Raw genomic sequence first — 136,368 nt, 5'->3', positions numbered from 1 at the left:
CGAGAACAGTCCAATCCTCACAGGAGAGATGAGCAAGAATGTTGCCATTGTGAAACCTACCTCTTAGTCTTCACACCATCAAATAGCCACCCCTAATAGTTTATATGAGTTTATGCATGCACTGATATTCCAACCAAGCATAAAGTATTAGGTTGTAAACAGGGAATTGTCTTGAGCTGGTGTTTTCATTTCAAAAAGGTACATAATTCCAGAGCCCCATTTCAAGTAAACGGCAGCCTTGCAGGAAGGAGTGAGGGGGAGAGAACCTTCAGGCCTCAGAATCATGGGCATCATCATGCTCATGAATCATTGATTGACCTCCATTAAAAAATAGACAGGCTGCTCCGGTCACTGCCACAAGAGGGCGCACGTTCACAGCAGCTCATTGGGGGCCAAGTCCCTTTCCCCAGTCCAAAAACACACTCCCAGATCAGTTGGTTGCACTGCTGGCCTCCTCCATGTTCCTTGCTCTTCATGCTTCTTTGAGAGGTTCAGCGTGAGCTCAAGTAGTAGAACAACTAACTTATTTCTCAGTTGAAAAGAAAAGGAAACCCGTCACTTTCATTCTAGTATAGGCAGCATTTTAACAAAACAAAAACAATAATAAAAAAAGGATTGTACAGAGGAGTAAAGTTCACCTGAACCGATGTTGCCTCTTGAATATTTCATGTTGCTTTTCAGTGAGGTGTCCTACCATTGTAGAAGTGTCACAAGTGTCAATAAAATTACGTTTTGTTGTCTACAAAAGTGGCAATATAACTAGACTGTATACTGCTCGACACGCACATACATAAATCCTTAACAATTATTAATAATCCCTTATTAATAATCATTAATTCCTGGAACCCACCCCGTACCTGACAATGCAATATTTTTTAATCAATTAATCGATTTCTTTTTTGTTTTTACAACTTTCCAACCCCATGATCAAAAGTGGGCCTTGTCTTGAGAGTATGAAAAATGTGAACATGATTACAACAACAATTACATCAGGATTGGTCATGGTAATATTGACACCTATAGAAAATGCAGTTGGCTTTGTTGCTCTAAATCTGGAATTCAATACTCATTTGAATATATCAAAATTACTATCATCCTCTTTGTTACTATATAAAACCAATTACTTTCATTTGGACTTTTCATATTCCCATAAATATTTACAATAAAATGTCAAAAATGTGGGACAGGTGATTTTTAGATGCCAGTGAAAATTGGACAGGTAACTATTACCGTACATTTCAGATGCGTTTGGTCATGTTTACAAATGTTTTGTACATTTATATCATGCATTGCAGTGACTTCCATAGACACTATGTTGTTTAGATATGCAATATGTTAGGGAATGCCATAAAGCTTTTTTCTTTTCTTTTTTTCATGTCTTTTGTACATGTCCACACAAATGTTTCTTGTCATTTCAGGGTGCTTTTTATAGAGCAGTGTCTTTTGCCTTTACAAACATTCGGTGTACTCATATTTATGTTTATACCATAATAATTATCTTGCGGTCATCAAATCAAAATCTTAATGGCACGACATCCCTTAAGTACCCCTTAAAGGCATTGGTGATGTTCCAAGCAACTTTTTTTTGTTTAGTTAGTTTTTTACTTTTTACACTTAATACAAAAATCAACAAAACATCAAATAACAGTTGTAAATCAATAATAATAAATAAATAAAATTGAATCCACAGCCATCTCTCTGAACAGAGACTAACGTGTCCTATGTTCTTCTTATTTGTATTCTTCCCTGTTACGAGTGCTTGCTAGATATATCTGGACACCACACAATACATACAGTACGTACACAATGCAAAGGACTCATCTATACTTTAAACTGTCCTCTCTCTTTCTCCATTCCATCACAGAATATCATAGAAGAAGACATGGCTATATGACTACCCTGTCGCTTTGCAACTGTAGGAAGAAAACTAAAGAAAAAAAGGTAAAATGTCCCTCCTCTTGTGCCTCCTAACTCACTTTTTTACAAGTAGTAGTGAGGATAAAATAAAAAAACGTGTAACCTCCCATACCTCCCCCCAACGGTACGACGGGCGATTTACATTCCTCCGTCACTCCTTCCTTTTGTTCCTCTGAGAATGGGAAGAAACCTCTAGCCTCTGACCACCCTGAGTCTAGAGAGAAAGACTGTGCCTCAGTAGTCTGACGGCTGGCCTTCTCCCGCCTCATATGTGTCACGTATGTCAACGTGCGTGATTTCACCCGTCCCACGATTTGACATCAGCCTACACAGTAAAATCCTCAGTGTTCAATTCATAGGGCCCTCAGACCACCTCAAAGGTCCATCTACAAGCATTGAACACTGAGGATTCTAACGTGTAAAGGCAAGTAAATTAGTTGACACAAGACAAGGAGGCCACCTGAGAGTATTGAGATACAGCCTTTAATACAGTAGCTACTTTCCTAAATGCCTCCCTCCCTCCCTTTTCTCTAAATCTAAGAGTGCATTGCCATGCCAGCCCCTAACCTCTCCCTACTCATCCTCTTCCCTACTTTAAGAGTAGGAGATGTGTGAGCCATTGGAGATGTGAGAGGTGACCGAGGTGCTCCGGCTCAGGACGCCGTCGCTCCCTCCAGCCCCCCCGGGGCCCCCTCCAGACGCCGTCCTCCTCAGGGGCTGTGGGCTGTTCCTCAGCGCCATAAGGCTGGGGCCACCACGCACAGCCAGCCCGCCACCACCACTGACATATATCCCTCCCTGTGAGGAAGAGGAGGAGGAGGAAGAGGAGGACGGGCCAGAGACCGAGGGAGGGGCGGGCGGAGGCGGGGGCAGCATGGCCAAGGACTGTGAGGACGAGCGCGACGGCAGGTGATGGGCGAAGGGGTGGGGGTGCGGGTGGGCCAGGTCTCCCCCTGATCCCCGCACCCCTGCACTCCATTCCCTCTCCCTCTCCTTCTCACGCTCCCTGTCTCGATCCCTCTCCCGCTCGCGGTACAGCTGCGGCGTGCTCTGGTGGTGGTAGTGCTGCGGCAGGTGATGCCGCTGGTGGTGGGACGAGGACGATGATGACGAGGAAGAGGAGGAGGCGGAGGAGCGGGAGGAGTGGTGTGCCTCCCTGCCGTCGCGCCCCAGTCCCAGGGCCATGCTCAGAGCATGGGAAGAAGAGGACTCGCTCCTGCGCTCCCCTCCTCCCCCGCCACCACTGCTGTTGTGGCTGCGGCGCGAGTGGGGCTGAGGGGTGGGGTTCTGAGGGTGCATGCCGTGGCTCCAGTGGCTGGAGGATCGCGAGCCAGGCGGTGGCGGGACGTTGGGGTAGCCCTGCTTTGGGTAGGCCTCACTGGGAATGCCCGTCAGAGCCATGTTGCTGAAGCCCAGGCGCAGGCTCTCCGAGTCGAACGACTCGATCTCGCTGGCCTGCCTCTCCAGCAGGGTGCGGATGCGCTCCGAGCGCTCGTTCTGCAATGACACCATCTCCTCCTCGATCTGGGTGTGGAGGGGGTGGGGGCAATCCTTTAACATTACATTACAATCCAGAGTATACCAATCAAATGTGGGAATAGTTTCTGCTACCTTTGGTGTAGTGGTGCTACAACTAATTCATTTAATCGATTATTTATTATTTATTATTATATTTATTATATTTATTATATTTATTATATTTATTATTTAATCGATTCATTATAAAATAATAATAATCAATCATTGAATGAAAAAAAAAATCAATGGATCGACTTTCTATTCACCTACCAGTGCTGCATTTCAACAGCAAATACAAGCTCTGATAATGGGGTCAAACATGATACGCTATAATGCTAAAAAAGAGTGTTGTCATGGTCTTTTACAATCTGTCAAAGCGAGTGCTAAGATATCCAGCACTGAATACAAATTAAATGTCTGATGATGAAGATAATGACAACATGTGGCTAGTCTGGCTACACCATGTGTTATTATGCTATGCTCAGGCTAAGTAACAAAATTAACAAAATGTGTCCTTGCATCTCTTTTTAGAAGTTTAGAGCACATTGCCTATACTCCGCTCTACTACCCCCTTCTGGAGTAAGTTTAAAATATAAGCTTCAGGTTGCCTAATGCATATAATGACTGTATGCAGATATATTATTTAAAAACCTTAGGTGGTGTGGTGCGGTTGAGAAATCCTATGTACAGTTTTACTTGTCGACTGAAACGTTCTCAGAATGCCATTGTCACAATGCTCTAGTCTAGAATCCTTGGTCTTATTGTAGCAGTCAATTTGTATTGGGGGTGGGGAGAGTCGCGAGACATGGCCAAAGGATTTTCAGCCAAAAACGTAGAGAACCCCTGATCTATAGCAATGTTAATTTTCCTTTTTTCTTTTTTTATTGATAGGAAATGGGCAGTGAAATGCGTGCAAAGACCGTTAAGATAATCAGTGACAGACTACATGACAGCTGCGCCAGCGGTCCAGGCCACCAAGTACATTTTCAATAACCAGCTGAAATGTGCTGATCATGTTTGCATATCTAAATGGACTGTACATTCTTACCAGTGTCCAGTACACAGCACAGATGTTTGGCTGCACAGGATATATATATTTTTAAAGTGAACATTCTTTACTCAAATCTTTGCTTCTGGGGGTACCTGGATCAAAATATTTTGAGATGGGGGTCCGCAAACCAACTACCAGCTACATATAATTTTGAGGTTCCTTGACACGAATAATGTTTTAAAATGTTTGTCTTCTAAAACAGAAAACTGTTTCAGAAGACATTTTTAGAATGTAGAATGTAGAGAATACTCTCACCCTCTGCTCCAGCAGGGCTCGGCGGATGGACACCCTCTGCTCCAGGTCCTTGGCCTCTCTGTCATGCTGTGTGTCCGTGTGGATCTTGATCTTGCTCTGGTAGGCGTTGAGCAGCTCCAGCTCCTGTTGGAGCTGCATCCGCAGCACCTGGTACTCGGCTTCCTGGGTCTCGTCCAGTCGCAGCTGAAAACGAGACGCAAATAGGGAAAGTAAAAAATTCTGGATGACACAGCAGGGTTTGTGTGAGGGACCGGCTCATTGTTCGTTTGCAGGGTTAGGAAAGAGGTTTAGAGAGAGGTTAACGGTTGTGTGCCCCAGTGAGATGGAAAGGCAGTGGGGTGAAGATCATTCAGGTGTGTTGAGTGTGTGCAGTGGGATGACGATCGTTCAGCCATACGTTGGTTGTGTGCATTAAGTGGGTTGCCATGATTCCACAAGTTTTCTCAATGTGCTGGAGTTGATTACATTTTTGACCACACTTAAGAAATTGAGAATAAAGTTAAATTAAAGTACACATTTGAGGATATTGAATGTAATTGGATGTAATAGATGCAAATGTTGTGCAACCTGAAATAATCTTGCAATGATGCATGATATAATGAACAACAAGTGTACAGTGTAGTGAAACAACTTTTAAGGAAGATAAACTACTTTATTAACAACCTTCAAGCATATAAGCTGGGAAACTATAACGTGTTATAATTATGTACACAATTTTCATTGTGTACAAAATCCATTATGAGAGCTTGGTCGAATGGCATAGGTCATTATAGTACTGTAAGTAGATTGACTTAAGAACAATAAGAGATAATCTTTGATCAAAATGGTGGTTTGTTTTGTGCCAAAGTGATAACTTACCTGAAGGTCAAAAGCGACCACTAAGATTTAAGTAGATTTATGTCTGCTCTCAAAGGACATCGTTTGACTCAATCAGTGTCTGGGAAATGAACCCAATGACACATTAACTTCAGTACCAGCAGACATTGTGACAAGGAGTGCCTTATGAGGACATTTAGTCATTTTAATGAAGCCTAAATGTCCCATTGCAAGCAAAACGGTATTTTCCCTTTAAAGTAATGTGACTACTAGTAATGGTTTAAAGTAATGTGACTAGTAAGTCAAGATTTGTAAACAAAACATTCAGGAAGAAAGATTACACACACTGCTCTTGCTCAGCAGCATCAACTTTATTAACCCATTAAGATCTGAGGCGGATTCTACAAATGCACTTTCAAGATATATATATATTTTTTTTAAGATTGCCGATGTTCAAGCACTGTTACAGTAGCTCGTAGATCTGCTATTTTTAAATAGCCAACGCAAAAATAAAAAAATACAGATGCTTTCCAGTTTTAATGCTAAACACATGTCGTCAAGAGTGCCCTCAAGAGTCAAGACACTCAATAAAGTCTCAGTAGCAGGTGGGATCTTTCTTCCTGAACGGATAAATTGATACTATCCAAGATTAATTGGATGTGTGAATATTTCCTTTGAAAAGATTTGTAAACTGAAAACATACCTGATTTCCTTTATATTGTTCCAACAGATGAACCATTGATCTTAGATGGCACGTTTCATCAACGCTTGCATTCCACTGCTTAGTTGTCATGCATGGAGTGATGCTACTGTAAACCAACAACTTCTCAGAGAAATTCAACAGCTAACAGTGTAGTCATTTAGGTGAAAAAGAGATTTCACTAAAGAACAGGACTAAAGCTTAATTTACTGTACACTGTAATTCATTGCATGAGTGTCACTTGCTAAAAACATCAGATTCTCAAGCAAAACATAAAACAAGTTTTGTGGCTTGAAAATAAGTTCTTTCCAGCAAGGAACACCATCGTCTGACAAAGACTATTGCAATAGGAGCAGACCGGTTGGCAGGTAGGGTATGTACAATCCCCAGGGTAGGGTATAGGTACATCTCATGGGGCACTTGGGATGGGTTAGGTAGGTGCAACCCCTAGGGTCATGATACTGCAGGTACAACTCCCGGGTCAGGTTGGGACAATCCCCAGGGTGGTGTGGTGCGAGTGTTAAGTGAAAGACGTCTCCTTGCCTTACTCACAGCCTGTGTGGACAGCATGTCATTGATGGAGTGGTCATACTGCTCGGCCAGTATGGCCAGCTTACGAGTCTGCTCGTCCTTCAGCCTTTTCAGCACAGCCTTATGGTCTGACTTGGGTGTGTTCTCCAGTAGGTGGTTACGCAGGGCCTTGTACTGGCGCGTTTGGATTTTGCAGGTGTCCTGGAACTGGCGCTTGATCTGCAGTTCTTTGGACTAGGGGAGAGAAAAGAGAGACGGACCCAACTTTGCTGAAGCGCATCAGTTTGTCTAGCATGAGCTGAACTAGCATAAGCTCAATGTTTGTCTTTGAGGCTCAAGATATTTGTAAAACCATGATTTCCTGGCCATTAACTGGGAAAAAAAAACCTGTGTTCAGAACTGGAATAATAACTCAATGTGTTCAACAAATAATTTTAGTTAGTGTAGAGGCTCAGTCAGTCAGTACTTTCAAATGGAAGATTTGGAAAATAGTATACCGGTATACCGATAATGGCAATAGTTATTGTAACAGATAATGGCTTCGCCTTCGAGAGGGATGTTAAATCCCCTCGGGATGTAATTTCTCATTATCCATTTCTCCTTTGCAAATAATGTTGTGTAGTATGGGGGTGTGTGGTTTAAACTTACGAGATGGGATATTAGATTCCTCACATTCTTAAAAACATGGCAATGTAGAGTAAGAGGCTAATTATACTTCTTCATGTTGCACACAGAGAATGACTGATGAACTGAACTGAAAAACATGAATGGTGTAAGAATGGAATGAATGGAGAACAGAGGAATGCAGAACAGGATAGATACAGAAAAATACTAGAATGTATTGAAAATTGTGTGCAATTGTACATCCAAGACTGTTGGAAGAACTAATAAATCATTGCTCACAAGAAACAGATTGACAAGTGACACAATGATATGATTAAGTATAGATTAAGCTTTAACATTTCAGATAGTTCAGGCAGTGAGTGAAATGAGCATATGGTATATTTTGTGTAGTCTTGTGAATCTTTGACTATTACATTTTAAAATGCAATTGTTAAAGCAGAATTTCTCAATGTGTTATTTAAAATGTTGGTGTTGGTTAAAATGTATGTTATTCTACCGATTCTGTAATGACATAATTCCTTTTCTCATATTGTCCTTGTTTTAATGCATTCTGCACCTGAATGTAAGCTGACTAAGCCACTAACATGGTTTCTTAAATTTGCACCTGAAATCAGAATGATTAAACTACTAACGCAAAGTAACAAGCTGCTGGCATCAGGAGTTGGTGATGTTAAGAGTGCACACAGGGAAGTAATGAGGCATGAGTTATGAGACAGGGGCAGCAATGAAGAAATTAAGAAAGAAATCTGGGACAAAAATAACAAATTAGGAAAGGGAAATGGTGACAAATGAGGACAAGGTAGCTAAATAAAATCATAAAAACAAACAAGACAATGATTTCAACACAAAATAATTTATTTTTCTGTGTGGAGAAAAATCTTAAAATATGACAAAATATTTCTCTATACTTTGGAGCACGGAGCCATACAGTAAAACACTCGTGCACTCTCCAATTTCATGAGGATGAAATTGGAAAAAGGCTGCCATACAAGATCCTATCCTTACTGCATAAATAAAATAATCATATAAAACGAGGTGCTAAAACTCTGTGGAAATCTCACATGCACAAAGGACACTTACAAACATAAAAACATACAAAACGTAGACAAACAGGAAATAACTCATAGGAAGACAATGGAAGAACAATTCCAAATCAAAAGTTACATTCAAACATAAGGGTGAAACCTTTGTGTGATTCAGAAATATTTCTCCTAAAAATCACAGAGTGGAACAGTATCTCCATTTCTTTAAGGAGGTTATGTATTTGGCAACTCTTTAATACAGGTCACCCAGAAAGCAATGCCCCATTTTCTCTTTGGGTCAAAATACAGCCGAGAGAGAGTTCCTCTTTAGTTCCTCCATTCGGTAATTAATCATTTCAATGGCTCAAGTCCACTCCTATGACAAATGTGGACACATCTGACTGTGGCATAAAGCAGGGCACCATTTTCTGGGCAACTAGTAAATATTTAGCAGCAGCACTACCACACTGACAGATATCTACGACTTCTGGTACTTAGGTCCCTGTCAAGTGTGCAGTATTTATGATCATTCCAAAGAGCACTATGTGGTTAAAGCTGCTATTTCCTTTTTATCCCATGGTCACTTCAATTACATGTGCACAATAATGCAATTTTGGTACATGCTTCTCTCATCAGATAATACCATGAAAATTACTTGCCACTATTAGCTTCTTCAAATTATATTTGGTCCAAGCCTTTGAAATATGCTGATGGCTTAAATCTTGAACATTTTACTGAGACAGTGCAAAAAACAATTAGATGCCTGGTTATTCTATAATTTCTTCATAGGATAATCAATTGCTTGCTCTAAACGTTCACATTCAGTAGTTTTGCCAATCTTTGGGACTTAATTTAGTATGGCATGTCCTAAAAGATTGTCTGCATGGCTTCAGATATATTAGCTATCATGAAATATTAAAATATTAAATACGTTTTATAGTCAAGTCTAAACTAGATTAATGTATGTCAACTTTCAAGAATACAGAGATGAACATATTTCACTTCACAACAGAGCATTAACACTCATGCAACCAGCTAACAAAGCAGACACCTGCAGTAGACTTGCATATAACAATAAAACAAAATAACAGATGTTTACATGGTAAATCATTATAATATTATCGCTTAAATCGCAATAATATATTTTTTAACTATAGGCTGTAAGATAACACTAACAATCTCGACAGCCATCATTGTTTTCTATGATGTTAACATCAAACAATGAGCACTATATTTGGTGTAGGCTACCTTACACTAAGGACACTTCTTTGAATGCTTTGGCTATAACTAAAAAGGCCCCCCCGTCTCATTGTTCATGTCCTGTATAGAAGACTTCAGCTACACCGCTTCCAGTTGTTAGCTCTAAATATCGATTGACGTCCAAATCTCTACTCATGGTCAATCGCTTATTGCACTTTTGCAGACACTGTTGTGCTAGTGTTCAGGGAGGATTTTAGTATTATGTAAAGTATCCTATTTTCACAGTATACAGCTTTTTGGGAGTGAAATTTCAGCTGTGCGTTCAGCAATGTGGACAACGTGTAAACGTTGTTTTAAGAGGCCATTGATTAAAGGCACCGACAAAACAGTGCAAAAAACAAGACTTTGTGAAATCATAAGACTCCAAAAAACACTTAACACACAACACAGATTGCACACACGTGGCCTTCACAATAACCATAAAAAAAACTATTTGTCTTGCAAATTAAGATCAAAATCATAAAACAGAGAATATAAAACAAAACTTTTACAAAAAGCACAATAGTGTAAGATACTAAACTTCACTGGGTGTAAGACAGTGACAGTGATTTGCTGGCTGTTTGCAGTGATTCAGCAGCCATAAAAAAGCCCACGCATGACTTGTGTGCAACTGTGCATGATATAACTGGCTGAACTCAAAACTAAAGCCAATCACATTCAGCCGATGCACACACATCCACCTAAATACAGATTGTGTGCATCCCATGTTACTTAGTTCACTAATCTTTAACGATGAAGACTGATGTGGACCAAAAACCATGTGGGAATAACAAAATAAATTATAATAACACATGGACCTGAATAAAAAGAAAAAAGAAAAGACAATGATGATATAATGGAAGATGGAACACATTCACACTATAAAATCTTACGTGTTGAGTCAGTGTGTCAAATGGACCCATTAACACTCAGGATTTTGCATGAACACACATACCACCAGCAAATAGTCCCTAGTACTTTCACTTTCTTTCAATGTAACCACATTGTCGCTATCTCCACGGCCGAACTTTCCCCCTCACAAATCTCCCAGACGAGGTTCGCCTCAGCCCACACTCCCACCTGCCCTCCATCATACTTTCCCGCTCTTCCCTCTTCTGTCTCTGCCTCTCTCTCCTCCTCCTCTCCCGGAGCCTGTGCTCCCTGACCTCCCTGGGCAGTAGGCGTGGCAGCCTGCTCGGTTTTTCCTCCCTCAACAGGCCCAGTGTGCGCAGTCTGACCAGCCAGCCGGGTGGCAGCTCTCTCAACACGCGGCCGGCTAGCTTCAGCACCACGGAATTAGCCAGGTCAGCTAGGACCCCTATGGGGCGCCTGACAAAACGCTTCAGCCAGAGCAAGCCCTTGGCTAGAGGAGAGCAACAGCTCTGCTGGGCCTGGTACTCCAGGGGCAGGCTCCGGATGGGCACAGGGATTTGGGACCGACGCACGCCCCAGTTGCGGCCCGCTTTGGGGAACATCTCGTAGAGGTTGCGCTCAGCTACGCCACCAAGGACCGACTGGCAGACGGCAAACAGGGGCCGGGGAAGACGGAAAAGGAAACGCATGCACAGGCGGTTGACCTTGCGTGGGGCGTTTTGGAAGAAGTCGCGGGCCGGCCGCACCACAAGCACCACCAGCAGATAGAGGGAGAGGAAAAGGGAAGGTGAGCTGAGAAAGGAGACCGAGACCAGGACAACAGGGACGTAATAGAGCCCCAGGCTCAGGGACAGGCCCAGGCTGAAGAAGCCACACGCCCAAACACTGAGGGACAGGAAAGTGGCCAGCGAGAGAGAGATGCAGGAGCGGAGGAAGAGGTACGAGAAGAAGAGGGCCATGAGCACCAGCTCGGCGGAGAGGAGCAGGGAGGACAGAGAGGGGAGCGGGGGGTTGCGGCGGAGGGAGAGAAGGAAGACAGAGAGGGCAAGAAAGGTGAGGTTGGAGGGCTGTGCTGCCGCCGACATGGCGAGCAGGAGGCAGAGGGTGTGAGAGAACAGAGAGGGGAGGGGGGAGCTCTGCATAGGGTCAGGAGCAGGGGTGCGGGAAGGGGACACAGGGGAGGGCTCCAGCTCCTCATGCACCTCGGGGAAGTAGAACTCTGAGAGCTCATCGAGCCCACAGAGATGCCGCCGCCTCCTCTCCAGGGAGGAGATATAATCGGACGGGCAGCCGTCGGCCACGCCCCTGCCCTCTTCCTCATCATCATCATCATCATCATCATCAGTGGTGTCTATTTCAGCTTTACTACCTTCATAGTAATCATCATCATCCTCATCATCATCATCATCCTCCCACTGCACTCCCTCCACCTCCCTAACCTCTCCCTCTGCTGTGTTCGGCTCCTCATCTTCTCTGTCCCCTTCTGGCTTTCTTTCACCTTGAACCTCGTCCGACTCGTTCTTCGACCTTACGCCCATCACCTCCTCTATTCCTACCACGTCACCTCCCTCATCTCTGCTTTCCTCTGCACCTCCCTCCACAGCTCCTTCTTCCAGTTCACCCTCAACTACATCTCGTCTCACCTCCCTGACCGCCTTCACACTCTCCTCTTTGGATTTTCCCGTCTCGTCCCCTTGCTTCTCACCCTCCTCTACCTCTCCTAACCCCTCGACCCCAGCCCGGGTACTACCTCCCAGCACCACGTCGGCGTCCTCCCCCTGGCTCTGCTGGGTGGAGGAGGCGTCGCTCTCACTCACTTTGAGGCTCTTGGGCTGCTGGCGGACCTCCACGGCGTGCTTCTGCCGCAGCTCCTGCTCGCGCCGCTTGTTGTACTCCATCTGGTTGGTGAGCTCCGTCTGGTGCTGCGTGCGGATCAGGTCGGCCCGTGTGCGCTGCACCAGGCCTAGCTGCCGGAACTCCAGCTCCTGGGTGGACTCGTGGTGCCGCAGCAGCATGGCACACTCCAGGTCCTTCAGGGTCTGCTTCTTGTTCAGGTCCTGGTTGAAGGGAAGAGGGTGGGAGGAGGAGAGAAGATAAGAGAATGAAGGCAGCAGAGGGAGGGAGAGAGAAAGAATGTTCTGTTGAGTTGTGAAGAACAAAAACGTACCGACAATAATTTTGTATTGTCACAGCACCTGGGTACTGTACATGTTATGTCAGTGGCAATTCCCCATGTGCGCTGTGGTTTCTGAGACTATGCCCTGACGAACGGGATCCTATAACAAAAGTTATAGGATCAAAGCTTAACAACTTCTATATCCTTTGACTACCAAACAACCAATCTACAAGCTCACAACACGTCGTGATACATCTCAGAAACAAATAGTGTACTACTATTACAAAACATACATTAACCACTTCAGCCCTATTTAAACTTTGGCTTTGAAAATAGCCTCTCTCTCTCTCTAATTAGCAGGCAACAGTGCAGCACTATTTCTCTCTCTGTTTCTGGCACAACAGTGCCCCTACTGGTACTAATAGTCATACTGGTGCTCATTAACGTCACATAGGTGGGTTAACGTCACATAGATAGGCGGACATGGACATTGCTGTTCCTTGGAGTGGTTGCACCACTCAAAAACTCACAACTAAACACGTTGCGATGTGTGCCTGTCTGCTATTTGGTACTTCTAAGTATATTTTGATGCCTGTACTTTTACTTATGTAAATTTTGATTACCAGACTTCATTGCAGCATTGATACTTTTACTTCAAAGTAAAACCTTGTAGCACTATTTCCACCAAAGGTCTGTAAGTGTACCTCTCGGAGCAGGTCCTGTTCCAGGTTGTGGCGGGCGAGCAGCATCTTCCTCTTGTACTGGCGACACTGCAGCTCATAGTACTGGCGCTGCCGCCGCAGGAGGCCGGCCTCCTCCTCCGCCTGCACACGGAATAAAGCAACATAAAATCTCATGACTGAACTTTTAATTATGACGTTTGTGTTTCTAAACCTTACATTAATGCTGTTCTACATCGAAATCACAGGTTGAGGCTTAATACTTTGCATTCATGACTATCCATGTTTACGGAAGATGCTTCTGAACTTGCAATCTATTATTAGTTTGACCACTTCAAATACTCTTTTAATCTTAATATAACCAATGACCGAAAATAGCAGAATCTACAAGCTCGCAACACGTCGCAGCACGACGTGTTGTGTGAGCTTGTAGATTCTGCTATTTTCGGTGTGTGGCATGCTACGGAATCCAAATGACTGAAATCAGTCGTGGCGACTGAGAACTTCAATCCATGCCTGCAGCTGCTGGAGACACTCCTTCTGGTGTACCAGCCACTCCTGCTTCTCCCGCTTGGGCGTGGACTGGTTCTCATTCAGCTCCTGCATGGGAGGACAAGTTTCAAGAGAACACGGTTGGAGCGTCACGCTGGTTGACTGGCAGAGGAGTAGGGTGGCATACATAGATTTGTCTGATGAAATAATGTTTTCATTCGTTTTTTTAATCAATATGTATCGATTGAATTTTTTTATTTGAAAACATTACAGTAAAAAGAAAAAACGTGCCAATAGAATGACGTTATGGTCCCTTGTAATAATTGTTATAATGCATTTATTTTAGACCATGAAATAATACAGGTTCGAAATAATACGTTTCTCCAGTAGTGAAAGACAAAGCTTTTAATTTTATGACATGGAAATAAGACAGTCATTCACCTTCTGGGCAAGATGTTAATAGCATATTATAAATGTTCAAATTATTAAACTTCTTTATTCAATTAAGCCTTTCGCCCCTAGCTTAGAGCTAGTCCAACTGCAAGAAATGGGGGCAGGGTGGTTCACTGAGTGAGAAGCTCGCAGCTGAGTCCGGTTAAAAATTGAGCCGAGGGACATTACTGTATGTTTTGTTCCTTTATGAATACACAATGTTTTATGCCCTGCTGGAACCACATTTCAATTTGTGAAGAAACAATTCATGATCTCTAAAAAGCATCCAATGTGATAGAAACAGTGGTGACAGTTGACACTCGACAGGCTGTAGACCTGCACCTCTTTCAGCTGCTCCTTGCGTTGACGATACTGTCGTTTCTGGGACTCCAGCAAGCTGGTCAACTCTTTCTTCTGCTGGGCCAGGATGTGTTGCTGGAATTTCTTTTCCTCAGCCAAGGCTGCTTTTGTCTGGACACAGGCAAAGTTTACGCTTATCTGGGATCAGTACAGTGTAAACAGCGGGAAAAAGGGGCAATGAGAGCAAAATCATACAATTAATTATCATCAGTTAACAGGAGTTGTGTGATTGTGTGTGTGTGTGTGTGTGTGTGTGTGTGGAGCTCAGTCCTAGTTCATCCCTGTCAAGCCCCTTCTGCTCACCTCTTTTCCAGCTCGGACCGCACTGACCTGCCGGTCCCTTGTTAACCCTCACGTTACCGCTGGGCAATTAACCGAAAATATGTCAAAACCGATATTTAAAACCAATAACAGACTTAATCTTGCTCATATAGATTAATCGAATTACTTAGAATCTGCACAAAAACATTAAAATAAATGTATTTCAATCGATTAGGCCGATTAACCACTTAAGCCTGTGTTCTACTTCGTTGTATACAAAAATAGCAAACAATAGCTGATCATACATGCACATACTTCAGACAACTAGGGCTGATCTTTTATTTTACTTCATTAATCATTATCGAGGCAGCCCTACCCCACGTCACATACCTCTTTCTCCAGGATGGCCTGGTGTTTCTTGGACAGTTTGTCTCCCTCCCCTGAGAAGTTGTTCCTCTGGTTCTCCAGCTCCTTGTCCAGCCTGAGTTGATGCTCGTCCATCTCAGACTTCAGTTTGTTCTCCAGACCCATCAGCTGCTTCTGGTGCTGCCGTCGCATGCGCTTGTACCTGTGAGGACATGGATGGTCAGAGGTTTCCTGTCAAAGTGTGAAAACGCTGAAAGGTGCCAATTACAATTTCATAGAAACGTTTCCCAGGTGAAATGGCGTCAGGAACATAATTTTTTTATTAGGCAGGAAACTAAATGAACACCAGCCAACGGCCAATGGCATGTAGATTTCCTCTTTGGCTAGCAAATTACAGAGACTAACAAGCCACTCTGGCATTTTTAAGCCAACATCCTTAATTTTAATATTTTCATGTATGGTATAGCTTCTGTTAGTAATTTTGCATAAAGGGATACTTTTTGTATCATTTTTTACTAGTTAGCCGGGATGGGGTCTCACTCTCCCTAGTGGCTCAACCAGGATAACAGCAAAGTCCTTCCTGCGCTTGTAACCTGTCTTGGTGAAGCAGAAACAACCCTAACCATTGATTCCTGCCTAGTGGACCTGTGCTTGTATCCGGGCTTGGTGAAGCATAAACAACCCTAACCTTTGATTCCTGCCTAGTGGACCTGTGCTTGTATCCGGTCTTGGTGAAGCAGAAACAACCCTAACCATTGATTCCTGCCTAGTGGACATGTGCTTGTATCCGGTCTTGGTGAAGCAGAAACAACCCTAACCATTGATTCCTGCCTAGTGGACATGTGCTTGTATCCGGTCTTGGTGAAGTATAAACAACCCTAACCTTTGATTCCTGCCTAGTGGACCCGTGCTTGTAAGCCGTCTTGGTGAAGCAGAAACAACCCTAACCTTTCAAAAGTTATGGGTTCTTACCCGGACATCTGCTCCCGCAGGGCCGAACCCTGCTCGTGTTCCTGGATCTGTCGGGTGACCAACGAGGCCGTCCTGATTGTGGCAAAGTGGTCCCTGCCTCGCCGGCGCCTTCCCCCACCTCCTCTTTCTCTTTCCCTTTCTCCTCCACCACCACCACCACCACCACCACCTCCTCCTCCTCCTCCTCCTCCTCCTCCTCCTCCACCATCAGCAATCCCTGCGCGTGAGGGCTCCACCTCCACCTCTGGCTGGTAGGGGTCGTCATAGATGTTGTCATGGCTCTGTGGATGACGGGAGAACCAAGAATGGAATGCAGACAGAGACGGTGTCAGGTTCTTGCAAAGTCATGAGTTAAAGTTTAACTTGACTGACTGACTGCTGTGATAGGAGAAGAATCTAATGGAACGCAACCACCACAAAAGACTACCGGTACTAATCATTGTGTGTATTCCTGCAGTATCTGCATCGGTACATAGAAATGGATTTATTGGACATTCGGACTTTCAATTTTCACATTTTGTTTTGATTGTTCCACTTTTGCTTTGGCAATGTAAACGTATGTTTTCTCATGCCAATAAAGCCCTTTGAATTGAATTGTTTGGACTGACCAGGGGCTTGTGCAGGACAGAGCTGTTTGAAGTGACAGTGTGCTCCCCCTCTTGCATCATGGCCATCTCACAGCTGTCGTCCGAGCCATCCGCCAGGCTGTTGACCGAGCTACTCTGTGAGCTCGCGCTGATCGACATGGAAGGCAGCGAATGGGAGCTCTCCATACTGTTGACAGTGCCCGTACGCAGCATGTATTGCTCCACATCCTTGGGGGGGGGGGGGGGGGGTGAGGGGGAGGGAAGCAAAATAAAGCAGGGGAGGTTTTAGTGAGTCCATTTGTTTTGTTATGTTGCCCGTTTGGCGTTTTCTCTTTGTATTTCATAGGATGTTTTTGGATAAGCATGTAAATGTAAATGTGCTCACATACGCACGTCCTAGACAGTTATAAAATACATTTTCTACAAAAAGTCAGTGAGTAATGATGAATATCCTAACATTCAACCAGGAATGTACTCTCTACTACTAATGATTAAAGGACCACTTCACCACTTTGCAACTTCCTCACTAATGTTCATGATAAACTACCACAATTTCTTTCTACATCTCATGGGAGAGCTGTGGGCAGTTCAGAAACCCGTCCACCAGTGACATCATCAATGGGGAATCCAAGCTAATAGAAACTGCAGGCGTTCTTTTTCTGAAAAGTTGCAATGCAAAAATGGAAGTCATGGTTCTCACAATAATAAAAAATCTAAACATATTTTACAACAAATCTTGTTTAAAAAAAATCTGCCCAACGATGATGTCACTGGTGTACGAGTTTCTGAACGGCCCACAGCTCTCCTATGAGACACAGACCGAGTAGGAAAAAATTGTGCTATTTTATCATGAACATTAGTGAGGACCAATTATATGAAGAGATGTTGAAAAGTGGTAAAGTTGTCCTTTAAAGGCATTCAAAGCCTGGCATTCCCTGAATTCCTTCATTTCCTTTTTTGAGGCAGTGGCCGACAGCAATTTCTGATTCCGATTCTGAGTGGAACAAAGCCTTTTGTACGTAGAGGAAGGAGACCAGAGTTCACACGATGTACCAAGAGACACAATACAAAGACAGGATGGATGCAAGCACTGTCTCTGTTCCTCACTGTATGAACTATATATGCTACTTTCTCTAAAGGCAAAAAAGACCAGTAGATTCTATCCTCAGAGGCCCTGAGCGCTGAGATTTTTTGCTAAGCCAACCACTTTACAAAGACAGTGTGCAAGCGAGGACAATAAAAAGGAATATCAGATAGTATACATTTAGACCTGAGGCCGATTCTAAAAGGGTTTTCTAAATCCTGACCTACGTTTTCTGATTTTTTTAAAACGTATTCAAAAAAGGTTAAGAATTTTATGTTGCTATACTGCATATAGCAACAACTACAAACAGAGGTGTTGCCGGCTTGAACGGTATAAACAACGTATAGGTGTTCAAGGTCTAAATTGGATTGATGAGTTGAGAGCGTATACATGGGCTATTTTTGTGAGATTAAGCTAGATTTGTACCAAGTTGTGTGTGAGTGCCGCACACCAAATATAGCCGATCTACAAGCTCACAATGTGTCACATAGCCACATTTTCTTTTTTATTCTTGTCGCAGTCCCTTATGACACCTCTCCCACTTCCTCCTCCCTTCCCTACACCACACCTTCTAGTAGCATCCCCCCTCTCTCACCTCCTCTTCCTCCCCTCCCTCAGGCGCAGGTCCGTTGAGAGCCTCGTGGAAGAGGATCTTCTTCATCTTGCGGTACTGCAGGTTGTCCAGCTCGCGGACAGCATCCTTGGTGCGTGCGATCAGGTCCATCACCGCCGTCACGGGACGCTCTCTGCATAGGAAATGGTGCTGCATAGTGGAAAGTGGGGTTGTGGTTGAGATGGTCAGAGAGGTTTTGGGGAGATCTTTGTTTCCACTTTAAAACTGCACTAAAGTATGTAACTTTCCTCTATTACCCCGGATTTGAACCTGTTCAAGTTCTGACATTTTTACCATTGAGCTAATGGAGCCTGCCCGCTTGCTCAGGGGATAAATCAAATCTTGACCATCAAGTCAAACTTCGTGTCATATCCTGTGTCTAGGTGATACAGGACACAATCCAAAATGTCTTAATAGAAGAGCCACCCCAATTGTACAAAAGTTGCATTGTGTACAACATAAAACTTAAAAAATAAGTTCTGCTTTAAGGTTATTAGGTGTTAAGGTTATGGATGTTTGACATGAAAATCTACAAGAACCAATGGCTCATTTAAAAATTAAAATATGCCTTTTAAAGCTTTAGTCCTGGTGAGACTTTGGACACATGTAAAGAAATATGTTTCAGTATTTATCATGTAAGATGTTAAAATATAATTTCTGAAGAAAATATTAGAGATTGTGAATACATTTGCTTTGTGCTTTCTTGTGTGGTAGAAAAAAGAATTATGATTCAAGAGACCTTCAGCATCACGTCAGAGGTAGGTCTGTCTTGGTGAATCTTCTGCAGACATGAGTCCACAAAATTACGGAAATAATCGGACCTGGAAAGCGCAAGATAGTATATTAAATGAAGGAAATACATGAGATATATGCATTATATAAAACCATTTTTGACCATTATGTTGTTCTTTAAAATGAACACTGATTTGACTCATCATTGTATGTGAACATAACTACCAATAGGCAACATTTTAAAGCATCTTCTTATCTGCACTTTTTGCAGGGAATTTCTGCCCACCTTAAAGATGTTTGATTAGATTACAACAAAACGCTCAACAAAGGACTGTGTTGTATAGCAAAATAAAACAAATCCACTATTTGAAATATGTATCCTGGGCAAATGTTAACCCGTGGGCCACAGTTATGTTGATAAATTAATTAATTCAGATTACTGACCAGTGATTGGACTGCAATACAGGGCTTTCATTCTGGGCGATGTGGTATAAGGCACTCATAGCATTCATGTTGAACAAAGGTGGTTTCCTCTCCGCTAGAGAAAGGCAGAGTCAAAGAAAGAGCAAGAGAGAGAGAGTGAGTAAAAACAGAAGAGGGGTAAAAAAAAGGGAGGATCAACCCATACCGAGCACTAAGGCTGTACCCTGTTTTTAGGATTCGAGCTTCGGCAGTGATTTTCGAGCCGACGTCCAAACTATCGTTTTAATGAAAAAAAATGAATAACCTTCGAGCACCGAAGGTTCTTTCGAGTGCTTTTAACCAAGCTGCAATTAATTATATATCCTTTGGGGGGCATAGCCTATCAGTAAAAAAAAGGATGGTTTAGTTTCACAGTTTCACAAGTCAATTTGATCATTTAAATTATTATTAGCCTATATCATTTGCTCTTATTACATTTGAACAAGGAAAACAACCGCACACTGTCTTCAAATGCAGTGACCACCATTTATTAGGGAAATAGCAACGTTTCGGCCTATGCGGCCTTCATCAGGCTATCTTTATGAAGGCCGCATAGGCCGAAACGTTGCCAATTCCCTAATAAATGGTGGTCACTGCATTTGAAGACAGTGTGCGGTTGTTTTCCTTGTTCAATTTTGGGGCACCGTACCCTCTCCTACGCACCCGTCGTTTGTAGGTGTGCAAAAGCTTTGCTTTTCTTTCTCTTATTACATTTAAAACACAATCAGCGCCGGGATTTCTTTCAAACAGCTCGGGGTGCCGCGCTGATATGGCCGCTTTTACTCTGTTCCGTTCCGGACAAAAAAACGGGAGAAATAGCCTTACAGCGCACACGAGCACAGTAAGTTGTGTTACTTTTGGGTCCGTTCTAGAGCCAAGTCTTACCCAGCTCGATTGCGGTAATGCCAAGTGACCAAACATCCACCTTCCCGTCGTACTGGCCCTCGTCCATGGCCAGGATCACTTCGGGAGCCATCCTGCATAGAGTGACAGCATACACACATTCAGTAACCTGTCGCTCCCTTATTTTGACCCACAGGGAGGATCAAAGGAACAGACAGCTTCTGCTACCTCACTCAAACCTGTATTTTGTCGCTGTCTGGCAGAAACCACTGGATCTCTATATTTAATCTTTTTGTTTTGTCATAGGCCTCTTTTATACGTGGCTCATATAGTGTCGCATAGCAATGCGTTGTGAGCTTGAAAAATTGCCTATTGTTTGCTATTTTTTACTTTGTGTGACAATTTTAAAAGCCTATATTGACATTCCCAAAAATAAGGACATCTGATTCAAAGTCTGTCTGTGGGTTTTTATAAATATTTAACTGATGACATAAAAAATTATAACTGCATTGGATCCACTGGAACACAGGTTATTTTTTCCATTTCCTCAAAAGTAACCGTTGTGGACATAAAAGCTTTTCGCCTAACAGCGATTACTTACCAATTGAAATGTTGAGTTGGCACACTACATGTTCTTTCCACAAAACATGAGGAATAGACTGTTTCGATTGTCAATCAAAAACCATGAATTAAAGTTAATAAAAGGCCAGCAATGATGGTCAATACTAGACACTGCTATTGTCCATCGTCTAATAGTCGTTGTGCCAGTTAGTAAGTTCTATTGTCAGAGCTTAACCAACTCCCAGTGTTCTACCTGAAAGATTCAAAAATGGGATGTGCATGACTGACCCAAATCCAATTTGAAAATTCTACTGTTCTGGCTAAAACGTCTTTGATTATTCAAAGAATATGCTGCGCTGTGACTTCTAAGATCTCACCAGTATGGCGTGCCCACAAAGGAGTTGGCAGGGGCAACGATGGAAGCGGAGCCAAAGTCCCCCAGTTTCACCTGGCCTGGCTCAGTCAGCAAGATGTTCCCAGCTTTCACATCCCTGAAAAAAATGAATGTTGAGTGAAAGAGTTAGATGGACGTAGAAAATTTAAAGATGGAGGAAGACAGGAAGATGAATAAAAAGAGATGGGTGAACAGTAAAGTGGGTGGAGAGTGGAGACAAAGGCATGAGAGCAGGGTGAGATGCAATAAAAGTGGGTTACTGCACAGCATGCAATCACCGATAGGAAAATATGCAATAGTAGCAGCCCTAGTCTGAAGTGTGTGCATGTATTCTTTTTTAATACATTTTATTCAAAGAGTATGACATCATATGCAAGTTTCACAGAAAGAAAATACAACTCTTTGTTTTATTTTCTCCCACAACTCCTTTCCCAATCCTCCCCACCCACCCACCATCTTTCCCCACGAGGCCAGACATACAAACAACACACACACACACACACACACACACACACACACACACACACACACACACACACACACACAAAACCAATAGGTTGAGTACATAACTAAAATACACACAACATATATACAGGTATAAAACCAATAGGTTGAATACATAACTAAGATACAAAGAAAGGGATCACATGGTTATGTTCACAGAAATGATTAATAAACAACTTAAAAGGGGGGTAAGTGTGTGCATGTATGTGCAGGGGGATAAAGGTGCAGTAGGTACTAGGTAGAGAAGGACTTACCTGTGAATCATGTTGTGAGAGTGTAGATACACCAAACCCTGCAATGCACCATGGACGATGGCAGCTATTTCCACTTCCTGGAGGGGTTTCTTGTGGACTGCATCGGGGAGAGACAAAGAAATGGGACTTAAGTATCCCTGCCTGAACTCTGTGCTGCAAATTATGAAAAATACAACTCCAAACTCACTTTGACAGACAGACTTCGTATTTTCAACTTAGAATAGAGAAAATCTAAACAACACTTTTTCTCATTAACGGTTAACAGTGTGTGTGGCTGCGCAACAGTGATACTTGGTGGTCAACAAACACTATTTCCGTACTCGGATGGACAGCACAGGGACACAGCTGTCTATAGGAGTGGCTAGCACCACTCAAAAATATAATACAGTATTATAAAAATGTGGCCAGACGCTTCTGTAATTAATGAGCAAATACACAACTGTGTCAAATCTACCCTTCATAAGTAAAGCCACTGAGAGATTTTTACAACAACTACAATCAACATCAACAATTACTTTTTTGACAGCACTGAAACTGCTCTTCTTGAGGTACAAAAATACATTAATCTAAACATTGATTCGGGCAAAATTTAGCGTTACTAGATTTTAGTGCTACGATTGACACAGTAGGCCATATAATACTGCTATCTAGACAGGCGGAAAAACTGTCTTAGACTTCCTGGCACGGTCCTAATTTGGTTCAAATCTCATCTTGAAGAGACAGGGAATGCTTTGTCTCCATTGGCAACTATGCATCCGAGCTAAATAACATGACATGTGGAGTCCCAAACCTACAGTAAGACAACGCTAGGGCTTCTTCTATTCAAACTTTACATGCTCATGTTAGGCCAAAATAAATAAAATGAAACAATGAATCACCAACAATAGTTATGTACTTTCAGTCTCCATGTAACTGTGGTTTCATAAGTTTGCTTGAACAAATAAAAGTCTCCCTGTCTTTGAAGACTAAAAGTAAAGCCAGCCCAGAACCCTTCAAAATAGTATGTCAATATCAAAGCAACTGAATGTTTCATGTTTAAGTAAACACAAATTTATACTCCACAGTAAAACAGTGTTTGCATGCCAAAAATAACACATCTACAAGCTACCATGAATCTGTGTGACTAGTTGTTTGCTAACCAGAGGGGGCTGTGATTGCACCATACAGACGCCTGGACAAACAGTCTTCTCTGTTAGAGCCTTCCACCCCCGGAATGGAGGCTGGGACAAACGAAAAGTGGTAGGATTTCCACTTTCGCACAAAGAGTCTTCAGTGTCACAGAGTCTTCCGTTAATTACTTAGAAGAAGTCAGTCACAGATGAATTAGTAATTAATCTGTGATGGTAACTCAGGGTTTCCCCCAGAAGAAATGTAGTCTAGGTGTTACTGTTAAGTACCGGAGAGGGGCATGTTGTACACACACAGCTCTCCTCCTGTGCAGGCGCACAGGGTTGGTGTCAGATTCATGATGAAAAAACTACAGCCTCCATGAACTTTAATGCTAAATCTTCTTGCTATGTGCAATAAATACACAAGCAATGTGCAAGAGATTTTCTCACTTACCTTCCAGGAGATCAGAGGCTGAGCCCAAACAGTACTCCATCACCAACTAGGAGAAAGAGAAAGGCTGCATTAACAAACTGAGCTATATTAGGGAACTCAACATGAGTGCATATACAGTACGTTGAATGTACAGTTTGTACACACACACTCACCCATGCTGTGTGCTCTCTCAGGTAGCAGCCACGGTACTCCACAGTGTTGGGATGGCGCAGTTTCTGGAGGAACTTCACTTCCTTGATGATATCCTGCCATTTCTGGAACATGAGAGGGGCATGAATATTGATGAGTGCCCACAAGAGACAGAGAAACTGAGTCCAAATTTGGCTCAAAAACAGTGTGTATTTGAGCACTGCCAGCTCCTACCTCATTGGACTGCTTGCCGCTATAGGACATCTTCTTGATAGCCACCACCTCATTGGTGCGGATGTCATGGGCCTGAAGTGGAAGCAAATGGGTTATAAATGGATCAAATTTGATGATCACATCCACAAAATATCATAACAATAATGCTGCCCCACCTTGTGAACAAAAGATAAAGAGAGAGAACACACTGCATGAGCGATGATGCTGTGGCAGCAAACCAGGAATTGAAAAGACTAAAAAAGGGTCCACAGCATTGCAGTCATGTCAGTGCCATTATTACCCTTTCATCCACGATGATTTTTAAAAATCTGTCCAGCAAAACATTTAACTTTATAATAAACAAAATTGCACAATTTTATGAACATTTACAAGGAAGCTTTACCTTGAACTTACAACCAGTCAACCTCATAATGGATCACTACAGTCACATCATAATATTCTAAGATTTGACAAGCATCACCTTGCCACTGCCTCCGTAAAGGGGGGAGCTCTGTGTTTCACCAGCTGAGACCCATCGCACCGCAACGCTGGTTCACTAGAAGATAAACTGACCTCTTTTGCTGAGCCTGTCCTTCCACTCTCTTCACTCATCCCTAACGTTACTTGTTCACCCTTCACTGAACAAGGTTTTTCATCCACCATGAGCCACTTGTCCTTTGCCGATCACCATCATGCTTGTGTTTTAACTGCCTTGCCACCTTTAATGCTACGCTGACTAGCTCTTTGATTGAACCTGGGTCCTTATTATCATTATTATGGATAAATGATGTCCATCACTCTTTCTTACCTAATTCATCCCTCAGGCATACTACTGCTGTACATTTCTTTTCCATCCCCCACTTGATGCTGGCCGGCTTTAAACGCATTCTGTATGTCTCAATCAAGTGCCCTCACTGCTGAACTGCATTTGTTTTCAGGCAATGATGGCCATACTGTTTACCCACCACGGAAAGAAAGCTTCACCCAGTGAACAATTACTCAAGATTGGTCAGGTGACATCCCGTGTTGCACAATTTATTGCAATACTAGAAAAGTCACACCTTGTGCGGCTGAAGAAAACAAGCACACATGCCATCACTTGTTCTGTCACAGCTAACTGCATTTCAACATCAGTTCTAGTATTATATTCTTATAATGTATAAGCTGAGCAATAATGCTTTGAATCGTATGGTGAGTGTCGTCATTACATTTCTCACAATGTTGTAATATTATGTGGGCAAAGGAAAAAACAAACATCAGGCAATAAAGAAGGAACGTGTATGAGCACCTTGGCTCTCCACAGGCCCATATATCATCTACAAATCATATATGGTGTAATAAAACTGTTAACAATAATGTAGATATATTGCATGAACTCAATAGCACATGCACATCTGAGCACACCTTTCCTAATACTGTACAATTGCAATAAATGCCTACCAATGTTGGGACAAAATGCACAAATTGTCTGAGGAAATCTCTTTTGCAGACTGTTACACTTACAGCATGTACTGTAACAGCCGGGCATGCACCAATACTCTCTTATATATTAACTATTTAACATTTATTCTCATAATTACTGAATGAATGTCCACATTACTCGTCGGCTGCTGTATAAGGGCTAAAGGGAATGATCATAAGAGAAGATCTTCCCCAAAAATACATGTATTGACAATGTTTCGAGCCTCGGCTCTTCATCTTTGACATGATCAGTGAAGCATATGAGGTTCTACTATTTTCTTAATATTTAACATAATGAATGAATGTTAAGATATACTTATCATCAACAAAAGTATTTCTGCTGGAGCAGAAATACACAATTATATTGTATACTACTAAACCTAATAGGCTTAAACTTAACTGAAAATATGATGTTCATTTGTGTTGTTAGTTTTAAGAATGTAAAGCTTAAAAATGACAGCTACATCCTGTTCAGCACATCATATTGATCAAGGGAACATATAATCAGGGTCTTGAAAACAGAGGAAATTAAATTGATTAGATTAGATTTTAGAAAGAGAAAAACAACAAATGAACCAGATAACACAAGTCTTTATCAGCAGGCACGGCAGTGGCTCAGGGGTAGAGTGGCCGGTAGAGCGACCGGATGGGAACCATGAGATTCCTAGTTCGATGTGTGTGTCCTTGAGCAAGACTCTGAACCCCTAATTGCTGCCGATGTGCAGGTTGTTGCCTTGCATGGCTTCCTCCGCCATCGGTGTATGAATGCGTGTGTGGATGGGTGAATGCAATGCACAATCTATATTAAGCTCTTTGGATAAAAGTGCTATATAAATGCACCATTTACCCATAAGACTCAAAGTCACAAGCCAGTCTCTAAACTAAATGAGCAATCTCCCAGCTTTCATTATTAAAACTAAGCGGCTGTTCTCACCGCAGTTCGAGCAAACTACATTGCCGAGACATCAAGAATTTCAGATTTTTCTTTTTTTTAATACATTTATAATTTATACTTTTTTTATCTCAATTATGTAGAATAAAGAACAACAAACAATGAATTTGTGCTCATATTGGCAGAAAGGGGTATGATAATGAAGGTCTGACTTTGGATCAATGGAAATAAAAATACAATATGGCACTACCCAAAATTAAATGTTCTGAGAACTTTAGGTTCATCCTTTATAATAGTGAAGAATCCTAATCTGAACAAAGCGTGTTAAGTGTGACTTACGAAGTACACTGCTCCGAAGCTGCCATGGCCTATCTCTCGCAGGTCTGTGAAGAGCTTCTCTGGGTCGTCCCTGAAGAAGAGCTCTGCCACCTCTGGGTCCTTCAGGCTCCCAGCCCGCACACTCGACGGCATGGCCAGCGCCTGGGGCCGTTTGAGGGGGGGAAATGGGATACACAGTGGGTTACAGGCTGCTATTTGGAAGCATTATAGACATTCATGCTGGTAACATAGCCTACAGGTACCAGTGTTGTTTTTGTCTACTAAAACTAAGACGAAAAATGTTCCGTCGACTACCTTTTTTCACTGACGAAAACTAAATGGAAACTAAATGAAAACTAAGCTACGATGACTAAGACTACATATACTGACAATTTCGCCAAACAGATAAAAACTAGACTAAAATGTTAGGAAGGGACTAGTGGACACAAGATCAAGTATAAGTCATTTTACAATGGGTTGCATGCTGAAAATAGCAGATCTACAAGCTCACAACGCGTCGCAGCGCAAGTTACGCGTTGTGAGCTTGTAGATCGGCTATTTTCAGCCATTAAAAACAGCCATTACGACAGCATCAAGGCCCGCCAAATGCATTTTTGTCGACTAAATCAACTGTAGATTTAATAGACTAAAATCTTATATTTAGTCGACTGAAACAAGACTAACATTAAAACATTCCGGGTGACTAAAATGTGACTAAAACTAAATTAAAACTATTCAAGAGACTATGACTAAAAATAAAATAGAAATGTGCTGCCAAAAACAACACTGACAGGTAGTACACTGTCTTACATGCACACACACACACACACACACACACACACACACACACACAGCTTAGTACTAAGTCATCTATATCAGGAGCATGTCTATGTGCAGATGCTGTGCAGCATATGCAATTATGCATAGAAAGATAATAATAATCTAAGAATGTATAAGAAAGGATATCCAGTAGAAAGCACCAGTCCACATCAGTATGATCGTCAGAGAACAAAACAAGGTAAATCTACAGTGCTCTCAGCAAATGCAGCAGCCCCATAATTTCCCCCCATCTGGGCAGTGGGCAGGGTCGCCAAACGCCAATGGTTTGACTGCAAATCATGAGCAGTGGGAAAACATGAACAATAATATACTCTGTATATTATAATGCATCTCATTGATCAGGGTTGATCAAAGGACTTCTAGATGGTAAATGTCACAAGTAGAATAAGGTTTGCATAGACCAGAGATGACAAACCAATTTAACCAGATTGTTCTTTGACTGACTGCCTTGTTCCGCCCTGGTTTATCTTGAATTTGCTAAAACAAACATGGTATGCATAGACACATTGCTGCACCTGTGATGTTCCATTTTACTGACAGCAAGTTAAAAATAAGAATTGAATGCACAGAATATCAATACGAAGCAACTGAAAAACACGTTATTTCAATGGTAGTGGATGGAGACCACGAAACGGCAACCAATGGGTGCGAAGAGGGGCATAACCACGCGCGGGGCTTGACAAAGGGTGAATTAGAAATTACTGAGAATATTAAATGCAGCCAGGGACTGAGGGAAGTTTTATTCCTTTGGGTGTACTATGCTTCATAATGTGTACTAAGACAAACTAGGAAATAGTGGCTCCACATAGAAAAGGCATGGCTAATGTGGGTCTCCAATGTTTTGTTTTTTTTAATATATTTTTTTATCCCACGATTTTGTAACCCATTTTTCACCCCTGTGTCAATCATCTAATGTGATCCTGGGCTCTACACACCCTCCACCAACCTAGTCCCCATATATGGGGGACAAGGGGAGAGCAACGGACTTGAACTCATGCTTCCTTCATGCCTGAGTGTCCAAGTTGCTCCTTTACACCTGACAGGGGGGAGTTTCCCTGGTTGGACGTAGCACGTGGAAGGAACTCCTTCCAACCAGTTCCTTGGGGTCTCCAATGTTAATGTGTGACCAGCCTGTGACATCAGTCATCTCTGATGTGACGTGCGTCATCTACGTATATGATGCATGACTCCAACATTTTGGCAAGGTTTCAGTTAACTGTTTGCTTTCTTTGCGCAAAGCATTTGAAACCCGGAGGTCCGTGTTTTAATCTGTTCTGTCTCTGAGTCTTCAAACACTTTGCGCAAAGAAAGCGAACAGTTGGGGCAGCAGGGTAAGCACCTTCGATTTTGCATTTGTACATTCTGAACTATTCTGAGGCACGGGGTGCCACGCTCACCACCATGGGCTCGAGAGCCCTTAGACTCTCATAGATTGAAAATTTCAGATATTCAGAATACATCTACGATGTATACATCTAAGAGTTTAAATCTTAGGCTAAGACAGACCCTCTCAGACGGCTAGCCTCTTGCAGAACCACGCTATAAACAACTGGGAGTATACTGGAAGAGATGCAAATCCTGTATTTCAAAATAGCCTGATCGACCAATTGCAGCCACTCTTATAGATACGGTAACCAAACACTGCATGGAAGTTGACTTTTCCACTACAAAAGTAATGTGGCAGATAGAGTTAAGGCTCATTCATAGTCTGGATTTTCGGTGGTGAGGTGACCACCGAACTAGAACATGATGTCACAAGCCGCGGTGAAGAGAAAACCACCGCCACAGGCCCAGCCCTTCTCTGTTTTTACTCACCACCGCTTAACGTTATGGTCACCTCACCACCGGAGGTCACTGACTGACTGAAGACACTGACTGAACCCCTAATTGCTCCTGATGTGCTGGTTAGTGCCTTGCATGGTTTCCGCTGCCATCGGTGTATGAATGCGTGTGTGAATGGGTGAATGTAATGCACAATCTATGTAAACAAAAGCGCCTTAGATAAAGCCAGGCGCTATAAAAATGCACCATTTATTTACCATTTACCAGATAAAATAATGGCTAATAGTGGCTGACCAATTCTAAATTGCAGCAACCATTTTAGCAAGTGACAAAAAAGGTTAACAACTAACAAGGCCTCCTGCCCTGCGAGACAACATTGTTCCATAAACCACTGTTCCAAATTCAAATTATGATGATGACAAAGTATACTTGATGGTCCCGTAATTTGACTATATGAGAGAGATATTAAGTAAACTGTTGGTTCTACTCGACAAGTAACTTGTCGATTAGAAGTTGAACCTACAGATTACTTATCTCTTAGTCAAATTACAGAACATTTGTATCATAAAACACATTGCTCCTCACATCACAGAACATTTGTACCATAAAACACATTGCTGCTCACTTTTTTGGCAAGATCCCCAAATCCACAATATACACTTGAACTGATTGACAAATTTGACATTTTGCAGCTACCTTGCTCGGGACATTGTGCAATTTCAGTGAGGAAGTAAGCACTTCCCTTTTAAAAAGAGAAGCTACAAATGCAGCAGGCACATGGCAACACTCACTGTCTGCCAGGTGATGTATTGTGCACATTCCCAGATTGTGACATGCACGAGGACTCGTCCAAAAGGCTCTATCCAGAGTCCAGACAGTAATGTAATCCAACGAGACTGCATGGTGCACAGGAACTATATTATGCACGCTCATATATCCTAATTAATGGCTAATAAGGTGTCCAACTGCATTAGTGGTTAGTTATTTTCTGACCATGGACATCCTAAGTACTGTGTGCACTGTGTACAATATACACCTCAACAAGCAAGCTAGACGGGTTTGCACATGGCTGCTCAATTAGGTTATGTCAAAGAAATGCAGACATGTATTCTATAAACAAGGCTGGGACAGGACAGGCAGTCACCCGTTCAAAATGCAGGCCAACAAGCCAGGGCCATATTGATAATATACAAAATAATAATGCAAAAAAAAAAATCAATAACAAGCGAGACGGCCGGCGTCCACGTTAACAGATGTGTCCCATTATTAGCAGGCAAATATTGACCAAACCCATTGGAATCAGATGTCATGATTTGTGGCGTTCTGACTGTTCACTCATGATGTCTGTCTTACCGTGACTTCTGGGATCCACTGTAGCTAGCTGGTGAGCTAGCTACACTGGCCTGGGACTGGGTGGAAAATATCAGTCTCTCTTCTGCCTCCTTTCCTTTCCGGCCGCCGGTGCCTATTCAACACGCTCAGGCCACAACATTCTGGCTGTCATCGGTTTTACTCAAAGTCCTCTCCATCATTCTGTCGTTCACACAATGCACTGACTGGGCTTTGGCTAGCGCGTTAGCACGACGTTAGCATCGGTGATATGTCAGTCAATTAAACCGCACACACGCACGGTCAGCTAGCTAGCTAGCCAGCCAGCCGACTGCCTGCCTGACTGACTGATGTATCTATGAGGCTAACGCGGCTAGCCGTCTTACCAGCGCAACCCAGTGGCGAGTTATTAGCTCGGGTTAGCTGCAACAATGCTAGCGCATCAGCGGCGAGCCCTGGCTGGCTGCCGGGGACCCGGAGAGATGCTTTTCAATGGAAAACCGGACCATGTATTTCCACTCGTCCGCCCCGTGTTCCACTGTGCGCTGTCATTACAGTGGCGTTGTCGTTGCGTTTCATCTGTCACTCAGGTGGGTATTCCATTTCCAACCTCGTCTCTATCTTCCCTTTTTTTTCTTCTTTTTTTTTTTTTTTTTTTTTTTGTTCAGGAGGACTTCATCATGGCGGAGCGGGGCGCGAGCCAGCCGAAAGGAAATCGGAAGTGCTTTCTTCTTCGACGCTCTCCAGATTCCAGAACACAGACCACCACTGTGTAGCCTGTAGGTGGTGTGTACAACTCTATGATGTGGTGGTGGTCCCCCATAGAGTTATATAGGGTGGTCCAGATTCCTGAACCCCTTCTTCAGGAAAGTACATTGTTAATAATAAATCCAGAGTCTGACCCAGACCTTATAATGCCAGCCTTGCCAGGTGTCAGATGTCCATTATGATTGGCACACCAGACACCACCCTCCGACTTAAGGCTCATACATAGTCTGGATTTTCGGTGGTGGGGTGACCACCGACATACAACATGTCAACATGACGTCACGAGCCGCGGTGAAGAGCAAACCACCGCCTCCGCTCCAGCCCTTCTCTCTGTTTTTACTCACCACCGATCAACGTTATTTCAGCTCCGGTGGTCAGCTCACCACCGGAGAGGTGGTCACCTCACCACCGAAAATCCAGGTTCAAGGTTATTTTATTAGTGTCCCCGAAGGGCAAATGGTTTTACAGCAAATCACAAGGCTTGAAACACATATAACATACATCGATCAAACTTATTGCTGCTGGTCGCAAGCGTGCGCTGCGCCCGGCCTACTTGCATCTTCAGAAGAAAAAGAAAACAAAGAAGAGGTGGGGGCATAGGGGGGGGGGATGCATAGAGGCTGTGTGTAGAGACATGTGTGTCCGTGGGAGAGTTCGATGGGAAAGTTCATTCTCATGTGTTTGTGTAAGTGTGTTCCCGAGCATATCTTCCGAAGGCCATGTAACGTTGCCTCAAGTCCTGCGTTATCATGGCGGATTCAGTGGAAAATGAGCACGGCCCAGTCCGAAGACACAACAGGTGTCAGGGAAGAGGCAGAGGATTATTTTCTTGCGCTGTTTCTTGTGGAGATTGTCAATGGGGGTGGGGGGGGGGGGAATCCAGATTCGTTTTTAGAGCGAGGGATATAGCAATATGGCTATTTCTCCTCTCTGTCTGTTATGGCTCTCTGTCCATCATGGCTCTCTGCAGGGCACTGACCCGTTCCAAGATCATGTCCATCTTCCGATGTATCTCCCCAAATGCCCTGCCCAGCCCAGCTCCGGTGGTCAGCTCACTACCGGAGCGGTGGTCACCTCACCACCGAGAATCCAGACTATGAATGAGCCTTCAGCCTCCATCTGAGGGGTCTGTCCTGTGGCTACTTGACCTTAAATGCTCTGCAGGCAGTGTCCCAGGTTGAGAGCGATATCAGGTTCTTTCCTCCGCCATGCCCGAGGGCTCAATGACTTGGGCTAATGGAGGAGGAAGATACCAGGGTTTTCCCTATAGGGTTGTTGTTCCCTAAGGGCCTTGTCACGTGATGGTGTGACCGTGTGAGTGGAGAATGCATGAAGGTGATTGTGATCAAACTGTATTCCCACATGGACTTGAGGGTGCTTTGGCAACCTACACCTTGTCAACAAGACATGCAGTGTTGTTGTGTCCAGTGGCGTTGGTGAGGATGGATATACTGGATAGAGTGACTGTACCACTCATGCTGAGATTCTTCCTTTGGTGACAGGAAGGCCCCTGCTGCAAAGCTGGAGAGCACGGCCTCGCAAATATCTAGAATGCTATGTGCAATCCATGGGTGCACACATATGTCCATATACTGAGTATATGGACATATGTGTGCACCCACCACAAACAGACACACACGCAGACGTGGAACTTGAACTTGAACCCACACGCAGACGTGCAACTTGAACACACACACTCAGGAAGTGTTATAAAACGTGTGAAACTGTTTTTGTGGAGGTGGTTCTGTGGACTACATTTATTATTATGTAATCATCACAGAGAGGGGTTCTAATGATATTTTGTAGAATCTTTGCAAAGGAAATATACTTTCTACCCAATATTTACTCAGTTTACCAATTTTACATTCTGTTAAAAGTCTGCCAAGAACACTGAGGGACAGCATACCATGAAAAGGATCAGCATAAAATGTCATATCCATACACAGTAAAATCTCTATAGGCCCTACACTAATTTAACTTATTGTGTGTAAATGGAGACACACACACACACACACACACACACACACACACACACACACACACACACACACACACACACACACACACACACACACACACACACACACACACACACACACACACACACACACACACACACACACACACACAAATACTAATCATGATGGGATGTACTTGCCTAAACTTCACTGGGACCAACGTGAACCCCAGTAATAGTATTAGGGATCAGCGTAAATTTGAATAAATGTAGTTAGTTAATTCCCACCACCACTGCCTTATATGGAAAATGGAGGATTTGAGGGTTAGAGGGAGAGAATGTGAATGTTAATTAGGACAGCCCGAAGGGAGAAAAAATGTGGGAGTGGAGGCGTGGAGTGGATGAGGGAGCTATGAAAGAAAGATTAACGGATGTGGCCCCATTTCACATGTGTGCAAATAGTTATAGAAGTCTTTATGTGCATTACATTCACCCATATTCAACCAGGCAATCTATGAGGAGCAGTAGGGGTTCTGTGTCTTGCTCAAGGACACTTTGACACAAAGCCTAGAGGAGCAAACTGGGACACCCTACCTCCTGAATTCAGATTGTGGTTGATGATTTACAGCAGTGGTTCTTACAGTAGGTTCCGGGGAACCCCAGGGGTCTTTTGGGGGTCCCAGGGTGTCCCCAGCCAAATGAGTGTTAATATAGCATCAAAGGTCTGGTCAATGGTTACACTCCCAAATCCAGACAGGCTTGTTTCATCCCTCCATCACATTATGAAGGATACTTCTTAAAGAGAAGAAACATACTTTAATCAGTGTTTGTCCCAGGATATGACTTTACCACTGAGAAATAACTGGACAGGGAAAGAAAGGCCATTGTTTTTCAGGCTTACAATCTTGTAACAGAGTAACTTCTTATAGGTTGTTATTTGAGAAAGTAAAAGATCTGTGTTTTTTTTCTTCTTTCGTTATAACGATAGTCGATATGTATTTTTTTTACAACATTTTATGGCGATTTCTTCATTATTATTTACTTTAGTCCTACTAGACCACAGGAAATGACATCTGGCCACAATAGTTTTCTGTGTGTCTGAACGAATAGCTGACTACTAGGGGGCTGCCGTACTGTGTCATAGATGCAAGGCGCGTCATTCAAAACCCAGATAGGCTACTGTATATGGGGCAACACAAAGAAACAAGCAAAACGAAATAAACCTAACCTTAAATCAATAACAAACACTAACTAATCCTACCAAACATAATGGTTATATTATGAGTGTGCCTGACCAAAAGAATGACGTTTACAAAAAACAAAATCTCCCATACTCTGTTAAATTGTATGAAGATAATTATTTTGAATTAACTAAAGCATGACTCAATGTAACTTTATCACTACTTGGATCTCGAATGACGTAGGCTCAATATGTCCCCCCACACTCCCCCCTTCACATTCAGTAGAATCCTGTCTAGTAGGACTATAGTAAATAAGAAGAAGAAATCGACATAAAACTTTGCAAAAAGACATATAACCACTTGTTCGAATGCCCCCGCCCCCACAACTAAAGAAAGCAGCAAATAAATAAAAATGGATACTGATCTTTTACTTTCTCTAATAACAACCTAAAACATGAACCTTGGTTGGAAAAGAAAACCAAAGTTGACCTTTTAAAGGCATTATAGGTAACTTTGAGACTATAGCATCTAGTCCTGTATCTAGTCTGTGGTTATGTCGATTATCTTTTAATAGTTTAGTTTACTGTAGGTTTAAGTTTGTTTGGCGGCTAACATTGTACAACAGAGATTATACTGAATGGATTAAAAGCAAAGGCGAGGGCAAGCAGACGTGCGTGCGTGCGTGTGTGCGTGCATGCGTGCGTGCGTGCATGCACTTGTGTGTGTATGCGATAACGTTTGTGCATATAGTATCAGGCATGCAAGAACTAGAGATGATCACACAGAGTCGCCAGATGAATGAGTTAATATAGCATAAAAATCAGTTGAGCCACTGTCTGTCTATCGATCACACATACAGTAGCCTATAATAAATCAAATGTTTATATCAACCTCGACTATGCAGATGACATATTTGCTCTCGTGTCGAATACAGCAGAGAAAGAAAAAGAACTACTGGCAGTAGAAATAGACTGCAGGAAGATCGGCCTCAAACTCAATGGCAAGAACACGAACACCAAAGTATTGGCATTTAAGCATGAGGACAAAAAATTGCCACTGCCAAATGGACAGTGCTTGAGGTAGTTGAGGACTTAAAATATCTCATCTCAGGGCCTGGACTGCTTCAACAGAACAGGATCTGAAGGTCCAGAGGGCACTAAAAATCAGCCCCACCAACATTAAAGTGATGAGCACATTAACAGCATGAAACCCTCTTCTTCACTCTTAGATGTTCTACACACTATTTTTTATCCCACGATTTGTAACCCATTTTTCACCCCTGTGTCAATTATCTAATGTGATCCTGGGCTCTACACACCCTCCGCCAACCTGGGGAGAGCAACGGACTTTGCATGAGTGTCCAAGTTGCTCCTTGACAGGGGGAAGTTTCCCTGGTTGGACAGCGAGTGGAAGGAACACATTATTCCAACCAGTTTCTTTCCCCTCCATCAGGCGCCCCGGCTGGCCAGGGGGAGGCAGTTTAGAGACCAGGATTACTGCATGTTTTTTGTGAGGGTACCTCCACTATATTCTTTTATATATATTTTTTTATTTATTTATTGAGGTTTCTCAATTTGTATCTTCAAACATTTTATAACATTTAACAAGCCATTATCCTCTGATGATATTCACCATGATATAACCTTATCCATGCATGCCTTCATCATTAATCACCTGCTGCATTTCCTTATTTTCCAGTTGCCTTCAAAAATAAGCTAAACACCTCCAACTTGTCCAATGTAATGCAGCTAGGTTTCTATCAAGAACAATAAAAAATGGCCACATTTCCCCTGTCCTTTCTATTGTTTGTTTTTAAATCACTTAAACAGCCTTGCATCTGCTTACATTTCTGACCCTCTGACCCCTAACAAGCCTTCCTGTAATCTTAGATCTGCAGACAAGCTGTTATTCCTGGTCCCCAGCACAAGGCATGTAACTGAAGGAAATAGGGCATTTGCCATAAAGGCTCCACACTTGTGGAAGTAACTTCCATCGGAAATTAGACAGGCTATACCTCAGTGTCTACTTTTTAAACTCTTTAAAAAACATTTAATAAAATGGCTAAAAACTTGCTTTTAACTATAGAGGAATGGACAGCTAGACTTTGCTTTTATCCCTCCTTTTTGTATTATTGTCCCCACCCAATCACCTTCATCTGTAGCAATCTAACACATTGCTTTTGCCCTCTAGTCAACATCCTTTTATGGCATGGACCTTACATAATGCTTTCCCCAGTGGAATCACGAAAACAAATGTTTAATGAAAATTGGTATAAATTCCTAATGTTGACGCAAAGCCCCTAGAGGATTATACTACTTATGCAAACAGATTTCTGGTCAATTTACATAACAGGGAGACTGGCAGAGGTGAAAGGGTCAAACGGGAGGGAAATATTCTATCCGAACCTTGGCTTGATGTACTTTAGCTTAATCAGTTAACACAAAACCTATAGTTATTATACCATGGTTTTAAGAAGGAAAGACTGACCGCATGAACCATAAGCCCGGATGACATTGGCATATTTTAGAGCAGAATTAAGCCAGCAAATGTCATCAATACCCCATAGATTATTACACGTTAACTGTAATTGGTCACAGTCTGCCTACATCTAATTCTTTTTAATTGTCATTTGAATGAAAGAAATGGGTAGATAATCCAAATGGGCTTCTAATAAAGACATTCAATGTCAAATTTATGATTCAAACAAAAATGGTTGGAAGATGTCCTTTCTTTATTATTGTTTACACTGACTGTGATGTTGGAGCAACATATTCCATTTATATCTGTATGCTGAATAGACTAATCCTATCCTGTCCTCCCCAGATGTGGTCTAACATAAACAAATGAATGTATATTCAGTGATGTAACTTATATAGATGGAAATGTCAAACAAAGGAATTGTTTGAAAGTTCAGGAGCCAGAATTAGTAGAAAGCTTTATTGTCTTTTGCACTCTTGTCATAAAATGCAGTGTGTTATTTGATCACATGGCACTGACTCACATGACTATATTAACCACTTTCAAATTGGCATCCCTATTTATTTGTTATTAATTTCTATTAGTTTTCTAAATGTTTCAAAAATGTGAAAAAATCTATTTTCAAAATGGCGAAAGTAGCCTATATGATGTAGTAACAGTTTTCTTAGTTTTGGCTTAAAATTAAAGTGCATTGCATAGCATGTGATTAAACTTTTAGCTATTTTAATACAGAACAGAGCAAAGGTGTGCAGATCAGCTTAAAAAAGAGGCTTAGCGAAATGACCTGAAAATTGGAACACAAAACAGGCTCAAATATAATGCCTTTTTTGGAGTTCCAGCGAGATCAAATTGACCGACCATGTTGGTCGTTGTTTCGATCTCGCCCCTCCTATATATATATATTGTTATAAATAAAGAAGGACACATTTAAAGGCAAGCTTTCACTGTTTAAAAAGGGGTAAGGGTAATTGTGCAGATCTGACCTGAAAACCACAGAACTGAAAAAGAAATACAAAAACAAAGCAAACAAGCAATTCTACCCTCCAAACTGTAAGTTGAGATCTGTAAGTATTCCGTTAATTTTCCTAGCAGGGGTATCGCGTGTACCTTCAAAAGAGCTCCAGGCCCTCTCCTGTTAAATCATGCATGACCTGCGTCCTCACCTCCTGTCCCAGGGATTTACTCCTGAAGTGAAAAAAGTAATCAATTTTTTTACATAAGTAAAAGTATCAATACTGCAATGTAGAATTACTTCGTTACAAGTAAAAGTCCGGTAATGTACTTGAGTAAAAGTACAAAAGTATTGGTATCAAAATGTACCAAAGTACTCATCATGGAGAATGTCCCATATTTCAAGTTTTCAAATGTATAAAAATCTTTTGAAAATAGCAGATCTACAAGCTCACAATGTGTCGCGATGTGATGCATTGTGAGCTTGTAGATCGGCTATTTTCAAATGGCCAAAATGTATAGGCCTAATAGGGCTGAAATGGTAAAAGTTAAAGTAGTAAAGTAAAAGTACAATATTTGCCTCTGAGATGTAGTGGAGTAGAAGTAAAACTGGAAATTGGAAATACTCAAGTAAAGTACAAATAACTCGACATTGTACTTAAGTACAGAACTTAAGTAAATGTACTTACGGTAATTACTTTACACCACTGCCCAGGGATAACTCCTCCCTCCAGCAGCATACAGTACAACTCCACACAGCCACCACACCTCGCTCCATTCATTCAGCATCAGTGCATCCCAACAGGTCGGCCAGGCTGGCTCGCTACACACACACAGGCAGGGCTGTCCTGTAGAGGCACTCGACTGATACGGAGCAAGAAGAGGACTTCCTCGCTCCACGGACAAAACCACTGGCCGCAGGACGTCATCCTCTACTTTAAAGTCGTGTTTTACACATGAATGCCGTTACACTGCTGGGGAATAAATTAAGATAAGACTTTAAGCCTTTAGTAGCTGCAATATATAAACAGAGAGGACGGTGAGTGGAATACTTGATTCTGAAACTTTGGTAAAAATGTATAATTAATTGTCACGTGTATGTAATGTGATATCATGTCATGACAGATTCAGATTCATTTCATTTGTCATAATCCCTGTGTATTTGCATGCAATAAATTCATTTAAAAAAAAAATCCCCAAGTCAAAATCAAGTATCATTAAAATTATCAGAAGCACTGTGTGTTAAAGGTATATTTTTGGTTAAAACAAAATGCAAAAGTTAAAGTTCTAATAGTAACCATTGGTATAGAGAGTTCAATAACAGAGGTCACCTCGTCTCTCCAGCTTAAAAATAAATAAATAAATACAATTCCAGATGGGTTGCCAATTCCAGCCAGCCTGGAGAGAGTACCCATGTATCAGGTTAAATTGTATAGTGTATAGTAAAAATAATAATAATAAACACTCTACAGCGACGATTACGGTACTATCAGACTATTGTTATTTAGCACTTAATCACTTACTTCACCTTTAAAACAAAGTGCAAAGTCAAAGTCACCTATTTTGTCATTTTAAAGAGTGCTAAATTAACTTTAAATTGTAGCTTTTCATTCATAACTTACACTTATTTATTATGACCTTGTACAGGTATGACCCACGGAGCAGCATGCATTTTCCTGCGAGGAGGAAAGAATGTTGTAAGTATAAATAATAATACAAATTATTGTTTTTTGTATGTGAGGGAACTTGTATAGTACTTGTATTTGTAACAGATGCATAACAACAGGCCAAAACCAGAGGTAAAGCTTATCATTTTCCATGATATTGGCACAGTTGAAGAGATAATGACAAAGGAGCATCCTGGGCAATCTGCTACGAACGTTTTTAAGTTAAGGTAACTGCACGCGTGTCACAGAACAGCATGCATCTTCCAAACAATAAATGAAATAAAACAAATACATCAGCTAGTCAGTATTGTTGGGCGTGCTTTTCAGGTTCTCCACAGTTGAACAGCTCCATACAAAACATGGGTGTAATCTGCCCCGGATGCAAGAAGAAGGTGCTGCTCTCTTCACAACAATGGCATTTCATTTTAAATGAAATGAAGTGTACAAAAGTACACTTCAGTGTAGTGCAGTGTGCAGTGTGGTGTATGCTAGATGCGTAGCTATCTCATATGGAAGATTTTTAATTAACTATAACTACTGTACTTTTTCTTACCAACCGCTATTTGCTTTTAACTAAAAGTAAATTGGCCAAATATTTTTTTCTTGTTTGCAGCAGAGAGAATTGGCTGAAGAAGAGGTTGAGGGTAAATAAAACAACAATTCTCATTGTTTCCTCTTGTGTATAGTCATTGTTAATCACACCCATGTGAGGTGAGGGGAAGTGGGGAACTATCATCATACATCATCATACATCATATACATCACCTTCCATGCTCAGCCAATCAAATCATCACAAATATGATTCCGGCCAATCACAATTTGCGTCTTCACTTTTCTATCCTCACTTTTGTCTTCAATGTTTCTGTTTACACAAACACAGAAAGCTGGGCATAGGAGGGGCTAGCGCCCCTCAAACTTGAAACCTTCCATCTTTGCCCATTAATCGTGATCAATTGCTTTACATCAATTCTCAGTTAGATTTCAAGCTTCAATTAAAATGTAAATAGTTTCATCCGAAACGACATTAATTTCAATTAACATTGCATTTAAGGAAACGTGCTCTCACCAATAACCACGTGAACCAAATTCAGTTTGATTCGATTTCTGTGAAGAGAAACAGTGTAGAAGAGAAAAAAGCCTGCTATAGACTCCTTGGTATTTGGGTACAGTATATAACACTTAAATCTTATACCAGAATGTCCCAGGGGTCTACGTGGTTAATTCATGTGTTAATATTAATAAACCACTTCAACTTCAAGTGGTTAATTAATATGTTAATTTGCTAGAAGAGGCTATGCAACCTTTTCTTTGTTGTAACTGCAGAACTAAGGGATGCGTTCAATGAGTTTGACAAGGACAAAGATGGGTTGATCTCATGTAAGGACCTTGGTAACCTGATGAGGACCATGGGATACATGCCCACAGAGATGGAGTTAATTGAATTGAGCCAAAACATCAACATGAACCGTAAGTGGTAATGTATACGCCATTGTTCGGTATGTGTCATTTGCCCAGGATAACAGATTTTGATCAGATGTTGTCGAATTGCGGACAGTAAATTTGTCTTAACAAGTAGACACTGACCGATCATGATATATGGCTGTTTCCATGCAATGTGTCGTTCCTGATGGTCTCATCTTCTCTCCAGTTGGTGGCATGGTCGACTTTGAGGACTTCGTGGAGCTGATGACCCCCAAACTCCTGGCAGAAACTGCAGGAATGATTGGCATGAAAGAGCTGAAAGATGCATTCAAAGAGGTGAGAGAGAAACACCCGTCAGTAATAATACAAACGTTTTATAGTAGGCTATTCACATGATATGATATGATAAATCTGACTGATAAATCTTGATCACATGATGACTCCAGAAATTATATTTACAGATGTGTGTGAGTTTTGGAAATGGGTAAAACATAATGTCCCACCCTCGGCCGTTCAGTGGAAATAATAATCAGACAATTGTGTTTGACATGAAACTGTTCCCCCTGGTTAGTTTGATGTAGATGGAGACGGATCGATCACAACAGAAGAGCTGCGGTCAGCCATGACTAAGCTGCTGGGAAAACAAGTTAACCACCAAGAGATTGAAGCCATAGTAAAAGAAGCAGATGGCGATGGTGATGGTAGTGTAGACTTTGAAGGTAAGCAACTGTTTACCAAACATAAGTAACTGTCTGACAAATGTAAATAACTGTACAAGCAGGGTTTGATTTGTTGGGGGGGAGGGGTGGTCGTGGGGATATGATTTTATGGCCGGTGGTTATATGTTTTATCCCCGCTTCTGGGGAGACTGAATTACATACATGCATTTATAGTGTAGACTGTCTGATATATTTGACATACCGGTAATTATTATATATAATATCACAATTTAACCCCTTAAACCCTGCATATATAGAGTCCACACTCTCAACCAGAAATGACAAAATGGAGTACACTATACAGTTAAATCATGTTTACTCATCAATTTGTCATGCAGAGTGTACAAATGTAACCAAATGCCAAATGGAATTAATACTAGTATAGTCTTGACTCCTTCCATGAGAACCAAGACCAATTAAGAACTCCATTTCTAAGATGGCTGTGGCATGTGGGAACATTATCAAAGTTGTTATTCACGTTATTGACAACTTCCGGTCACTTGCAGAATGCAGACCATGAACTATCTGTGTCTATACTGGTCAATAAGGTCATATATTTATACCCAGTCTCACTCATATATTCCATACGCTTGCGAGATATAAAAGGGAGGCAAATTAGGTCTATTACAATGTCATATCAAGCTGATTATGCTGTTCTTTTCCTCGTTTCTCCTCCTACAGAGTTTGTCAAAATGATGTCCATCTGAGCCAAGGAAGACTTCACATCAGAAAATATAATATTCCTCTGCTGACAGTGTCACTTTCACTCAAATAGCGTACCAAGACAGACACACATGGACAACATATTTATGGTCACATCCAACAAATGTAATATAAATGGACACTCAAAACATATCAATTGACTCTCAACAAGAATATCTTGTAACTATGAAAAGACAATATCGTCCCCCTCCTCTTGTGAAATGTAGAAAGTTGTTAAACAAATGTAAACATATTGTTTTGTTTTATTATATGATTTGTATGTTTGTAAAATGGGACATTTTGGAATGTTTTATTTTTAAAATGCATTTCTTGATGAATATGTTTATTCTTCATTAAATGATTCTAGAAAAACGCTGTTATTATAACTGGAGAATAATTATTACAAACGAAAGTGAATGAGTCTGCAATAGACATTTTATATTTATATGAATGGAACAATTTTTTTTAACACAGATTATAGAAATGTTCTTAAATCTGTATTTCCTAAAACAAACAAACACAAAACAGTTGTTTTCATTTAACAGATGGGCAGCAGAGTCTTCCAGAAGGGTTCTATGGAAATTATAGGATTTTGTGCCACTGTTATAGCTAGGTTGTGCGGAAGGAATTTACTGAAAATGTATCACTTTGGGTGTCAAATATTCCTCCGTGTTACAACGAATAGGTAACAATATGACATCCTTTAATCAAAGTCCTATAAACTACAACATGCAAACCTTTCATCCCAACAAAAAAACCAACAATATAAATATACGCAGCAAATTCTGCAAATTTTTATATAGTGTGATATAGTTTGCATAATAAATCTGCAATTAAGCCCATGGATCTTTATTAGACATCTGGCGACAGGCGGAATTGGTTGATGGGGGAATTGTGTGACAGTGAGATTTTAATGAAGGATTGAGCAACAATATCTCCTAATGGAAGACAGTAACATTAAAAAGCAAATCTGTGACCAAAAATGGATGTGAGGCAGTGATTTAACAGAACTGCTCCCAGACAAGGCCATCTGAAAAAAGTTGACATAGAAACACAAGATTAAGAGCTATTTAATGCATTTATAAATGAGATAAAATTCCATCCCCTCTGCAACAAAGACTAGGCCTACCGCTGAGAACATTAAGGTGGTACCCCTTTCTGAATTTTTTTTCCATTTTTATCTATTTTGTGGGTGTCTAAACACCATGGGAATGTGTTAACTATTTATGCAAGGAGCTTTGGTCTCCCCTCATTTTGTTTGTCACACTCCACCAACACTAGACATACCAAACTTTAACAGCATACAATTTCACATGAAACGACATCACAAAAGGTCCAGAACAAGATCAGTGTGGGTTACTTTATACAAGTAAGACAAAATTAGGTCAGATGTTGAATAGTACTGTACCCACTATTCAATCACATATTATCCAGCCTTCATTGTCATCATTGTCTACCCTCATTGTCAACAGGACCATTGAACCCAGACAAGACTGAGCTTCTCTTCTTCCCAGCTAAGTCCTGCCCTATGCGGGAGTTAACTATTTCCGTAGACAACGCCCTGGTAACGTCTGTCCCAACAGCCAGGAATCTTGGTGTTGTCCTGGACAGTCAGCTCTCGTTCAAAGCTCACATCACAGCTGTCACTCGATCCTGTAGGTTCACACTCTATAACATACGACGAATTAGACCGTTCCTCACCCAGGAATCAGCCCAGCTCCTAATCCAGACAACAGTCTTGTCAAAACTTGACTATTGTAACTCCCTCCTTACTGGCCTACCAGCATGTGCACTTAAGCCTCTCCAGCTGATCCAAAATGCCGCAGCTCGCTTGGTCTTCAACCAGCCAAAATTCTCACATGTCTCCCCCCTGCTCCGCTCCCTCCACTGGCTCCCGGTCGCTGCCCGCACAGAATACAAAACTCTGATGCTGGCATTCAAAGCAACCAAAGGTATGGCTCCCCCATATCTTGCAAGTATGATTGAACCCTACAAACCCTCCCGCGCACTCAGATCAGCTAATGCAGGGAAGCTGGAAGTACCCTCACTAAAAACGCCGGGACAACGCTCCACACGTCCCAAACTCTTCTCCCTTCTGGCTCCAAAACTGTGGAATGCACTTCCCATGGCAGTCAGAACTGCAGCATCACTCCCAATCTTCCGCCGTAGTCTGAAAACCCACCTTTTCAGACTCCATCATGGCCCATAGCACTTACTCTACCCTAGATAGCACTTCTGTAGACTTAGATAGCATTTGAAACAGACTTATAGCATGTTATGTAGACAGCACTAGAATTGCATTGTATATAGTCATAGCACGCCATAGTACTTATGTATAGCATAGTAGTATATATGTAAAGTTTATACATATAAATTTCATTATATAGATATTCCACTGTTACTTTCTTAGCTTACGCATGTTTCATGATGAATGTTTTTATGTGATGTATTCCCATGCTTTTGTTCTTGCTTAATGTAAGTCGCTCTGGATTAAGAGCGTCTGCTAAATGCCTAAATTGTAAAATTGTAAACAGGAACTTTGCATCAACTTTGGTGCAAAGCAAGTACACTGGAAATGAAGCGACAAATATCGGAGAGTGACATACCATTAGTCTTGCGTGACCAGAGTACCAGACACCGGCGCATTTGAGTCTGGCCACGCGAGGCTAACAAAGCATGTATTCTGCAGAGGTCACAGTCATGGCCAGGCAATCATTCGTTACTTCATGACAAAAAGCAGCCTGGAACTATTTCAAATAGACAGACAGCTGGCCAGTACACCGAGGCTTATAGTACCATCAATTACCAAACATGAACCCAACCATACCCTAAACCCAGTAGCAGACCCAATAACTCACATATGTCAGATCAGCACACTATGGATTGGATACGGCTGTTGCAAAGTGCACAGATGTAGTCAATACAACGCCACATTTGAACGTTATGTAACACATTGTATTCCATACACAAAATATCTAAATTGTTTGTCTCCTGGCCAGCAGGAGGAATGAGCGAGACGGACATAACAGGTAAAAAGAGATTTAACATTCTCTCTCTGCTTCTATGACACACTGTCAATAAAAGGTCAAACAATTATGAATGTGCCAGGAAAACAATAATTCTTAAAAGAAACAGAGAGAGAGTGTGTGTGTGTGTGTGTGTGTGTGTGTGTGTGTGTGTGTGTGTGTGTGTGTGTGTGTGTGTGTGTGGTGTTAATTTAACTCTGGGAGTGTACTAATCTAGGGTCCATTTGGTTACATGTGTACATTCTCTGAGTTACAAATTGATAAATTGGAGACAAAGGACACGTTTAAAATGATGTAATGCTCTGGCATGACCTTAGACACGAATCAGCCCTGATCCTTCTAATGTCCGGTGCATGCTTACTGTTCATTAATCCAAAATAATCTCTCTCCCTCTATCCCTTTGCACCACAGTGTAAAGCAGCTCATTGCAGTGCACTTTCGGGTGACTGCATGTGGCATTAACAGTTTGATCTAATCGTACGCATATTCAACGCCCTGGCCTCTCCCTCTCGTTGTGCTTGTGTCCGGACCGGATTTCCTTGAAGTCTTCCTATTGTATTAAAGAGAAAATCCGTACTAATCCTTCTGGGAAGAGGACCATATATATCTGGGGCCGGTTGCATACTGGGTTAATGCTCATTAACCTTTCTATCGTTTCCTGTTCATCTCAACTCAGCACAAAGTTATTGTATGTTATATATGTGCATGTTGAGCAATATTGAACATGATACAGTGTAGATTAGATTCTAATGGATTTTGATTGACCGTCAGTGTTTCTATTGTTCATCAAATTGCGTTAAGATTATCCCAAGTAAATGGTTTATCAATGTCATTGTGGTGTAGATTCCGCCATCCACTTAAAGATATATAATACCGTGATTTCTTCCCCCTAAAGCAAGATCCTCAGGTACTACACCCAAGTATGCCTGGTTTTGCCTGGCCTTGGTCCCAGCCTTACTCATCTGCGAAGAGAAAAGCCTGGTCACAACCTAAGGCAGAGAGTGCACACTGCATAGCCATAGTGTCGGGCCAGATGGATTTACCCCGGATACGATATTTTTCGACCAATCACAACACTTGTTTCATACACACACAATGTAAACAGATTTGTAAAGTGTCAACGTAATTTCCTTGATCGGTACTTCCACCAAAATCCCGCTACTTCCGCCAAATTCCAGCAATGCACACCAGGTGTCATGTGGTCGGTAGTCTCGCCTAGCCAGATAACTATTCCACAATCTCCGAACGCTATATAGAGTCTGGAACTACACCTCCGATCCAAGTAATCTGTTAAAAATATATTTTAAAATCAGAGCTTATTTTTTTATTTCCATTTCTGCAGCAAGCAATATGCTTATTGCTTAGATGATTTCTATTCATTTTGGAATAAATTTGCATGACTGTAAAGACGAAATGGAAGTGTAAGTAATTAAGTAAGTAAGTACATATTATTTATAAAGCACCTTTCAAAACAAAGTTACCAAGTGCTGTACATTGAACAACAATATAAAACAATCACGTTAAAAAAAGGATTCAAAAAACAACCATGCTATTTCCGTGCTCATACCCAGGCACCCAGGCAGGCAGCCAGCCAGCCAGCTACTCAGCCACACACATAGCTCCGTAAGGCACCACTCAGAAAAATACACAGGGAAGACATTTGAATATTCTAACCGTACCTGGGGGTCTATAGTAATGTAAACCCCCTTAGACACATTAGAGCTTTTGTTCTATCAGACCTTCATCAGAGCATCAAATACTGTGCAGCTGATAAAGTGCACTTTCCCTAGATTGCCCAGGTAGAGTTTCAGCATGACTATAGTGACTACACTTAATCTGATGGTGCACTGGAAGTTAACCTCAGATGACAAACTCTGAAAACAGCAGCAAACAGACCCACCCAACCCGACCCATCATGAGACATACACGCCCACCCCACCCGGAAAACGACCCTGACCCCTGCCCGGTTGACTGATCCATTCCAACCCGGTTGACACAACCACCCAAACTGCGATAATTGCATCAGAAGGTTAACTGTACCAGCCCGACCTGCGGGTCAACCCGTACATCATTAACACTCAGGGAATCCAAATAGGAAGGTAACTTGTACTAAAAGGTCCATAAAATAACTACCCACCATCATGTTACATAGTCTACTTATGCATTGCCTTCGTTGGAACTTGACATTTCAGTTTAAGGTTGAGAACATTACTGAACCACAATAGATCATGAGAATTAACAGAAGAGAAAAGGAAGCCCCTGGGCCAGTTATCTTTTAGAGAACAAGCAATTGGGTGGGCACACAAAAACACTACTCGAGTTGTAAGGCACAAGGGGATTAAGACTTGTACACATTATATGATATCAAAGTTTGTTCACATATTTTTTTGCAATAAATAAAACGTATTCAAAATACTTACGAGGTCTGTTAGTGTTAGTCAGATAGCTATATAGGGTACTGTAGGAGGGGACTTGTACTTGTACAAAAATTATAATAAAATAACAAATCAACAGAGGACAGTTGTGGCAGAGGTTCTGAGTTTCAGAACTGGACGGGAGACATTTTCCATTAACAGAAAAAAAACAACAAGAATCTGTAGCGGCTTGTACTCATATAGTTACTTTAGTTTTAACTAAATTGTAAATGGGTCTCATGGCCACAGGGCCCCCAAAGGCCCATTGACCAATGACCATGCAGTTCAAGTTCAGTAGGCTACAAGTTCCCACAGTTGACCCCGCAGGCAGACCTTCGCACACAGCCGCGGACAGTTGAAGTTGAAGCCCGACGTCATTCCAGCTTTTTAGACAGCTGGTGGATGGAAAAGAAGCTCCACCCCCGCGGCTGACTGACGCGGAGGAGAGCATTCCCGGGAATCTGTCCGTCACGTCAGTCAGCCGCGGAGGTGGAGCTTCTTTTCCATCCACCAGCTGTCTAAAAACCCGGTTTTGAAGCTGTGCGCAGCCGAAAACGTGCGCGGCTGTGCGCGAAGTAGTGCCTGAGCCCTGAGAGTGTCTTCTTCTTCATTTACTCTCTGATCAGATTGAGTTACAGTTGTTGTTGAGTAGAAGCTGCATACATTGACATACATTGAGTGAGCAGCTTGACATGTCTTCTGCCCTACTCTACTCCCTAGCAGATCTGAGTAGGATGCAACATGATCCCAAATAATGTAGGCTGTGTTAATGTCATCATGATTACTTACCTGCTGCAACTTGCAGGCTAAACAGCATTTTACAGGGTGCCCCAGCAATGCAGAATGCACCAGGAATTTGGTCAATCTGATGGAAAATAGACAATTATCTCAGTTGAGTATGCAAATCGATAGTACAAAATAAATCAGTTGTATAGGCTACATACACATAGCTTATATAGATATTTAAACATACAAATTGAGATACAAATAGGCAACACACTGATCGAGTCTGAGCACAGACATTGCATCACATTTTACAGATAATTAGGCCAAAAATATCAGGATTAGTTTTTTTTTTTATTGAGTAAAAAAAAGAAGAGAAAAACAAGGTATTCAATAACTTCATGCAGTAACAACACTACTGCAGTCTGCAGTCCTTTCACAGTAGGCTAAATACTGGAAATAAATTATAATATAACACACTCCCAAATATCAAATCAAATGGGTGACGTAGGAGTCGGAACACGGAAGTGTTCTATCTATTGTCGTCATCATTAAAAGGAGATTGTCGTCCCCAGCAGCACACAGCGTGCACTGCTTGCTGAGTACGGAGACATTCTTTTTTACAACGTAAAGTCCTTGGAAGTTAAAGGTATGGTGACATAATAACCCTATGACGTTGCTGTGTAACAGAAAAGTGTATATGACTGTCTGCTTTGCATGCGTGCAGCGTTAGCATGTAGCTCTGCTCTGTCTGCAGCATACCTACCTCTGCACTCTGTAGTCAGCAGCCAGAGCCTGTTATTCATCTGAGAACCCAACGTCAAAAAATAAAGTAAAACGGCGCCCTCTTTTCCTATGAATTTGACAGTCAGACTGTAGTCAAAGCAGTCTGTCTCGACTCTCGAGAGACTCACTAGCCTGTTATTGACAGCACAGCTGGCGTCCTCCTAGCCCTGAAACATGACTGAAGTCTGATGACGCAACTGAAGCCAGTTTTACGCGATCGCTACATTTACTGTGAAAACGTGTACATAAACATTCAGATTTCAACTATAAAGTACTCACCACGTGTGCCACTGGTGTTAGACATTTGCGGGGACAGCGAAATTATATATTATTATATTTGAAATGTGAATGTACACGTTTTCACTGTAAATGTAGCGATCGCGTAAAACAGGCGGAAGTTAAGCCATGACGTCGTGCACCCGAGTGAGTCATGACCAAATTGAGAACTTCGATAGAAGTTATAAAAATCTAAAAGGCTAAGATAGCATAAAATATAAATTATTAAACTGATTGTAAAACAATATATTTATCATTACTGCGTCGAAGTTGTGCATCAACAACACTCATTAATGAGTGTGCTAGTGCTTGTCAGTTGTCATCAACATCTGAGGTCTTGTTAACTTAAATTAAATCCACATAAATACTCCTCCCATTGTTTGTTTAAAAATAAATTGGTTATTGCTTAACTAATTCTGAATGTTTGCTTTTGTGTGCGCAGGTTTACACAAATGTTGACTGGATGTAAAAATATCTCCTGGAGATTATTGTCATTGGTTCCTAGAAGAATTTGTAACAGAAGGAATTTGGCATCTGGTTCTCGATCTCTTCGCTCTCTCTCGGCTACTTCTCTAACTCCCACTCACGACTGCTTCAGAATCAGGAGTCAACATATTTATATTGCTCTCCGCCCTTCTCTTCACCTCGCTTATCTCACTCGCTCCCTATCTCATTCTGCTCATTTTACCAGCACAATGGACCTGAAGGAAGTTCTAGAGGTGCTGGAGCAGCTTGCTCCACTGTCACTGGCCGAGTCGTGGGACAATGTCGGCCTATTGGTGGAGCCGAGCAAAGCTCGCCCCATTAAAACCATCCTGCTGACCAATGATCTCACAGAGTCTGTCATGGAGGAGGCAGAGACCATGGGCTGTGACCTCATCATCTCATATCACCCTCCGTTGTTCCGGTCAATCAAGCGGTTGGTTCAGAAAGACTGGAAGCAGCGATTGGCCGTCCGTGCCGTGGAGGCGGGCATGGCAGTCTTCTCCCCTCACACTTCGTGGGACAGCGTTAAAGGGGGGGTGAATGATTGGCTGATCGGGGGACTCGGTAAGAGGTCACCTTCAAGTGGAAAATGTGTGTCATGCATGCCATCTGCATATTTAATGAAGCTACAGACTAGTAATCACCTTTGACACCGGACACTGGCTCAAGTAGTTTGTACAAGTGCCTTCCATATGATCCGCTGTATCTATTTTTCCATCACTGGTGTCTCTCTCTTTCTCATTGTTTCTCTATCAGGTAGTGGCCAGGTGTCAGTGCTGAGTCAAGCCTTTTGTAGTGCCCCACAGAGTCACAAGCTGGAATTTACTCTCAGGAGTGCAGTGGAGCTGAATACTATCACTGAAGAACTAAAGGCTGTTGACAGTGGAACCCTGATACAGCATTCAGTAACAAGGTGTGTGTTTGCACTTCAGACATCATCAGGTTTTGATTATTTTGGTGTTTAATGGTATTTCATGTCTTCTCCATTGAACCCTAGTTCAGACAGCAGCAGTGTCCATGTCAGTGCTACATGCTGTGACTCAGCATTGACTCCCAGTGTACAGACTCTGCTACGACACAATGGCCCCAGCCAGTCCCTCAGCATTCTACAAATACAGAAGGTACTAATAATCACTGCTGTCGGATAAAAATAAAGAAATAAATAAACTTCTGCATCAACTTTTGGGGATTCTTTCCCCCCAGGTCTTTTAAATAACACTGGGTTTTTTAAATCATCCCCATGGTCATTAAAAAGACCCCTTAAGGGCCATATAAACTTTAAATCCACATTAGGGGTGAGACATTTTTACACGACTGCTGCCAAATGGAGCTAGGAGCATGTTTTTTCAGACATGGAATGTTTAGATTGTATTTCTAGAATTAGATGGCCTTTCACCATTATCTGTGTGGATCCTCATGTACATTGTCACGTCCCACAGACCCCTCTGCCAGGCCATGGACAAGGACGACTCAGCATTTTGGACAAGCCAGTAACGGTGGCAACGGCCATTGAGAAAATGAAGTCCCATTTGGGGATGAAACATCTCCGCCTGGCTCTCGGTGTGAGACAGACTCTAGGTAATAGGAATATGAAGCACACAAGATGTTTAAACATACTTGAACATTATGGAGGCTGATTGAAATAGGATATGGGTTAGAAACATCACATGAAATCATCCAATTGTCAATTGTTTTGACCTGATGATCTCAAGCTTAACTGTTTCTGCACATTTTGTTTGCAGATGGGCAGCACACAATACAATCTCCAGTGTTAATTAAAGAAATGACTGAAAAGTGAAAATGGAACCATTTGATTCCATTTCTATACTCTTGAGTTGATTTAACACCAACAATTTACAGTGTAGGCAACCAGGGTCATGTGAGGAAAGTGTGTTTGTCACTGTCTGTGAACATTCTGTTGTACAGAGTCCATTGTGTCAACCGTGGCTGTGTGCGCTGGGTCAGGGGCCTCAGTGCTAAACGTCAGAGCAGACCTCTACGTAACAGGTAGGCAATAGTCAGCTGCCCACATTCCTTTATTGACATTGGAAGTGATGAATCTTCTGCATGTAGTACTTTACATTACTGTACATTCTTCTGCATAGACCAGTGAATACGCAGGCATCAGTGGCATGAATCCTTAACAGCACGTCTTTCTGTCAGGTGAGATGTCCCACCACGAAGTGCTGGATGCCGTTGCTAAAGGGACCAGTGTCATCCTCAGTGACCATAGTAACAGCGAGCGGGGATTCCTGGCTGTGTTCCGGGAGAGGCTCGCAGTGCGCCTGCCCGACACTGTGACCGTGGCTGTGTCACAAACTGACAGAGACCCACTGCAGGTGGTGTGACTGGGACTCCAAGATGAAGTTTTGAGGGATGTCAGCAATTATGGGACAATAAGTGTTTCTCAAAATGTAAAATCCTAGTACATAATTTCAATGTAAAGTGCTTCCTTACTACTGCTTTCCATGGGTTTCTGTCAAGTCTTTAATAAACTACATCCAAATACATCAATAAGATAGATTTTTGGTATTTTAGACAACATACTCTCTGCACCCACAAATGCACAACGATGGCCTAAACCAAAGCATGTACCGGTAATCTACAATCCTATACATGCGGTTCATGTATGCTGGGGATATTCATGGCTAACGCACTATATTTTTTAAATCCTGATATCTGGTGACATTAAGTGAGCCCTCAGCCTTATCCTCTGTGTGTACTTTGATGCAACATTTAAGTTATTTAAAATAATGGGACACTTAAGCTGTCATGCACCAACTGTGTATCTTAACACTCAGCCATTCGCAATGAAATTTGTTCAATTGGTACATTCTGTAGCAGGGTCACTCACTTTATTACTGCTACAAAGTAGTTTTTTCTTGTATTATACTTTTACAAAACCCTGCCACAAACATTTCACACACATACGTCGTGTAATATAATTACATTATTGAATTGTTCATATGAAAAGAACCACTATTGTGAAAGAGCTGTTGCAAAGACTTAAAGGGATATTTGACTTAAAAAAAAAAAAAGTTTGGTAATTTCACTCTCTACTTAGGCTTAGCATAGGTGAACACCATAGACAGCTTTTAAGCTGCTTGATTCAGTATTTAGATATTTGATATTCATTTTAGCTACCCCACCCCTTCCTATACAAACCCATTGTAACTTCGACCTCCTTTTTAACCATGTTAGATTAATTGAAAACACCCGTCCTTTTTTCTGGTAACATACTGCCCTCCTAATACGTGAGGTGCCTGTGTTATTTTTAATTTCTTTCTTTCATGGAGCCTTATTCTTTCCCTTATATTTCCCTTATTTCCTTTATTTTTCTATAAAGAAAACACACGGGCACCTCACGTTTTTGTCACACTTTTCACACTGGCTCCATATGCAGTGATTTTAATGACCATTCGGCCACCTTCAGAAGCAATAAAATGTAAAAGTAATTTCAAGACTTGCTACAACACCTGAAACAGCATTCCTATTCTAATCTGGGGTGAACATTAACCGACAATAGTATAATATCTATAGTATACGCTCGCAATTTAGTAGAGCTGCTATTTTCAGCAGAGTTTTGGTGTCAGGGAATAAAGCAGAGGACTGCAGTGAACTAAGTATGCACCATTTAAGTGGTTAAAAACTTAAGATGTAAGTATGGTTTACAATCATAACAAGACCTGATATACCAAAACAATGCATAAACATACAAACATCAGTCAATAAGACCAGACGGGGAATCAACAGCTTTCTAAAGTTCAATAAAGCAGCCTTTCATGGCAAAATACAAAATTTCATAGAGCTCTGCAACCAAACCACATGTAAACAAACAATTAGCATAATTATGTCAAAGAGAACCTGTGGTAATATATTTTATATATATATATATACATACACACACACACACACACACCCCGTGCCAGCACACAATGCCTGTCCCTCCCTGTTCTACCAATAAATAAATAAAATCTATCAAGAGAAAGGGCCTCAAACACCAGTCATAATGGAGTCTGGCAGCCATAGTGCCTACAACACACCTGTCAACCCGTAAAAGCGTTAGACACATCACACCCCTGCATGCTGCTCCCCTGCAGCATCATGGAGGTAATGACCTCTCCCCTCCTCCTCCCTCTCCCTTCTCTACTGGGAAAGACCGGTGTGACGTTCACACCTCCACTTCCCCTCTGTCCCACCGGCTGCCTTTCATCCCTCATTCCAACCACACACAAATGGGGAAGGAAAACAACAACTACCACAACATTACTTTCCTACACTCATCTGAACTCGCACCAGCTGTCACTGAGATGTCAGGAATGCCTAGAGAGATTTGCTTCTTCAGGCCTTGTTTGTCACAGGCAGGATATTATTTCTCATTCTGTTTATATTCTGAGGCCAAGATGTTTTCTTTACCATGCCACATTGACATTCATTATGTACATGAAACCGTGTTTTAATACACGGCCACCATTTAATCTGATTTGACAGCCGATGCTCTGTTTTTCATTTCTTTCACTCATGCACATGACTCTGATTTTGCATACCTGCTGCTATTTTGATATGATATGCAAGAATATTGTTTGCCTTCTGCACGTATCCATTGCACATTTGTAATCGTACAACTTATTTATTATTAGACTTTGCATCTAACATGACTGCACCATAATTGCGAACGCAGTGATTGCGAACGCAGTATATATATGTGCGCTTCCCGCGTTTGCGCGTCTTACTGGTTCTTCTCTATTCTCCTTTCCCTATTCTAACTCTTCCTGTAATCACAATGTTGCAAACTCAGCAAAGAAAATAATTTCACCCACTCTTTTACACCTGTAATTGTGTGATGTGACAAAGATGATTCCGGTGAATTGATATGAAGATGAGAACATTTTTCAGTATACCTACAATATATATGTTGGTTTATCTGGAAAATAGCCAATCCCTAAACTGACATTTTCTGTTGTGAGCTTGTAGATCTGCTACTTTCACCGAAGGGTTCATGGGGTTAAAATACCTCCTCAGTCCTGACCCATGGGATAACCAGTTTTGCAAATCAAAGAACCAATGTTTGTGTTCAAAATGTTTGGGGAAAGCTGACCCACCTCTAAACTGAAAACCAAACAAACGTCAAAAGTAAAACACTTGATGTCCTCTAATGCAAAGCTCCGACCTAGAACTACATGTTTGTGTAGTGACCAAATTGCAGCCACAGGCCAAACTGTCTCCCTCTTCCACCTGCATAAGAGCCAGGGTTCCCTGCTGAGAGGCAGCGCCAAGAGAGGAAGACACATGCTATGAAATAGCCACAGGGGACCTACCAGTAGCCCCCTATTATCTAGGATTGTGATTGTGTGTGTGTGTGTGTGTGTGTGTGTGTGTGTGTGTGTGTGTGTGTGTGTGTGTGTGTGTGTGTGTGTGTGTGTGTGTGTGTGTGTGGGTAATGCAAACAGATACAGACTGGCTTTCTGATGCACTGGTTCCTTACAATTATTCAGTTGAAAAGCATAAAGGCACATCTACTATCAAATGATATTCTCTGTCTAAGCGAATCCACAAAATGAAAATGATTGCAGTAGCAGGTAAATGATTGATAAAAATAACGGATAGGATAATTTGAGAATATGTCCATGCCCTAATTAACATGAAACAACATTAATGACAAACTGCTTGGGAGTCGGGACTGGGGATGTGGAGGGGTTGGACTGTCAACATTTCATTACTTAAAAGTCTATTATGTCCCTTGATATGCTTGATGTTGTTTATGTTAGTTTGTCATGTATTTTGATTCCAGGCAGGGGAGAGGGGACTACAGAAAGAGGAGAGAACATTGTAATAAGACTGTAGGTTGGAGAAAGAGGCTAATAAAGGAACGTGTGAAAATGAAGCCATTTGGCCCTATGTGTGAAGCCCTACACACCTATATAACAGCACAAGGCAGCAACTGTAAGCATTTGATGAGAGGAGCAACAGAGGGATAGCAAGACAACATCCCAGTGCATCACTGGGCAGGAATCACTGGATTACAAGCAGACAGAAAGGACATACACCGAAATTTAAAAGACATTTGATGGAAATAATCAAAAAGAAGACGTGATACAGGGGACAAAAAGGTTACTGGGCAGGAGGTGGAGTCAAGAAAGTAGACGGAAGAAAAAGGAAAATAATGTTGAGCGTGGATATGTACCCCAGTCTGGCCTTGGGGCCACAAAGAATAGGAGACTGTTTCTACAGAGGTGAGTACCACACAAAGAAAGAGAGAGAGAGAGAGAGAGAGAGAGAGAGAGAGAAGAAATGACTGTCATTGCGTGTGATGTTTTGAAATAGTATCCGTTTCTGTAGGGACACAAGTTCACACAACCAACAATTATCTTATACGAATCAACTGGCCACGGTTGCTAGTTGGTCACTTAAGGTCACTTAAATACCCAAGACTGTTTTAATGATTTGTTTTCCAGTTAAAAAGGTCAGAGGGGTAAAAACATGGCAGGACAATATGCAAGCTAACCAAATTAATGATAGATTTAGGCGTACACAGAGCCATACATTTGCCACTGATCAATGCTTGCACATTCACACATCCATTATGGACATTAATAGCTGCAGCTGCGTTGCTTTCAACACCAGGCACAATAAGGTCAGCCATATGCAGCTTACCATGTTTTTAATCTGCTGTCGTTTTTAACCTAAACCAGGAAAACAAGGCACAATACATTTTATTCCGCCTTTAATGTCTGTCTGCCAACAGATTGAACCATTTGCAATTCATGATGGATTAGAACTGTTCAATCCAAGAACTCTGCTTAGATTATGGTGATTTCTCTCCCTCCACAGAGCGTGATGCCCCTACCCACATGCCCATGTACCCATCCTCATGTGACATGGCCGCCAGGGCTCTGCCCCCAAGGCTGCTGGCCCCGCCCCCGGTCCCCAGTGAGCCGACCGCCAAGCCCCAGGACAATGTCAAGATGGAGCTGGAGAACTCATCTCTGTGGAAACAGTTCAGCACAGTTGGCACAGAGATGATCATCACAAAAAAGGGCAGGTGAGTTAAAGCCACACAGATTGTCACTAATCACTCTACGCTAAATACAAGCATTATTAACTGAAAGGTGTCATTCGTCCTTTTTTCATCAGTTCATCAAACTTTCACTGAATGTTCACCCCAGCAAAATAGAGACGCTACTAGAGTTCATTAATGACTTGAACCCCAGCATCCATATTCTGGGGAAAACATTCACAGAAGAGAGATGTACAAGCTTGCAGATCGGCTATTTTCAGCGAAGATATTTAGTGTAGAACGAAAACAGAAAGGTCACTAGTATCGACCTCTAGGGTCTGTTCAACCAAAGACAAACCTTGAGCATCTTCTCCTCCCTCCGCTCTCTCCAGACGCATGTTCCCCGGGCTGAGCGTCAAAGTGTCGGGCCTGAACCCGGCTCTTCGCTACATCCTCCTGCTGGACATCGTCCCGCAGGACAACTCCCGCTACCGCTTCCAGGGGGACGCCTGGCAGGCGGTGGGCAGCGCCGAGGCGCGGCTGCCAGACAGGGTGTTCATCCACCCCGATTCCCCCGCCACCGGGGCTCACTGGCAGAGCCGCAGCATCTCCTTCCACCGCGCCAAGCTCACCAACAACACACTGGACATGCAGGGATATGTGAGTGCTATAAAATATGAATACAAATCTAAATTGAAATATCTCATACAAATGATTCATTATTATTATTACACAAAACTAACAATTCTTATCTTGCCATTGCTGATGTCCTCTTTGTCTTGTGCAGATAATTCTCCACTCACTGCACCGCTACCAGCCCAGGGTCCATGTGATCGAGGCCAGGGACGTGCTGAGGTGGGGAGGGGGCCAATATTCATTTGTCTTTCCTGAGACTCAGTTTCTCACCGTCACTGCCTACCAGAACGGCAAAGTAAGTATATACATTAGTCTCAGAGGGAGAGAATATCGTTTCTTGCATTTTATATCACAGTAAGGTCCCTTTACAACCTGTTTTAATTTGTGTTGCCAATTCTTTATAGATCACAGAATTGAAGATCAATGCCAATCCCTTTGCTAAGGGCTTCAGAGAGGATGGCAGGAACAACAAAAAGTAATGCACACGCACGCGCGCACACACACACACACACACACACACACACACACACACACACACAGATCACACAGTAATGTCTTTGTTTTTTTCCTTGCAGACAGAGAAATGCAAGACAGAAGCGGAAGATTACAGACGTTTCAGAAACCTTGGATATCGGTAAATAGACGCGAAATAATACACCTCTCAAGTACACAGTAAAATCCTATGTTAATTTACTTGAGCGTACAAGTGGAGGTTCCGTCAGGTTCCATTTCTAGTCCCAGTTAAATTAACATGGAGGATTTGACTGTGTACCAACCAACAGGAGCATCAATTAAAATCCTTATTTTAGGCAATTCCTTTAAATATTGCCGGTAAAGGTTTGGTCATTGCATCTCAAACATTGAATGTTCCCTTTCTCTGTCTCTCTCTCAGAGGGATGTGATCCATGTGACTCCAGTGAGGTTATGGTCCAGTCCACCACCAGCACCACAGACCTCCATGCCCTGGCTCTGGCCTCCCTGCCCCAGCTCCCTGACCCCTCCTGCGGGTACACAGGCGAGGGGCCCCCCTACCAGGAGACCCCTGTCCCGGAGCAGCAGCTTGATCTGGTGGGCCAAGCTTTCATGGCCTCCCAGATACCCGACATCGCTGTCAATTTGGCCAATGGGTTGCAGCACACACCAGGAAGTGAGGTGACAAGCGCTATGATTGACAGGTGGGTGTTCTCTTTTGTGCCTATAATGCGTGACTTTTTTGTGGTAAATGTCAAATGTGTTAAAATGTACACAATGTCGCTGTTGTGCCAGTAAACTGATACATTTTGTCCTCCACAGATCTGACAACATGGATCTCCCCCCTTACTCCTCCACCTACCCTGCCGCTCCACTCGGCTCCTCCTCCTTCCCCACTGCTCCTCTTCCTCAGCCTTCATCGTGTTATCCTTCCCTCCCTGTTCCCGACTGCTCGGACACCTCCGTCGCCCAGATGGCTGGCGACACGCAGCTGTCTCCTGCTCCTGGCTACGTCCCCGTGACAGACTACTCCACCATTCTCTCCTCCTCCCCGACCCTCCCGTCCTCCACCACATCCCCGTTGATGCAGCACACCTCCTTCACCTATCCCACACTGACTCCACCCTCTTCCACAGCGTCCTCGCCACTGCCCCTCCTCTCCTCCGACTCCGCCTATCACTCCATCTCTCCGTCCGGGCTGGAGCTGATCAGCCCCCACACACCCGGGGAAACCTCCTTTCCCTCCGCGCCGACTTCTGCTTGTCCACCAGGCCTGGGGGCCCAAATGTCTGCAGACGGTATAATGACACCGGACCAGCCTGTTGCCAGCCAGGATAATTCACCACACATGCAGCAAAGCACCTCCGTGTTCACCTTCCCAGTTATGCCGTACACAAACCCCGAGCCTGGTCCGGTGCACACCCCTCAATGCCTTCCCAGTCAAACCCAAGTGTATGCGATGTCGCAACCCCCTCCCTCCGTGCAGTACTCGTCCTTACCCAACCATGGCGCTGCCGCCCCCTTTCCCGTCCTCCCTCTGCCTCAATCCTTTCAGAATCGTTCGTTCCAAAACATGGCCCCAGGTTCCGCCCACCACACTCTACCCTACCCGAATCTCGGTCAAACCCAAGCCCTTGCTCCGCCTTATGCACACTCCTTCACTCACGCGCCATCCGCCCTTCCTCATCCCTCGTACCAAGCATCGTCTTGCTCAACTGGCCACTCTGGGTCCTACCCCTCTTTCCAGTCCGGTGTACCTTCTCATATGCCTCCTTCCTCTCTACCCAACCACTCCATGCCTCATCCTCAGAACCCCTCTGCCTACCCCCAGGTGGCTCCAGCAGAAATGGGCACCTACGCTCAGTTCAACCCTGGTGGCCCCTATCGGCCGGACATGGTACTGCACCACCCTCCTCTTATTCCTCAACTGGACCCGTCTCTTCAGTCCTGCCTTCCCTCCTCCGCTGCCCCCCCGGCGCTCTACCACACCTTCCAGTCTTACCCTCTGCGTCTGCGCCAGGACCCACGGTCCTCCCTCTCCATTCCACTCAGGCATCTGTACAGGCAACACCCGCATGGCCATACACACCCCCAGGGTCACTACTTCGACATGAATGGAAGAAGTGTGTTATGAGCATTGGGAGAGCCAATGATGGAGGCTAACAAAGGCTAACAAAAATAGTCGATCTACAAGGTCACAATGTGTCACAGCGTGACGCGTTGTTATACAGCCATGTGCAACTAATTATAACTCAGGCTATAGTTTAGTGAGATTAGGCTGAGTGGTAATGACAATGGATGTCATTGGAGACTTTGAATTGGAAATGAGGGATGGTTTATTTAGTATATCAGTAATGATTGCAAAATGAAATGTTTTGATAGCGCTTTTAGAGGTTTTCACAATTTGTAGCTTTATGTAGCCTACTGCATGCTTTAAGAAATATTTTTTAATGAATTTGATGTTATTCTTAAGAAAGGGACTGATGCATTTGATCCAGATGTGTAAATAGTTGTTTAAGCTTGTTCTTTGCAAGTCCATTCCAGGGTGAAAATAAAACTTTGTTGCATTTGGAACTCAATTGTTATCAATTTTTTTATTTTTTTTATAATATTTGTTTTATTTGGAAAGTGCACTGCAATACATTTTTACATATGACACAAGAGCAGTTCCCAAGATTTCTTATTTTTTTTCCACCCCTCTTCCCTCCCTCATCCCCCCTCCATGTGGCACCATCTCCATGTTATCAATTTTTATATTTACAAATAATATTTGGGTAAATTATGTTGGCATTTGATTTGGAAATGACACAGGAATGAACCACAATCTGGCTAGTTGAATAAGCAGCTATAGAGACATAATGCCTTGTCCATAGAACTAGTAAAACACATAATAACTAGTATACAAGGGTTGTGTGATGTTGATGACCCTGGAGTTCAACTCAGAGGTTAATAATTCCCCTTTCTGAATACCTCCCCTGAGCCTCTCAAAAGCCCCATCCTGTCAATACAGGTCAATTTACAGATAATTTTTTGGTTTGTGTACAATAATCAAGTTCTTTTACATCCAAAGTTCATCCTCAAGCCAATGAAACTCCACAATGTAATGTTTTTTGTGTGTGTAATACACCAAGTTTATCCCAAATTCAACCCATGCTTGTGTGGTGAAGCCAAGGGTCAGTTTACTCAAAATGTGTACTGGTTACCTATTAAGCAGATATCCATCCATTTGATACGCCCACACATAGTTGTTGTAGACTGTTCACAAGTACTATTGTTACTTGGGACACAAGGTAAGAACATTATTCTTAATATTATTACATTGTAATCCTCAGTGTGGTTTTGTGAGTATTTCACTGCTGTAGTGTTGCATGAATAGCAGTGTAATCATTATGTCAAAATGTTTACAAAAGGAAGACACATCCAAGCGATAAATTACCAGGTGCTGAACAGAAGAATACGTTAAAAGTCTGCACACTTATGGGTTGGCTAACCAGGACTTTTATAGATACTTGCAGGTAAGGGATTATTTTGGTAAAAAAAATAAAAGGGTCTACTCCAGGTATTACAACAAACCTAATCACTATATTTACAAATGCTTATGGCTCAGGAAGTAATAGGGGTCTTGTAAGTAAACTAATGGACTTATGTCGTTGAAAAAGGACTCTACAATATATGTGAAAGAGTGATGGGAAAAAGAGATGGGCATTGATATAAGTGATGAAGTATGGATGAATATGCATGGAAAACGCAATCAACGACCACTAATTCCTTGACTTGGAGAGACTTTTATTGGAAAAACCAGATTCGCTTCTTTATTACTCCAAAACAGAAGTCCAAACAGACTGGCAACCATATGGACTGGTTGATCATGCACATGTCTTTTGGTCTTGTCCTGTAATCCAACCATTTTGGAAGGAAGTGACAACAATTATCTCAAACATTATGGGTTTTGGAATAGATGATACATTCACATCTTTGTACCTAGGACAACTCCCAGATGGGCTAAATCAGGATGACTCCTACTTACTTAAGATTTTACTTGTAGCAAGCAAAAAAGCTATTACAAGAGAATTGTTCTACTGCTGACCTATTTATCAACATTGTGAAACAACTACATATCCTAGAACAGATTACCTATTCTTTAAGACTGCAAAAAGAGCTGGGTGAAAGAAGATGGGAGAAATGGATAGAGTATTTAGCTGGGGATATATGGAGTGAATATGGGCTGTGACTTTCCTGTTGTCAATGAATGTAAGGATTCCAAAATTCTGTAATATGTATTGTTGTTGCTTGGTTGCTGTACATCCCATGACCTCTTCTGTTTTTTGTTTTTTCTATTCTGTTTTCTGTTGAGGTTTTCGTTTTATTGTATGCCTTGTTTGTCTTGCATATTCAAAAATAAAGAGTAAAAAATAAATAAAGAAAGTGATGCACACTGAATCATGCCCTGGATGGAACATAGACCCTAGATTCTACAAATGTCTTCTAAATCAGTAGTTCTCAAACTCTTTCGTGCCAGGCAAGAACCCTCAAAATGATATGTATTTGGCCACGGACCCCCCCACCTGAAAATGTTTAGTGCCCGGGACCCCCAGAAGAAAAGATTTGTTTAAAAGAATGCTAAATTATACGGTTTCAAGATAATAAAAAAAAAGAAAGAAAAGCAGATGTACAAGCTTACAGTGCATCACAGTGACCGCTGTGAGAATATGTTATTATATAGCCTATATATTATGAGTATGTATATCTGCTATTGATTAAATATGCCATACTACTTAATATTAAAATGTCGAAAATGATAATTATGGCATTATAACTACCATTCCATTTCCCTTTTAGCTTCCCATGTGAGAAGATCATCACTTGTTTATTTGCAACTTTGGGAAAACAGTATGTGCAATGTCCATGTAACATTGAAAAAGAAGCCTCAACATCCAGTAAATGACTGGATTGTTACACACAGCCATGATCTAATGAGCAGCCTCCTCTCCAAACAAAGCGCATAGCCCAAAGTCTGTCTACTTTGAATACAAACTAAAAGAAGGCAAGACATAACGAGTTGGACAACAGTCGAATATACTTAAGGGTGGGGGAAACACACACAACTGTAGCCTTCTAAAAAGCATTTCAGCTGTCATGATGCTATCCCTTCGCCTTCGACCCTGGCTGCATCACTACCTGTCGTTGAGGCTGCTGGGTACTGCTGCCCCGAGGACTCTAGCTGCAAATAGAGAAGGGATGGCAACACCTCTCACCCAGGACGGCACGGTCTACTCTCTCCCAGTGGCTTTGACATTTGAGGACCCCAGTGCCTTCCGGGTCAAGAGTCTCGCGGAGCTACTCCGTGCCTTGGGGGTCTTTCAACTCTGCTCTTTCCCTGTACTGGTTAACAACTGTGGGAAGGTGAGACTGATTGTCACCCTTAATATGGTAGATACTACAGTCACATGGTGGACTAGTGAGCCATGTACACACAACACAGGTTCCCAGCAGAGCAGCTGTGTAAGACTACTGAGCTCCCTACCTGCACAGTCATTCTCTCACACTGGATGGCATGGACATCTTTATTGATAACGAAATGTATGCTAAATAAAATTATATACATTGTCACACCATTATCAAAAGGATGTCCGCAAAAAAGCCAGCGGCTTATTTCCATTGCGGTTATGTCCACTCACCCAAAGGTGCAAAACGTTTCCTACCTAGTGCTTTGAGAGTGTCAATGTATGGGTAGAATTTACCCCACGTACTTAAATAACAAACACTGACATCTCTATTCTGGGGGTGAAAATCTGTCAAAAATAGCAGATGCACAAGATCCCTTATCCCTAAACTAATTTGCCATTTTTTACAATAGTTCAAATAGCCGATCTACAAGATCACAATGTCTCGATGTAGATCGGCAAGTTGAACTATTTTCAAAATAGTAAAAAATGGCAAATCGCAAGATGGAGCCCTTGGTGTAGACTAGGGAAAAAAAGAGGGGACGGGGGACGCCAGACGCCAGTGAGTCAACTAAGCATTATAGGGTTTAATTGGTTAAGGAGATCTTACAGGTGAATAATTAAATTTAAATGAGATGGGAAGCATTGCCAGTAGGGGCGGGAACTGAGACCTAGGGAAAAACAGGGACGCAGTACTAGAGACACAAAACTAGTAAGAAGAGACTATGAAGGTTCTTCTCCTTATCCACTGCTCCTCACTGACTGCCTCTCTCCTTCACCTGCATCACCCTTTATTTCCCCCCTCCATTATATCCCCACTCAACTCTTAGCTGATGGCCGTGGCACGGAGCCTTCTAGGAAGGAGAGGCTTCTCCTTCTTCCTGCGTCCGTCTGTGTACGCCCAGTTTGTGGCCGGGGAGAACGAGAGTGAGATTGGCCAGTCCATGGAGAAGATGAGCTCTCTGGGACTGAGGCCAATGTTGGCGGTACCAATAGAGGAAGACGTGGGAGAGAGCACTGGGTAATAATGACATCATCACCATGACTGAAATCATTCTCTCGTTCATTTGCTCCCGCTCAGTTCTTTCATATTAATATTCAGATTTCTTTGGAATACCACAATTCAGAAATATTCAGCCACAAATATAAGCCCTGTTGTCAATTAAAACGTACTTACAGTATAAGTACTCACTACTCATTGTGCAGAATTGATCCAAATCATATCATTGTATTGTAATTAGTAATTAAAGATCTCTAAAAACAAATCACTGTTCTGAATCAAAAGAAACAGGAAAAATCATCGGATAGGAAATCATGTATTTATTTATTTTTGCTCTCGCCACCAGCGAGCAGAGATACGATGAGAACATGGAGGCCATGTTGGAATGTGTACGAATGTCCCACAGCAACACTTGGAGCAAAGACCCCATGATGCAGCTGAAGATCACCGCTCTGCTCAACCCAGAGCTGTGTGTGAGTCGCTGCTCACTACAGTGGTTCTCAAACATTTCAGGCCACGACCCCCCAAAACAGATAACGGATTGTGAAAATAGACGATCTACAAGCTCACAACACCTTGCGATGTGAGGTGTTGTGAGCTTGTAATGTAGATCAACCGTTTATTTTTCTTGCCTGTTTCTTACAGTATATTAATTGACAATTTGGCCAGTTTGTATAATAGTATAGTTGATTTTTTAGATTTATTTCCATTTCTTTTCTTTTGCCTGTTCCACTTTGCTTTCTTTGAATGGACTGTTTGTATTTGTTGTCATTGCATTAAGGTAAAACTCACCACGCTACTCTCACAACAACCCTGTGACCTGGATCTCCTGGTCAAAGCTCTGAATGGAGAGGTAAGTTCCAATTATACTGTATAATAATGATTACAAAAAGCTAATTGACTTTTAAGACTATTTATGTACTGGATCTGACAGTGATTCTGTTGAGACCCCTGACCTTTTACCCTTTTCATCCCTCAGCCAATTACCATCCCTGGCTTGGAGGAGAGCGAGAACGCCCATTTACTTTGTGGTCTACAGAGACTAAACAAAATCGCAGAGGTATGGGTGTGAGGGACTGTGGGAAATTTGGACCATGTGGGAAATTTGAATCATACAATTTTGTTATATTGGAATGTGCTAATTGCATAGAGTGCACATAATATTTTCTTAATGGTTCATGGTTCTAAGGCCAGTGTAAACAAGGTCAGAGTTCTGGTGGATGCAGAGTACACCTACATGAACCCTGCTCTCTCCCTCGTCACCATGGCAATGATGAAGAAGTTTAACCAAGATGGTGCTTGGATCTGGAATACATACCAGTGCTATCTAAAGGTAGATTACTTATTTCATTTATTTTGTGTCTTTAGCTTCCTCTGTGTCCCTAATTGATTCATAATAATTGCCAGTCCAAAGGCAGTTTCATGAACCGAATACCCAATCATATCTTAAATGTTACAGTATAATTAGGCTGGGTTTGTAGCCAAAAGGAAAGAGCAAGTTCCTTTGTTTGCGTCTCTCAGGAGTCAAGGTCTCTCCTACTAGAGGCCCTGTGTCTGTCTATCAGTGAGTCTTTCTGTCTGGGGGTCAAGCTGGTAAGAGGGGCCTACATGGATAAAGAGAGCAAGATGGCTAATAAAGAAGGCCGTCTGGATCCCATCCATCAGTCCTGGGAGGACACCAACGACAGGTGAGAAAAGCCTCATTTATATTCTGTCACATGATGGAGATCCATCATGTTTTCGCTGAGCAACACCGCCAGCTAACAAAGCATACAAGAGGCTTAATAGGGAATGATAATATTCAATAATTATAATGATATTCACTATAGGATAACTTCTCTGAATACGAAACAGATTCCTGATGATGAATAATAGATGAATGAATGTTGCTCAACATAGTACACAAGCAGATATAGGGAAAATCTGTCCTGTACACTAAGAAATTATTAAGTTTAAAATGTTGCTGGGGAATCAACATTTTTATGTTAATTGAATGCTTCATTTCTAGAGCTATTACATGACCACTTAAACCCTACTCTGTAAACTGGCTTTGTACTTTTTCCATCAACACCAAGGTGTGTGGTGTAATTGTTGCATTGTAGATCTGCTGATATTTTTGGCTAATGTCCCGCCCCCAGTATATGGATGCTGTGGTTCAAGTGGTTAAAACGTTAGTATTTTGCACTCTGTTGTATGTACAGTTACAACGGCTCCCTGGATGTCATGCTGGAGGCCATCTCCCAGAACCCTCAGCGGTACCGGATCATAGTTGCCACACACAACGAGGAATCAGTCAGACGAGCTGCCAAACGGTTAGACCCTGTCTGTCAGTCGCAACTAAAGGACATGAAATCTGAGGCGGTCTAGATTGGGCCACTATCAATAACCATTCCTGAGATAAACAAAATACAAAGGTTTATGTATTGTTTTACTCTGGTCCTTTTAGTTTCAAAGTCCATCAATCTCAGAGCAAAGACCAGCAGGGACCTTGATGCTGCCATTACATGGTTTCAGCTTTAGTCATGTGATAAAGCTCAAATATTCATGGTGAAAAAATGTATTGTCATTTCTTTGAGCTACAGGATGGCAGAGTGGGGCATAGACAAAGATGGTGGCTCAGTATGTTTTGGCCAACTGCTGGGAATGTGTGACCATGTCTCACTTACACTGGGTAAGAGCCCTCCTGCTGTCCACATCTCTGATTATTAACCCATTAAAACCTGGAAAGCGTCTGTCATTTTATATTTTATCGTTGGCTATTCAAAAAGAGCAGATATACAAGCTCACAAACCATGCAATTTCCTCATCAAAGACCTACTGTATATTCTGATTCTCTCCCATGCTCCTCTATGCCTCTCTAGCCCAGCAGGGCTATGTGGTGTACAAGTCAGTGCCATACGGCTCACTGGATAACACACTTCCCTACCTGGTGCGTCGGGCCCAGGAGAATCGCACTGTGCTGCAGGGAATCCGCAAGGAGAGGGACCTGCTGAGGCAGGAGCTGCGTCGGAGGATGCACCTGGTGCCGAAGAGGGGAAGCTAAAGACAATGATACAAGAAAAGGGAGAACATATTACAGTGCATTTGGGGATGTGCTGTAGCTGAGGATGCACATTATAAGCAGGCCTACATGTCGAAACATATCCGTTTGTACACAGTGTGGTCATCATCAGATTCATCAGCGTGATATTAGTATTTGAAAGTCAATTTGGTATGCTTGTCGTTTGCTGATCTGGCATAATGTCCAAGAAATGTTTAACTGTTAGGATATACCTGATATAACTATGTCTATACGTTATAGATCGTATGATTCTCTATGCAGTTTAAAACAAAGACTAATAACAATTTGAAATGTTTTTAGTCATACAAATCCCGGATGGACTAAGCCAGAACGATTCCGATTAAGATCCTACAAGCACCCAGATATTTCTTCGCATTGTGACAAATGTAATACAATAGATGCAAATCTTCTTCATAGCTTCGCCCTTTGCCCTCGGATACAAAGATATTGGATTAAGATATTTGAGACGCTCTCTGATATTTTGAGTATTCATATTGACCCCGATCCTGTACTAATAATTCTGGGTTTGTCAGACTCCATGCCTATGTTGACGAGAGCACAGAAACAACTCTTCTCATATGGTCTGATTACAGCGAAAAAACTAATTCTGACACACTGGAGAAAGGAAGAGGCTCCTGCATTTAAGCACTGGTTAAATGAAATGACTAGTACACTTCATCTTGAGAGAATAAGGTATTTCCTGAGAAACAGGGAGAGACAGTTTGATAAGATTTGGCTGCCCCTTGTCCATTACCCGAGTAGAAACGATTAATAGACAGGATACCATTGATATGGTTGACTGTACGTCATTTTCTTTTCAGATGTTTTCCATGAGCTTTCTATCATCTTATTATATAGTATGCAGTGTCACTGAGCAGTATGGTTGGGAGGTTAAGGGATTTCTTTATCTTTATTTTATTTTTTTCTTCATCATGTTTGTAATAATTGATCTGTTCAATAACATATTTGACAAAGAACTGGTTGCAGAAAAAAATGGTATGGTCAATATTGTGAGACAGTTAAATCTTCTAGAGCACGACCTAACACAATTTGGGTGAAAAAGATGGGGGGGGGGGGGAAAGGGCTATTTAGGTTAACGGACCAGATCTCTTGTGAATATTGGTTACATCTTTTTTACTGTATCTCAAATCCTGTAAACATTTGTTTCCGTTATCGATATTGAATATCCCATGACATCTTTTGTTTGTTTTAGTTTTTTGCTTCAGTTTGTGTTCTTTTTTATTTCTTGTATTATGATTGTATGTCTTGCAATTATTTTCTCAAATTAAAAATAAACAGTAAAAAAAAACTAAACCGAAAGAATATTTGATTCAGGTCTGACTGAGGGATAGGCGGATTATAGTGCTCTGCATGACTGAAGGCCAGGATAATGTCCAAATTGAGAAAACAACTTTATGTAAAAGGACTTTTGAAAAGTGGTTCAACATTTGAGAAAAATATTCAATAATTTCTTTAGTACAGAACCTTGTGATCGATCAAAAATGGGTATTTATGGTGGTAATCTGCCTGGTAGTTGGTGGATATTGGATGTATAGTAAGTATGTCATGCATGGAAGACATTCAGAGAATGTTCCAGATTAAGTTAGTTAATTAATTAGTACAAGTAGAAAATTCTATAATATATTGTTACTAAATAAAAACTAGAATGTCAAAAGGTCTTGTCTTAATATTTCTTTAACACCTTAAGTTATCCTATTTTTATACCAATGTCAATGACCTACATTTTAGACTTAAATGTTATACAATTATAAATTGAAGTGAAAAGAAGCGAAGGAATACAAAAACTCAATACGGTCGTATTGTCAACCATGGTACAAAACAAAACAAGTGTCCACCAGTATTCCACAATGGAAGATTGATCATATTAAAATCTATGAAGATAGGTTCCATTTTCATTTAGTCAAGATATAGAGAAGAAAACTGACACACGATTCCCTTCACTTCTTTTCATTAACAGTCAAACTCATAGACTATGTAGGTTTACAATCTGTTTTGTAAAGTGAGCTAACTGACTACCACACAAATTCAAGCAATGGGCAAATAAGTAAGATATCATTGGTTCTCTTTAACTTACACGTTCCATAACAAGGGGAGTGAAGACGCTCATGTGTTCATTCCTTCTGGATTGAAGAGGGCTCCCTGGCTTTTCTACACGGCAAATCAAGGGAATCATTTTCAGGTTTGCATTCTTTAATAATTACGAACATTATCAAAACAGAAATGGAGTATAGCGTCATCTTGTGTATTACTTTGTTACAGTACCTCTCAAGTGGGTGAGCTACTTGAAGTTCTTCAGCAACATATCCATCGGACCGCTCAAAGTCCCAATATTAAATCAAATCAGTAAAACTTGTAATGTCAGCTCACTTGACTTGAGGCTGTAGCTTGAATGAAATGTATTATTCGAAGTGAAAATAGTCAGATTAGGGGATCGGGTTAGATTATGACATGACGATGACGCATTACAAACTCACAAGCCATACGACATTTAACTATGTGGTATAATGATTGTAACATTACAAAACAAACTATTAAAATAAAATAAACAAAAAACTCCTCAGACATAATAGTAATTGAACAATGTTTTATTGAATAGGTTACCAGAAAAAAAAACAATCTGCTTGACCGAACTGTGTAAACCAGTACCACTGCAAATTAAATTAATCTACCGTAATAGCAATAATAACCTAGAAAGGTTATGTCCGGCTCAACAAATAGGAGTGGCCAGTAGTGAAATATCACACTATGCAGTTGAAGTAGAGGACCGGGATTTCAATGTGTTTCAGTATTTTGTTAAAATAGTTTAGCATCATTACCACTGAAAAGAGATAGTCATTGTCAAGCATGGTAACTCAAACACGTAGTTATGGAATGAGGGCTATAGACGAATCGTCAGGATCGAGCTCTGTACGGTTTCTCCAGCTCAATAGTTGCTTTGATTCTGGTTTCGGTAGCCATCTCGCTGGTAGCCTCCCTGGTAGCCTCCCTGGTAGCCACCCTGGTAGCCTCCTCGCTGGTAGCCTCCCCTGTTGTTTTGGTAGCCTCCCCTCTGACCTTCTGTGGGTGCAGGATAAGAGAGTTATTGGTGGAAGTAAAGATTAGTAAACACAAAAAACACACAAGTCACATACATGCAAAACTCCTACATGAGAGCTGGACCAAGACGTTAGTGTTTTCCGATGGTTAAAGTCTGATGCCCAAGGTGGTGAGAACAAGAAGTTTAAATATGCCACAACATGAAGCAGGATATATTATACACACAAACACAACGTATGCGGTTTTAACAAAACAGAACAATTGAAGACATCTATTAGAAAAGAAGAAGAAAAAAAGACAATGTTAAGTGGTGAATGAAGGAATTAATTAGTTCATAAGCACCTCGTTGGTAACCACCTCTCTGGTTCTGGTAACCACCTCTCCCACCCTCTGAAAACCACAAAGCGAGAACAGTTTAAACAACCAACCATCACACTTAATATTCAACATTCAAGACAGACAACGTAACACATTCAATAATCTCCTTAGTAAGCTATCGATTGTTCGATTCATTTCTATCAATAGCAATGTTACAGTAACAACTCGCAAAACAAAAACACAATATTGTCTCCTCTGTGGATAAAAGTCTAGACTGCTGGCTGGAGAGTGTATGATAACCAAGCCACGCCCTGGAAACCCCCAAGTCAAACACCAAATGCCTTGATAGGAGATTTCTCCACTCTGCCATAAGGACATGGAACAGCCTTCACCCTGTGGTTGTTGGAGACATTACATTTAGCAGTGTTCACGCCTTCAAGAAGAAGCTGAACAAACACCTCCTCAGTATGTGACTGTAATCCCACGAAGCTCAAGGACTGTCATTCATCCAACATTCAGTTTACACATACTGTATGCCTGACTGAGTAGCTGCAGATCATTGATAGGCTCTTTGAATGTATTTTTCCCATAGCCTGCATCTGCTCAAGCTTAATATTAAAAGAAAGAAAAAAAACCCACCTTGATAACCACCTTTGTTCTGGTAACCACCTCTCCCCTCTGAAAACCACAAAGCGAGAACAGTTTAAACAACCAACCATCACACTTAATATTCAACATTCATGACAGATGACGTAACACATTCAATAGTCTCCTTAGTCAGCTATCGATTGTTCGATTCATTGCTATCAATAGCAATGTTACAGTAACAACCCGCAAAACAAAAACACAATGTTGTCTCCGCTGTGGATAAAAGTCTAGACTGCTAGCTGGAGAGTGTATGATGTGATCAGACAAGAACATGCCAAAACATTTCTGAAGTGTTCTAGGAAGTGAAATGCCCAGGTGGCCACACATACCTCTCTGAAAGCCACCTTGTTTCTGCTGGTAGCCACCCTTATTATCTGAAAGACAAAGACAAACATCAGCACTGTATAAACCAGTGATGATCAACATTTCTAATTTCAAGCACCGATATTAATTAGTTTGCACAAATGGAACCAAAATGGACCAGTACAGGACCACTGGTGCACTAGTTACAGACACATAAGGGTCCAGTTGGTTCCAATTACAATCAATCATTTAGCTGGGGACCCCCAAGAGCGCCTGGTGGTTCCAGGACCCCACATTGAGAAGATAACCAGTGATTTAAACATGTCTTCTTCAAAGTAGATTAATATTTCTATGTAATCAGTTACATTTTACATATTTCAAATATCTTCGCAGTCTTGAATCCTGGCCAATGAAGAAGCTGGAAGCAACAGAGTAGAAATGTCTTATTTAGCAGTATTTGAGCAAGAATAGATGTGTTTGGGATGTGCAGCTCATACAACGGATACCTGAGACTGGGATTATACAAAGTACCAGAGCAGTTATAGAATGTGTGATAGGATTTTAGTTCATAAGCACCTCCTCGTTGGTAACCACCTTGGTAACCACCTTGCTTCTGTTGGTAACCGCCTCTCTGCTCTGAAAACCACACAGCAAGAACAGTTTAAACACACAAGCACCACACTTGACATTAACATTCATGCAGACAACATAACACATTTACTCATTTTCTCCTCACAATTTGCCACACATAACAGATTACATCTACAATGTTCTGCCACTCCTCCGCACATTTTACAATACAACAATGTAAAAGCAGCCACTCACTTAAGTCAGCTACCAATTCAAATGTATCAATGTTACAGTAACAACCAGCATCAAAAACACAATTGTATCTCAGCTGTAGATAGAACTTCTATACAGCCTGGCGTTTACAATGTGATCAGAAGTGTTGATATATTATATTATAGTATTGGTTGGTATATTACAAAAGATATACAGGTAGATGTTCGGGGTGCATACTTAGTTTAGACTAGTCATTGGTTAGACATGGGTTAAGGATAGGTTTAGGTGTGCTGCCCCGTGGGAGGTTAGGTTTAGGGTGAGGGTTTGAGATAGGTTGTAGTTGTAGGACTAATGACTAGTCTAACCAATGACTAGTCTAAACTAAGTACTGCACCCGATAAAATGTTCTAATTATAAATGATAAAATGTTCTATGTGAGACACTATAAAATCCTAAATCCAATAGTGGACCCTCAACTTAACTTCTCAAGGACCTTTGAGAACGACTGCAGTGATCTGTCCTGAGGTCAGTCGTTCAAAAATAGGTTTGCGGTGCTGCTCTCAGGGGGTCTTGGGTTCTGGACTTACCTCTGTTGAAATAGCCGCCGTACACTCCCTGCTTGAGGTCAAAGACGCGCTCGTTGTTCTCAACCAGGCCACCCAGCTTCTCAGCCAACTGCAACGCCATGTTCTGCAGAGAGGTGGGCTCTGTGCGGTGCATCACCACCGTCTGGGTGGGCTGGTCCAGGGACGCCTGTGGGCGAACATCACATACACATGCGGGTGTCAATGCTTTCATTTGAAGCAACCGTCTCTATAGAGCGCAGCAGTCCCTCCCCCTTTCAGAAAAACGAGTGGCCCAGGAAATGAAAACCCTATGCATTCTCCCATCGGCACTTCTAATATCATTTATTTAAAGACGGTTACGCCGCGGACAAAGCCAACTCGGATCGTGACAAATCATGACAATGAACACAATGTTTTGGGCCGATCAAATCATTAGAAAGAAGACAAGAAAGTCAGGAGACAACACTATTTGTTTTGTTTTTCGTCTTATAAATTATTTGATCGGCCCAAAAGATTGTGTTCATTGTCATGATTTGTCACGATCCGAGTTGGCTTTGTCTGCGGCGTAACCATCTTTAAATAAATTAAATAAGAAAGTGCCGATGGGAGAATGCATTGGGGTTTCATTTCCTGGGCCACTCGTTATTCTGAAAGGGGGAGGGACTGCGGCGCTCTATAACGGCACCAGAGAAGTTCATCATGTCACATGTAGATTCAGCTCTTCCATATTGTGTTTGTGTATACTGTATATATATGTCACATAATATTAAAACATTCAGTGCAGTGGTAGAGCAACCATGTGGTTTACCATGAGCTCTTCATTAATGATCATCTTGCTGATGATGCTGTGGACCATGGGCAACTCCAGTTCAAACATCTCTGACAGAGTCCCCATGCTGGAGAACAGAAATAATGACATTAGGTCACATCATTTACATAAACGTAGATAGAACATTCAAGCCATAACTCACTGTACACCTCAATACATTTTTGAGACATTACAATTTTATTTATGCATTACCAACCAGTAAAAATGTTGAAGATATGATTTTGTCTATATACTGAAGATACAAAGGTCAACGATCATCCAATGATGTGATATGTATAGATCTGGTGTACACTACAGTATATATGCCACCTGTCTGTATTTTTATGGGTGATGAAGACTTCAGTGGCCTGAAATGTTAATAAATATGGTACCATAACAGAAGGTGTGCAGGTTCTCTGCCCAAGAGTCCAAATCACTGACATGCCCTGTAAGCAGTAGAGCTCTCTGGGAACCGTGCTCACCTGATAGAGTCATATACACTGCTGTATGTGAACAGGTAGGTCCTCAGTGATTCCTCTTGGATCTTCCTACAGATGGAAACAAATTCAAAATCAAACGTACTTATTTTTTAGTATTTGCTAGCATGCTACTGAAAGTAACAATTATATGAGTGTGTGAACAGGGTCTTAATTTTATGTCCAATGCATGATGTCACAAAACACAACCTCCTCTAGCCATTGGGGCATTCATTAAAAAAAAATCGATTAATCGATTTCATTAACACAAGTCGAAATTAGGAGAGGTCGAAAGTAAAAAAATAATAATATATATATATGTTATTTACGCGCGGGGCGCATGAATCTCTCCGTCTCATGCGGGTTGTTTTTTGCATGGCTCAGAAAATAAGTATGGTAACAAACTAACATGAGAACGTTATCGAGTTGGAGGAGACAGTTCAGGTCGTGAACGTGGAAGGTAATAGCAGATTGTATTCTGATGATGTGCCAAACTGCTGCTTGCTGCTGTAATGTTAATATAGACCTATGTCTTCTATTGTGTTCTGAAGGTCGGGCTGCTGTAGGCCTACTGCCACTAGTGTTAATGTTATATTTCGTATTGTGTTCTCGGGCCGTTGTGCTGCACTGTGTGCCAATTATGCCCCCTTTCCTGTTGTGTTCTCTTTTCTGGTCTGTGTACCAGTGTGCGACACACACTTGCGTGTGTGCCTGCACTGTTTACTTATTACATTTTTATGTTTTGATAAGCAGCCAGTCTGTATATTGTGGCTTCATCACTGAACACTGCATTGTGGCTTCGTTCATAAACAGCACACATAGTAACTTATTATTGATAGCTTAAAAATAGGGGCATGAGAGAAATGGCAACGTGCATTGTGATTAAATGATCTGAAGTGTGATAAAGGAGGTGCACGCTCACCTGACGAGCATCTCGCGTACTCTCGATGTCTCTGGGAACAGGTCCCAAACCTTGCTGTTCATCTTTTCATTGATGATGAAAGAATGGCATGTGCGCCAGTCGCCCATCTTCATGGCCTTACTGGCTGCCACCACATGCTCCCTCATGCTCTCAGGTGGTCCTGGGGGGGAACACACAACGTTCAGTTCAACTGTGTACGGGCACTGCTTTAGGAAAGTTGGGCCAGAAAATAACTGAAAAATGGCTCTTGGGTACCGTTTTCCAGTAATGCTGCAAATCTTAGATTCCTCTCTTTTGACATGCATGTTCACATCATCTTGGACAAAATAGACAATTTTACATCGAGGTGCCCAGATTTCCAAAGTGCCCACCTAACCTGTATCCCATCAAATAATGTACCAACTAGGCATATGAAGACGCACGGTGGATTTTGAAAACGCCCCAGAAACTATTCTATATATAATATCTATAATATTCGGCAGAAATAGCTCCAACAACATGCTCGCAATGCGCCGTGATGAATCTGTAGATCTGTATTTTCAGCGAAGACATTTAGTGTAAAGGCGGAAAAAGAATATAGAGTTTAAGTGGATAAGAGGTTGCAGTGTGGTGCATTGGCATACCCAGCAGTGGTTGCCTCTCTCCCACCCTCAGCTGGTGGTGAAACTGTTTGCTGATCATCCTACGGCGGGCATCAAACTCATGAGCGGCCATGTAGGGGATTTCCAGCAGCATGGCTGAGACCAGGTAGACGCACTCCAGCAGCTCCAGGTTGATGTGCATGTGGAATGGCACCTAATGGGGACGGACACAGTGTCACATAATGGCTACTGGGTTATACACAGCGTGCATGCCGTGTTTAGAGTACTTTCAATATTTCAGCGTGCAATTTAGCAGGCAGCGTCTGCTAAATGCAATAACCGTAAAAGGTGTTTGCACAATGGTTTTCAGCCGACTATCTGAGGAAATTCCGGAGGACGTAAAAATATATATTGACCTCACTTTATGTCATCACGTTTGCACACTGCCACCGAATATTGTATAATGTTTTTTCGGACAAGGGTCGATTTTATCAGTTTTCCGCAGCCATCTAGTGGGGTGTTGGTGCCAGACTGACAGCTAGCGATAGGCCACTACTTTCGGATTCGCAACACACCCATTAATTATAATATAGGACACAGATAGGTGAGAGCGCTTCTGGGCACCATTGAGGAAAACCTGTCATGCAACACAAAGCCAGAAGCCTTGTGTCGAAGATCTTACCTGTCTCCTCTTTTCGATCTTCTCCTGCTCTGCGTTCCTCTCCTGCATGTTCCTCATCAACAAACCCTGGCCCAGAAGCTCCTTGGCGCGACCTGATGACTGGATGTCCAGCAAGGCATTGTGGGCGTCCTTGATCATGCCCTGACGGAAGGCGCAGATGCCCAGTTGCACCATGGTTCTGTTATACAGGATCTGAATATATATGTGTGCGAGAGAGAGAGAGAGAGAGAGAGAGAGAGAGAATTTAACAAACGCTGTTGAAAATACAACTTTATGTGTGCAGCTAGTGCTACACACGTCCCTGAATGTAACGGATACCCAAGTACAACAATGAAAAGAAAATACAATAAAAACATGATACACACACACACACACACACACACACACACACGTAGTGAAAGTAGCAGATCTACAAGCTCAAAAAGCATCGAAATGTGACTCGTGAGCTCAGATTAAAAAAAAAAACATTACACAACCATTGTACAACAAAGTATAATACAGGATTAAGTGGTTAAAAAAAACCTAGAAGTTTTGTATTCATTTCCCAGCCCTAGTACATAACACGTTCTGGTGTCTGCTGCCTGCCTACCTGTACAGGTGGGTCGGCGTGCTGGATGTTATCCTGCAGGTGGCTCATGAGCATCAGGTCACGGGCCTGGTACCAGCGTGAGTGCAGGGCGTGGTGGTAGATGTGGCAGAGAATGGCGCAGGTTCGGATGCGGTCCGTGCGGTCCTTGGAGTAGATGAACTTGCAGAGTTTGTCCATGATCAAGGCGCTATCTTCACCCTCGCTCTCCTCCTGGTCCTGCTCCGACTGAAATGTGTGTGTGCAGAGAAACCTGGCTCAACATATGACCTACCACAAGTCCCCAGAGTGACACAATCTGCAATTATACCAGTAATATAGTGATGAGCAATGATTTTAAATTCCCATCTGAAATAGAAAGTAAGGAAATACTTGGCCAAGTTGGCCGAATACCGAACCTGTATCGGCAGTCTTTATTCAAATTCTTTGATTTTGTTTTCACACATTTTTTATGTTGCCGTCATGGCTCTAACTCTCTTGTGCGCGTACTAACCTTGCCTCCCACCACTGTCTCCTCTTGGCCTCCCTAGTGTCCCTCCCTCATATTAATATTACATAGAAAGTGATGCACTTGACTTAATGCAGGTAAAATAATAGTTTGTCCAGTTGTCGGTTGTCCAGTTTTAAGGTAGAACCTGAGCTAAGGTAAAAGACGTCTCCATTATGTGCAAATAAAGACGTCTTATACCTTTGCTCAGTGTGCAGATTCTACTATTCTATTCTAATTGTTGTTTACAATGTAGGGTTATCAGGGTAAACATACTGATAACAGGCCAATACTGCGTCATCTAAACATCCTGTTTCGGCATAATTCGTTTTTTTCAATCTTTCAGCTGAAAACCAAAATAAAATCAAAATATTGGTGCATCCCTACAGTAAGTCATCGGAAAGGCCCTTGAGTTGCTTCGAGTTTCATCAAGATTTGCTCTTCTATTAAGAAGTGTTACCTTGGTCTCTCCCTGGAGGCCGAGGCTGCGGCGGTGAGCCTTGTAGTCGAACTTGTAGTAGGTGTGCATGATGCGACGCAGGTAGACGCGACACACCTCCTCCGTGCTTCCCTTATTCTCCAGGTAGTCCAGCAAGCGGTCAATGATGCCACAAACATGGCCCTCGTCCTTCAGGTTGTCCACGTACTCTGAGTTAGGATTAGATTAGATATGTTTTTATTTCACGATTTTGTAACCCATTTCTGGTTGGACGTAGTGCGTGGAAGGAGCACGTTATTCCAACCAGTTCCTTTCCCCTCCAGAACATGCAAATGCCACACAGAAATGCCCTTTTGCCAACCCTACATCAGGTATAAGCACTGATGACGTTGAGGAGAGAACACGCCATCAGCGCCCACAACGTCCCCAGCAGGCACTACAGACTGTGCCACCGTGCCCCCTGCACACCAATTTCTGCTCCCAGACTGATCCTTTTACTTAAATGTGGTAACATTTCGGGCCGAAGCCGTTCCTCAGACCTTCACACAAATGTGTAGACAATACATTTATATATGGTGTGAAACACATTGACCATCAGTCCCCAATCAAGGTCACAGTCATGTGCATTATGACGACTTTGGCTCAGAGTCCTTTGTTGTGTAATTACTTAATAATCTGGGATAAACAGGAATGTATTGTGTATTAGTCTGTTAATGATGTATTCAATATGATGTACACTGAGACATGAATGAATCACTAATAATGTCGAGGTCACATGACTGACATTGATTGGGGACTGATGGTGCGTGGTGCGTCAAACGATATATAAATGTATTGTCTTGTATTGATGTATTGTCTACTCATTTGTATGAAGGTCTGAAGAAGGGCTTTGGCCCGAAACTTTACCACATTTAAGTAAAAGATATGTATGGGAGCAGAAATAGTTGTGCAAACTTTTTTATTCTTGATATGTAACTTTGTTTGATCCGGTACCCAGCCTATTAGATGTGCATGTCTTTTGGCTGTTTTTCAGCGTCCTCTGCCACTAAGTAATGGAACTAATCAGCAGCCATGACGATTTCCTGGTTGAGATGACTGAAGGAGACCGTTTGTATGGACGTTGGTGGCAGCATAGACATATAAATGTAGACACCCCTTCCGGCTCTGGAGCGTATGTGCTAAAGGAGGGGGAAAATGTTTTGCGGAAGCATAAGCGTGCGTCAGAGTGCATGTTCGGTCTGATAAATCCCGGAGAATATGCGCTGTGATTGGCCAGTAGTGACTTGAGTGGCAGCGTGACGCAATGTGCCTTCCTCCCCCAGTGTAAATTATTCCGCCCTTCCTTCAACACACATCGGTCCAACGAACTGCAGCGGCCAATGACGCAGCTATTTTTTAAATATCTACGAGTAGCAGGGCCTCACCTTGAGAGTGGGGGTCAGTATTTAATATCTACGAGTGGCAGGGCCTCACCTTGAGAGTGGGGGTCAGTATTTAATATCTACGAGTGGCAGGCCCTCACCTTGAGAGTGGGGGTCAGTATTTAATATCTATGAGTGGCAGGGCCTCACCTTGAGAGTGGGGGTCAGTATTTAATATCTATGAGTGGCAGGGACTCACCTTGAGAGTGGGGGTCAGTATTTAATATCTATGAGTGGCAGGGACTCACCTTGAGAGTGGGGGTCAGTATTTAATATCTATGAGTGGCAGGGCCTCACCTTGAGAGTGGGGGTCAGTATTCTGCATGATCTTGGTGAACTCCTCATCCATCCTCTCCACCAGGGTCAGAATACAGCCACGCACCCTGAAAGGCTGACGGACACAGAGAACGATGTCACAACTCACACAGGCTATGGAGTGCTACGGTGAGGAATGAAACGGGAGGGTGAGCTACCTGTTCGCCGGCGGCCAGGTTCTCGCTGTCCTCTGCGATGTTCTCCCCAATGAAGATGTTGCTGTTTGCGAACAGGATGTCCAGCAGCTCGTCTATGCACTCCAGACACTTCTTCCACATGTCCGGCTAGAGTGACAAAGGGATATCTGAGCTACAAAACTGAGCAAAGGGCACTTCTCCTCATTGTTGTTGCTCAATTGCTGTTTAATGTTGTAGCAGAGCTTTAATCTACAAGACCATTTAGCGTAAGGTACTGAAAATGTACAGGGCTACATGCTTGTCCACACTCAACTTCACACACTGTCAGTTTATAAAGTGACAATCATTTGGGCCATATCGACAGTGAGAAATTACTCCACATACTGATTTATATAAAATTCTCTAAATAATATCTGCAACATGCAGTCATTAGGTGTATGGTGATTGAACAACATTTACATACTCAAGGATTTATATAAACACCCGTGTAAGAATGTTTACCAAATGTCAGCATGTCCTACCTTCATGAAGGCAGCTAGGTTGGGGTTGTAGTCATAAAGGGAGGCGACAATGTTGAACTTGATCTTGACAAGGATGCCCTCGCCCAGGGTGTGCTCATTGGAGATGCCTGCCAGGGCATGGAGCAGCTCTATCTGGGCAGCTCTGCCAGAGGAGGAGGGGATGGGATCAGAGATAATTTGGAACATATCACCTACTTACAGCAGTAGACTAAAGCTTCCATTTACATAGTATTTTTTATTTTGCCATACGCCGAGTGCTCTGTGTTGCTGTAGTCCTGCTCGTTAGCAGTCTGAACTTTAAAGATATATTTCATGAGTGCTCAGTGGAGCGGTAGTCCTGCCGTTTACCTGTCTGTGCCTTTCTTGCCTCTAGCTTGCAGGATCTCATTCAGCTTCTTCACCACCACAACTGTGTTGATCTCTGTGCCCTTAGCAAACATCTTGGGCTTCTCCTGTACAGTGAAAGATGATAATAAACTAACACCATTTATCGATGTGAATGTTATTGTACATTCCACCATACTTCTATGGCAAAGAGTCAGTCTGGATTTATGAAATGATGCAGATCTGAAAATGCATCCCGTTACGATTAAGGCCCTCTACACACTGCACAATATTTACTCCGATAATGCTGTCGGGGAGCTTTTCTGGTGCTCGCCGACACAACCCCTAATCGGACGCAAGGTCAGGCTTTGATAGTGAGGTTTTGCTCGCTGTGTGTGAAAAGGATCTAGGAGAAGATCCAGCGCAGATAAAAGCGCTCACCAATGCCTTCCCGAGCGTTTCTGAATATCTAGCAGGTTTGATATTTGACTATCTCGCTGACTGGACATCATACAGTATGAACGTGGTTGCGACCGCTCCCCGAAAAGGACTGTATTACAGCCAATGAGAGCACAGGACAGCCGTCTGTCTGTATCGATAGATGATGATATATAACCTTTATTCAGTGGGTAAATCCAGGTGTCATACATATTGGTAGCTATATTAGCCTAATATTGCTGTTAAATAGTCAGAATCTACACTGCAGCGCAAACATTTGGACCACGTGTGCTCTGTGTGTGTGCACGCACGTGCTGAGAACGGAGACAGAGACGCAGAGTTAATATTTAATGAAAATCAAGATTTAGCAATTAGCATCCTGTCTGCTCTACATTTCAGCTGTGTATTCTGTGTGTGCATGCGCAGGGAGAGAGAGGCATCCGGTGTCTGTATCGCGCATGTATCATGGGATTCTGCACGTACGTATTTTGGTACTCTTGCAGTGTGCGATCCCTAGATGTCGATCAATAGTTTACTGAAAGCCAGAGCTGGAACTTTCAGTAACAGGTAAGGATGCCCGATATATCGGTCATATCAGTGTTGGATCGGCCGTAATAATGCAATATTCGGTATCAAATCAAAATAATATATAATTTTAAACAATTATTGTTTTATAATGTTTATGTTTGATTGTGAACATCCATAGTGCAGTCTAAAAACTCCTTCTAAAACCTAACCTACGGTTTCTGAAAACCTTCAAAAATTCAAAACATAAATGATGTTGGTACAGTACATGTAAAGCAATAACTAATGAGCCAGAGGTAGCATCCGGATTCAAAGGTAAAACAACGTATGGCTAGCACCAGGTCTAAATGGGTTAACACAGACATGTGGTCGTTCTAAATGCTATAAATGCCTAAATTGGCACGGACACATGCGGACATGGCTTTACCTGAGGTACACCGCCCTTCACCTTCTCCCAGCCTCCTTCTCCCTCTCCCTCTGGGCCCTCCTCCTCCGCCTCCTCCTCTAGCCTCTCCTTTTTCTTGTTCTTCTTCCTCACTTCTTTCTTCTTCTCAGACTTATCATTACCAGTGCTGCACAATTATGTGAAACATTGTCAAAAATCATTACTTTACGTTTCACAGTTATGCAATTTGTGAAACCCAAATCCAATCCAATCAGGCTAACAGAGGTCTTTGCATACAACTTGATCGAAGCTTTGACACCAATAAGCACAATGAGCAGAAAAGGCATTAAGAAAATTATAGGAACATCCTTTTCCACCAAAAGATACAATCACCAGTAATTGTGATTCATAATCTTGATTAAAATTATAATCCTGAGTATTTTTGCTTAATGTTGTAGCCATAATTATGCAGGCCTACTTCTTGCACTCCTGTGTCATGGGGGATGGAGAGTAGAGGATATGAATGCCATCCAGGCTGCTTTTCTAACCACTTAATTAAGCCATTTTTCGTAAAAAGAAAGATTATAAATTTGAAAATATGCCCAAAATAGGGGGAATAGGGATGGTTAAAAAGAAAACACAAAAAAACACAAACTACTGAGCAATACAATAAAGACTCATTCAATGGGTTTTACTGTTTTACTAATTTGCCAAACAGAGACATAGAAGGAGGGACTCACTTCTTGAGGAACACCTGAGCTAAGGAAGCTGTCCCTCCCTCTCCATCATCGGAGCTCTCACTGCCACTGCCTGCGGAGTCCGAGCCCCACTCTCCATCTTCATCCTCATCGCTGCTAGAAGATGACTCGTCCTGTCAGAGGGGAAAACAATGACCAATGACCATCGAATGTTAGACAGCACAGTCTTGGTTGGGGCTAATGAAGGGAAAAGGATGCATGTGTTTTGACTGTTCAACATGAAGTGAGCCTTGAACATACCCCAGAGCCTTTGGCGGTCTTGAGGAACTGGCTGGCATCTGGGGTGGGTTCGGCTGGAGGCTTCTTCTTCAAGAACGATTTGGCGTCATCTTTCTCGTCATCGTCACTGTCTGAAGATGAACCTGAGGAAAATAATAAAACACAAAATAAAATGTACAACTTTTGAAACAGCCAGCTACACCATGATTACAGCCACTTCACAATTTATTTTAATACCATTAAAAAGAAAACACCAACTTTTTTTTTTTTTTTTTAACTTTTCTCTATGTCTTCTGTTTATCCGTATGAGTAACAATCACATCAGTACTGTGAGCAAAACACTCCCTACTCTCACCATTTTGTAGTGGTGTGCGAATACATAGTGATAATTGTTATGCCCTATGAAATGGACAATAACTGCGGTTAAAGAAATCCCATACCGCCCCAGCCCTAACTTCACCCTGGCGTACTAGAGCCGAATGCATTTTCATATTTTTGCAGATGAGTTCAATATAGCCCTCTACTTGGAACTCGCCATGAAGGGCGAACGGAGTAGTGAACGAGTGAGTGATTTGATTTAATTCCGACATACTGAACACTAGTGAATGATACAACTAGGTTTTCACTGTAATGGGTCCCGGGACCCACATGTGGTTCATTCAAATGTCTCCCAGAAAAATAATTTTTTTCTGGGTCCCGGGTCTCCAAAAAGAATGGGGACTGAGATAAACAATGCCTCGCTAAGGGAAAGGTTCAAAGAAAAAAAGGTAAAGGAGGGATGCTTGAATAACGTATAGCAAAACGATATTTATTGGATAAGTGGGGACTGGGGAGTCAATGGAGAGTATTGCGACTCTAGATTCATCCCATTATTTTTTTAAATCTAGAGTTGCAAATTGCAGCTATAGGTCCATGTGTGGTCCAGCCCTATATGCATATTCTAATACAAACTTCTTAATACTTCCTAAGGATAATATGAGCATCAAAGCAATATTTAGATACTTTTATATTTTTTATTTAAATAGCCAATCTACTAGCTCACAACGTGTTGTGGAGGAGACACGTTGTGAGCTTGCAGATCAGCTATTTATTTAACATACAACACGTCGTACGGCGAAGCATACGTAAAGCTTCCCTTTTGTTTTTAGCCGAGGCGACGTACACAGTCAACACAGAGTCAGACAGTCAGACACACATGGCTCCTCGGTGAAAAAGAAACAATGTACACTACCCGACTTTACGACTTTACACGCGGTTGTCATTTTGATAAGCTTCATGTTGTGCAGCAGTGCCAGTCTGCAATGCTTTGCACTCCTCCCACTCCACTATGTCGGAACTAAAACCTGTACCCGTAAAAAGTCGGTGGCCGGTGCCTAGGCTGTGAGAGACGGCATCGCACACGAGCAACTTGCTCCAGCACCCGGAAAACAAACACAAGCACAGCGGCGAATGGGAAGATTGCAAAGCATGCCCTTTTACAACTTTAACTTTTTAGTTCGCTCCACATCTGAAACGGAGAAGTTGAACCATTTGTGTCAGGTTTTCTCAGTAGTAAACTCCTATCCTCCTGTCAACCGTTCTCCTCCCAGCAAGCGAGCAGCATAGAATCCTCCCTCGTTTGAGTAAGGACGCGCTGTGATTAGCCACAATGGCCAGTGCACTTGTGCAAGACGTACTGTGATTGGCCAGTAGTAGCTACTTTGAGTGGCAGTCAGTGGGAAATGCTCTCAGCACAGAATTTACTAGTATTCTGGCCATAATAATCCTTCTGGGCGGCCCCAGCTGTTGGTACGCAGAAGCGCTTCCCGGCGCTTGATTGACAGCGCATACTGAATTTTTACGACGCATGTGCACTGGCGCACCGCTTGTGTGCAGGTCTGCTAATATTCTGATGCACCCCTAATATAAACAAAGACAACTAGAATCAACACCGTCTTTTTTAAGACAAAAAAGGCAAGCTAACCAGACTCCTCAGGCTCCTTTTCTTCCTCCTCATCTGCAGACTCTTGTGGGTTCTGAGAAAGGGGGAGAATAATTTTGTAAGGACATTATTGACACACCGAAACTAAACTACTAGTGATTATGACCCTGTGATGAAGGCCCCCAGTAGGGCCAGTACCTCACACAGTTTAATCTTCAGTGTTAATTGATTTGTATTTGTAGAGGGTAAACATTTAACTAAAATGGACCTGTAAGGGTCTATTTGGTTAAATTAGCTGTGCAGTACCTCCTTGTAAGAAGCAATCTCAGTCTCATAGTCCCTGTTGTACTTGCGAATCTTCTGGCGGAGCGTGCTGAGCGCCTTGGCGTTGTTCTTGTTCATCTTTTTCTTTCCTTCTTTGTCCTCCCAAATCTGGAAGAGAGGAATTATTCAATAACATATCAATTGATAGCGTTTGTGATGCAGTAGTTACACTTTATAACAACATTATGTACAGTATGTGCTTTTTAAGAACATACATCATTATTAGCTCATTTTAGGTTGCTTAAGTTGGCTAACCTAGACAAAACGCAGTTTCCACTTTCTCCCGTCTCCATGTAAACAGGCAAAACCGTGAATCCGCAAAACTTGTGACATCATGGCTCACATGGGCTCACAGCGCATATGTTAATAACATTGATGCAGAGCCGTAGGCAATATTTGGAGTTCCTAGAATGAGCAAGCCCTCACTCACCACGATCCTAAAAATACAAATTAAGTGACTGGCGACGGTAAATGTAAAACCATGATATAAACAAAACGTCTTGTGATAAGTAGAACGGATCGGTGGTTCTTGTACATGGGTGCATGCCTGGTCTTTCTGGCAGTCCGTCACCACCAACTAGCAACCTGGCATGCACATTACAGCATTTGTTTCAAATACAGCATCTTTGTGTAAAAGGTGAATAAAAAAATTAGAACGCAACGGGACCTTGCCGTTTTCTCTGGAGCCTGGTCTCATGTAAAAGTGGCCTGGAATGTAATGATGATGTAAGAGATTCTAACCTGGTTGAGATAGTCTTCCAAGTCGGCCAGAAGACGGATATAGAAGGGGGGCACCCCCTCTTTGTCCACTATAGTCTTGCTTTTGAGGAAGGCTCGACATAGCGACTCAAACTCCTCCAAACATTTGGACATGTCCCGGATCTTCATGGCGTTGCGGATGGTCTTGATTGTGTTGGTGAGCTCCTCAAACCTGAGTTGATTAAATAAGGTAGTTTGACTCAAACAGAGATGAAGCTAGAAAGGCACACAGAGAGATGCTACACCTGTACAGTCACACCTACAGTCATTCTAAACATGAACAATGAAAATATATAATGGAGCATAGGGGTAAACTTTGACGTTGCAAACTACAATACACGCGCTCCACTGGGGGAAAACGTTCGTTTAGATTTTGTGGAGCAGTAAGGTGGACCTCACTACTCCTGAATATAAAGAGCATCAGCAGCCATCTCCTTTTTAAGATAAGGGTCAAAGCATGGCTTTTAGAAAATGTTCCAGAACAGTATCATGTTTAACTATATTAGCAATGACATCACATGTATTTATGACATAGGCAGTGTAGCTCTTGATTGTGTTATTTATTGATTTAACGTTTGCCTGTATTTTGTTGCAATGTTGTTTGTCCCAGACCAAAGACCACAATGACAATAAGTAGGAAGACTTTATCCTCGACGCTTCTTAGATGGACATGATGTAACTTGTTTTTCTTGCTTGACGTCTAATCAAATCAAACTCATCCAATGACAAATGTTGGGATCTACTTGATTTACTAACTAGTCTGTAACCGTTTCTCCAGAATAGATACCTTTTATCTTTGGCGCTGCGTACGATCCTCTTTGTGTCCTCCTCATCGTCACTAAGCAGCAGCGACCTATGGAATACAATATGTTAATGCAAAACAAAGAATGTATTGTGAAGATGCTCTGTGGAAAACTGGCTGGTGCTTCTTACTGCTTGTAATTAGGTCCGGGTGCTTTTGGGGTGATCTCATCCGCGGACGAGGACTCCTCTGACTCGCTGTCAGACCCGGTGGCAAAAAAACGTGACATTGCCGATGAAAGTTGTCAATCTACGGAGACGGAACAACAACAACAACAACATTATGTGACGGTTTACTAAAGAGGAAGGCAGGTTTTGATTTAATCATACAAAATAATCTCAACGTATGCAATTATTTTTCGGTGGCAACTACTAACTGGTCACTTCTCTGGTGGTGACAGTCAGACGGTATGTAATGTAACTGTAATGCCGCTGTTTACTGAAGGCAATAATATCCCTGCTTTTGTCTGTGGAGAAGATCTGATTCTAAAATGTCAAGTTGTTCAACTAATTTAAGCTCAATGATAATGATAATGATCTTCACCTATTGAATTGCGGCTAACATATGTCTCAAATAACTTTAGATGAGACTAAATGCAAATGCTTGCCCATGATCAACTAATAAATTGTATTCTATTTCTAATTTCCAGGTGAATGACATTACAAATCGTATCACATGGGGTCTGTGAACTTGTCAAACAGGCATGTCAAACTGGGGGTTCATTAAATTAAAGGTCTAGTTGATAATCACTGTACCAGAGAACTGTGTGGTTGAAGCTGACATAGCTAGCCAAGCCTGCTGGCAACATGCTACATCAACAACATAAAGGATGAGCCAGTGACGTAACATAAACAATCGGAAGTGCGTGTCTGTCCTGCTACATGCACGTCAATGTGTAATTCAATTACCATTTGAATGCATTTTTTTTTATCAACAAGAAAGATACAACTGCGTGGTTTGGGGATTAAGGATTTAACATATCGCTTAGTTTCTGGTTTTCGATTATGACGCGTCTAACTAATCCTGGTGGTATGAGGCATCTTCTCAGCACCCCGCTAACGTTAGCCACTTTAGCCGTGATGATGACAGCTGGTTATCTAAGACAAAGACATTGACAGTGGTTTTAAATGGTCGCTCTGTCGGAGCACACCATCAACAGCAAAACAAACAAGACAACCTACACAACAACTGGCCACAGTTAACAGAACATCTTCTCCTTTATAACCTGCGACACTAATGTGGCGCGAGCGTTGCTCCTATGCTAACGAACACACACACGGCCTACTGAGTCGCGTGGCTGGCTAGCAGAAAATAAAGACGGCCTCGTCGTCCGGGAACCGCAAACATGCTTATATCAAAGTTCCAACAGTTCCCACGAACTCACCTAAGTCCTTGTTACAGTGGTCTCGTGGTGTGTCGGTACAATTTGGGCTGTTTTATAATCCAGTTTGGCGACTTGGTTGGCCACAAGTAGAAGCGTGCAGAATGCTACCGGTCGGACACTTCCGTCACGAAAGGAAGTAGGAGGGGAAACTCACAAAGCATGTGTGCACTGTGTGTGCAGCAGTGTCAGCAGCTTGTTGATCTCAGAGTACTCTGGTTGATCAGATCTGTATCATTTATCAATGAAAAAAGACAAAATCCCAAGACTGAAAATGTTTTTTTGCTAATCTGAACTGATCTCATTAAATGACCCCTATGAAATCCTCAGGACTGAAATCCGTACCCAGGAATGAGAACTTTAATCCCTGAATATACCAGGACACTTTGAAAACATAAGTATAAACCCACATCACTCAGGCCCCTTTTCCACCGGTTGGGTCCCAATGAGAACCGGTTCAGTTCTTTTTGGTTCTTAGTCCATGAGCCAGAGCTCCAAAATTGGAACGTTAATTATGAATTGAGTGGGCAAAACCATACCTATATTAGATTGTTATCACCATGAAACTTCCTCAATTGAGTACTTACACGAAGACAATGATTTATTGTATTACAAATTTTACATTAAATATGCAAAAGCTACTACTGTGGAAGGGTTATCATGTATTAATTTACTTACAGTATTGATCCTAAACAATTTAACATAGGTCTAGTTTTTCCCACCAATTTTGGAACTCTGGCTCATGGACTAAGAACCAAAAAGAACTGAACCGGTTCCCATTGGGAACCAGCCGGTGGAAAGGGGGTCACATTGAGGCGATTGGAATGACCCCGGCATGGGGCCTTTCGGTGTAGTTTGCCTGTTCTCCCTCCCAGTGTTTGTATAGGTTTCCTTGTATTGAGGAACGTGGATTCTCACACACAGATACATTCTATACTCCTGCAGTTGCCCTACTGGCAATACTGTACTTGTACTGTACATTGACAATAAATTGAATCTCATCATCTCATACTTTGTATTGGATTTATTACATTGGTGTCATATGTTGCAATCATTTTCAATTCAGCCTTGTTGATAAAAAGTATGCATCTGAAGAACATGTATAGGAAACAAACATGGCTGGTCAATATTGACTTTATTAATTCAAAAATAAATAAAACATAATCTTGTATCAGACAAAATGCAACGCTTGTGGATTGTACGTCTATAGATGTTATTCTTAATTTTGTCCTTATCAGCTAGCCTTTTCCTCCTTCAACTGTTGCAGTTCTGAAAGAAAGAAAAAGCAATTCATCATGAATAATATATGAGAGATTGTATCACATGGGATCTGTGACCTAACTCATATCAAACTGGGGGTCTGTTAAATTAAAAAAGGTTGAGAATCAATGTACAAGAGAACTGTGTGGTTCAAGCTGACATAGCTAAGATCAGTCTTAGCAAATATATTTTGTAATTGTTGATTTTTCCATTTTATTAAAGCCTGAAAAAGCCTTTTCTGATGAAGGCGGCAGATTCCATCAGTGTGTTCTGGGGAATCTTTCAAAAGGGTCAACAAGTTGGAACATTTAATAACACTATATTCAAGCTGTTTATGTTGGGATATGGGCCAAACTGTTGGCCCATATCCCAACAGAAAGGACAAAGTTATATTTTGAATACAGACTGAGATCATATCAGCCATATCAATTCATTATATGGGATATTGATATCAGCCATCGCCCATCCCTAATTTAATTAACCCTTTATGACCGCGGCCTCTGACCCTTTACATTTTAGGGCTCCTAAACTTTACAACCCCTTGCCTATGATTATTATGGAAGCAAACTGACTATACCATTTTAATGATTGCAACAAGCCTTACCCTCTTGTAGATGTTTGATTTCTTGTTGACTTGCGGCCAGTTTCATCTCTGTTTCGGCACTTTTCTGTTGGCATGCGACCAGTTGAATCTGTGTTTGGGTACAGTTGACACAGCCTGCAAACACAAAACTTGGATGAATCCTGTATAAAAAACAATTACTAGATGTGAACAACAAAACAAGAGGTAGTCTGTGTGAAAGTATGAATAGGGATGTTGAGGTTAAGCTCACATGGTCCACAAGAAGAATCTATGGTATGGTGGCGGGTGGCCGTTTTGTATGCAAACGTCAAGTTAGCTTTAATAGGAGCACTAATATGCTTATGGTATTAGAAGCAAGGGTGTTCAATGCCATAACTAAACCTCTAAACTAGGGATGCCTGAAAGTGACCATCAGCCAAATCGAATAATCGACAGCTCTGCCGATTAATAATAGACAATTGATTATTTTAATCAATATCAGATCAAACTTAAGATTTTATATTATGCACATGCCATGGTCACAACCATTATATGTTGAGTGCATGCTTTGATGGTTAGTTTTATAATCAGTTTTGATGAGTAAACCTTTGTGGAGATCTTCTCAGTTCTCATTGTATGCTAGTTACTGCCATTCAGGATGGAAAATGAAATCCATTTGGATTTGGGGAGAAGTAGTTTCATAAGGGGCTGGTATAAAGTACTGCCTTCATTTCATCTGATTGTCTGTCTGGCAGGCACTTAACAAGCAATCTTTAACTGTGTCTGTTAGAGAGAGGGGCAGAGAAGAGTGGCTTTGCTCAACTTTATTTACTGTATACTTATATTCTCCACTCTGATGAAGGTACATGTTCAATATATCATGCAGCCTTACTTATTAGCAGATATTTTGGCTATTGTTTTATTTTCCCCGATTTTTAAATATTAAAATCCATTTTGGAGACTCCGACGATTAATCGGAAAATCGGCAGCATCCCTACTTTAAACATAACACTGACCCATCTTTTTCCTTTTTGCTCCTGGCAAAGGCTCCCTACTGGTCGTTACGTGCCTCTTCGCCTGAACAAGTCCTCGGCCAGTCCTCACTGCAGGGACAGCAGAGGCTGTATGAGTTTGACCTGAATACACAGAAAAAGCAAATACACTCTTCAAATGGTACAAATATTTGTAAGACTAATATTATAAGACTAAATTAAGTGTGAATCTTTGTATTAGCCCTCATACTGCATGTGTGCACCAACCAACCTGCTTTAACCCATTCTGACCGGGCACCCATTTTGGTGTTAGCATCATGTTATGCTTTACCTATTGAAAAATAGCAGATCTACAAGCTCATATCGCGCCACCGAGTGGCGCGATACGAGCTTGTAGGTCTGCTATTTTTGAAAATTCGAAGAGCGACTGACATTTTTAGAATCTGATCTCAGGTCAGAATGGGTTAATCAGACCAGTGTGTGTCCAGTGGAAACCTCGTATGAATCTGATCTCAGGTCAGAATGGGTTAAGGGCGTACAGAATTTAAAACTGTAGCTAGATGCCAATTAAACAACAGTGTGCATTACAGTATTGACTATTTAAGCAACAACATAAGACCAGAAACATGCGCACACCTGTGGTTCCAGTGGACTCATTTGATGCCATTGATCTTGTCAAAGGAGGTCTATAACCTGCCACTGGTAGTCCGCTGGGGCATGGTCTTCTTAAACCAGCACCAGGTCTCTTGGACCGTGCAGACACAACTGGAAAGATGTAATATAGACAGAATATTTGACTGAGGCTGCGTCTGAAATTCCATACTGGCATACCATTTGGCATTCAAATTACTATGCATTTTTTGCATGTCCGAAAGCTTAAGTTAGTACTATTCAATAGGACATGAAATGCCAACTAAATCTGGTGAATATTATAGCATGCATATGCAATACTGGTACTGAATGTCCCACAATGCAATGTGATACTTTTCAGCTAAAGTACATTAAACAACCATAGATGTGAGATCTACACTGCACTTTCAGTTTGTTTCTCACATCACTAGTTTGGGTATGCTATGACACCAATAAAATCTCACATACAAGTAGACACCAACATGCTACCTACTGCCACCATCTCTGAAACACTACAATTTTGATAGCAAATACAAATCTCTTTATATGCTAAATTAAACTGATGAATCCTCTGGCATTTTGTTTTATAATGCAATTTTTGGTCATGGGTGGAATGGCCGACTTTAAAGTTTTTAACTAATGCTTACCTGTATCTGCACTAGGTGTCAAGATAGACCTGGAGATTCCTGTAGCCTGAGTCAAAAAACAAAAAAACAGAAACACACCATTATGTTACATACATGCATGAGGGCCACTTTGTAAATATATATAATATTTTACTCACCCCCTTGGGGAGGGGACCAGCAGTATTTCTGGTGGCTTCCAGTCCTGCTTGGGCTCTCCTCCCACCAAAGTGAGGCATCTTTGAAAGTCCAGGAATCGATGTTGCACATTTCCATAACTTTGATGCAGCGCATGAAGCAGGCAGCAGATGCCTTGCACTGGTCAGGAATGTCTTTCGGTCACCAACAATGTTTGTCGGTGGAGCCAACAGAGTGTCTGGTTCATTCAGCCTTTTCTGCACCACAGATGATTTTCCCATCTCTTGTTTCATGATGAACTTGTTTACTTGGGGAAGTTGGGGTGTAGATGTTGAAGGCAAGAAGTCCCTCAAATCTAAAGTTTCATTCCAATTACAAGCCAGGCTTTGAGAGAGGCCGTTACAGAATCCTTCTGGATTTAGTGTGCTTGAGTGTGCATCACCACTACAGTCGCTTCCAGATTCAATAACTGTTACAGTAACAGTAGGCTCAGCAGCAAAAGCTGCCAGTGCCACATCAGCTCCGGCTTCAGAGACCATCACTATATCAGATCCAGCTCTGGCTTCAGAAAACCTCACTATATTTGGTTCAGCTCCAGCTTCAGATACTGCCACTACAATAGGCTCAGCATCAAACGTGTTATCCAGAGGAGACATTTTGGCATCAGGCTGCGCTTCAGCTGTTGTAACATTACACTTCGACGGCGGGCAAGGTTGGTGTACATCAAATGTGACGTTTTTACGGCCAGTGATCTGGTTAGTGGGCTCATTTGGACAGACCATTTCAAATGTTTTCTGGAGGTTGACACTAGTGCTGCTTTCAGACAAAGTCATTGTACTACTGAGAGTAGTAAGGGCTTTAGTTTGAAAGGCATTGCTGTGAGGCCCAGCTTCAGACACTTCACCTACAACAGGCTCAGCATCAAACGTGTCATGCAGGAGAGACATTTTGGCATCAGGTTCTGCATCATTACACTTTGAGGGGCACGGTTGGTGGACATCATCAAACGTGTTGTTTTTACAGCTAGTGGTCTGGTTAATGATGTTAGATGGACTGTCCACGTCAAAGGTGTTTTGGTTAACATTACTCATAGGGCTTTCAAACAAAATATGTGTGCTGCCAAACACTGACTGAGATTTTGTTTCCAAGGTACTGCTGGAAGTAAAAGTTCTGTTCTGGAGATCATTGCATGAATCTTCTGAAGCAGACCCATCTTGGTCGACAACATGGCCAACATCAGTCTCGGTTACACCGCTATAAGTTTGAAGAGTCGGTGTGGCACAAATTGAAGAAACCGAGGTCATGAAGGAACTATCAAATGTACATCCATGTGGCATAGTCTCATCCTCTATGAAACTCACAGGAAAACTTGAGGGCATGGTCTCATCCACTATGGATTGCACCGGAGAAGGCAGAGTCTCATCACCTATGAAACGCACAGGAGTAGGCACAGTCTCATCCATTATGGAACGCACAGGAGAAACGGTAGGAGTGCTACTGGAAGCCGTTGCATCTATACCGTTTGTCACCTGTGCTGGGTCTTCAGCATATACAGGGGAAATGTGAACTTCTAAATGACTCAAAGACCCTGCAGATTGAGATCTTCTCGCTCTCCAAAATAAATATTTTGAAACTTGAGCTGGCGTGTTGCAGCCACCATTGAATGTGTTGGTCCCAGCATCGCTGGAGGATGGGGTGGAGAGGGACATTCTGCAATATCTCTTCCTTGGCCTGTGAATTTAGGATGAACACTTTCACAGCCTTTATCCATATGTGTATTGGCTAACACTTGTATAAGAGACCCTTTTGTATGTTCCTGCTTCTTCTGGACGAGGGCCTTTAGCTTCTTGAACAGAAACAAACCTTCAGTCCTCACATTCTGCAGTCTTCATCTGCAGCCTGTAAATGTAGATTGAATTAGCAAAGAAGACCTTTTCTTCTTTATAGATACGCTCATGATCAAGTGCTTATGTTGCCATGCAATACATTTCAACCATCCAATATTTAAGCTATAGCCTGCCTAGACAAGGCTTGTACAGTTATGTTAATTCAGCTAGCTCATTCAGCTGTAAAGTAGGCAGAGACGAAATGTCGTTTATTTTCAAGTGTTTCGTACTTTCGTTACCTTCTGTGATGTCATTAATTTCATCGCTGCGCTGGAGAGGAGAAGGAGGGAGTTTGGCGAACGCTTTTTCTCTCCCTGGAAATAAAAACGTCTGTGTTTCCGAGGCTAGGAGAACGCTGACTTATAGAGTTGTTTTTAAAGCGGCTAATCAGACGCAGGCGAGAGAGATTGATCGATTGATTGATTGAAATCGAGAGAGAGAGAGAGAGAGAGAGAGAGAGAACCTCAGCATCACTTGTATGCAGGGTAATATCGCCATCTACTGATCTACCATGTGAACTGACAGTTTAAACATCAATTTCAGTAGCCTATACATAACTTCATAACGTTATATTATCTTATTGTAACTAATTATTTGTGAATATTCCCTGTCCTGTGTAGAGTTCAAGTAACATTTACCATCACTTGCAAATTAATCGTGTTTATATATTGGCAAGATGAAAGGAAAGCCATGCAAATGGCTATAGGCCTACTATACTAAGAGAAAAACAGTTGAGTTCAAAGTCAAATGTATTGATTTCTTAAATTCCAGTACATGACAGGCTGAATTGATGGATTAAGGCTCACGTTCTTAAATAAAATGTACATTATACCCTGCGCAGACTTTATTACATAAAATACTTATACACAGAACTTCACATTTATAAGCATTTGGACTGATTGAATTTGATTGAAAACAAAAAAATGAAACGTAAAAACATAAGGTAGGCTATTGCAAATAAATAATTGTCTTCTCATTCTTTTGTTGTCTTCTTCAATTTATTCTTTAGCTCAGACATCAGTGGATTTCCAAACCTGTTGAAACAGTACAAAACATGTAAGAACCATAAAATACAAAATAAAATAATAATATCATTGTGATACATTGGAAAACAGTGTTTCAAATAATAAGTTATACCCTGGCTGTCTTGGGGGCATCCATTTAGGTTTGTGTTTGGCCACATCTTGCACAGGAGAGCCCTCATTTACTTCTAGTTTTGTCTCAGTCTCTTTCTGTTAAGAACATCTATAATTCAATACAAAACATGCCATTGAAATGATTTATTCTGGTCACATGGAACACAAAATGTTACCTGTCTCTCACAGTCTTCTGTGAGATTTTCCTCTCTCGACACATTTGTCTTTTTTAAAACGGGGAAACCAGCTCCAAATCCTGAAACACAAAGTGGCACTGGATCATTTATTGATTGACTGAATAAAAATGTGGCATAGTAGAATCAAAGAATACGCTCGCGCACACACACACACACACACACACACACACACACACACACACACACACACACACACACACACACACACACACACACACACACACACACACACACACACACACACACACACACACACAAAAATCCTACAACTGACTTACCAGGCAATTTTATTCCAATGCCCAAGCCTCCCATGGGCACACCTGCAAGACGTTTCTTTGGAAGACGTACAGAGGGTTTTAGAGGAGTGGGTTCCAGAGAGGGCATCTGTAGAAGGGCACGGGGGTCCTTTGGTGGTCTTACATGAGGATTCTTAATGGCAATTCTTGTCTTTTGGGGAGTGAAGTCCAACGCATTAAACTGAAATGGCAACAGAAATAAAAACATTGTTTATTGTGAAATAATGTGTGTATGATTTAATACATCTGTTTAATAGAGTAATGATACCTCAAGCTGGTCTCCGGGTGTTGGTAGAGGTGTGGCCAGTTCCTCTGCATCGTCTGCTGTGCTCAACTCAAGAGGTGAAGATGCAGCTTTCCTCCCATAATGTGCATCCAGAACATCACACACATCATTCACGTCTAGCTTTGTCTCAGTCTCTTTCTGTTGAGGAATGGACAAGGAAATCTATTATTGAATAAAAACATGACATGAAAATGTTTTCTGCTCATATGAAAGACCAAGTTAATAAAAACCTGAGGGCAGTCTTCTGTGCGACTATCCTCTCCCGACTCGTTTGTCTTTTTTTTACCAGGAAAACCAGCTCCAAATCCTGAAACACAAAGTGGCACTGGATTATTTATAGATCATAACTAAAAATGTGGCACAGCAGAATCAAAGAATTCAAACACACAACAACAGGTATAGTTCAGGAGTCATCACCCATCCCCTACAACTGATGACTTACCAGGCAGTTTTATTCCAATTCCCAAGCCTCCCAGGGGCACAGCTACAAGGCCTTTCATTGGGAGATGTCCAGAAGATTTTTGAGGAGTGAGTTCCACAGAGGGAATCTGTATAATGGCACGGGGATCCTTTGGTGGTCTTACATAAGGATTCTTAATGGCAATTCTTGTCTTTTGGGGAGTAAAATCCAACTGCAATGGCAACAGAAATAAAGATAATGTTTTTATGTATTGTGGAATGTATACATGTATGTATGATTGAATACATCTGTTTAATAGAGTAATAGTACCTCAAGCTGGTCACCGGGTGTTGGTAGAGGTGTGGCCAGTTCCTTGGCATTGTCTGCTGTGCTCAACTCAACAGGCGAAGATGCAGCTTTCCTCCCAGAATGTGCTTCCAGAACATCACACACTTGATCCTGGCCTTCTAAATATGCCTTCTTGTGCAAATTAGATTCTGTCAAAGTCGTTCCCTCTAACACCACCACTGGCTCACTTATTCGCCCAAGAACCTCAGACTCTGCTTCCTGTGATTTGTCGGGTTTTCCTGAATTAACCTCTTTCATTTTGTTTGTAATGTTCAGCGCAATTGCCCCAAAACGTTTGTCTTCAGTGTTACTGATTACAGCCTCACCTTGAAAAAGAGTACATGTCTGTGATTTCTCCTCCATTCCTTTAGATATCTCCCAGTTAGTTTTCTCTTGTAGGCCAGAGTCTGATATCTTGGGATAAATAACCTGTAATCCAGTTTCGGTCCCCATAAATTCGACAATGTCTGTCTCTCTGTTTTCTTGAGATTGATATGACAATTTATCCTCCCTGGCCTCAGTTGTTGCATCATGTGTATTCTTTAGGAATCCAGTCTGTGTGTATATTTCATGTGTAGACTGGTCCTCTTTAACACATGAGTCTTGTGTTCCCTTCATATCTCTATCCTCAATATCAGATGACTTGACAGAGATGACAATTTCTGACATGCTGTCTGCTGTCTCATGTATGGCTTGGAATACTTCAGCACCACTTAATTTCAGTACTGCGGTCTCATTTTCTGCTGAGGCCCCTTCACATGGGAATTGTCCACCAGCCGTATATCCCGACTGTAACAGTGGTGGTGAAGTCTCCAATATGTCTGTCTCACTCCTTAATGCAAGTTCAGTCTCAGGTTCATCATTGTTTTTTGACAGCTGTTGTGGCTCTTTCTCTGTGAGTTTTGACATCTCTTCATCCGGTCCTGATCTGGTCTGTTCATTCTCTGTCTCTTCTGGTTCCCTCTTAGTTGGTTTTCTTATAATTTGGGGTTCTGTGTTATTTGCATCCTTACATAATACAGTCTCTATCCACATGTCAAATATTTCATCATCTGTCTCATGCCCATCCATTCCTCTCACATCACACCCCAGTAACTCTGTCACTGTGTCAGCCTTTCCATGTATTGTAATTTCTGTTTCCTTTGATGTTGTAAGTTCTGGTTCTGACTTTATGTCCAAAGATTCTTTATAGAATCCAACATCCATGGCTTTTTCCATGTGTGTGGAATGATGTTTGTTAAACATTTCATGGTATATTTCTATTGACTCAAGCAGTTGGTCTGTGTTAATGTCTGCTTCAGATCCTGCAAAAAAAGCATTTTCCTCACCATCTGTAGTCTTGGATGTAGCTGTTGTTTTCATTTTGTGCAGATTTATGATTTCAGTGAAACTTTCTTTTTCTGATGTTGTCTTCTTAATTTCAGAGCCTCCAATGTCTTGCATGTTTAACCCTGCATCTTGTACATCCATTGCCATAAACTGTACCTCTTTTTCCTCATTTAATATAGGCCTAGTTGCACTTGGTTGTTCCATCATTCTAGTTTCAACAATGCTCCCTGGTAGATTAATGATCTGGCTGCAATTCTCCTCTAACACTGTGGGATCTATTGGTTCATATACAAATCCTGTCACTTTCACCTTATGTAATTCAGCTTCAGGGTATTTCATGGTTTCCTCTGATAATTCATCCACATTCTCTTCTATTGTTGTATTATTTTGTGTATCCATGACCGTTCCGCTTTTTCTGTCTGGTTCGTTGTTCATTTCAGCCAGCAGCTCCTCAGTCTTGACCAACAGTTCTGTGTCTGTCCCCCAAGTCTCATCTTGTGAGCTGGCATCTGTCTGAGATACATGCTCCGAATGTTTGGCCCCGGTCTCCAGTGATGCATCCACTTGTTTGAACTCAGCTGTAGATATGTATGCTGATGCCCGAGCGTGAGCTGGTGTTTCATCCATTGGTTCAGTGGATGGTTCCTCCTTTTCCCTTGGCAGTTCAGTATCTGTGGGGCACCGTGTCCCACTATGCCCCCCTGCTACCATATCAATGTGCAGAGCGCTTTCTAGTTTGGAGCTCTGTTCTTCTCCGTGTATAATTAAATGTCCAGCCTCACCGCTACCGACAGTTGTTATGAAGCTTTCTAACTCTTTGCTTCCCACCTCTTCTGGTAACTGGGTGGTCTGAATTTCTTCCCAATCCCCTACTTCCAGGATCCTTTGTGTTGTATCCTCATACAGCTCATGCCTATTGTTGTCATACTCAGGAACTCCCTCTTGAGTTTCCTCACATACTACACTGTTTGGCTCCAGAGGCACAACAACAAGCCTGTCAGATATCTCTGGGGAGGTACTTCGGAGCACTCCCATTATTTCCCCTCCATTGTTGCTTTCAGTTTTTACTGCAATGGGTGTAAGTGCAGGTTCATTTCTATTTATTATGTCTTCCTCTAAAATTGAGACTTTTTCTTCAGGTCTGATCTTGGGAAAATCTTGGTCGGTCAAGTGTGTTTTCCCGTCAGTCACTGTCAGGTGGCCAATTCCTAAAAGCTCTGTACTTTGGTTTTCCACAGCAACATATTCAGTTGTTTGAGTTACCGTTCCCTGCAGAGCTGTGATAGCGTTTTTGTTCCCACCTTCACATTGAGCTCTATTAACTTGTATTTCCATGTTCTCTGTCATGGGCTCACTGACAATATGTTTAGTTCCCATGTCATCTTCCGCACGGCTCTCTACTTCAAAGTGCCAATCTAATTCAATGCCCATTGACATTTCTTTCCCCTCGTCATCAATCTTCTCAACACATTGCTCCCTCTCTACTGCTGTGCACCCGTCCTCTGCCGTGTTCATGTCATTTGCATCATTTTTTAGCAGCGTTTCACCCATCACTTGTGCGCCAACAGTTATGTCATGATCTGATGCAGCTGCTCTCTTGTTGTAGGTCATTTGTAGTTGAGTGTCTTGAGCAAGCTCTGAAGCTGCAGTAACATCGCTGTTCTCATCTAGTATTCCTTCACAGAGGAGCACTGTTTTGTGGACGTCTGCCCCGCCGTGCTCATCAGATGTGAGGTTGTTTTCATCCTCAGATCCTTCTTTTCTTGTAGCCGCTTCATGTTCCATTCCTGTACGTTCCTCTTCCTGCTGTCTCAACATGTCCTCTCTGTAAATGTTACTGTCCTTCTCCGGACTCATTGACATGTACAACTGGCCTGAGTTTTCTTCTGACCCTGAGTGAAGGACAGTACATGCATCTTTCAAACTTTGTGTTTCATCTTCAAAAATCACTTCCTCTCCATCATTCTCATCCTTCACCAGGATATTTACATTTAGCCTTTCATCGTGTGCCATTATCTTGCCAATCTCCTCCTCATGACCACAATTTCTGTTAGTTTCCTCCATGTTGTCACTCAATGTCATGTCTAAACTTGAAACCTTATTTTCATCTCGTCTGGTCTTCTCCTCATCAAGTGGAATGTTTATCTCTGTCAACTGGGCATCAGTAACTGTCAGGTGGTCGATGTGCTCAGACATACCTGAAGGCTCCATGCTTTGTTTTTCCATAACAACATTATCAGTTGTTATCGCTCCCAGCTGAGCTGCGGTACAGTCTTGATTTCCACCTCCATACTGAGTGCTATTAAGTTGTATTTCCATGGTCTCTGTAATGGGCTCACTGACTTGAATATGTTCAGTGCCCATGTCATCTTCTGCAATGACCTCTGCTTCAAAGCTAAAGTCTAATATATTGCTCTTTGTAATTTCTTTGTCATTGTCATGAATTTGTGCTTCAATCTCAAAATCCTGCTCCTTCTCTATGCTCCCGTCCTCTGTTGCGTTCAGGTCATTTGCATCATTGTTTTCAGTTTTTTGAAGCCTCTCATCCACCATCTGCACTTGTGCACCAACAGTTATGTCATGATCTGAAGTAGCTGCTCTTTTGCTGAAGGTCATCTTTAGTTGATTGTCTTGAGCAACATCTAAAGTAGTAACATCGCTGTTCTCATCTAATATTTCTTCACAGAGGAGCACTGCTTTCTGGACGTCTGCCCCATGGTTCTCCACCAATCCCTCATCAGATGTGAGGTCATTTTCATCCTCATAGTCGGACAAAGCGCTGGCCTCATGCTTTGACACGCTTGTATGTCTCTCTGTTTCTTTTCTGACAACTGCATCATGTTTCATTTCGTTACCTTCCTCTTCCTCCTGTCTCACCAATGCCACATCCTCCCTGTAAATGTTGTCATCCTCTGGACTCATTGACCTACACAACTGGACAGAATTTTCTTCTGACTCTGAGCCAAGGACAGCACATGCATCTCTCAAGCTTTGTGCTTCGTCTTCAGTGAGAACTTCCTCTCCCACATTCCCATCCTTCACCTGGACGTTTCTGAACGTTTCCTCTACTTTGTGTCTTTCATCATGTGCCATTATCTCCTTCTCAAGGCCACTATTTATTTGAGTTCCTTCCATGTCGTCACTCAATATCACATGTGCAAGATTTCCAGGTTCTTTTTTATTTACTGTGTCTGCCTCTGAACTTGAGAAATTTTCTTCATCTGGTCTGGTCTTTTCCTCATCAACTGGAATGTTTATCCCTGTCAACTGGGCTTTCCCATCAGTTAATGTCAGATGGTTGATGTGCTCAGATTTATCTGAAAGCTCTGTATTCTTGTTTTCCACAGCAACATTTTCTTTTTGAGTCAACGTTTGCAGCAGAGCTGCCTTAGCATATTCGTTTCCACCTTCACATAGATGTCTATTAAGTATTTCCGTGTTCTCTGTGATGGGTTTACTGACTTGAATATGTTCAGTCACCAAGTCATCTTCGGCACTATCCTGTGCTTCAAAGCCACAACCTAATATATTGTTCTTTGTAATGTCTTTCTCCTGGTCATCAATGTCAATCTCGACATCCTGCTCCCTCTCTTCTGCTATGCTCCCATCCTCTGTCACTTCCAGGTCATTTGCATCATTTTCAGTTTTTAGAAGAGTCTCGCCCATCGTGTGTGCAGCAACAGTTATGTAATGATCTGACGCAGCTGCTCTCTTGTCTCTGGTCATTTGTAGTTGAGAATCTTGAGCAGCTTCTGAAGCTGCAGTAACCTCGCTGTTCTCATCTAGTATTTCTTCACAGAGGAGCACTGCTTCCTGGACGACTGCCCCGCCGTGCTCCACCAATCCCTCATCAGATGTGACGTCGCTTTCATCCTCAGAGTCTGACAAAGTGCTGGCCTGCTCTGACACGCTTGTATGTCTCTCTGACTCGGTTTCTTTTGTCATAGCCATTTCATGTTCCATTCCTCTTCCTTCCTCTTGTCTCGCCAATGCCAAGTCCTCTCTGTAAATGTTACTGTCCTTCTCCGGACTCACTGATGTACACAATTGGTCTGCGTAACCTTCGGACCCTGAGCAACGTACAGTATGTGCATCTTTCAAATGTTGTGCTGCGTTGTCTTCAGCGAGGGCTTCCTCTCCCTCGTTCCAATCCTTCACCTGGACATTTCTCAAAGTTTCATCTACATTCTGCCTTTCGTCATGTGCCATTATCCCGCCAGTCTCCTCAAGACCGATTTTTCTGTTAGTTTCCTCAATGTTGTCACTCAGCGTCACATGTGTAAAATTGGACGATCCAAAATGATCAAGTTCTTCACTCTCATCAGTCAGAGTCCCGGTCACTTTTACAATCAAGTGCTGTTCACAATCATTCTCTACTTCCTCTTCATCTGTTGCCATCTCTTTGGCAACACGCAGTCCAGTGTCTGCAATCTGTTTCTCTATCTCACCCTCATCATTTTCTAATGTGTGTCCATCTCTGGTGAACTGCACTATGTATTGTATATTTTCTTTGGCTGGTCCTACACCATTGTTGCTGTCACACTCTTCCCAGGTAACAGTTGACTGAGGTTTGTTCTCTGCAGAGATGGTTATAGGGACTGTCTGTGTATCCTCTGCTCCCTCAACTTTGACATTACTCTCTTCAGGCTCTTGGCCATCATTATCAATAACTTCTGGCCTCAAGTACCTTCCCACAGCTTCTGTTACGTAGTACTGTGTGTGTGTGTGTGTGTGTGTGTGTGTGTGTGTGTGTGTTGAGAGAGAGGGGGGGGGGGGGGGAGAGATGGAGAAATAGAACAGTTACTTTATATCCTGCAAAATCTTAAATGATCATCACACATGGCAGTGTGTAGAACCGAGTATAGAACATAATTATCAGACTTGATTTTATCCTTCACTTTCTTAATTGTTTATGGCCCAAAGAGAGTTTTTGTGGAAATTGTAGTTAGCCCTTAATTGTCTATGTTTATAAGCATATGTTCTAATCGTGGCCTACTTTAATTTTCTTAAAACATTTTCCAAATATTGTATATTTTATTTTGGAAAAAATAGCCAATTTAACACCTATCCTGTTACCGTACCCCATGCAGTAGGCCTAGGCTAATTAGGCTATCCCATGAGCAACTCAATTAAAACATATTGTGAAAACTCACCCAAACCGACCAGAACATTCCCCCAGCTCTAGAAAACGGATTCGGAGAGGGGTCCATCTCTCACTCACTTGGATAGCCTACTCTTGATGCACCTTTGGTGCTATAGTGCCGTTTTATTAATTCGATTGGTTATTCCATTTGCATGAATACCGTAACCTCAACGCGTGACTATAATCTTTGAAGTGAACGCTGCAGTTGTGTGAACTGGTGGGTGGCGGTGCTGTCCGTTATTCAATATGAGGAAGAATGATAATCAGCTGAGCTGCCGCAATCTTGCGGGTGTGTGGTCGTTTGCTTTCACTTTTGCAAGTTATGCCAGGAAGTTGCCATGTTGGTTTTTCTTGTTTTAGCCATTTTATTTTAAGCTCGACCCGAAATTAAGCAAATAGTCAAACCACGTCATATAGGCTATAGGCTACTATTTCAGAATAGAGGCTATACTTTGGGGGTAAAGAAATTAAAAAATATACATCTTGAGGAAAAGACTAGTCTGCATTGGGCATCCTGATCTGATTATATTTAATGTAGGCCTATACTAGAGCTATGGACCAGAGCCTACATAAATCAAAATAGCCTATAAACCTAAACTACAACTTGTAGATGTAGATATATAATAGGCCGCCGATCTCTTCAAGTTGAATTGTCATAATCAAAGTTATATATTATGTGCAGAAATGATTGTGAATCTATATTTTACAGTCTATGATGTGAATTCAAAAAGTTGTATCTTTTCCTAATAGAGCTGCTGCGGTTTATCAATTAACAGCTGAAAAACCAAAACCAGAAACCATGACTAACACTGTAAAACCCACAAAAGGGGAAATCTCAATTAAAAAATACTATATTTAATTGTCAAAATACAGGTATTTGGAAAAATTGCAAAAACAATTGTACAAAAACACAAACAAAATGTTAGACAAAATAAAATCAATGATTTGGAAGAGAGAACAGAGAACATGGATGGTGTAGCCTATTAGGAACATGAAGTAATAAATATAGACTATAGGCCTATACGTCTGGGGAACCCCAGGGGTCCTTGATGGGGGTAACAGGGGGTCCCCAGTATGTTAATATAGCATCCAAATCTGTTTAACCCTATATACACATCGGCTTTAGCCGAACTACAAGCTCACAACGCGTCGCATTGTGATGCAGTGCCGGTGCGTTGTGACTTCATGCTATTTTCAAAAGAATATTAATAAAGAATATTTTTGAAAAATAATAATAATCATGCACAACACAAATCTTGTATGGGGCACAAAACTCTGTTCAGATGGCATGACAAGGTGAGAACCATTGCTATAGATGACATCTAGGACAGATGCAGGACCCTTTGCAGAGTGCAGACTGGATGCGGTCATCATGCAGAAGACACCTCCTCGTGTGGTTCTGGAGGAGAAAAAAGTGAGCGAGTCATGTCAGTATGGAGAAGTAGCTACACGTTATCAAACTTCCTTAATCTAGGCTACTTCCAGAAATGTGTTTTCAAAATGTGCATGTTTGTTTTAGTTCCTCCCAGCGGTATAGGATAGGGGCAGTGGGTTTTACGTCAGTTTAAATGCAATTTGTTATTTGTTATTTATCTGTAATGTAGCTATGCCTTTTATGCATCATTCCGTCAAAGCTTTGACTTGAATTGTTAAAAAAGAAAGAAAAAACAGCTGATGTACAAGCTCACAGTCACAACACATTGTGCAACACCTTCATATGGTATAAATTTGGGCTCAAGTGGTTAATATGACAACCACTGCACAAATCCTGTCCTGTGCATTTGTATTGCACCCACCCTGTGATCATTCTTTCTTGGACAGGAAAACCACATTAGTGCACAGCAACAAGCTTTTGTTTAGTTATAGTGCACCATTATTTGCTCCCTCCACCCACTGAAAAAGAGAGCAAAACTTGTCGAAAACAGTTCCCTCAGGGATATTTTACTCTGGGTGGTTAAGGTGCGTACCACGTAGGCCCTGGCCCCCAATACTTGACGTGTCCTGGCCGCAGTGGCCGGGTTCAATTCCTGGGCCCGGTGGACTTTTACTGCATGTCACTCCACGACTCTCTCTCTCCCAGTTTCCTGTCTTTTGAGTCTTTACTCTATACTACCTGTGGAATGACTATCAATGAGGCAAGAAAAGCCCCCCCAAAACAATCACTAAGCGTATTTCCAGAGTTACAAATGTAATAAATTAACAGTGATGATTTTGTGTTTCTCAAAGTGGGGTACAAGGACCCGGTTCCAGGGGGTCAACAGTAAACTTAGTTGATATAATAATACTAATAATGAATTGCATTTTTATAGCGCTTTTCCAAGTGCTCAAAGCACTTTATTCATGGTTCATTCATTCATACATTGGGAGGTGAAGCGGCAAACAGTCGACGCCAGCGTCCTCACTTCCCACATTCATACACCAATGGTGGCAAGCTCACACTGACACACAACTTATTGGAGGCAGTTCAGTGTCTTGCCCAAGGACACATCGACATGTGGACATGAGGACCTGGGATTCGAAACCGCCGACCCACGGATCATTGGACGACCTGCTCTACCTCCTGAGCCACAGCCAGCCCTTGTATCAAAGTTAGTTTAACCACTTTGACCCTATACATCTTCTGAAATATCAGATGTACATGATGTGACACACTTATCTGCCATTTCCCCGAAAACCTTGAAAACATTGTAACATTTTCAAAACAAAATGTTTTCAGATTGGGGGTTCTGTGTTCACAATCATATTTATTTGGGGGTCCTTGACATGAAATATTTGTGGTTCACAGTACCATACATACACAGTAGTGACTTTGTGGTATGTGCTCGTGGCAGAGCGATCATAATGTACCTGTCCATGTCCGGTAGACGGGCAGCTTGAGTGCTGGGTGTGTGATCTCCACACACACTCTCAGCTGCTCTCTCTCATCCGCTCTCAGGCCCTTCAAGTTCACTCCGTTAATGTGCAGTGCACCTGGCTGCTGCTCTACGTCCTCCTCCTCCTCGTCACTCCCCTCTTCCGCCTCCTCCTTGTCAATGTTGTTGTTCTCTCCTTCCAACTTCTCGTCAATATATGCGATTCCTTCTGTGTCAAAGTCTGTGACTGCAGCTTTTGTCTCTGCAAAGAAAACACAAATTCATTCAGCTTCCTGGAACAGGAGTAAAACTGATATTTAGTAAATAAGAGTAGGCCTACATATACATTCACATCTTGCCTAGTTTACACAAGGTAAATAATATTGGGAAATTAACACATCATCATTCATCACCATTGCACATTTGCATTTCTAAGAGGTCATTATGCAAAGGTCAATGCTGTGACCTCTGGGAAATTATTATTTAGTTTCCGCTCCCTCCATCCATCAATCCTTGGCCAATAAAGTGGTCAAACTCATCATACGTACTCGCTGCACGTCCGTTCCTCCTTCTCTCGGGCTGCTTAGCTGCGTGACTCGGCTGCTGGCTGCTCCTCTCCAGGGCACACACGCTCTTCAGTTCCCTCTGTCCGTCATCCGCGATGTCCTCCGTCTCGTTGGACGCCAGAGGTGCGAGTGTGTTCCCACCGGCTGACCAGAGTAACTTGGCCCTGGGGTGGCCTCCCTTCAGGAGGAGAGAGAACACTCCGACCCCCTCGCTGCTCCAGCACACAGAGATGGATGACGGGATGGAGGGAGGCGCTGGAATGGGGGGGGGGGGGAAACTATTTTAGTGTCACTCTTATTTTTGTTTCATTATGTTGAAGATGTTTCTTGTCTATGTTGTATTTTTGTTTTAGCACAAGAATTGCAATGCCTTGAACAAATGCACTATTTAACAATAATAACATAGCGGAAATAGCCCATCAAGACACGTGATGCGACATGCTGTGAGCTTGTAGATCATCTGTTTTCACTATTTTTAAAAGATTATGCTGCCACAACACAGGTGACACACATTTTTTTGCTCTTACTTCAGCACAACGGTCACTGTGTGTATACGTTCCCAAAGTGCTTGTAAACAAACATACAGTACATACCAACATCATCGCTCCTCCAGCACCTCTCTATAGGCTCGTCTAGTGAACAGTGCTCCACTCGGCACATGATCCCACCTCCTCGAACCCGTTTGTCCTCCTTCGTTAGGCCCGTTTTGAGAGTGGCGGTGGCCCGGTACATTCTGGGAGATGTCTGTATGGGGCCCCAGACATCTCCTCCCTCGATGACGTCATCCTCTTGGTCATCCTGCTCTCCTGCCCTCAGCTTCAGCCAGGTGACCGAGATGTCGGGAGGGTAGAACCCTGTGATGTCACAGCCCAACGTCAATGGTTGATCTGGGGCGTAGGTGCAGCGCACAATCTCCGACACACATGGTCTCTTCATGAAACCTGGCAGGAATATGTTGGAGAATTAAACATTAAAGCTCCTATATACACAGATTTGAGTGTCAGTATGAGCACATAATGTGCTCAGCTGATTAGCTGAGCACGGAATGTGATGTATGATGATGTATGATGATAAGAGTGCAGCTCACTTCACACACTTTCTGATGAATTGAAAATGGTGGACCCTGTTGTAAACAAGTGTAATGCTTTATCAGTGTGTCGTCCACAGTAACAGTCTTTGAGTTGTGCTTTCATGTGAAATGTACCCATTCTGCAAACTGTTATTAAATACTTCAATCAATCAATCAATCACACATGTGTGATTTATTTTTGGTTATAACACCATGTCTTCCATTCAATCATTGCTGTAGAGTGTTTATTCAGTACAGGGGTCTTCCCGTCAGTCGTCACTCCATCTCTTTAATAAACATAACTCATGTCCACTCATTCTTTAGTTTAATTACTTCCAATTTCACTTGTTTATCCTGTATACTTCTGTATACTTCTCTCTCCTGATGAAATTGGTATCCCGCCCTGAATATGTATTTTGTTTACAAAAGAGATGGAGACGGGAAGATTCATGTGAAAACACACTATGTCTATAGCAATGATTACTATACCAATAACATCACTTGCAGCACCGTTAAGTATAATCTTTCTTTCTTTCCGGACTCACCTCGAGTCTCACGGGTGACGGGTTGTTTCAGGGCGATGTGGTGCACACTGACCCACACCTTGGTGCCCCCAGCCTCCAGCTCACTGCGGGGCAGCTTGCACTGGCTGGAGGCAGAGAAGAAGCCCTTGGCATCAGGCCGAGGGGACGTCAGGGCCTGGGAGGCCACAGGGCTCAGCTCACCCCCTTGGCAGAACCAGCGGAATGTGATGATATCTGGGTGGAAATGGGAGGCCTGGACCGTCATGGTGATAACATCTGGATGAGACAAATTAGAAGGGGACAGCTTGAGTCTGGTTTTGCAGGGACATCACAGCCGGTATTATGACTGAGAAACTCAGTGCACAGAACCAACACCTTTTACTCGATCAACTTCTGCCATTTTAAACTACTTTACCCGAGTTATCCACTGTCTCTGCCATTTGGATTTCGGAGACCTCTGGAGCAGCTGAAAGAGGACGTTCAGCGACATTATGATTTGACAGCGGTAGACGTGATGATCCTTATCACAGTATTTATTCAGCCATTAGAGAACACAAAACAGTATCCCTTCCCTTACCTAGTACGGAAAACCTCTCTGACACCTTCTCCACCACCACCTTGTCCTTGCCTACATAAGACACCTGGCATTTAAACACAGCCCCTTTGTGGACTGAGATCTGAGGGATGAAGGTTAGTGAAGAGAGCAGCTGCTGTGTGCCGCCAGTCCCTGATGAGTGCAGTGGTCCCTGGGTGTGCAGCTTGTAGTATCCCATCTCTCCTCTGGATGGTAGCAGAGGACCCTTCTCTGACACTGGGGATGTGAGAGTGAGACCGTAGGGCAGATGGATGGTGGTTAGGGGGTTATAGAGGCAGTTAAAGTTAGTTTGAGCCTTTAAGGGTCCTTAATATGTGAAGTTATCATGTGTTAGCAGCATTAAAAAGTGTAAAAGAGAGAACAAAGAAACAAACAATGAGGTTGGAAAAAATAGGCAGTGAATGGCAATACGATGGCATTATTCAATATCTCTACAGAGGCCTGCCCTCCTACCTGTGAGCGAGGTGTCAGTGATCGGGGTGTCATTGAGGAACCATTTGGTCTGTACTCGGTCCACCATCCTGCCTTCGATGCTTACTGTGACCCTGCCCTTGTGGCCTACTATGACCCGTGGAGGAAGGATGATCCCTGATACGGTCAGAGACTTCTGCTTTTCTGAGTCCCAGGAATGGAAGAAAAGGGAGGGAGGGGAGAGAAGGGGAGTGGTGCAGGGGGTCAGCCATTGTGCAATATTTGCAGAGGTTTCTCAAGCACTTCAGTTGCCTTGCAAGGAGCGTAGTATATTATGTTACTTTGCAACGATGCCTTGTACACGGTTGAATTCCCAGATTTAAAAGTTTAGAGTTTTAGAGTAACAGTTTAGAAACAGTTTAAAGGCATAGATAGTATGTAATCTTGCCCTGTGTTTTTATAACAAAACAATATATATTTTTTTATCCACCATTGCCATCTGTACCAGCCGTTATCAGCCATGATTGTAGTAGTGTGGTGGTGTTTACCTGCAGAAACACATTGCTCCTTTTGTTGTATTTTTTCACTGTTTTGCACTGTTTGCTTTGGTTGCCCAAAAACATCCCCGTCTACCAAAACCAACAACATACAGTGAGCTAGAGCAATGTGTTTCTGCAGGTGAACACCACCACACTACTACAGTGGCTGATAACGGCTGGTATAGAGGTAATGTTATGTACTGTAAACACGGGGCAACGTTTCACCCTTTTTTGACTTGAGAGCTACTTTCAAAATGACCAGCTCAACAAGATCTACCCACCTGAAAAGAACACTGTTTGTATTCTTTTTGGAAAAATATAGGAAAGGCTATATTATTTTACTTATATTGACCCTATAAACAATTTAGTATTATTTAGTATATGTAAGGTTTTGCCCACTCAAATGGTACCCAATCGTCAGATTGCCTACAACAACTTCTGTGAACAGACTTCACTGTAGTAGCTTTTCATAAATTATATTTATACTGCTGTCATGAAAGTTTATAGTTAGAGAAATTCAAAGTCCAGCTGTCTGCCGTCCAGCCTCTCCCACCCCTCACTGGGGAAAATTCCGGGAGGAAAACGGAAAAGGGGTGAGTTGTCTTGTCCCTGAAAATAGTTTAAATATGTACCTGAGGTTGCTTTAGAATAGCGGCGCTGGAATGGGAAATAGAGGGGGAGAAATGGAATAGGTAGGGTTTTTTCGATTTAATTTATAATGCTACCGATGTTTGTGCACAGCAACACTGAAAACAAAATGGTGCATTGTGGATTTGAGCTGACAGGCGCTTTTTTATGTCAATCAAACAAGTCGCCTTTAATTCAAGTGGCAGATGCAAAGTATTGTCTTTTATATATTGGAATATTCTTTAGGGGAATGTCATGTGATCTACCTGCACAGCCTTTGTGATCTACTGGTAGATCGCGATTGGTAGATTGCTTTAAGGTATCTCGCAAAGCCAGACGATCAGAGATCTCCGACTGCTAAGATACATCTGAGGTATTAAAAATTCAATATGGAGTTGAACAGTGGAGAAAATCTGCACTAAAAAACCTACGGTATGCCCACTGTTTTGAAAAACAATCCTGATACCCTGCACCATGAAGGAACTCTAATTTGCATAATAAGGCTGGCTAAGATCTTTGATCGTCTGGCTACGCTACAGCATGCAAGACAAAACATTATTATGGTATAAAGTTACAGGATACGGTATTATATTACATAGGAGATTCAGTACATTGATGTGTTCTTGTGCTGTGATTTACCATCTCTTCTCCTCCACGAAAACCCAAAGCAGAGCAGGAACACCAGAACCAGAGAAATACACATCAGAGCCACAGACGCTTTGGCAGACTTGTTCAGAACCGGATCCTTTTCTGAGAAGACATAGAGAAAGGGAGATGTATGCATGTCACTTATCACTAAAATTGCCAATCTACAAATTCCCATCGCAACGCTTTGTGAGCTTGTAGATCTGCCATTTTCACAGAATGTTCGCCTATTTTCGCCAAATAGAAGCCCAGAACAGTGAAGCTATAGGGTTCATGTGATTAAGGCTTTAATCCAGAACATATTTGAATGAATAAACTTTGATTTACACACAATAACTATACAAATACAACTGCAGTGTTTGGAATTGGTCCCCATGTTAGACATTTAGACCCTGGTGTCAGGTAGGACACAATTAATGAAGAATGCCCAAGAGGGCATTCTGCCTTAATTAGCTCATCAGTAGAACTTTGGATTTCTTTGTGTCCTTGGCAGGACAAAGAAGTTACGGACAACAGACAATAAATCCTTAATACTACAAATGAATAATTTAACACAATTTAACAGGTTTTACTGTCCTACTCTATAATATTCTGCTTAAAAAAACTCAACAGTTTATATAGCAATCGAATCGACGAAATTAAGTGTTATACCTGGGGGATCCAGTTCTTCCAGGGAGGCCCTGCTGTGGGCTGGGTTTATGACCCCAGGCTGGTTGACTACACACTCCACACCCCCAGCCTGCTCCCTCAGCCCTGGGCCCAGGTTATAGTAGCGCCTGGTACTGTAGGTTCCATCGGGGCTCTGCTCACTGACGGGGGGCTCGGGCAGAACCGAGCCATTATGAAGCCAGGTCACAGACACCTGCTCCGGGTAGAACCGTTCCACGTCACAGAACAGCGTCAAAGGGGTGTCGCGGGATGACGGGGGCACAACAGACAGCCTGACGGTGGGAAGGTCTGAGGAGAGAGAGAGGACGACATGCATTACAGCATTTACATAAAGGGAAATGGGGGGAGGATTACTTTTACTGGCTTCTCCCAGCAGATGGCTGCTCAAGTGGCTCACATGAGTGCACAGGCAGGAGCTGTTAGGGGTTCTTGCTCAGGGACACTTTGATACTTTGACTGGGCAAGCCGAGGGTCGAACCGGCAACATTCCTCCTAGATTAGATGGCATCTCTACCAGGAGTGAGTGACTCATATTAATTAATAGATTAATAAACTGAGTGTGGATTTCAATAGATACATTTGTGGTTATCGTACAGTAATCAGACACAACAGTTGTCAAACGATTATGAAAACTGAAATATTGTAAAAGTAGAACATTTCTTAGCTTTTGATCCCTTTTAGATATGCTGTACTGTACTATACTGAACATAAAAAATTAAAACAAAAACAAAGGTCCAGAGTCCTATCACTCACAGGTGATGTTGAGCTGGAATGGTAGGACATGATTGACCCCAGAGTGAGTGACCTGACAGCCGAAGGTCACATTCTGGTCCTCTTGAGAAGGGTAGAATGTCAGGTTGCCCACAGCCCAGTAATACCCATCTAGACCCTGTTCAGCTTCGACCTCGTGGAGAGGTTGAATCACGATCCCATCTCTGGTCCAGGAGAAGTAAATGGGAGGCGGGTAGAAACCTTCTGCACGACAATCCAGCTGGCTCTCTCTCTCCAGCACCACCCACTGAGACGGGACCGAAAGAGTGGGGGGAGCTAAAGGAGGATAAGGAATAGACAAACATAACTCAAGACAACTATTCAAAGTCAATATATGTTGGCATGTAATACAATACTACTCGTTTGTCAGCCTGGAACTCTTGATCTACATTTTAAGGATTGTTTGGGGGAGTTTCAAATTATTTAAAATAGATAGACCTCTGTTGATCCAAAGCGACATTCTGTTGTCATAGCAGCACTGAAAGTAAACGACACACAATTCTGATCTACTCTATTGAGTAGATCAGAGTAGGTGCAATGATTGATACAATGCTTCTTCAAACTATCAGTTGATTACAGTACAGTTAGGTCTATTACTGGCAAGCAGAAAACTTCAAGGAATGCAAGGATTTACCTTCAATACTCAATATGACATTTGTGATGTTCCGCTGAGTGGAATTGTAGGTGACAGTGCACTCAAACAGCCCCTGTGAGGTGAGGCTAACGTTAAGGACCACCAGCCCGAACGTTCCATTGCGAAACTGACTGGTGTCCCAGCTGAATCCCCCGTTTATGTGCTGCGTTGCGTTTCCGAATGAGGCGATTTCAGAGCCATTGGTTACCCAGCTGACCTGAAGCAGGGGTTCTTGTGCTGCATGAGGCAAGGTGGCAGAGCAGGGAAGGAGTGCATCTGTGTAAGGGCTGACCGTCACCTCAGTTGGTGAAGCTGTGAGCAGAAGAAGAAAAAGGGTTTAAGCTGTGTGTCGCTTGCTGATAATAACAGATTTTTTACATGAAAGATTTATCAAATCAGTTATTGTCAATGAGGGACAATGAATGAATGGGTTATTTTGGTCTTAAATCATGTACAGGGTTAATTACAACAATGTCGCACAACAAAGTAAATAAATTAAGTCTTTGATGGACATACTGTAGAATGAAATGATCTTGGAGAGTGTCTGTTACTAAGACCAATGTCCACACTGTCAGAAAGGAGACTGTACTACTTTACATTGAGATTGTATGAACTATTTAGAATTAGCTTTAAATATTGAGTGTGTCAGAAGTAGAACTGTCTGGTACTGAGGGTACTGATACCCATGCTGAAGATTAAAACCTAAACGTATTTCTACCTAAAAGGGAGTGCAAATTGAACCATTTCTCCATTATCACCAAATTCCAACACCACTGAAAGAAATGTTGTCATCATTGTCAATATACACTATGTAACCTGTGCCAATGGACTATATGTAAGAGACATCGCCCACAGATATAGATTGTAGCCTTATAATGCATCTAAGTAATGAGATAGATTCTGGAATGTGTTTAACCACATAAATCTAAGTGTAAACACACCAAAGACGCATTTTGAAATCAGATTGCTGCCTCAAACCATATCCCAGCTATCTGATTAAGACGCATTCCAATGCAAAGTGTAAACAGGGTGTCTGTCTCGGTACAGTATGTGATAAGCAGGTGTTTCTTTTCTTTTAGATACTAAACGATTTGGAATTAGAACAATACACGTTACATCAGCCAGAGAGATCAAATAGAAATGCTCCAGTAAGTCATACAAATGAGAACACATTGTACAATACAATTCCAACAATTCACATTCCAAATGACTTGAACAAATAATATATACCTTATGATGAACAATTCCTTATATTTCATAATTGAACATGACTCAAGAGAAGACTGTCAACATTACCTTGTAGATCTTTTGTCATAGGGTAAACAAAAGGTCTTTTGGTCTGGTTAGGTGAACAGAGATTCACAGAGTGGAAAACTTTCACCCTGAAGTGTTTATTGTAGCACTTCTTAAGAGTGACAGATAGACACATATTGACACGATGTCTCACCAGTGTTGAAATACTCATGGCCATTAAGTGTCTAAGTGTGTTTACTCACTCTAAGTGTGAATTGTTCACTACAATCAAATAAATACGATCGCAAACAGAACCAATCAAGTTATGCCACACTTTTCTTTAGATTCATTTTCACATTAGGATTTATTAAGGTCATGTCAACCCAGAGCAAATGCCTGATCAGTTTTTTATGTTAAATTATTCATTAAACAAAAAGGTGAAGACCTGGCCATATCAAAGTGTGGAATGAGATATTCATACAGATGACAAAGCTACTGACTTAACAGTATTTGAATCATCAACATTATATGAAAGCTTACAATGCTTGCTGACACTACACAGTTTTGTCTGGGCCAAACAGTAACTCACACGCCATTATTCACTATATATAGCCCTAAGCTTGTGATGTGTACATTAAACTCCAAACAGAAGCATGCTGTTTCCGCAGTTTCAAGTTTGCTTGAAATTACAAAAAAAATCATGGGAGATTACAAGATTACAATATAGTCAGGTCTGAGTTGACACAGATATGACCTAACCTGACTGAGACGTGTCTGGCAAACATGTAGTCACGATTAGATCCACTTCCTACATTTTCATTCCATTGATTTGTAATGGGATTGCCACAAAACATAATTTCTGCAACACTTAAATCGGGAGAGTGCATAATGCACTGATTTGCAGTTGATTTCAACCAACTCCAAAAGCAGGGTATTAGCAGAAGAAAACAATACTTTTTATCATATCTGCAAGGCCATTGGCACAATACTCACCATGCTTTATGAGTGACAGCAGGTAGACATGAAGGAGGACTTTAAACCGCATGGCCAGGCTTGTATTGAGACTGAAGTTCTTATCATAAGTTCCTCACACACCCTTATATAGAGCAATGAGGGGACAGTGGGCGGGCTTGTCTTGCCATTGGGGGAATAAGAAATATTGTCCTTAGGCCCCACAGGACTGAAAGGAGGCCCTTGATATGTGTATGTCCGACTAAATAAATGAGCCCTAGATGACCAATAGAGTGAGAAGCAGAGTAAGAAAGAGGGAGTGAAAAGTCCAAAGACACGCGATTGGCGACAGTGGTCACTTAAAATTCAGATGGGCCTTTGGCCAAGGTTTGGGGGCTACTTTACATTGGTCCTGTGTTGCCATGAACAAACAGTGTGGGTGATCCCGCTGTGGGCAAACGTTGGCAGTCCCTCTTTTCTATTGGGGGGCAAGTTACTGTAGCGGTGTATTTTAGAATGGGAAGGAGAGAGAGAGAACAGTTCGCACCTTGTTGTTTTTCTCCGCTCTGTGCTTCTGTGTAGTACACTGCTATGCTCAGTCCCCTGATTGTGGTTAAATATTATCCAGATGTACCATTTGAAGTTTGGACAATAAAATGTTTATTGCCGCCCCCTTTCAAAATATTCATTAACTTTATTAGCAACTCTTAATTGTCCATGGAACACTTGACTCACTAAATGTGGGTTAATCCTTGTTTGGAGACCATATGAGATAACGTGTTTCTCAAGTGTGTTGGAAATGCATTCCTGTCACACATTACTTTCTGTGGCTCCCTCTCTATCACACTTTGCTTGAAGTTGAAACAAAAGCGAGGCTTGGGGAATGGGGATTAAAAGGGTGAATAAACATGCTCCATTATTCACTGCATTCGTTTGTCTTTTGGTGGTTTGTGTTTGAGGTTCACACATGAGCCGCTTTGCTTCGACCTCTTGTTTTCCCTTCTTTCTTTCGCTGACACCGTTGTGCCTTTCATCTGGGCATAAGATGGAGCACACTCCAGGAGACTCAGACAAGAAGACTGAAGGGAAACAAGTGTTTGACGGAGGGCAAGCCAAAGGAGGGCAGTCAACATGCTTAACATGAATGTGGTGCTTCCTCAAAATCCTCATCGTTAATTTAGCCATTTGCAACTCTGACAGAGTTCTTAACTTCTTATGTAACCATATGGACCCGTACATTTGCATACGCTTTTTCTGTTTGTTTCATTTATGCAGTGTACCATATTGGGATGTGGGGTATATCGAAAGTACTTAACCAGCTAACAGCTGGCCTACACAGAGCACACAGACCTACTGTAAAGCAGTGCTTCTCAAATCATGGTACTAGTACCTGCCCAGGCCATTTCAGTAATCCTAGGGGTACAGAAACTGTGTCTAATCAGTTAAATCTGGAAAGGATTAAGAAATGTTTGAAAAATATATTATATGGAATATATTTTCATGGAACTGGGTAAAACAGCCATTCATTAATATGCACCTCACATGTGAAACTGTCTACAATCAATTTTAAAACTGAATAACTTGTTATTCAGTTATTCAACTTGATTTAAAAGATTAATTTGAGATCTAGCTGTACTTTGAATTGTTTATTATCTTGTAATGTATTTGTGTTTAAATTGTATGTTATGTTTACTGTAACCAGGGGGTAATTGGAAAAGAGAACTTGCTCTCAACTGTGGACCTCTAATATGAACCCCCAACTGACTGCCGAGTGTGACCGTGGACCAGGCCTCTTCATGGAGCCCACCAGAAGTGTGACCGTGGACCCGGCCTCCTCACAGAGCACGACCTAGACCAGACGTGGACCAGGCCCCTCCACAAGAGTTACAGACCTGTAATAGGTGCATGCTTTTGGTTGTAAAGAGAAAAAACATGTCCGTTCAGTATACTGTAGGTGTAGTGCATCAGTTATGTAAGGCATGAAGTATTTTCTTCTGCTCTCAGGACACAGTCCATAGAAAATTGGCACTATAAGCCTAAATTATACATTTATTTTATTTTATTTTATTATGTATTTATTTATTTAAATTAAGCCTAACTGATGCTTTGGCAAACCATAACTTGGCCTTTATTGTAATTTATCAATATATAAAGGATTACCAAAAACACAGACAAAGACAATTACTCTAAAGAACATTCTGGCAGACTATTATGTTGGTATACTGTGGTGAGAAGAATCTAGAAATACCTGTCTGTTAGCATGCCAACAATGATTCCAGTCAAGGTTACAAGTCCAGGGTGGTTCCATCATTTCAATGGAATATTTCCTGATACATTCTACAAAATAAGCTGAATAGTTTGTTCTGTTACCTATTCTATGTCCATTAAGTCAACCCAGACTGTAAAAGTCTGACAATATTTTCTGAAACACCCAATTAACCACTTTCAACCTGGTGGTTATTCTTTTGAATAGTATTCCAACATAAATTTCCATATTATGTGAAACTATATCACAAATGTTCCAAAATAGCAAAAATAGCACATCTACAAGCATAGCGAAGTGTTGTGAGCTTGTAGATCGGATACATTTGCCACATTGTACAACAAAGTATTTAGTGCTTTAATAATATAATATAATATAATAATATTATATATAACATTTTTAAATGGTAGACCTACCATTTTGTTCTACTTGGTCTGTCTCAGATTCTCAGATTTGGTGTTATTAATGCGAGAACAATGGCTTCAATTTATAGCATGCTAACTTTGCAGGGAGATAAGGACTGCAGTTTCTATTACCTTGGATTCCCCCACTGAAGATGTTGCTGGTAGTCGGGGGTTCTGAACTGTCCACAAATAAGCCCTGACACAGACCAAGTAGGGAAAACAATTAGACAATATACATAGAGGACATGTTATATGAGGATAGGTTGAAAATAGGTGAAGTGGTCCTGGGTTAACCTATTTGTTTATTTAGTTAAAATGATTCTGTGTTACGTGATGGTGACGTGAGAACCCAAAGGCACCCCGGAGACAGGTAGCCTCGGAAACCCAGGAGACAGGTGAACAAGAACATCTCAAACAGACTTAAACCCATTACAGACCGATTACAAATGAGACACAGCTGGAGAAAACAGACACAGAACCAAGAAAAATAGACCAGGTAACATGACATAGAAATACAAGCCCAAGATTGATTGAAGAAGTATATTAACAGTTTGCAGAATGGGTACAAGACTGTTAGTGTTACTGAAGCATTACACTTGTTTACAACAGGGTCCACCTTTTTCAATTCATCAGAACATTTATATAAAAAACAGGAAATCATGTAAGGAGGTAAAAATGGAAAGGAAATATATACAGTAAGGGGGAAAGGGGGCGGGGGGGATTCAGATTTTACGGGGTGCCCTTTGAGAGCGTTTTTGAAGGAGTCAAGGGATTTGCATGTCTTAATGGCTGTTGGTACTACCTACAATCGATGACCTATGAATCTATAAATGTCACAGACCTTTGTCTGTGACATTTATAGATTGATAGTGATGCCACCAAAAGCTAGGCTACTATTAACACAAAAACAGGTTTTAATGGTTGTGGGTGTGACTGATTGACAGCCATGTCACCTTACATTAGCCGACAATTTGTAGTTGGAATTCAACATTACATAATGTAGTCTGTGTCTTCAAAAGAGCATCCAGCAGTCATGTTGTCTTGGAAGGCATGGATACTTACACTGCCTATCATTCTCAATATGGAAGGTACAGCATGTTTATTTATTTATATATGTGGATGGACCTGTGTAAACTGTAAATGCACTGAATAATAATTGCACTGACAAAATGATATAATACACATTCGATTTAGATGGCACCATTTCATGGGGCGAAGTGCTCCTTTAAGGCTACCGTGAAATGTGTACCTATGAAAACAGAGGAGACGTATGTGTATATTGCTCTGCTCAGAACTCTCACTTGTTGGGTAATGACAGACAGCCCTTTGTTGTCAACGCATGCAATCTAATGCTAACTACAATTACAATTACAAATCAAACCAGCTGGTGATTTTCACTTCCAGGTAAGTATGCAAACTGTCAAATGTCTGACATATGCATTTTAGCATGTTGTTATCAGGGATCAGTGTTTTGTTGTTCCGCACCTGTAATAAATTCTTCATCCTTTCTTTTCTCCAGGGTTGAATGCTCAAGGCAAGTATCTGTAGGTTGTCCTCCCCAAAACACTGTAAGAGCTAAATAAGAGAAAAACTAAATATCAGAAAATATAGTTTGATGCATATTACAGTATGGTATTACACAAATTATTAATTAGGCTATACATTTCACACTGTATAATGTACTCAATATATAAAAAAAATATATGCTATGTAAACGCAAATACCGTATGTATTACTGAGCAAGTCTTCCTACTAGCCTACTTCTTAATACATCTACCTTTAAAACAATTCCACCAACCCTGTGTGCCCTCATCAGTGAGGTGTTAAATAATCATAAATATGATGCAAATAAATCATACATCTCATATGAACCATGATTAATAGCTATTGGTCTGTGAACAACGCATAGAAAGTTGAAGACGTACTTTAAATATTTACTTTAACACAACACTGGAAGGAGGTCAAGTGATTTTCTCACATCTGTAGTATGGTTAAAAAGAAAATGCTATAATCTTCCAAAGCCATGTCTGATGTTCGTGTGTTGGTTTACACTCATAAACCCCATCAGACTGCGGGGTGGCACCCCTGAACACCAGGATAGTTGGGGGTGCAGATGTTACGGCCGGGAACACCAGGATAGTTGGGGGTGTGGATGCTACTGCTGGTGCCTGGCCCTGGCAGGTCAGTTTGCACGTGAACTTACAGCTTGACACAGTTCATTTCTGTGGAGGGACCCTCATCAACAGCCAATGGGTGCTTACTGCAGCTCACTGCGTGTCAAAGTAAGACAATGCTATATTAACTCTATATTAAGTCTTTACCGTACAGGATCATACATTGTGATATACTATTATAGTGGGTTTACTTACTTTACTAGGATTATTGCACCAGATTAAAATAACTGTTTAAATCAGGGAAGTTTAAATACCGTAAACTACAGCTACATTACAGCTTATTTATTTCCATTAGGGTAGTTCCTGAAATAGAGCGTCGCAGTCCCGCCCCCTTTCAAAACGACGAGCGACCCGGAAGAGAATTTCCCATACATTTTTCCCATAGTCGTTTCAAAAAGTATTTATTTAAAGACCAACCCATTCTGGACGGGAACCCCTTTTGGTGTTTTAACTAAGCATTATCTTATACTAGCCGATCTACAAGCTCATAGCGCGCCACCGAGTGGCGCGCTACGAGCTTGTGGTTCTGCTATTTTTGAAAAATCGTGAAAATGCGGCACAAATCTTTGAATATATATTCTTTCAGAAGACTTTTTATATTATTTCTAAATGGGTTAAGACAAAGCTAACTCGGCTCCTGACAAATAAACAGAATTGTTTGCGGCGAACAAATAATTAGAAAGAATAAAAACAAAACAAAAAGTGTTATACCAATGTACCCTGCCCTTTTTGATCGGTGCCTCCGATGCATTACACACCTATGTATGCATGTATGCATGCATGTATGCATGTATGCATGTATGCATGTATGTATGTATGCCGGAACCGGCCCGCCCCTCTGGGCAGGTTCCTGGGGGTCTGGATGTTTCGGGAACCCCCCGGGGACCCCCACACGGTAACTCTGTCCTTTCTTGACCGTTTCAGACGCGGGGCGGCTCGCCGGAATCGGGCCGACCCCCTAGGCACGTTCATGGGGGTCTCGAAGTTGCCGAGTTGACTTTGTCCGATGATTAAAGGTCTTTAAATAAATATTTTCTGAAACGTCTATGTTGCGTTCCGACTGTGCTGCAGCTGGGCAGACGCGGCCCAGCGCAACACGTATGGAATACTCATTACCAAGCAAGGAAATACCTTGTTTTCTTGTGTTTTGGGTCAGGCTGATTAACCACCTCCACTTGGTCGCCGGTCGGTGGTTAATCAGGCTGTCAATGATTTATCTATAAACAATGACCACTCAGCCATACATTATCCCTTACAAATTCCTAAATAAACAAACAAACAAATAAGCAAAGCCCACTCACCTAATCTCAGCTAAACATAATGTATTAATAATAATTAAATTAATTAAACTAAGCAAAACTATTTTCATTTAGTTCAAAGCCGAGTAAATGGATTCTGTTCCTGGGGAAACAGAGTCTGTCAGGATCCAACCCAAATGAGGTGAGCCGATCGGTGTCTGAAATCATCATCCACCCTGAATACCGCAATGCCACCTTGGGCAGAGACATTGCCCTTCTGAAGCTCAGTAGCCCTGTCAACTTTAACACCTACATAAGACCCATCTGCCTAGCGGGCAAATCAAGCCTCCTCCATCATGGCACGTCATGCTGGACCACTGGCTGGGGACATACCGAGAAGGATGGTGAGTATTCAGTATATCGTTTAGCTATTTTCAGGTGCAGTAGGCTCTTCATGATGGCTCTTTGTCAACTGGGCTTTTAATATTGGCAAGTAGCAGTCAGAGTGGACTTGTTCCACACAAGGCTGGATGACACAACACTTTTTTACAACTCAATGCTGAAAAAACAGAAATCTTGATCATTGGCCCGATACCGGCTCAAATCCCATTCGGCAGTCCCTCGGCTCACTGGCGGTGGCGGCTACTGTTAAACCCACGGCCAAGAACCATGGGTGTATTCTTTGACAATAAAATGAACCTCCAGTTCCATGTTAAAAAGGTTTAATCATCTACGCAACATCGCAAAATTAAAGCCAATTCTCACTCCCCCGGAAGTTACTATGCATGCATTTGTATCTTCCCGCCTTGATTATTGTAACGGACTCATTATCCAGACACCAATTAGTACAGAACACTGCAGACAGAATCCTCACCAACACTAACTGTACAGCACACATAATGACTGCACTGGTTACCCATCGAGGTCAGAGTAGATTTTAAAATCCTGTTAATTACTTTTAAAGCACTTGATGGACTGGCCCCACTTTATATCCTTGATCTTTTAACCCCTAAGGATAATGTGAGACCTCTCAGGTCCTCGGATAAAGGTCTCCTAAAAATCCCGGTGACCAAGTTGAAGACAAAAGGTCTTTGCAGTGGTTGCTCCTACGCTGTGGAATGCCCTGCCTTTGCCTTAAAAGAATTCCAAGTCAGTTGACATTTTTAAAAGCAGTTTAAAAACGTTTTTGTTCCGTAAACATTTTCCCCATGTTGATCTTTCCTACAGGTCTGTTTGTTTTGTTTCTGTTTTAATCCTTGAGTATTGATTGTATTTTTTGCATTATTATACTACTATGTTTGCTTTAACCTGATTGTTTTTATATTGTGTCCACTGTACAGCACTTTGTAACCTTGTTTCGAAAGGTGCTTTATAAATAAAATGTATTTACTTACAAGTAGATTGAAGCTTATGAGACAAATTAAAACCTTCACTCTGGCCTCATAACACCAGCTATGATGCGGCTGCCTGGATCTCCTGAAGTACTTCTGCAATTAAACAAAATAAAAAAATGTCATCTACTTTAATTGTATGTTAGATTTAACCATTTAAGTCTCAATCTCATTCAAACCAGCCATGCCATACTGAACCATGTAGATTATTGCAACCGAAGGTCGCAATAATCATTTCCCCGTCAGTGTATCACTCAAAATCCCCATACATGGGGAAAGCCCCCATATATGGTGCCCAGGTCTTGTGACATCACGCAACATCATCAGGGATGGAGATCCCTGATGTCGTAGTAAATGCGACCTGTTGTCGCAATTAAGCCCATATATGGAGATCCCTGACATTAGTATATGGATATCTGTCAGAACCGGTTCTGACATTCCATATGTTGATCCTTCCCGATCCATCCTTCCTCTTCGATGTCTCCCTTTTGATACCTGTCCATTTAAACTCTAGGCGGGCCTGCCCCAAAGTTATTTGTGCAGCTGTGCCCAGCAGCCGGCGAAAACTAGAGTTCTCAACAGGCCCAAAAATTAAGGCCCGGCCCTACCTGAGCCCTCATCAAACACTGTACACTCAAGACACTGCCCCCGCTAAGCCTTAGATCTCCATATATGGAACTGACCTGTTCTGACTTTCCATTATGTTGATCTGACCACATCAAACCCTGTACACTCAAGACACGCTGCATATATGGCCAGTGCACGTGACCTCTCCCCCTTTAGGGCGAGGTCGCTTCTCGCCCTCAGGTGACTTACTGGTGGTTATCTGAATTATGCAAAAGTATGATGTCTGTCAGGTTTCAAAACAATTAAATCATTTTGTGAACTCCCACAGTCAGCTTGGCCTCTCCTCAGACACTTCAGGAAGTGGAAGTTCCTGTGGTTGGTAATAAGCATTGCTTCTGCCAGTACACTGGACACATGCATAGCAACGCTGCCTATGATACCATGATGTGTGCTGGGGAAGAAAACAGGGGAGCCTGTCAGGTGAGAATGGATTTCCATATCATGTTTGTTATCAGTCACCCCGGAAAGTTATCACCAACAATATCGTTCACGTTCACCACTGTTATTATTGTTATAGCCCATGTGTCCTGTTTTATTATAAAAGATGAGATGCTTTTTTGCAATGTATGTGAATATAGCTTAAACTTATTCAAATGATTTGCATCTGCTACCAATCATTTGTAACTTAACAACTTTCAACATTGAACCATGCACATTAATATACCTTAGAGATGTGTGGAAATAATTTTTAAAAAAGTCCCCCCATTCTGTGTAGCCTAGAAGTGGAGGTTTAGAACTTGGAGTCATGTGATCAGTCAGTGACATCACGAAGATGTACTTTTCAAGCCAAAAGCCAAATTCCAATACCCAAAATCTCAGCCACTCGCTCACTCACACTCGCTCACTCCAGCATGGTGGTGTTACGGTGAAATTGGTGACCTGCTGAAACATGTGACAATCGTGTAGAGTAGACAATCAATCACAATCATGTTCGTATGTAAATTGTTGTAGTTTGTTCATGCCACGTATTTAGAGACCTCCATGTAAAGTTGTGTGAAGTCCACAAGATGGTCACACATTTCGTTAGGTCACCAATTTCACCATAACACCGCCATGCTGGAGTGATCAAGTGTGAGTGAGCGAGTGGCTGAGATTTGGGTTATTGTAATTTGGCTAAAGAGTACAACTGTGTGATGTCACTGATCACATGACCCCAGGTTCTAGACCTCCAGTTCTAGGCTAAATAGATTATTAATGACATAGTTCAATGTTGAAAATTAGTGGTATTCCCCTCTGGGAACAAAAGATCACGGAGGAGGTGACAAACCGACGAGTGATCCTATGGGTGCGTTCGGAAATGGGCACCGAGAATGTGGTTAGTTTGTTGAGTGTGGTGGGCGGTGACGTCACAGAGTGCGTTCAGTGTGCCTAATTTACGAACGACCACAGCTGTGACGCATTCACATGAATCACACCGGACAACCCCAGCTTCAGGGTAGGGTCGCTCAGTGCGGGCACTCGGCACACCCGGTGCGCCGCACACTGGATTTTTGAACGTCAACGCACTGAATATACGAACGACAAGAGAGCACACCAGTGCGTTCAGGGCGCATTTCCGAACACACCCTTTGATACACAGTATGGCCCCTAGTACCTCCTCCTTCACATTCAATAGATCCTGTGCTCTTTTGAGGCCAGATGTAGGCCGATAGTAAATTCATACAGTAAATTATAATAAAGAAATCTCTTTAAAAAAAATAGAAACAAAAAAACTAAACATATTTAGCCACTTGTGCGAATGCCCCCGCCCCCTGTCAAAAATAGCTAAAATCGCTAAAACGAAAGAAAGTACCAAATGGAAAAACAATTACGCTCATCTTTTACTACCTCTAATAACAACCTAAAACATGAACCTTGGTAAAAAAAACAAAAAAAAACGAAGTTGTCCTTTTAAGCCTTTGTCATACAACGAATAGCAGATCTACAAGGTCACCGTGTGTTGCATTGTGAGGTGTTGTGAGCTTGTATCTGGTATTTTTGGCAAGTTTTGACCAAAAACACGCAGGGGTGAAAGTGGATAAGCAAAAATAATCTCACTTTACTGTTGGTTACATTCAGAGTTACACGCAAACTGAGCTGTTAATCACCAATTACACACTTGCTTTATTGTCTCTCTCAGGGGGACTCCGGTGGTCCTTTACTGTGTCAACAGGGCTTGGTTTGGATCCAAGCGGGCATCACCAGCTTTGGGATTCCCTGTGCTCTTGGCAGTTACCCTGAAGTCTATGCACAAGTGTCTCATTTTGAGGCATGGATCAGAGACAACGTGGCTGGGATGAGTGTGAGCTTTGTGACCTTCAGGTCCAGTGGAAATGACTCAGACAGCGCTGTTTGTACCCTCAGCTCTGGTGTGAGCTGTGCACAATGTACACTGTTTGTATGCATGCTAGGTGTGTTGCTTTCTGTGAGGCAAACTGTTGATATGATCATTAAACAGCGCTGATCTGGGAATGTATCTCCTAACGTATGTTGACAATCAAATCCCTGATTCCTTCCAACTTTGTAATTTGAGGTCTTATGTGCATAATGTCTTTATCATAGTAGCCTAAGTAGCGGACAAAGAATTAGAAACTAGTTTCACTCAGGATTAGTATTTAATATATCAATCCAATTTCTATTACCAACATCGTCAAAGTTAATATCTATAAACCAAGCAAAAATTGTAGTTGTACCACATGCTCATGTTTGCCTTTCATATACTACAGTATGTATGTATAATATGTATGTACTGTATGTGTGGTTTCCTCCAATGGTAACGGATCATAATAACTGTAATGAAGATTGCATTTTGTTTGAAATATTTTTCATTTATCTTTCTGCATAACAACCTGCTATATAGCCTGCCCTGAAATAAAAACCACATATACCACATTCTAATTATGGAGTTTGTCACTATCTATATATACAAGTGAGAAGTGGTACCCATACTCATTCTTTGTGCTCTATCTCCGACCGAACCACACTTTCACCACACATCTCTATATGCAAAATAAATTCGGCACGCTCCCCGAACTGACATAGCCTATTTTTTCGCCGTTCAAGTGTCTCATTTACTCTGCAAATATTACTTTTATGAAACACGCTGTTATTGCTCAACGTCAACAGCCTACGTCACAATCGTCATGTTGGCGTCTACCAAAATCGTCATGTTGGCGTCTACTACGCCAACTACGTTCACTTAACGGGGCCAGTCTTTCACAGTGACACACATGTTACATGAACCACGCGCCCGGGATGGTTTCTACCCCTCAATGTCGTATTTGCTGCGCCCTTGGCTGTTGCCACAACACGCGAGAAACAAGGACTTTAACCACGCTACTTGCATACACTGCAACTCGCTTACAATTCGCAAACCTGGCAACACTGCCCTCTCTTACCAGCCCCGCCCCCACACTAGCTTGACTATGTCATCTCGCGCAGCACAGAATCTGCTCTCGCGCAGGACATTGATGAGAGACAGAAGGAACAGGAGAGATTATACGATCGCTATTTCGCTTATTCCATCTAAATCTCTTTATTTACAAAATAAATGACTCGACGATTCCCTTAGTTACATCAACATTGTTCTTTGGCATTCATCGGATTGTGCCCAAATATCACCCTTACACCGATCACTTTGCCTATTTTCGCCACACAGCCAATTTACTTCCGCGAGCGGCCGGCCCATTCCGCCCATGCGAATGCATGGAGAGAAAAAAAAGACGAAAATCCAGCTGTATCGGAGCAGTGCCACACACACACACACAGTCAGTCACACACACACACACACACACACACACACACACACACACACACACACACACACACACAGAGAGGAGTTGACAAGTGAGAGAACGAGACGGCTGTTGCGTTTCACCATGGCCAGTGCTGTTGTAGACAGCGACGACGATGATACACGGAAATAAGTGTGGAAAAGAAAACGAGTGCCGTATCCCAAAGGCAACACGTCAAATATGGGCCAGCATCTTAGCAGACATCACAAAGAAATCGATCTGTCCAACGACGATGGTACAAAGACAACAACACAGCCAACTATATTCTTATAGAGAAAAGCTCTCAGCTAATTCGCCCCGTGCAAAACAATTAACGCACGGAGTTGCGGTCTGCATAGCTGCAGACATGCGACCACTATCAGTGGTGGAAAACGCTGGCTTTCAATATTTAATGAGAGTTGCAGAACAGCAGAACCACGTTACAAAATGCCATGCAGGTCACACATGTTTTCACTCCTAAAATGTATAAAACTAATAATACATGTGAAACGTTGCCCGTTAAAATCGTTTTGTGTCAAAGATCGTCAAATATATGGCCGTTAGTACTGTTAATTCAACATCCGGTGAGGGGAGGATACGGATTGTGTATGGAAATCAGCGCATACAGTGGGTGGGCTTTAGACCGGATGTAAGCCACATCCACTAAATGTACACTAAATAGAAATAGTATAAAATACTGCATCAAATGGTGTAGCCTACTGCAGCTATTTATAACCAGGTAGTGTATAAGTGAAATTGAACACTTAAATTAGTATTTAATACTTGAACTAACAACAGATGGGTCTATATACTATTTGTCTTTTTTTTTTTTTCTTTCTTTTACTTACTTAGAGCTTAACAAGAATATTACAAGTCATCTCATCTTAAAGAAACATTTAAAAAATGTTAGGGCATAAAACCCAAAGTTGTTAAACCTTTTATTATTCTCATTCTGATTTGTTATTTATAGAAAATAAATGTGACTTATTGGGAAACAAGTGTTTTTCTTTACAAACCAAGATATTGGCCTAAATTATAATGAATATAGCCCTCAATGCTGAAAAAGAAGGTTTTAAAAAAATAGATTGCAAAAATTTAATCGAACATCGAAGCAAATCGTGAGCTTCAAATCGAAAATTGAATTGAATCGTGGACTAGGCGAATCGTGATAGCGAATCGAACATCCAATCGAATCGTGAGCTGCAAATCGAAAATTGAATTGAATCGTGGACTAGGCAAATCGTGACAGCCCTAATGTATACATACGCCTGCACGCACACACACGCACATGCACGCCTGTAAGGCCCCCCCCCCCCACACACACACACACCAACATGCGATTCATTAAATAACTATTTCTCCGCACGCGCGCACACAACATTATTCACGTGAAGCCTACAGGGAATTACCGACGGAATGTATATACACACACACACACACACACACACACACAGTCCCGGCTCACACGCTTAGAATTTATAGATGCGCGATTACATAACAGCTGGGCGTCATTATAGCCACACACGTCTCTAACTTGCGGTCACAGTCGCGAAACTTTTCAGTTGTGTGGTACTTTTATATTGATTTAACTGCAACAGAAAGTTCCCATCTCCCAGCCACGGAGCTGAAACAAAAAGCAACACTGTTTGTTTCTGGCCAGTGTTGCCAAATAAGCGATTAGTAAGTAATGTAATTTAATTTATCAGCGATTTTGGGATTATTTTTGTAGATTGAAAAAATATTGGGGGTCCTTTGCTCTTGCCATGACAATGTTTGAGAACCACTGCTCTAAAACAATATTAGACAAAGTTTGAGACACAAACACATTGCTCTCTCTCTCTCTCTTCTCCTTTTGTATAAATTAAATAGGCCTATTCATGATTCTGCTTATAGAGAAGTAGCCTATGTTAGTTTGTTTTATGGACTTGAGAGCTACTTTCAAAACCACCAGCTCAACATACCCACCAAATAAAACTATCATCCCATTGCTGCAAATAGTGACAAAATGTAATTGAGGGGCCTTTCATATAAACGCACATGGAATGGGAAATAGAGGGGGAAAAATGCAAATCGTAGGCTTTTCTTTTTGTTGGTATTTCACTTTGCTACTGATGATTGTAAGCAAGTATTGCATTGTGTGTTTGAGCTGACAGGCCCTTTTTGATGTCAATCAATCAAGTCATCTCAGGTCATCTAAAGCGGCAGATGCAAAAATCGTTTTTTATATTAAAATTAAATATATTTTTAGTGCCATGTCATGTGGTCTACCTGCAAAGCCTTTGTAGATCCTGATCTACCATTTGGGCACTTAACGTCAGATCAGGGGTTTTTCTCGGCCAGCGCCAAAAATGCTCCCCGAAAGCATAATCGCAGCAAATACCGGCCACTGTGTACGAGCCTTAACATGTTGACTACACTACACTACACATAATAACTAATAACCCGTTTTCAGCTTAAAGCAATTATATTTCATTGAAGCAACTCCTTAGCATTGTTTTCATACCATGGATGTGATAAGAAAATGTATCAAACATAAGGGAAATATTAAATAGTATCGGGTGTACCAGTTTGGCCTTTTCTTTTTTTTCAATGGGGCAATACATTGATTAAACAAACGTTTGTTTGATTGATTGAGTTGTACAATGTTATACAACCCTAAACTACTTTTAGAATACACTACACAATACAATACAATTTCAGAACATAGAATATTGGCCAATATGTCAAATATGTAAATATTACATATCGCATTGAATGGAAGCGGACCATTTCTAACACATGTTACAAATGACCCGCTTTTGCAAGTTTTCTTTGCAGTTGCTTACAGACCAGAATGAACGTGAATTCCGTCTAAACACGATGCAAACTAATGAAGAACATAAGCATGAACACATCCATGTGGATTTTTATTCACCAACACCAAAGACAAAAATTGTAGCACACATATACTCCAGGTGTAAAATTATACGCATTTTGAAGGTAAACACTTCAAACTTCAAACTCCTGGCCACGTAGAGTACGTTGCTGTACACATACTGACGCGATGGCGTCATGGTGGCGTTGACCAATCAAGATATAACGTCCATGTTACAACCGTGAAGCGTTACAACCTTGGCGGCTCTCCCCTACATTTGTTACTAACATTAGGTTGTGGCGAAGTAGAAACGTGGCCAGCAGATACTGTGTTTTGGACAAACAGGCTAGGTATTGGTGTTGATTTGGGTCAACTGGACAAACAGCGTGGTGTTGTTTTGTGTCTGTGTTTGAGCGCCTCAGTGTGGCCGTACAGGTCATGTGCAACCTCTTCCACAGAGAGATGGAGACACTAAATCTCAGCTGGACAAACATGTTTGCATGCATGCATCGCTGCCTTGCATGCTGTGTGCTACTGTTGAGTCTGTCACTTACTTTGACTGATTTATGGCATTGTCTTTCTGTTAAAATCCAACTATGTTAATTTAAGAACTCTGGGCATATAGGTCATTGTTTATTCACTGTGCACACGTGTAGCCTATTGTATGTCAGACTGTATGTCTGTCCCACAGTCACAATCCTTTAGTAATTAGGCTGTGGAAATATTCAAGACAAAACAATGCTACATTTCCAATAACCCATCCGTTACTACATGTGGAGTCAACTCCCGCCATTTATTTCTTCCCATAGTGCGTGGCGAAGTAGCTCTGGGATGAGTGCGCGCGAAGCGCGCACGAAATTCTAGTTATTCTAATCAGGGAGCCACATCTCTCTGCAGAATAAATGCGTAACTGTTGTGTGTACCAGTGGCGATTTGAATCCCACTTGAACTTCTTACGACTCTGAGCTAAGGCTACACAATATATCGTTGATTCATTATCGTATCGTTATCGAGGTATGAACATGTGCAATATCAGTATCACAAAACGGCAATGGTGCTATCGTAATATCATATACCGCCAATATATCGATATATATCGTTGATAAATTGTGAGTGATATTGACTTGTTATGATGCAGTTTTGATAGTAATAGTTTTCAATGTTCCAACACTTAAAATATAGAATATAATATCGTATCGATATCGCAATATTGTCATAAATACCGAGATATAAAATATTGTCCATATCGTGCAGCCCTATACTCTGAGCCATCCAATTGTTTTTTTTTTAAATAATAACAAATTAAAAAAAACTATTTTATGTGTCAAGATTATCTTTAACTGAAACCATGATGTGCTGGCAAAACAGCACAGAATGAGCAATTCACACCATGTATCAAAAGCAATGGTAATGGAAATGGTGATGATAAACAGCATTTAACTCTATTATTACCTATCATAACTCTGTTAGTCTTTCAATCACTCACTCACTCTTTCCGTTTGTCTCAATTTTTAATTAATGATACAGAACACAGACAACAAATGACATGTCAATGTAGCAGGACCATAGTCTCTGTTTGTGGTCAAAACACAGCAGGTTCCCAGTGGTAAGTATTCTACTTTTTTAGAACTTTTTTTTTTTCTTTCTTTTTTTTCTTAATACTGGAGTATTTAAAGATTTCAGTGCCTTTACTTCTCCCCACTATCCACTACAATTCTTTGTAACTTTAGTTACATTGTAGATTTGTACAAAACATACACGTACATTCTACTTTTGGTACATTTTTGTACTTTTACTCAAGTAAATTTGGAATTCTGGACTTTTACTTGTAACAGTATTTCTACATTGCAGTATTGATACTTTTACTTAGCGATTATCTGGTTCCATCTCCTGGTGGAACTGAGAACAACAAGGGAATGCACATGAAAGGTGAGTGAAATCTGGATGGGGAGATAATGGCACATATATAATATGTGCCATTATCTCCCCATCCAGATTACAGTCTACAGTACTAGTATACAGTACTATACTGTACGTTTTATAGCCTATATGTGGAGTCAGAATGTGAGAGCCGCATAGTGGCCCGCTACTGTTGTGTGGTTTCCAGAAGGCAACCAGATAGTAGTTGTCTAACTTTATTTCGTATAAACTTGTTAGGGTCCCTGTGATGTGATGTGGGTCAATACATCATCATCATACTGTACTTATTGCAACCACAACTGCATTTCCCCAGAATTGCGCCTTTCTAGTTTCAGTAAATTGTCATTGAGCCTCGTGGCCTAAGTCTGCCCAATGGCCCTTGGGCCAGATAACAAAAAAATAAAATAATACGGTAGCTGGGTACCTGGCATTGCGTGGCTGAAATAGGCACACAGGTTTTGTGTGTAGGATGGACAATTAATGATGATAACTAAACAATAATTGCATTTATATAAACTTACTTTTCATATTATCACACGCCATGATTCGCTCCTGTAATTTTCACAAGCAAAATAATTAAAATGAAAATGTATATAGATTTTCTAAATAAATTGTTTTATTATATATTTATTTTCAATCAATTATTATTAAAATCTGTAATTTGTTTATACAATCGATATCGCTCAACTTTCCTTGCTCAGTAAAGCCGCTTCTCGTATGAATGCAGCCCGTGAACACCACCTTCCACCTGTGCAGACATGCTCCTCTTCTCAAACCTCAACTCTCCAGAGTACATCATGCCATGGAGGACATAGAGGCTCTTTGCTCCAATGTCTTGGCAGCCATGCTGAATGCCGGATATCAGGTAGGGGACAAAGTTAAGGATGGATCCCTTGTCCTGGACAGAGCCCGACACCCCTTGGGCGACCTTCACCTTGTCACCCTCACTGAAGTAGCGTTTCTGGCTGCTGGTATTCTTTTCCATGGCATCCAGAGAGCCCATACCACGGTACTTCTTCACCCGCACGCTGTCCGAGAAATAGTACTCTCCTGGGGCCTCTGTGCTTCCTGCTAGCAATGAGCCCATCATCACTGTTGACGCCCCAAGGGAAAGCGCCTTCAGTATGTGCCCAACGGTCTGGATGCCACCATCGGCGATGACTGGCACCCCAAAACGTCTGGCGTACTCTGCCAGTTTATACACGGAGGTACCCTGGGGCCGCCCGCATGCTATCACGTCCTGTGTGATGCAGATTGAACCACTGCCCATGCCCACCCTGAGAGCATCCACTCCAGCATCGATCAGGTTCTTGGCCTGGGCTACCGTGACCACATTCCCTCCCACCACTTGCAGTGTTGGGTATTTATATTTAATGTACCGGATCATGTTGATCTGATAAACGGAGTTGCCTTGTGAAGAGTCGAGTACGACCACGTCCACTCCGCCTTGGACCAGCAAGTCCAGCCTGCGCTTGTCCTCCTCTCTGGTTCCGATGGCGGCGCCACAGAGCAGCTGTTTGCGAGAGTCTTTGGACGCCAGTGGGTAGTCCCGGTTCTTCTTCAGGTCTGTCCTGGCGATGATGGCCACCAACTCATCGCTGTCGTTCACGATGGGAAGCTTGCCTTTTTTACTGCGTTGCAGGATGCCATTGGCTTCTTTTAGTGTTACACCAGCCGGAGCGACTACCAGCTCCTCTCTCTTGGTCATGGCCTCCTCCAGAGGTCTGCTGTGGTCTTTCTCAGACAGGAAGTCAATATCTCTGGAGGTGATGATGCCAACCAGCTTGCTGCCCATCTTTCCGGTCTCTGTGACGGGGATGCCAGAGAATCCATGTTGAATCTTGGCTTTGAACACGTGTCCGATAGTATGGTGTGGACTCATCACAAGTGGATCTGTGATAAAGCCTTGCTCGAACCTCTTGACTTTGCGGACTTCATTGGCTTGGAATTCTGGTGTACAGTTATGGTGGATTATACCAATGCCTCCCATGAGTGCCATGGCGATGGCCATGGCCGACTCTGTGACCGTGTCCATGGGCGACGAGATGAGAGGGGTCTTCAGGGTGGTTTTCCTGGTCAGGGCAGACGTCAGGTCCACTTCGTCGGACGTGAAGTCAATGAAGCCGGGCAGAATCAGGAAGTCATTGTAAGTGAGTCCATCTACGGCAGAGAACAGCTGCTTAGCTGAGAGTCCATCGTCCAAGTAGTCTGCCATGCTCTTGGTAGCTGATGGTGCACGCTTACACGTTCCCATGCAGAAAAGTCAACTTGAAAAACCTCACTCTCTCCCGCTCACATTAGGACCTTAGATCCTTTCCTCTATGGTAACTGTATTTGTCATCTCAACACACTTGAGTCATGAAGCCCTTTATCCGCTTTTATGCTGACCACAGCTCTGTTCTGATGTCACTCACAATACAAACTGTTACTGTTGTTGCATGCCTAACAATGCTGATTTATGCAGGCATCCTTATCTGCACACATTTCTCTCACCGGCAGTTTCCTGCTGTTCTCTTCCATTGAGATAAAAGGGCATTAATCCAACCAACATTCAGTAGGCCATATGCGTACAAATGTAAGTTATGTGTGTTCTGCAGCAGACCAGACCCACTTCACATGATGTGATGTAATTGTTTTGGAAGCATAGTCAGTTATTCATTTTCATCATGAATGAATCAGTTTAAATATTGATTTCTTCCTGACAATTTGCTGCATGTCACTCCACTACTTTCTTTTGCTTGCTTGATTGATTGATTGATTGATTAGCTTTTAGTCAGAAATGAAAACAGCACGTGGTAGGCCTACAGTAAGACATTAAGGCTAGAGTATCCATTGTGGTCCTATATGTAATCAATTAATCAACATAAGAGCTGAACTGCTGTCCCCCTGTCTGAATCTTTAATACTGAGCGTTACAGAATTTGAACATCTTTATTCCATGTTGGATTTTCCTATTTGTATACCCATGTACAAGCATGAAATCCTAACTATGTCAGACTTTGGCCACTAGAGGGCAGAAGTGTCCTGAAATTCACAGTTTTCTGTCTCCCTCTCTCTCTCTCTCTCAGCTTTCAGAGCCTCTGATAATGAAAGAGCACTTCCTACACTCGGTTTCATAGACATGTTGTGCATAGCAAATTAGCAATAGATATCCAGCAACAAATATAAAACACTAACTTGTCTCTGAAGCTGGTAGAAACAAGTTGCAGGCATGCTTTTGCTCGAGTAATATCAAAGATGCTTTGTCACAGATAGAATCCGATCAATAGTCTGACCTTCAGCTATTAAAGCACGGACAACATATCTGATCCTGAATCATTGATAATTTGTAACCATCTGACTATCAATCATCACTCATTCATTGGCCTCTCCACACAGTATCTCCCTCCTTCATCCTTCTCAAACTCCGGAGATGTGTTGAGCAAGGGGTCTCAAATGTTTCAGTAATAAACGCAATGCAAGTCGTATATTTGACAATTTGGCCATTTTGCTCTGCATCAAGTTCCTGAAACCCTCTTTCTCCGGCAGAGCAGGCATGTGCTAGGGGAAGTATAAATGAGCTCAGTTCCACTGAATGAAGCCTTATTTAGCTGATTT

The 136,368-nt window shown here is 42.0% G+C and overlaps 10 protein-coding genes across 12 annotated transcripts; 5 read left to right on the top strand and 5 right to left on the bottom strand.

Moving 5' to 3' along the window:
- Nucleotides 1-2,496: 2,496 nt before the first annotated feature.
- On the bottom strand, nt 2,497-31,485 carry taok2b (TAO kinase 2b). 2 transcript variants are annotated; one of them, XM_080788604.1, is made up of 21 exons: nt 30,811-31,485; nt 26,857-26,997; nt 24,186-24,257; nt 23,975-24,076; nt 23,823-23,868; nt 22,260-22,356; nt 21,485-21,598; nt 20,589-20,680; nt 19,686-19,779; nt 19,249-19,330; nt 18,492-18,659; nt 16,834-17,040; nt 16,226-16,506; nt 15,278-15,455; nt 14,609-14,737; nt 13,859-13,942; nt 13,367-13,486; nt 12,364-12,603; nt 6,810-7,022; nt 4,742-4,924; nt 2,497-3,441 (listed from the first exon to the last, which is right to left on the bottom strand). In XM_080788604.1, the coding sequence occupies exons 2-21, from the start codon at nt 26,986-26,988 to the stop codon at nt 2,512-2,514; spliced, it is 3,564 nt and encodes a 1,187-aa protein (XP_080644730.1). In that variant the 5' UTR covers nt 26,989-26,997; nt 30,811-31,485; the 3' UTR covers nt 2,497-2,511. The 2 variants fall into 2 exon arrangements, with proteins under 2 accessions (XP_080644730.1, XP_080644729.1); XM_080788603.1 differs by lacking the exons at nt 2,497-3,441; nt 4,742-4,924; nt 6,810-7,022 and having other exon boundaries at nt 8,247-12,603.
- Nucleotides 31,486-39,770: 8,285 nt separating this feature from the next.
- Nucleotides 39,771-42,636, top strand: cabp5a (calcium binding protein 5a; the record flags this gene model as incomplete). The annotated part of the gene is made up of 6 exons (XM_080790082.1): nt 39,771-39,818; nt 40,402-40,432; nt 41,112-41,255; nt 41,437-41,546; nt 41,782-41,929; nt 42,611-42,636. 6 exons carry the CDS (start codon nt 39,771-39,773, stop codon nt 42,634-42,636), a joined length of 507 nt encoding a protein of 168 aa, XP_080646208.1.
- Nucleotides 42,637-49,323: 6,687 nt separating this feature from the next.
- nif3l1 (NIF3 NGG1 interacting factor 3-like 1) lies at nt 49,324-52,859 on the top strand. 2 transcript variants are annotated; one of them, XM_080788608.1, is made up of 7 exons: nt 49,324-49,443; nt 50,548-50,906; nt 51,099-51,255; nt 51,340-51,463; nt 51,782-51,920; nt 52,269-52,349; nt 52,506-52,859. In XM_080788608.1, the coding sequence occupies exons 2-7, from the start codon at nt 50,552-50,554 to the stop codon at nt 52,688-52,690; spliced, it is 1,041 nt and encodes a 346-aa protein (XP_080644734.1). In that variant the 5' UTR covers nt 49,324-49,443; nt 50,548-50,551; the 3' UTR covers nt 52,691-52,859. The 2 variants fall into 2 exon arrangements, with proteins under 2 accessions (XP_080644734.1, XP_080644733.1); XM_080788607.1 differs by having other exon boundaries at nt 49,345-49,443; nt 50,299-50,906.
- Nucleotides 52,860-56,505: 3,646 nt separating this feature from the next.
- On the top strand, nt 56,506-60,580 carry tbx6 (T-box transcription factor 6; the record flags this gene model as incomplete). Its single annotated transcript, XM_080790081.1, has 8 exons — nt 56,506-56,575; nt 57,174-57,384; nt 57,732-57,999; nt 58,127-58,270; nt 58,380-58,450; nt 58,551-58,609; nt 58,868-59,150; nt 59,269-60,580. The coding sequence occupies 8 exons, from the start codon at nt 56,506-56,508 to the stop codon at nt 60,578-60,580; spliced, it is 2,418 nt and encodes an 805-aa protein (XP_080646207.1).
- A 3,002-nt stretch (nt 60,581-63,582) lies between these two features.
- Nucleotides 63,583-67,933, top strand: prodh2 (proline dehydrogenase 2; the record flags this gene model as incomplete). Its single annotated transcript, XM_080790080.1, has 10 exons — nt 63,583-63,849; nt 64,721-64,911; nt 65,237-65,363; nt 65,672-65,743; nt 65,870-65,950; nt 66,080-66,223; nt 66,412-66,578; nt 67,092-67,202; nt 67,473-67,561; nt 67,752-67,933. 10 exons carry the CDS (start codon nt 63,583-63,585, stop codon nt 67,931-67,933), a joined length of 1,431 nt encoding a protein of 476 aa, XP_080646206.1.
- A 2,606-nt stretch (nt 67,934-70,539) lies between these two features.
- On the bottom strand, nt 70,540-88,976 carry eif3c (eukaryotic translation initiation factor 3, subunit C). Its single transcript, XM_080788605.1, has 26 exons — nt 88,841-88,976; nt 87,588-87,705; nt 87,442-87,507; nt 86,637-86,826; nt 85,878-86,003; nt 85,614-85,665; nt 83,672-83,793; nt 83,414-83,544; nt 82,716-82,860; nt 81,350-81,453; nt 81,002-81,143; nt 80,502-80,627; nt 80,326-80,419; nt 78,629-78,816; nt 77,685-77,909; nt 77,096-77,287; nt 76,456-76,627; nt 75,833-75,992; nt 74,917-74,982; nt 74,435-74,522; nt 73,648-73,813; nt 72,854-72,913; nt 72,304-72,348; nt 71,966-72,004; nt 71,351-71,398; nt 70,540-71,029 (listed from the first exon to the last, which is right to left on the bottom strand). Exons 2-26 carry the CDS (start codon nt 87,683-87,685, stop codon nt 70,896-70,898), a joined length of 2,979 nt encoding a protein of 992 aa, XP_080644731.1. The 5' UTR covers nt 87,686-87,705; nt 88,841-88,976; the 3' UTR covers nt 70,540-70,895.
- A 6,833-nt stretch (nt 88,977-95,809) lies between these two features.
- LOC308333622 (uncharacterized protein) lies at nt 95,810-99,955 on the bottom strand (the record flags this gene model as incomplete). The annotated part of the gene is made up of 8 exons (XM_080790079.1): nt 95,810-95,962; nt 96,066-96,160; nt 96,241-96,320; nt 96,540-96,738; nt 96,826-96,981; nt 97,074-97,150; nt 97,286-97,475; nt 97,574-99,955. 8 exons carry the CDS (start codon nt 99,953-99,955, stop codon nt 95,902-95,904), a joined length of 3,240 nt encoding a protein of 1,079 aa, XP_080646205.1. The 3' UTR covers nt 95,810-95,901.
- A 4,992-nt stretch (nt 99,956-104,947) lies between these two features.
- Nucleotides 104,948-119,890, bottom strand: LOC308333621 (uncharacterized protein; the record flags this gene model as incomplete). Its single annotated transcript, XM_080790078.1, has 14 exons — nt 104,948-105,462; nt 106,911-107,177; nt 107,464-107,736; nt 108,075-108,422; nt 109,096-109,350; nt 109,490-109,540; nt 109,652-109,885; nt 110,123-110,284; nt 111,886-111,996; nt 112,543-112,848; nt 113,314-113,607; nt 113,966-114,277; nt 118,949-119,012; nt 119,879-119,890. The coding sequence occupies 14 exons, from the start codon at nt 119,888-119,890 to the stop codon at nt 105,434-105,436; spliced, it is 2,718 nt and encodes a 905-aa protein (XP_080646204.1). The 3' UTR covers nt 104,948-105,433.
- Nucleotides 119,891-119,897: 7 nt separating this feature from the next.
- LOC308333620 (tryptase) lies at nt 119,898-126,705 on the top strand (the record flags this gene model as incomplete). The annotated part of the gene is made up of 6 exons (XM_080790077.1): nt 119,898-119,904; nt 120,336-120,350; nt 120,885-121,098; nt 122,364-122,632; nt 124,515-124,666; nt 126,366-126,705. The coding sequence occupies 6 exons, from the start codon at nt 119,898-119,900 to the stop codon at nt 126,687-126,689; spliced, it is 981 nt and encodes a 326-aa protein (XP_080646203.1). The 3' UTR covers nt 126,690-126,705.
- A 6,764-nt stretch (nt 126,706-133,469) lies between these two features.
- LOC308333619 (inosine-5'-monophosphate dehydrogenase 1b-like) lies at nt 133,470-134,987 on the bottom strand (the record flags this gene model as incomplete). Its single annotated transcript, XM_080790076.1, has 1 exon — nt 133,470-134,987. The coding sequence occupies one exon, from the start codon at nt 134,985-134,987 to the stop codon at nt 133,470-133,472; it is 1,518 nt and encodes a 505-aa protein (XP_080646202.1).
- Between the last annotated feature and the right edge of the window lie 1,381 nt (nt 134,988-136,368).

This window comes from Protomyctophum bolini (assembly GCF_963924005.1).
Source record: "Protomyctophum bolini genome assembly, chromosome: 18".
Lineage (NCBI taxonomy): Eukaryota > Metazoa > Chordata > Actinopteri > Myctophiformes > Myctophidae > Protomyctophum > Protomyctophum bolini.
The sequence above is the reverse complement of the archived record's forward strand: the minus strand, read 5'-3'. Positions and strand labels throughout refer to the sequence as shown.

What these genes read in the sequence shown, in the direction of transcription:
- taok2b (XM_080788603.1), bottom strand. Translation starts at nt 26,988, where the DNA reads ATGCCGTCGAGTGTGCGGGCTGGGAGCCTGAAGGACCCAGAGGTGGCA. An exon ending in TGAGAGAGCACACAGCATGG is followed by an intron (nt 23,869 to 23,974) that starts GTGAGTGTGTGT and finishes TCTTTCTCCTAG; the next exon opens with TTGGTGATGGAGTACTGTTT. An exon ending in AGGGAGGGGAGGAAGAGGAG is followed by an intron (nt 17,041 to 18,491) that starts GTGAGAGAGGGG and finishes CCCCCCCCCAAG; the next exon opens with GATGTGGAGCAATACATGCT.
- eif3c (XM_080788605.1), bottom strand. Translation starts at nt 87,685, where the DNA reads ATGTCACGTTTTTTTGCCACCGGGTCTGACAGCGAGTCAGAGGAGTCC. An exon ending in TACTGACCCCCACTCTCAAG is followed by an intron (nt 78,817 to 80,325) that starts GTGAGGCCCTGC and finishes ATCCTAACTCAG; the next exon opens with AGTACGTGGACAACCTGAAG. An exon ending in GCCTCCAGGGAGAGACCAAG is followed by an intron (nt 77,910 to 78,628) that starts GTAACACTTCTT and finishes CACACATTTCAG; the next exon opens with TCGGAGCAGGACCAGGAGGA.
- nif3l1 (XM_080788607.1), top strand. Translation starts at nt 50,309, where the DNA reads ATGTTGACTGGATGTAAAAATATCTCCTGGAGATTATTGTCATTGGTT. An exon ending in TTGGCTGATCGGGGGACTCG is followed by an intron (nt 50,907 to 51,098) that starts GTAAGAGGTCAC and finishes TTTCTCTATCAG; the next exon opens with GTAGTGGCCAGGTGTCAGTG. An exon ending in GCATTCTACAAATACAGAAG is followed by an intron (nt 51,464 to 51,781) that starts GTACTAATAATC and finishes CACGTCCCACAG; the next exon opens with ACCCCTCTGCCAGGCCATGG.